This window comes from Melozone crissalis, unplaced genomic scaffold (genome assembly GCF_028551555.1).
Source record: "Melozone crissalis strain CALT ecotype California unplaced genomic scaffold, PUWL_Pcris_2 ptg000132l_1, whole genome shotgun sequence".
Lineage (NCBI taxonomy): Eukaryota > Metazoa > Chordata > Aves > Passeriformes > Passerellidae > Melozone > Melozone crissalis.
The window spans coordinates 4,810,577-4,922,691 of NW_026535905.1; the positions used below are offsets into that span (position 1 = coordinate 4,810,577).

At 46.8% G+C, this 112,115-nt stretch overlaps 1 protein-coding gene across 1 annotated transcript; it reads right to left on the minus strand.

Moving 5' to 3' along the window:
- Positions 1-2,557: 2,557 nt before the first annotated feature.
- Positions 2,558-55,533, minus strand: SMOX (spermine oxidase). The gene is made up of 7 exons (XM_054293197.1): positions 55,428-55,533; positions 29,015-29,249; positions 24,357-24,583; positions 15,418-15,595; positions 11,903-12,598; positions 4,323-4,483; positions 2,558-3,049 (listed from the first exon to the last, which is right to left on the minus strand). The coding sequence occupies exons 2-7, from the start codon at positions 29,220-29,222 to the stop codon at positions 2,912-2,914; spliced, it is 1,608 nt and encodes a 535-aa protein (XP_054149172.1). The 5' UTR covers positions 29,223-29,249; positions 55,428-55,533; the 3' UTR covers positions 2,558-2,911.
- Between the last annotated feature and the right edge of the window lie 56,582 nt (positions 55,534-112,115).

Genomic DNA, 112,115 nt, shown 5'->3' on the forward strand with positions numbered 1-112,115 from the left:
CACTTCATGTGAATAATTCATTGTTTTGCAGTCTTTTAGAAAGGAAGAGAAATTTGATAGACTGTTGGTTTGTCCAGTGTCATTGGAGAGGTGGCACTGTCACCCTCCAATCCACTGTCACTTTTGGAAATCTATAAATGTTGGAGTCAGAAATTAAAAATTCTCTTTGTGCCTTGGAAGAGCTGCATGTCCACATTGTGTTTTTTCATGTCCTATAATGACATAGAATTCAAGGAGCAGAACCACAGAATTGTTTAGTTTGGGAAATTCTGAGACCATTGAGTTCAACCATTCCCCCAGCACTGCCGACACCATCACTGACCACATCCCCAAGTGCCACATCCACACGTCTTTTAAATCCTCCAGGGACAGGGACACCGCTCTGGGCAGCTATGCCAGGGCTGGAGAACCCTTTCCATTATGAAATTTTCCTTAATAATTTTCTAAATAAAATGTTGTGGATGATTTTTCCTGCATCACCCAGGAAAGGGACAGCCAGCGACAGCCATGCCCATTTCTCCCTGTCACCATCACCCAGGTGGGTTTGGAGCCCCACCTCTGCCAGCACCCTGCTGCCCTCCCCACACAGCCAGCCAGAGGAGCAATCCCTAATTAATTCTGAGTAATTAGGTGCCTCTTACCTTCCCAGCACCCACCAGCCTTCCTCACTGAGCTCTTGGAATGAAGATGTCACAGGTCTTGAAGGGAGGGTCACAGAGCCCCGTGGTGACAGCACCTCTCCTTGTCACATGCTCAGGGTGGCCTCTGGTGCTAATTTTAAATCCCTCTGAGTAAACAGCTGCTAAATTTAGTGTCTGTGGAACATGAGCATCATTTTAAAGGCTGGATTGCTGGTGAGTGATGGCAGCAGAGAGAGGGGGATTGGCCTGACCCAGATCCCTGCTCAGCACAGCCAGACACCATCATCCTTCTGTCTGCACAGAGCAGATAAAGGAGCTCTCAAACCCTGGCCATCAACACAGCAGCTTTCCTTGGATGTCCTGTGATAAAGAAACCACAAAATCACAGAATCATATAGGTCAGAAAAGACATCCCAGGTCATCAAGTCCAGCTTTGATTGATCCCCACCTGGTCACCCAGCCCAGGGCACTGAGTGCTCCTTGGGGACTCCACCACCTCCCTGGGCAGCCCCTTCCATGTCTGACCACCCTTTCACTGATAATTTCTTCCTAAATTTCTTCACTGAAGAGAAAAAGCAACCCCTTGTTTCTTCCTGTGTTATAGCCTCACATGCCTAAAGGATTTGGTTTTCTCCTCAGATTCCACTTTGCAGCAGATCTGGCTGCTGGGAAATCAGCTCTGGTTCCTTGAGCCTGAGCTCTGAGGGATTGAAGCTGGACAGAGTTTTTATCTCTCTTCAGTCAAGTGTGCTGCACTCTCTTTCCTCAGCCCAACTCCTTCTCAACTCAGAAACTGCATGAAAAGAGATAAAAATGGGAGAAAAACAGCAATAAATTCAACATACCACCATCCTTCCCAGCTCTCCAGCAGCCAGGAAGGCATCCCACCTCCACACTGCAGCAGGGAATCAGCAGAGCTCGGCTGAACTGGGAGAGAAGCAGACAGAGCTGGTGCCTCCTCTGCAGACATTTATCTTGGGATGCACTGACTCACCCTCTGGAGGGGGATTTTTCCCTCTCTCTGTCCCTTTTCCTCCCCTCCGTAACTCATTTATCAGCACAGCTCCCACCCCACACACACACAGAGGGAGGGGAGGCTTCACATGGGGCAGCAGATGCTGAGGCAGACACATCCCTCACTCCTCACATGCAGCTCTGGCCAGCAGCCAGCCAGATGGAGAAATGGAATGCAGGGAGATAAGGCAGTGGCTGAATGCCCATGGTCTTCACCCTGAAAACTTTTATTTTTGGAAACTGTTTAGATATCTTTAAACTGTGCTGATGGCTACATTGTATTGGCTTTAAAGAAGAACATGATTTATCTCACTGAGGAAGTTAAAAAAAGTTTTTTTCTTATTCCTGATGGCAATTTCCACATGGAGCAGACAAAACCTTGGGAGTCACAAACATCTGGACTTAGTGACTAAGTGACATCTAACATCTGGACTTAGTGACACACATCTGCACAGTCCAGGAGCTGCTTGGATGGGGTCAGTGCTCCTGTTACACAAGCATAAGGCAACAAAAGAATACCCTGAGTTGGGAGGGACCCACAAGAATCATCAAATCCCACTCCTGGCCCTGCATAGGGCATCCCAAGGATCCCATCCTGTGCTGAGAGCATTGTCCAAACACTCCAAGAGCTCTGGCAGCCTTGGGGCAGTGACCACAGTGTTGCCAGCTCTGCCCTAACCAGACCCTTTTTGGTCAGGATTGCAATGCTGGCAGAGGAAATCTCCAGTTTGGACACATTATTATACAAACACCATTTGTGTAATGTGTTTCTGACCTATTTTCAACCCGTTTTCCTCCTACTCCAAATTTTATAGGAAGAGAAAAAAAAAAACCCATTTTTGTAATGTTGAATAAAAGAGTTGGAAGTTACCAAGTGGAGTGTCCAGGAAGTACCACAGCACTCAGTCTTTTTATTACAACATTTATTTTAGTATAGAAGGCACTTACAATACAGAAAGAAAAAAGAAACAAAAGGAACATGATAGGCACCAAAAGTGAAATTAGAATTAAAATGACAGAGAAACAGTTCACCAGACCAAAAGGAGCACCCTTCCCTGTTAACAATACAGCACATGGAAATGAAGCTATTGATGACTAACATTTTTTTTAACAATTAGAGCTTTTTATTTTTTAATTTTATTTTTTAATAGAAAAGATAAAAGGTTGTTCTACTGCGAACTGAAATAAAAGAGAACCTCCTCCAGAGAGCTGCAGGAGGATGTGGGAGGTGGTGGTGGTGGTCAGGCAGGGCTCCCTCAGGGTGGGCACTGCAGCAGGTCCTGGTACATCTCGATGAGCCGAGCAGCCTCCCTCTGCCCCGAGAGCACAGCACCGTGCGTGGTGGAGTAATACTTCCTGTGGGTGGCCTCCCCTGAGAACATCACCTGCATGGGCTGCAGGGCACAGCACAGGGGCACACATCAGCACAGATTCATGGGGGGCAGCTGGGAGCATCACAGGAGACAAACCTTCTGCGCCCTCCCACACTGGATGGTTCGGGTTGGAAGGGACCTCAAAGATCACCCAGTGCCACCCTCCTTTCTCTATCCCAGATTGCTCCACCTTTCTCTATCCCAGATTGCTCCAAGCCTCTCCAACCTGGCCTGGGGCACTTTCAGGGATCTAGGAGCTTTCATCTATTCTGGAGGGCTGGTTCTCAAAACCCCCACAAGATGCCAGCTCCAAAAACCTTAACAAACCTGCAGGAGGCACAGAGCACCTGCTCGGTACCATCTCCACCCTTTGCTCCCCTAAATTACACTTCAGCCTTTGAGGCATTAAGGGAATTTTTCTTCTGGACAGCAGCTTCAGAAGAATAACAGCCATGTCTCAAAACCCACAGCGTTGTATCTCTTATACCAATAGTGAGGTGCTTGCTACAACTGCAACTCAGATTTGAGGCAGGAATTTCTGGGAGGTTTTCCCTGGGAACTACACAGAAAGATTCCTCCTAAAGCTCCTGCTGGGTTTTCTTAAGTAGATTTCTGCACTGAATAAAATTATTTCTGCTGAGGCCAAGCTCTGGTGGAGGAAATGGAGTGGGCAGCTCCTTGAATTTTGCATTCTCATCAGCCTTTGGATTTGGACACATAACCCTGAGTGATGGGGTGAGTTTGGCTCAATGAGATCCTGAGCTGTGTAACCACCTCCATGTGTGCTCCAGCTCTCCTTGCTAAATTCAGAAAGCCAAAGCAGCGCCTGGGGAGAAAACTCATCATGCCCTGCCAAGGACTGGGCCTCCCTCAGCCTGCACTGCCAGCACAGAAAGATTTCCTAATATGCACCCCTGACACATTCAGACCTAGACATTAGCAGGGTCATAAAAATAATAATCTTTAAAACAAATTTGCAAGTGCTTTCCTGAGGAATTCTGAACTGGGAATAGAACTGATAAGTCATTAAATGACAATATCATGATTCCAAAAGTCACACGCATGAGCTGCTCTTGATAAATTCAGGGAGAGATGAGGGAATCCCTGAGACACCGGTATTCCAGACATTAAAGAGGCGAAATCCTACACACACTATTTGTACAAAATACAAAGGGAGAAACACACTCCTGCAGGCCAAAGCAGGGATTTTCTCTTCCAACCTCTCTCCCCAAAAAGCTGCTGCCCAGCGTCCCATCAGTTTTATTGCCCCAGCCCCCACCTGGGCCATACTCACAGGAGATTTGGAGCTCTCAGCATAAGGCAGTGGTTTTGCCAGCTTCTCCACGTCGGCCCCACTGGACCCAACCTGGGTGTAGGAGTAGGATCCACGGAAGTGGGGATTGCTGCCCCAGGAGGACCGCAGGATCCGGCGAGGTTTCGGAATGTTTGGATTCCCTGCGTGGAAAGGGGAAGGCAGAAAGTCAGACTGTGTCCAAGATGGAAGAGGGCAGTGCCTGAGCAAGGTGTGGGTGCCAGGGATTCCATCTTATTTATTCAACATCCAGCCTAGCACAGGCCCCAAACCACATCTCTCTTCCATCACTCAGTTTTAACTATTTAAATAAGAGAAATTGCCTCCCTTTTCATCTCAGCTCTTCCATTTTCCAAAGTGTTGGGGGAGTCCTCACCCCTGGAGGTGTCCAAGGAACAACTGGATGAGGCACTAAGTGGCCTGGCCTGCGTGATAAGGTGAGGAATTGGTCACAGGTTGGACTCCACGACCCTGGAGGTCTTTTCCTACTTAAATGATTCTGTGATTTGTTTTGGAGAGGAGCATTAAAATGTTTAGGTTCCTAAAACACTGGGGAGCTTCAGGGAACCTTGGACACAGCCTGGTTTGGAAATACAAAGCATCTTCTGGTCACATTTGCAGTGAATAGCCTGGTAGTAATCAAGCATATGATTGATCTCATCAAAATTTAGGTATTGAGTGCCCTGTCTGAAATTGGATGTTTAGGTAGCCTTGTGAGAGAGATGTGCCTCCAAAGAGGAAAGAAGGCAAATCTTTGTTGTGTGGGGGCATTGAAAAACCTGTCAGGAAGTTCTCAAGACCTGAATTTTTTTAACTCATTCCAACAGCTTCCCATACAGCTGGCCCCCAAATGAAGCTAAAATCCAGGAGACTCTATTTATGTAATGCACAAGGCATGGAAAGAAGGCCTTTGAGGCTGGAAGCAGGATTTCTAGATTGCTGCAGTTTTTCCACTGCTAAGAGGATGTAGGACCTAGAGGTGAAGAATGCACCAACAAGAGGGTCATCATCAGCCACTGTCCCCATCCCAAAGACTTTGGAGAACGTGAGGTCCAGGATTACAGCCACCAGCTGGTGGCACAAGAGCCTCAGGTACAAGCAGGGAGAGTCACACTTGGAGATCCTCCTGCTGGGCTGGTTTTGGACCATCTCAGTGCCACTGCTTTTGTCGGAGTCCCATGATCATATCTGGCATGGCAGGAGAGGAACAGGGGGACATGGAGAATTCCAGTGAAGAGAAATTCCCTCTGCAGGAGCCAAGATCCACCCTTGAGGCAACATCACCTATCCAGGCAAGGTTCAGCTACTTGGGTTGAGTCTAAACCTTCCACAGCAAGGGGACTGGAACTGGATCATCATAAAGGTCCCTTCCTACCCAAACCATTCTATGATTCTTCATGGAAAGGGCTCTCCAGCCCTGCCAGAGCTGCCCAGGACAGTGATAGAGTCACCACCCCTGGAGAGATTTAAAAGCCATGTGGCTGTGGCACTGTTATGGTTTAAGGCCTGGCAAAGCCAAGGCCCCCATAAATATACCTTTTACCTGATATCTGCTGTGAGATGTGGCCAGGAAATAAGCAAAGCAGGCTCCAACTTAAACATAAAGAGAAGTTTATTAACTAAACTACACACACAATTACTAAACTACACACACAATTACTAACCTACACACACACAGGGAAAAAAAACAAGGAGAATGAGAACTACACAGAAACACTTCCTTATCCTCCTCCCACCAAATTCCCAAACACATTTACATTTCCCAAAAAATTATCCACACTCGGTCTGGCACCACCCTTTGAAAAAAAAAATCAAATCTTCAGCTCATAAGGGATAGACGGAGTCCTTCCTTGTGCCACGGACTTCTTGTCACAATCAGCAATCCGCCCGGTATCTTGCTACCTCGTGACATCTCCTTTCCATGCCGAGGTGCTCTCACCACCTGGCATGGGATGGGGCAGGGGCCTGCCTTCAGGGCCTTTTAAGAATGCCTCGTCTCGTTCCAAGCAGAGTACAGTCACAATCCTGGGACCTCTGTCCCCCCCATGTCTTCTATACCCCCTGGGGCCGAGGGGTCTCAAAACCAAACTCTCTTGACGCCGAGCCTCCGCTTCCCCCTGCAATACAGCCTCTGCCTCACCAGGAAACAGTCCATGGAAATACAACAAAAAAGAGTCCAGCAAAAACTGCCACTCCATCTTCCTCCATTCCTTCAACATCTCTCTTCTCCCTTTGCCAGACCCTCCTTACTGGCCTAATTTTCTTCCTTCATCTTCCACTCCTGTCCCTTTCCCAGGAAAGGCAATGTTCTGCGAAGCCTTCATTCCCCAAAGGGTTAAAAGGTCTCCCAGGCGGCCGGACTGCCCGCTGCCCCCCCCCTTTCTCCTCCCAGCCGTGCTGCCTGCCGGCACATGATATCAAGTTTCAAGATATACAGTTCGAGCACGGGCTGCATTCTCTGGGGGGGGGGGAATAAACTGGTCGCTCAAGGGTCTGCCACCCTTCCTCCGAACCCGGGCCTACCGTAGATGGCCCACGTGGCTCTCCCCTCCCCCAGCCCAGCCAGAAACTGGGCCGGGGGAGAGACTTCTTCACGCCGGAAATCCCAAGAGGGCTCCGAAGGCCAAGAGCCCTGCTTTTAACCCCTTGGGTTCGTAGTCTCAAGAGGCGGATCCAAATGTCCCACTGGTCAAACTAAGTGCCCATCTTAAATTCCAATTACCCATTGGTAATCACAGCAAAACAAAATATCCCAGATGTCCCATTTCCGGTCAAACCACGACAGGCACCTGGGGACATGTGGTGACCTTGGCAGTGCTGGGGGAATGGTTGGGATCAATGATCTTAAAGAGCTTTTCCAACTCAAGTAATTCTGTGATTCCAAAAGACAGTCAGCACAAAAAGCTGGAGTTTTGAGATGTTCACATCCTTTGCCTGCTTCAGACCCTGACTCTGTGACAACTCAAGATGTTCACCCTGCCATGAGACAACCCAAATTCTGCCACTTTCTTCATCCCAGTTTAGAGGGAGACACACAAATGTAAACCCTGGTTGGGCACTGCATTATTTAGCTCTCATAAACTATTATTTAGCTGTACCTTCAATTCCTTAAAATCAAGAGCAGGTCCTGGTTCAGCTTCTGCTTTCAGGAGTATCCTGTCAGCCAGAGCTATGGAATAAGGGGCTGGAACAAAGCAGAGGATGGCCTGCCCAGAATACTCTGTGAGCACTTTAAAACCAGGCCCCAGATCAAAATATGGCACAGACTAGCAAACAAATATATCCCACAAACAAAACACATCCTACAAAGCAATGTTGTTTCAGGAATAAGAGCTTTGCATAACAAAGGCCTCTAAAATATGTTCCTGCAAGACTCTTCAAAGCAGAAATGCCTGGAAGTGGAAAGCCCAAGGGAGTCTGAGATCTGGGAGCTCTCAGATGTGTCAAGGAAATAAGTGATCATGTTTTATTTTTGAGTGCTGTGGAAAGCCCAGGAGAACACACCATGGAAGCTGCCAGAGAACACTCCCCAAGCAGGGCCAAGGCAGGCACCCATCCCACTGCACTGCACAAAAACAGCACACAAGTTGTTTTCAAATAAAAGGAATTTCTGCAGTGGCCTGGTGGTGCCTCTTCCAAAGCTGGTACACGTTTCCATATCCACATCCATCCACATGAGCTCCTTCCAAGGTCTCCAGAACATCAGGCCACGTTAGCAGGACCCAAGTGTCCACTGTGCAGCAACTGTGCCCCTGCAATGCTGCAATTCTGCACCTTTTAATGCAAGCAGCTGTTTCTAGGAGGAAAATCAGGAGAGCCAGAGGGAGGGTTTGGTTGAAGGTCAGACAGGAGCACGCAGCACAAGCTCTGATTATGAGCTGTTGTTTGAAGACAGAAACTACAAAGACTGAGAGCCACAGTCCTTCAAGCAACATCCTTCACTGGACTTTCTCATTCTGCTTTTGAACAGGGTAAACAGCCTTTGTCTGCAGATAAAAGTAACACAGATGTGGAAACTTCTCAGTTTCCACCATCCAAAGAGATTAAATGGCTAAAGAAAAGATGCTGGCCTTCACTAAAAAAGGAAGGCACATATCTTCATGCCACAGATTTCCACTTGTGAAGCTATGCAAGACAACTCCCTGTGCCTCACACAATCCCATTTTTCTTCAGCTCCCGGGAGCTGTGGATACAGAGGTTTGCTGGTTATGGGGCTGACTGAATTACCATAAAATCAACTCACCAATCTAAATTAAGGCACCCAAATTCATTTGCCTACCTGAGAGCAGGGTGTAAGACTCCACCAAGGGAGATCTGTGGTGCTGCCCCTATACCAGTGACTACAACCACCAGAGTGGCTACCCCAGACACCCACGTGGCACTGGGAGATGTGATGCAGAACCTGAAACAGATCTGTTCCCCTCCTGGAGGTCAGCGAGGAAAACTCAGGGCATCTCCAGCTGCAGCCTGCCAGGTTCCAGTGATCCCTTCAGCAGGGAGCCTCTGGCCTCCTACTCTGGGAGCTTATCCAACAAAGAAGGCAGAGCAAGGCTCCTAATTGCTCAGAGGTATTCCATTTAAGCAGATTTGGAGGACACTGCTTTTCACCATCCAGTTGTGAAAAGCAGTAATTGCTGGTGGTTCTTAGGTTAGAACAATCCTCAGAGATTTTCACAGCAAAGCCAGATAATCCCCAACGCCGACCCGAGAGGAAAATTCAAGGTCAGTTCACAGACAGATTCTCAGTGTGAGCCTAAAAGAATGGATTTCACTTAAAAGATGGATTTCACTGGTATAACATACTCTGAAGCCAAAGAAAAGGCCACCACGAGCAACAGACTGGGAAAACACAGTGAAAGATGGGAACCTAGCTGGTAATGCATGAATTCTTTCTCAGAAGAGCATGGGGCATTTCATACCCAGCACATGAAAGGCCAAGGGAACATTAAAAGGCTGACAGTATCTGCTTCATTATTGAATATAAGGCTCCCTCTCTACTCAGCAGAGAAAAGCTGCTTCACAAGATGTCACAGAGCACCAGGTGAGGAAGATCTGAGCTGCTTCATGGAAGATCCAAGCTTCATGGAAGATCCTCCCACAGAGGTGAGGATCCTGGCAGGAGCAGTTTCCTACCTTGGTTAGCTGACCTGTGTGAGCTTGAGTGGTGGGAAAGGCTTTCAGAGCTGGGTTTGGTGGTGCTAACTGCACCAGAGGAGTGCAGCCGTGCTCACAAGTGGCTGTAGGTGTGTCATGGGCTGCTGGTCTAACCCCTCTCACACTCCCCCTGGAACAGATCAGCAGGGAAGAAGGGAGCTGCACAGAGAGCTGAGCACACTTCTGTTATTTCAGCCAGCCTGGCTCCTGGCCCAGATCTGCCCTGAGGTATTGCTCCTTCTGGGAACCTCTGGGGAAAACAGGAGCAAGGGAAGCAGGATATACCCAGCTCCCTTAGCCAGGGAATCCTGCAAGAGAATGAAAAATGAAAAGGTTTTCTACCAACAAGGGCATTGGGGGCAGAAAGTGGAACAGGTCATGTTGGGCAATGGTTGCTCCAAGAACAGGTTTTGTTTTCCTCTCACAGTTTTAATCAGCTGCAAGGCCACTTCTCAGCTGATGCACAAAATGCTCAGTGCAGGGCAAGGCCCTGGTAAATGCAGTCTGGAATTCTCCAAGGAGAGACAACCTGGGATTAGCTGTGTGGAAGAGCCTGATGGACAGTGACCAGGTGCAGCATCAGCTGGAACAGCAACTGCAGCACAGACCCAGGGCCCAGAGACACATATTTCCATGCTGGGAGGAGAGGAACATCCAACACACGTAAACAGTCACTGGGAAAAAGCTCAAGAAGGAAGAGGGAGAGCAAACTCCCACGTGCCAAACTACAACAGACCCAAACAGCCAAATTCCCACTGATGAATTGAAGTGGATTTTGGAATTTTATTTTATTTTTTAAATAGGCCTTAAGCAAGAAAAGCTGCAACAAACAACGTTGTTTGTGGATTCAGGACTGCAACAATTTGGCTTGTGAGAGAAGAGTCTCCTGCTAAAATTGTGTAGAGCAGCAGTTCCCTGCTGGGGTCAGGGGAAAGATGGCACATGGGGACTGATGTGACACGAGACATGGGGACACTCAACACCCCTGAACACCACCAGCTCAGGAGGCACAGCTGAAACAAGGATGAAAGCTTAGGCACTCAATCAGAGCTTTTCAACCCAGAGACTCTACCTACAGCTCCTGCAGAGAGTGGTAAAACCTCTTTTGGCTGTAGTCAGTTATGCAGGAAGTCCTCAGATTCCAGGGTCCTTTCAGGAAAAGGGTTCTTCACCCAGAGGTGCTGGAACAGGCTCCCCAAGGAACGGTCACAGCACCAAGCTCAAGAAGCACTTGGACAATGCTCTGAGGCACAAAGAGATTGTTGGAGTGTCCTGTGCAGGGCCAGCAGCTGGGCAGGATGATCCTGATGGGCCCCTTCCAACTCAGGATATTCTGTGATTCTGGGACTCTCTGGATATCCATGTTGCTGGTAGCAAATGGTCAGAAAGGACTGGGGAGAGCTGCACTTGGGAAGGCAAATGTCTCCAGTTAGCTGGAGCTCCATGGACAAGAGGTAAGGTTGGAAACCCCCTGAGTGCTGAGACTGGGCTAACACCAGCTAGCAGGAAGATGTAAATCATTTAATCACAGGAGCCATCTCTAAAATAGCATAAACTACATCTAATCTTGGAGCATGCTCCTCTTATAACTGCTTGCAATTCTGTATCAATTCAAAACCCTTATTTCAAAACTGCTATCAAGTCCACCACTATTTCTTTCAGTGTTACTGCCTTACACCTGCACTTGCACAGTGTCTCTCATCAGAGGATGTCAAAGACTCTCAGATACAAAAATCCCTTTTCTTGGGAAGGTGCGTGACCTCTAGAGAAGTGACTGTGAACAAGCTAAAGCCCAGCATCCAAGTGTTATTACTTTAAGTGATTTTATTTGGATTTTCTCAGTGTAATACACCTAAGATTTGTCTCAGTCCAACTGCTGTCCTTAAAGTGATGTGTGATCACAGAACATGAAATCTGTGAAGTCCAGAAAGGTTTCAGTGATGCATCCAGAAAATGGGAACTCCCAAGATCAATGAACTTTTTGAAATTTATGTCTTGGAGATTATTTCCATCAATCTAATACTGAATGCAAGTCAGGGGTGTGATTCAACCACACCTCAGCTGATCTAAGCAGATTCAGTTTCTGAAGGGGCCCTGCTGCTCTCCACAGCTGAGATCAGCCCTCAGAGCCCGACAGCTTCAGCTGCTGAAGAGTTATTTGTGATTCAACAAAGCAGAGGATGTGGAATCCTCCAGCACTTCTGCCCATCGCTTCCTGAGCCGGTTTATCAGCCCCTCTGTATAAATAGCTCTCAGGCACACCCAAGCAGGAGCTATGCTGGAAGCACACGCACATTCAAAGGGACACAAAATGCCAAAGAACTAAAAATGACTTTAAAGCATTTCCTTCCTTGTGGTTATTTGATTCCCCAGCCCCACGCTCCCTCTCCCACCAGAGCATGGCTGACCTGTAAATTTACGTAGCATTTCGGTGCAGGTTTCTGCCACAGTTTCATCATCACACTTCTCCATAATCAAAGCCTCTTCTCCACAGATCCAGCCACTGAGGACATGGCCGTACCTCTCGGGTGGGTACAGCACATCAAAGCTGCAGATCTTCTTGTACCACAGCTCCTCAGGGTAAGTCAAGCTCTCGCTCTCCGCCTCGTCTTCCCAGACAAACTGGATGCTGTTGCACTCAGAGCTCCAGAAAGGCTCTTCAAACTCCAGGAAGATCTTGTCAGTGGTATTGATCCCCAGTTTCTCAATGGCCATCACCTTCTCCTCAGGCAGGCGGGGATGGAACAGGCTCTCATGGCGCTTCTTCAAGACTCCCAGGGACACAGTCACAATGACGTGGTCAGCTGGGATGAACTCACAGTCCTCGCACTCTACGAAGACATTGGAGCCCTTGTTCTCCTCGGGGAGGTCACTGTTGTGGTCAGCCACCCTCTCAATCTCCTGGCTGACCGACTGGTTCCAGTGGATGCACTTGACCGGCTTGCGGAGCTGAATGACAGACTTGGGAATGGAGCGGGCCAGGATCTCCACGATTTTAATGAAACCACAAGGAATGACGTGATGAGCCCCGGGGATTTCGGTCCATTCCCCAAATTCACTCAGCGACACTTCATCCATGCTGTGGGAGCTGCTCTCACAACTCTCTACCTAAGGAAAAGCAACACAAAAGCAACATTGCCACAGAGCAACTCCTTCAGCCACAGCACAGCTCTGCAAGGGCACAGAGGAGCTGCATGAGATGACTGAATTCCACTCATGAAAGCACTGAATTCCACTCTGAAACCAGGTTAGTTTTGCTAGTAAAGAAGTGCTTGGCCATAGGATCTGACAAAAATCATTCCTCAGCCTTTCTTGCAACCAGAGAAACCATTTTGTCATGGTAAAGAGTTGGAGTTGCATCATCCAGAGTTCAGAGACCAGAGGGCTGGAGCCCCTCTGATCTGAAGAAAAATTGAGAGCAGAGGCTGCTCATGCTAGAGCAGAGAAAGCTCTGGCAAGACCTCCTGACACCTTTCAATACCTAAAGGTGCTACAAAAGAGCTGGAGAGGGACTTTGGACAAGGCCACGGAGTGACAGGAGAAAGAGTAATGGCTTTAAACTGATGGGCAACTTAAATTAGATATGAGGAATAAATTCTTCCTTGTGAGGGTGGTAAGGCCCTGGCACAGGGTGCCCAGAGAAGCTGTGGCTGCCACAGCCCTGGAAGTGTTTTCAAAACAGGTTGGACGGGACTTGGAACAACCTGGGATAGTGGTTGGAACCCAGGGATGGAACAGGATGGTCCCTTCCAACCTAAACCATTCTGTGAATCTGTAATTCCATTATGTCTTTGCTTCTGCACAATTCTGGGTTAAAGTTCTGGTTTCTATCCTTTAAAACCCTCTGCAGTGGCCAGGACCTGCTGCCTGGTGCTCCTACAGCAGAACCTGGAGTTGTGTTAATCAGATGCTCATTCCAAGGCTAATAAATGTTCCCATGAGGGGCCACAAAAAACTTCTGGCAGCTCTTTGTGCTGTCTGCAGCTTTCAGCATGCTGTCAAACAGTCAGCAATCAGCCAGCTAACAATCTGCCAGAGGTGAGAGGACCCAGCACAGGAGGAATCGGAGGAGACGGAAAAGGGAAATGCCAAGATGTGAGCCACGTGTGTTTGATGTGATTACCAAAGCTTTAGATCCATTAACCTGTTGGTTAATGTTTGTAGGAGTATTAAGCATAGCTGTAGCTCCCAACAATCCCTGGAACAAAGGCAGGATGTTTGGCCTGCCTTGTGATAAGCTTCTAATGATAATCCTGATGCACGGGACACAGTGATCTTAAAATCTTCACATCACTGGAGTCACAATCGCTCGCACACTGTAATTCTCTAAGCATTTTAAGGAACATTACAATTCCTTGCCTCCACCTTTGACCTATTTTCCAGACCTCTCCACACTTTAATGACTGTGCTTGGAAGCCTGACAAGCCTAGACCATCTCCCTGTGGAGCACCCTGGTGCAGGGCAGGAATCTGTGCTGGGACAAAGCCAAGAAGTCAGGGTTGTACCAGCAGCTCCCAGGCTGCTCCTGTGCCTGCAGGGACCAACAGGTGCCTTCCCTGTCCTGGTCACTGCCTGATGACTCCAGTGGGGACTGAGTGAAGACCCAGCTTTGGACTGTGCTGTAGTTCTACCCCACCCAAGCACTTCCCAGGCCTCCCCTAGGGTGACAACACAAACCCCGTGGCACACAGCAGGATCCTCACCCTGCCTGGATGCTCCAACAGCACACTCCTCATTATGAAGTTAAACACTGGTGGCTGTTTGTTTGATTCTTTCAGCCATGAAGGCAAAATGCCAGGGGGGAAAAACAAGCAACTACCAAGACTCTAACCCAAGACAGGTTAATCCCCACTCTGTCATCTGATAGTCTAAAGTATGAGAAGCTTTGTTGTTCTCAGTTATTTGCATGAGAAGGGATTTGCAAGACTTGCAGAAACAGCTCTGACTGTGGCAGCCTGGAGCAAGCACAGGAAAAACCACCAGGAAACCCAGAGCTGTATCCAATGACTTAACCCTGTCTGCATGGGTGCTGCTATTTGGGTAACACAATAAATAACTGAGCTTTACAGCTGTGGAGACACCCTGTGAGAAAAGGTTTTGGGTGAGAATGCTGAGGTATCAGGCTCAGGACACCAGGGTTCAAACCTCAGCTTTATGTCAAATCTCCTGTGAGACTCTTTAGGTCTTTATTCCTCTTTGGTTTAGCTTCCCACCTGAAAACAGTGAACTCATTACAAAGTGCTGCTTGCCTCCCCTGCCTCATTTCAGAAGCTTTTAAGTCATCCTAATTGAAATAAAAATGACTGATACACTTTACTCATGGAGTGCTTGATGCAGCATTAAGTCCTCATCCCACAGAGAACTCATTTCGCCAAGGCACGAAGGAGATAAAAAGAACTATGGAAGCCACGTGGAAAGCTGGTTTTATAAAGTCTATCTTAGATTTTATTGCTTTACCTTCAAAATGCTTTCTGGGGATTTCTTCAGCAAATTACTAGCATCATCAAAGTTACATTTCCTCTGGTCTCTGAGAGGTAAAAAAACACTCAGGCAGGATCAGAGGGTGCAGGTGGAAGTCACAAGATAAAACATTACTAAAAGAACCTGACAATAGAGTAGCTTCAGGTGGCAAAAAAAACCTAAATCTCACCAGAAAATTTAACAAGGCCTAGGAAAGCCTCTTCTATTAAAATAAATGGGGTTTTAAGGTAAGAAAAAAAAAAAAAAGAGTAAAGGCATTATTCCTTGCAGCCCACTGTCTTTGGAAGTGCATCAGGAGGGAAAGTTGTCAATAGAAACACAAACTGCAAGAGAGCACAGAAAGCAATTTCCAGGGTTGGGCAGGGCTCAGCCAGGTGCCTGAGGTTGAGGATTTGTTTGCTCCTAGTTTACAGCAAAACAAAACACCCAGTGATGTGCACACCTACCTTCAGGTACTGCTGGATCATGGCCAGTTTCAGCCTCTTGACGGCCTCCGTGTCATCCGGGTCGGCCTTGACGCGTTTGCGCACGACGTCCCGCGTGAAAACGCCCACGCTGTTCTGGCTCTCAGCATTGACTGGTTTACCTCGTTGGAAGAACTCCTGAGTCAGGTTATAGACCTGCCAGAGACAGGACACAAGGATGGGGTCATCCAGCAGGATGCTCCTTCAGCTGTCCCATTCCAGCACATTCACCTTCTCCCGGCAGAAGCCACCTCTCATAAAAAGCACCGGCTCTTCTCCCACCTCTGTGTCCCAGCTTGATACCAGTCCTTCCACCCTCTCCATTATTTAGAAGAAATCCACCAGAGTGGGTGAATTCAGTTTCACAGCTATTTTTCTGTTGTTCCATTTATGGGGATTTTTGAAGGAATTTTGAATGAGTTAGAGATGGGATTTTTGAGTTTTTTAGATGATGCGATTTATTTTTCTTATATTCTACACAGACAGGAAAGGTGAGCTTGGCTCACATCTTTTCTGCATGGTCTAGTTATAAGTCCTTTTAAGGATTTATTGATTAATAAAACACTGTTAATAGGATATTTATGTTTTTGACTTAACCCTTAAATATTTAGTTTTATGGACTTATGCTACAGTGTAAGCTTTCTTAGTTAATTATGTTATGATACATAAACCTCCAGTACTGTATTCTAAACTTGTTTACCTTTGTAACTACTTTTATTTTTTTCTACATCTTAAATTCTAAAACTCTAAACTTTCCTCTTTTTAACTTACCATGTTTCTGCTTTGAACTATAAATCCATATTGTCACTTCCAGTACTTAAGTTTGGAAGCCTTTTCCAAGGTCTCAGATCAAATCCTTTGTTTAATTCTAAGCTGTGGCTTACAGGCCCAAAGTTCTGAGAATTCCCTCCATTTTGGATTCTAACATCCCATGAAATTAGGGAGAAACAAAAAGCAGAGGAATTCTGTATGCACACATTTTACTTGAGCACACGACAGGCAGAAATCCATGGAAAACAGTGACATGACTAGTTCCCCTCACCAGGAGCCACAGTAAAAATCCCTTGTAACAAATTGCTCTTCTTTTTAACCCCATTTTTCCATACAAGCTACATAAAGGCAAGGAAATAACATCCACCTCACCCTCTGCTTGTGGCTGTCTGGAAAAACTTGTATTTCTATCTACAATATTGCCAGAAGAGCCTGCAATTGCATCATGGCTCTTCCTTTCTACAGAAAAAAAAACCCAAAAACTCAAGAGGAATCTTTTAACACACGAAAGCTTTCAAAAGATGCCTCTCAGAAATGCAGAACATCCTATTAATTAATGATTTGTTTGTCCAGAATGTGCCCCCTTCTCATTCATATCATGCCACAGGGTGAACAATACTCTTAAATCTCTGTTTGGGAAGTTTTTCCTGTCAAAGATGGTTTGATTACACCTTATGATCATTTTTTGGAGACAGACGATTTAGATATGTCAAGAAGTTGAAAGCTACAGTAAATATCTGGTACAAAGCCGGTAAAAAACTGGCAGCCTTGCCTTCCAAAAGCTCCTGGACCTTCCCATTCCCTGCTGATAGGGCTAATCCACTTTGGTTTATTTTCTTCTCACTCCCATTTTCCCCAAGAGCTTGATTTTATCTTGGGTTTTAGGAATAAAGTGAAATTGAGGAGGCAAAATAGAGGGAAGAGGAGGAAAAGGAGGAGGATAAACACATTGCAGTGGTAGGAGTGTGACAGAGGAGGTCTGTGAGCAAATGGAGGAAGGTGAGTTGACTGGGATGAGGAGGAAACTGAGGAAAATATGTGAAAAAATGACAAAAAAAGGGGGGGTGAAATAAATTATAAAAATAGAGAAGAAACAATCACAAGGCAAATGAGTGGGACTGGTAAAGACAGAAGAGAATTGCAGACACTGCCTGGGACAGGACCATTCCAAGGAGACTCCCAGACAAGAAAGGTGGGGCCCAACGTCCTGTATGGAACAAAGGCTTCCAGCAAAGGAAACTTTGGCAGCTCCAGCATTCCCTGGTTCTCAGGTCCCTGGATTTCTGAGGCCACAAGCACTTGCAGCAGGTCCGGGCTGCACAGACCTTGCGTCAGCACAATCAGCTCGGCTTTCATAAGCTGATTGAGCTCAGTAAGCAGATCACAAACTCACAGGACAAGCAAAGCCCTGCTAAAACCCAGCCACCACTTGGCCCACAGGAGAAGTGAACCTGACTCTGCTTTTGTTAACCATTCTATTATTCTTCACTGCCCCACAGGGAGCAGAGCAGGAAGGCACAAGTTCTCGTGCTGTAACCATCAAGGAAAGTCTTTCCTGGAGGTGCCATCCCATTGATCAGACAGCAGGTAAATTTAATCCCACCAGGATTTCTTATTTCTCCTGTTATTTCCTTGCTTTTCAAGTTCAAGAAGCATTTGGACAACATCCCCAGACCCAAGGTGTGATTTTGGGGGTTCTCCTGTGCAGGTCCAGGAGCTGATCTTGATGATCCTCCTAAATCACTTCCAACTCAGGATATTCTGATTCTTGGGGGGATGCTGAAACATCTGAGGAAGAACAGGAGGCAATGCTGTTGGAGGCAAGAAGCAAAAGGAGAAACAGCAGCAGGTCCTACAGAGAGATATATGGTCAGAATAAATCAATTAAAAAGATGCTTGAAATGTGTGTTTTAATGAACATGAGCATCAAACACATCCTGTGTAAGAAGCTATGGAAAAGCTACACTAGGACACCTCATTTAAGGTAGATTTCCAACCAAGCAGGAGTAAAATTGTGCTGTCTGGAGTCGGAATTATCCAGGCTTTCCCTCCCCAGATGAGGAAAGCATTTTCATTCCTATGGGAGCACCCCTGGGGTCACTGGGAACAGGCACTTGTCATATCTGAAAACCAATACTACTCCAAACATTTCAGCAATTCAGCAGCAGGGCTCCCTGAGACAGTAGAAATGGGCTTTCCCTCAAAAATCCTGGGAAAAGATAACAACAAGGATGACCTGAAAGATTTTGATATTCTAGTTAACCCTATAAAATCTCCCTGCATCCAAACCAGAGCTCCATGTCCAGCAAGGAGCTACACCACAGACAGTCCAGCCAACCTTTGCTTTTCTGTTATCATAAATCTGATACAATCAGGGAGCAAAACCAAAGGACAAAGTGCATCAACTCCCATCTCTTACCACTGGCCATCTCACATCCCAGCAAGACAACCTAAACATTTCCCACTCTAAAGCTCCTCTGAGCTGGGATGGAACAAGTGGCACTGGAAGCCTGACTGAAAAAACAGAAGTAAAAAACAGAGATCTCAAGTAACCATTCATTCTAAGCATTCTTCCTTCCCTCATTCTGAAAGCTTATACACAATCCTCCAGGGAATTCACAGAATCATGGAATGGTTTGGGTTGGAAGGGACCTTAAAGCCCATCAAGTCCAACCCCCTGCCATGGGCAGGGACACTTTCCACTAGCCCACGTGGCTCCAAGCCCTGTCCAACCTGGCCTTGGACACTTCCAGGGATCCAGGGGCAGCCACAGCTGCTCTGGGAAATCCATTCCAGGGCCTCACCACCCTCACATGGAACAATTTCTTCCCAATATCCCATCTAACCCTGCCCTCTGGCAGTGGGAAGCCATTCCCCTTGTCCTGTCACTCCAACCTTTGCCCAAAGTCCCTCTCCAGCTCTCCTGGAGCCCCTTCAGGCACTAGAAGATGCTGGAAGGTCTCCCTGGTTGTCATGCTGAGCAACCCCAGCTCCCTGGGTCTGCGAGACAGAAGGGGTTGAAGGTAAGAAATTAAAACAAGTTAATTGAATGTCCACAGTCCTAAAACAGTTTCACTTCAGCTTCCATCTTCTGTCTTCTTTCTGACCAGCTTTGGGACATCCCACAAGCAGGGTCTGTGCAGGGAACGTGGTTTCCAGCAGGGATGTCCCCTCTGTCACCTCCAGGCTTCCTCCTCCACGTGTTTATTTACTACCTACGTGCTCCTACACCACAGGAAAAGCAGTTTCTTAGGAAGAACAAAGCTAAATAAAGAAGTTTCTCCTCACTGAAGGAGGTCAGGAAAGCACATCCCCATCCACACTCCTTCCTGTCAGCGCCGCTGACGATGCCCAGCATTGTCTTTTGCTCACTTGGCTTAAAAACTGCTGTGACTTAATCCCTGTCCAGTGAAAAGCCCTGATGGAGATAGGGCTGTGCTGTTCCCAGGCCAGACATCTGTCAGTGCAATAGAGGCAGGGAGGGAACGGTGACTCTCGGTGGCCCTTTGGTCCTGCTGTCCATGATAACTGCGAGGCAAGGCACTGGAGCTTAATTGGGGATGGCAGGAAGCCCAGCACGGGGTGGGGGTGTGGAGGATGAAAAACGCTGTCATTCTTTGGCTGCATCCCTCCCCCAGAAGCTGTTGCAGCACACAGGAGAAAGCTGACAGATAACAAGGCCATTAATTAGCTGATTGTTAAAGGGAGGGCTCCAGGGAAGCAGCTCTTTAGGGACCACATCCTTGCTGAAAAGCTGTAAATGGAAAAGCTGAAAAGAAGTAAAAGCAGGCACTTCTCCTAAATCAGACAATGATGAACTGTGATCTTTCAGCTGCATTTAACCTGTCCAGCTCACCACTTGCCACTTCTCACTAATACCTGGGAATCAGCTTTAAACACCTCTCTGGAAAGGGAAATGAGGACTTAGCAGGGGACAGAGGAACAACTCTGAGATAAATTGTCCCTGTTCACATTTTCTGAGGAGCTAATCACACACACAGACCCCAAATGTGCAGACATTACCCTCAGAGATCCCACTGTGGTCATTTTCCTGCGAGTCATACAGATGTGGTATAAGCAAGAAGAGCCAAAATCCTCTCCCAGCCCCAGGATTCCCCCAGTTATCCTAGAAGGAATGGAGGGGAAGGTGGGAAGATGACAAATACATGGTGTGGGCATCACAACCTGGGGAAACTCTTTCCTTTTGGAGACTGACCAAATGGAGTGACAATGACGCTGAGCAGCGCCAGCCCCACACAGCACACCATCTCAGGAGGACAATCCTAAAAGTCCTGCCCTGTCTCAGGGTGGTTCCCTTGGCAATGTGTGGTTGGGAATCCAGGTGGATGCTCTGCAGGACTGGAGACTTTCCTTGAAGGCATTGCCCTCTTTCCACGAGAGGAATTCAGGTCACCTTGGTCACAAGTTCATGACAGATCCTGACTCACCCCAGTGAAGGGCAACAGCCTCTCCCAAGGAACTTTCTGCTGGAGAAATGAAGAGCTGAGCAGCCCTCAAGCACTCTGACTGCTCCACTTCCTCGTAACCAAATAAAGGCTCCTGTGAGACATCCCGACAGCTATTAAAAATTCAGGCTACTGCAAACAAAAATGCAGCAAAACTTGTATTTGAGGTAGAAGAAGGCAGCCAAAAAAGGTTGGATAAGTGCCTGGAAAAAGCCTAAGGACTTTCCAGATGAATTAGTGAGGCAAAGCTCTGGAGGTACAGGGGTGCTTTATCTTTCACTCCAGGAAAATTCAGCACAGAGAGACCTTGCCTTGCTAAAATGCAGTTTCAGAGACTCCACATGGCCCAGTGAAACTCAAGGGAGACCCCCTGCACTTTGAATTCCCTAGAATTTGGTGTCCAAATGCCAAGATAAATGGGGTTAGAGAGACCCAGCTGGAGGAGAAGAGCTGAAGGCACAGGCTGGAGCCCCAGGAGCAGCTGCAGGCAAAGCCAGGCAGGGTGTGAGTGAGGGGGAGGGTGACAAATTTAGCCCTGCTCATTCAGGGATACTTTTTCCACTGTTCATGCCAGTCCTGCATCCCTGATTAGGCTTTGCATCCATCATGGGCTGCTGGCTGTTTTGTGGGGGGTTCTTTCTTTTCAGCTCAGGACAGGGTGTGTCACAGCCTTTGCTATCTCAGTCTCTGAAGGGATGAGAAGACATGATGGAGGGATTGTAATAAAAACCTGAGGAAAGCCTGGGAGCTCCTGTGAGACAAAGGAAGATCCTGACCCCAGGATTTAGTTATCTGAAAGATGAATTTTTATCCTGGACAACTTCAAAATCAATCAACATTAAGAAAATCAATCAACTTTAACAAAACCAATCATAAAACCTGCCTCCCAAAAAAAAAAACCTAAAACCTAGAAATGCAGAACTGAAAATTCTTGCTGTTCCTCCCCAGCATTCATTTCACCACTAGTTAAAGCAACAGAACTTTGACCAAAAAAAAAAAAAAAAATTAAATAATCTCTAATGAACATACAAAAAACCCCTCATAAAATCACAGAATGGTTGGGTTGGAAGGGACATGGAGGATTGTATTGTTCCAAGTGCCCTGCCATGGGCAGGGACATCTTCCACTAGACCGAACTGATCCAAGCCACATCCAACCTGGCCTTGGACACTTGCAGAGATCTGGGGGTCTCACAGCTTTCTCTGGGGAGCCTGTGCCAGGTTCTCACCCCTCTCACAGTAATGCTGGGGAAGTGGGGGACACCCCAAAACACAAACCAGAAATGCCCTGCCACACTCAGCATGTGTGGAACACCCTCTGCACTTTATGCCAGAGGAAAATGTCCCCAAAGCCACAGGCCTGCTCCTGGCTGCCCTCCCTCCAGGGCACTTGTATTGCTTACAGCCATTTTCACTGGGTATTTTTATGAGCTTGCCTGGATTCCCACTTTTCCTAGGCAGAGCAGGGAATAAACCACAGCCAAATGCCTCAAATCAGCACAGATCCTCCAGCCTGGCACCCCGAAGAGGCTGAAACAAGCAGCTCAACAAAACCATGAGCTGCCCCTGCAAGAAATTCCAGCAGGCTTTGGAGGAAGGCAGGGAAAGCCCCTCCCAGCGAGAGCAATTAAGGGGCTGGCTGATGTCCCCTGCTTGGCTCCAGCTGTCCCTTAAGTATTTTTTATCACCACGAGTGGCTGCAGACATTTTTACAAGCCATAAATGCGAAAGCCTTTTCTGTCTCCTAGTGATAAAGATATCCTGTGGCAATGATAAGCTAATTAGGTGTTGTGTAAAGAAGATTAACTTTTAATGTGCTGTTCTCTCATGTCACTGGCTGCCCCTTTCTCTCCCCTTTAAAAGAAAGGGTAGATTTACCAAATTAATCATTTCTAAAGCACTGGTACCTTGTTAAGGCATTTATCTTACTGGGTTTATCTCAAAGCTAAGTGGCTCTCATCTCTGTATTCCCTTCTCATTCTGGAGTCTGCCCTCCCTTTGCTGGAGATTTTCCTATCATCTTCCAGACAGGATGATCACCAAGCCCTGCATGCAGTTTGGCAGAGTTCCATTTACATAAATAATGCTGCTCACTGCAGTATTTTCATTTACTCTTTCTAGCCCCAGTTGCCGTTAATCTTCCTCCACACACATCTCACCTGTCTTTTTTTTTTTCCTGCCTGGGAAAAAAGTCTCACTTGTTTTTTTTAACCCAGTAAAATGAAAAATTGTTCAGACGAATTATATCCACCTGCGTCTGTCCAAGATGTTGTCCACAGGTTGACAAATCCTTCCCAAAATTAGATTTCTTTGAAATTCCTACTACTCCTCTGAAACTGAAATGATTTTGTGCCATCCCAGCACTGATTCCAGTTCAGAAACACAGGACAGTGCCAAAAATATTTTCAAATGAAAAAAATATCCTTTTTCTGCTCCCCACCCAATTCTTGATAATTCTTTACAGGCTACAGTGACTTTTCTAATGCTCCCAGACATATTTTTAAACAAAGTATGCAAGAGTAACCTGAATCCTGTGAGTGTTCAGCCAAGAGTCAAATACTGAAGTTTGCTGTCAGATGAAAATCTGAAGGTTTTAGGCATGGTTACAGCCTGATGAAAACATTCATGTTTTGTTCCATTTTCTACAACCCACTGAGAGATCACATTACCTGGAGGGCCAGACAGTCTGCACTGACCCCTCTAAATGTACTTCACAAGCAGCATTAAAAAAATGTGGGGAATAATTATAATTAACTTTGGCAAGCAAAAGAGTTTAAATAACCTTCAACTGAAGTCCATGCTGGTTTAATCTCCCAGAAAAGATGTTCCTTTCCTTTTGATGCAAAAACCTTTCAATTCCTACAAAACTGCACTCACTTTGGCACACCACACAGCATTTCATTGTATTTATAACCAATAAAATGTCCCAGGGATACAATATTTAGCTGGTTGTTGCTAAGGTTTTGCATTCTACTTTGTTTAGCAATTTGATCCCTCCATGTCACAGACATATTTTATGAAAAATCCTTTAATTAAGATCTTTTCTCCTGAGAAGCTGAGAAGCTTCAGCTTCTCCATGTTTTGATGCTTTAGAATGTGATTTATAGAATTGTTTACCCAGCATGTGAAATTGTTTTTACTTGATGACCAATGACAGCCACCTGTGTCGAGGCTATGAGCAGTCACAAGATTTTATTATCATTCCATTCCTTTCCTTCCTAGCCTTCTGATGAAATCCTTTCTTCTGTTCTTTTAGCATAGTTTTAATGTATCATTTTCTTTTAATATCATATATATCATAAAATAATAAATCAGCCTTCTGAAACAGTGTCAAGATTCTCATCTCTTCCCTTGTCCTGGGACCCCTGCGAACACCACCACAGCTCCACTACTCTTTTAATTAAGTGCTGGATTAATTACTGGATCTCCCCAGAAATAGCTGCTGGTAGTGATTAAATGGATTACAAACATGGAAAGACTGTTATTCCTCACCACAGAGAGTTAATCCCACATCAGGGACAAATGGGGTGCAGTGAAGCAGATGAGAGAAAATTTAGCACTGATTTTTTTTTTTTTTCTGATTTCTACCTTTGTCCTGGAATGTTCTAACCGGGAACTGAGACCAAAGAGTCTCAGTGTTCCAGGCAAATCTAGCACTTGCCAAAGCAGCTGGACACCAACCTCGTTGTATAAATCACTGAATTCTTCAACCACATCTTTCGGGATCCTCTGCCCGCTGTTGGTGAGGTGATAAGCCACCCCATTCTTGGAGTAAAGGCTGATCCGCCCAACGCTCCTCTCGCTGTCTGTGGTCTCTTCCAGCAAACCATTGTCTTCTGCTAGATGATAGACTGGGTTTCCATGTGAACCATGAATCCACGTAGCTCCCAGCTCAAAAGTGGCATGCCCTGCAGGAGAGGAAGCCAAGCAAACTGGTTATGGAAGCCTGTTTTCCTGGAAGCTTCTCATAAAATGTGCAAAAGCAGAATTGCCCAAGGACAGCACATGTTTGAACATCCCTTAAGGGAGTTTTTCTGTGTTAGACACAATGCCAGCATTCTTCAAATTGGTCCTTTGGGATACAGGTTTGGGTATTGCCCAGAGGGATGGGATGTTGCAATAAAGATACCTGACAGTGACACACCTCTGATACTTAAGGAGGAATTCAGCCCTTCTCAGTTCCCAGCTCTCACCATGTAGGAAAATGTGGATTGCAACATTGGCCTGATTACTGAACCTTGTACTGTGACTAAAATGATTGTTATTTACAAATACACCTCAGATTAACTGCAATAAAACATGCATTTCCATTTCCCAAATGAGTAAATAGGCTGTATTTTATTACTTATGCCTTTGGATATTTCTATATCAGCTTCTTTAAAAAGAAGCACTGTCAGGCTAAACACAGAAAGCATTTTGTTTTCATCCCCTGTACTCTCTGCTTGAAAAACACAAAGAATGTGGTCAGCCCCACTCTCCCCATCCCTTACAACCATCAGGATTTGCACCAGGGCTTTGTCCCCCCCAAATCCAGCACTGCCAGACTGGACTGAGAGCACTGGGGGATGCTCAGCAGTTGAAACGAGGTGCTAAAAGTAAGCTTGGGTCATGTATGCCCCCGTATTTTGACAGATTCTCAGAAGGCCAAAGCTAGTTTAAAGTCTGACAGAGCTGGGCATCTCCCAGCACCCCTGCAGCAGTGTGGGAATGCCTGATTAAGCAGGATAATTAATAGGATCCTGCTCGCTGAAGAAAGGATGGTGCAGTTCCCAGCTATCATTTGCTGTTTAACATGTAAATGTATGCTCAGACAGAGAGGCACTGCAGCACTGAGCTGTGCTGCAGTCAGGTTTCAAGGGTGAGAGCTCCAAGGAATGCTGTTCCCTGGCTGAGCCCCTGCCTCTGAGGGAAGCTCCACAGATCTCATTTTCCAAGCAGCCCCTTTGTCAGTGAGAGCCGTGCTGACTGCCCTTCAAAAGCTGCACTACAGCAGGAGGTTTGGTTTTTACACCTGCTCCAGAGAGCAGCACCAACACACAGACCTGAACACTCCAGGTGCCACTGACTCCAACACACCCCAGAGCACCCAGCCAGGTGGAAATGACTGAAGACTGGCAGCCAAAGGTAGAGAGCTCATCAATATTGCAAGTGGCAGCCCCCTGGTTAATGCAATCCTCCTGCAACTCAGGCTGAGCCAAGCAGCAGCAGGAATGCTCCTGCCTCCTGCTCTAGGGCAGGAGTTTCTCTGCTGCACAGCAATCCTGATTTTTCAAAGAAAACAAATTGCCAGCAGGTCCTGCTGCTGCCTTAGTGCTTGGTGACAGTGATGGTGTGCTCCAAGTTCTCCTGTTGAGCTGTGTGGAACATAATCAAATAGCAACAAATTAAAAACTAATTCTTGCCGGTAATATTCATGCTCACTATCATCACTACCAGATAAGCCAGGTATTTACCAGGTGTAAGTTAAATGATTAGTTATTTTAAAGTGTAAAATTAAATAAAATTCTTTTAAACAGAGACAGCCAATTTACTTTCAGAGCCTTAAAGGATTTTAGGTTTAATATTAATCTACTTGAAATGAATCATCCCATACAACAAAAAAAAAAAAAGCCCAGAGAAACACACAGATTGTGCATCAAGCCTCCTGGATAGGGATGGCAACTTTCACATTTCCCTTTGCAGCCCTGGCCATTTCTTGGGTATCTTGTTGTGAGATAGCTGCAGTGGCTACAGATGTAATAGGTCATGTGCAGGAAACACAGCGCACAAACACACAAACCCTCTGCCTCACCTGTGCTAGAATCAAACCTCTGAATATCCAAATTACTCCCCTGGGGGGAAAAGCTGCACAGTCTGTGCACTCGAGGGAAAATACTGTCCCCTACAAGATGTGGCTCAGTGAGGAGAAGGATTCAGATATAACCCTGAGAAGGTGCCACAATGCCACAGAGTGGTTTGGGGTTTTGAAGGGACCATAAAGATCATCCCATTCCCACCCCTGCGATGGGCAAGGACATCTTCCATTAAACTAAACTGATCCAAGCCACATCCAACCTGGCTTTGGGCACTTCCAGGGATCCAGGGGCAGACCCAGCTTCTCTGGGGAGCCTGTGCCAGGGCCTCCCCACCCTCACAACAGGAAAGAATTTCTTCCTAATTAGTATTTCTGCTGAAATTTAAATCAGATCTTTAGTCAAGTGTGCAGACAGGAGAGGCCAGAGCCAGAACACGGATCCACCTTGGCAGAGAACTGCAGCCCACACCCACACAGGGCAACCTTGAAAGCTGGCATATGAGAAGATAAGAGAAAGATAACAAAAGACAGTTTGGAATTTTAAAACATTAACAAAAGACTAAGACTTTGGATGCCAGCCTCTGCTCTGCAACAGTTACATCTACAAACTCGGAGACTGCCTCCAGACTGAAACACCTGCTCTCCTCTCCTCTCCTGTTAATTAAGAGGTGTTAATGAGGAGGAGGTGGATTCCCAGAGAAGATGTGAGTTATTGGTGAAGGTGGGCAAAGATGAGAGATTCAGGCTCAGTACTAAAACGCCAGAACTATTTCACAGGTGCACTGGGAGAATGATCTGTGGCTCCCCAAACATTTCAGCTCTTTCACACTTCCCTCCTCTCACAGGCATCACATCCAGGATATTTTTAATGCAGCGGATTGTGTGTAAAGGACACACTTCCCATCCTAACCTCTATGCCAAGTCTCAGCAGAATGTAAAGTGCCCTACTCAAACCTCTAGAGATTAGATTTTTCCAACTGCCTTTCCATTGGTTTCCCTTCTGCAATTTCACAGAAGGCTGCTGTTTATTTATTGTGGTGAGTTTATCAAGCAAAACACAGTAAGTGATGTAAGCACCTAAGAAATAAAAATAAAGCAGGGTAGCAAGAGGGCAAAGGTAACATCCAGAGTGGGATCAGAAACAGAATGAGTTAATTGAAATCAGGAAAGCAATTCAGGAAGAGCAGAGAACTTTATGCCTCCTGCAAAGAAAAGAGAAGCAATGTCCTTCTGGATACTAGGAACAGCTTCAGTGACTCCTGTGCTACAAAGGACAATGTTTGTTCCAGGAGTTTTGCCTGTAGAGATTTTTAAATTGACCTGGCATTCAAATATTCAGAGTCTGCACCTTTATTACACACTAAGAAAGGAGGCTGCAGAGGTAGGAAAGCTGCAAATCAGGATAAAGGGATACACTGAAGATGTTTTTCCAGCAGCCTGATTCCCAGTGGGTAGCACCCTAGACAGTAAATTAGTTCTAGGGAAATGAATGGGGTTGTTTGTGAAGCAGAACAGCTTGGGGTTTCCCCTTTCCAAGGGCTTTAAGCCCTGAGAAACAACCCTTCAGCAGCCTGGAGATTTACTGGCTGCTCCTGGGAACGAGTCAAGCTGGAAAACCTGGGTGGAAAGAGTCTGCACACAGTTACTCAGTCACAGACCTGTTACACAGAGCTCTTTCTGTGCGAGAGAAAACAATCACCCCAATCATTTATTTCATGGAAACACAGGTTTGGAGCAGCCCTGGGTCTCAACTGAGGCACAAGACAGCACAGAACCATCCACCTGCCCCCAGAGGCACCCAAGGGTTTAAATATTTACTCTCCTGACACCGCCACACCTCAAACCATTTTGCACATACATACAACCCCATTTCCAAAGTTCATCTGACCTCGTGGCCACACAAACCCCACCAGCAGCCCTCTGCAGGTGCTGATGCCATTTCCAGGTGTCTCACTGTCCCTTCGTGGTTGCCTTAAACAGCTGGAACAGAGACTAGACAGAGTTAAGGGGAATAAAAGGATATTTATTGAAGGGCCTTCAAAGGGCAGTGTTATCTTTTTATACTAAAATCCACGTGTACTTTATTTACAATAATTTTCCAATACCTATCCCCTATGTTAGACAGTCTGTCTCTACTCTAAACCAATCCAAAAGTGCCACCATCACAGCAGAAGATGCAGGACAAGAAGAAGAAGAAAGACAGGACACGCCCAGATTTGTCCATCTTGCCTCTTGTGAACCCTCGTTCTAAAAACCCCAAAATTCTACTTTTTTCACCCTGTGATAATGAAAGAATGTATAGATAAGAGAAAGAATGTATAGATAAGAGAAAATAAACAACCTTGAAAAGCAGAACTGATGAATCTAGACTTCATCTTCGAGTGCAGGGCTGGGAAAAAAGACTTTTAATACCTCAGGAGCCATTCCAGCAACAACAAACCCGACAGAGACCCACACACCAAAGCTGCCTGAAATCAAAAAGAAGAACAAAGCCAAAAAAACCCAAAAAACCAGAAATCTGGCGAAATCTGGCGCATCCTCTCACCGAGTCGGACGCTCTGCACGCGGCCCCCGATGCGGTCGGTCGCCTCGAGGACTGTTACATCCGTGAATCCGCCTTCCAGGAGCGCCTTGGCTGCCGACAGGCCCGCGAGCCCAGCACCGATCACGACTATTCGAGGCTGTCGCTTTCTCCGTAGGCCACTACTAAGAGGATCATCCGTGCTGTCTGCAGATATTTCACAACTTTGCATGCCGTCCAAGCTCTCTTTCTAAGGAACCTGTAGGAGGAAGGGAATAGTTGTGTTCAGATCCAGCTTATCCTCTGCAGTTAAAAGATCAAAAATGAAGAAGTCCAGCAGAAAAGACTTGGTGAGTTAGACCCAGCCTTCAACATGAGATGCACAGAAAGGATAACTGAGGTCAAGCTGGGATGCAAAACAACTTTTTAGCCTAGAGCACCAAGAACTTCAGAAATCCCCACCCTTTCGTGCCATGCAGACTGTTTCCAAACAAGTCAAAGGACTTTCAAACGCCCATCTTTTTATATAACCTCCAAAAGTGGTAATTTTGTGGTGAAGGCTTTTAAAAGAAAGAGAACCACGTCCTCAGTGCTGACAAGCTCTACAACCCAGCTATGAAGCTCCACTTTGCCACTGTGGCAACCACAAAGCCTGAATTTCAGATCCCCTAAGTAGGGGAGGAGGTAAGGAGGATTTAGCTCAAAGCAAGGACATTGGATCCCAAGCCAGCCATTACAGAAATGGGACAGGCAAGAAAATGTTTCAAATGATGGAAGTCAACAAGAGCCACTCCAAAATTTCACAAAATGCAGCCAACATTGTCTTGCCAACATTGTCCTGCCACATCAGGCTCGGCCTCAGGCTTAGATGAGAGGTTCAAACCCACACCAGTCCTGACTAGTCCAAATCTACCCAAATCTCCACCTACCAATATATTCAACTGCTCCTACAGTTCTGTTTTTCTTGGCAAACTCATAGAAGACACCTTTTTACTGCTATCTACCTTTATCTCTCAGGTCCCATCACATCATTTCAGTAGGTGGGACCATGGCCTGAGCCCATGGTTATGGTTCAACCCTGAGCAGGGATTTCCAGTGCAGGATGTCTATTCACAAAAGCTAGCATGTATTTACCTGGTTCTGGGTGGTTCACACCTGCCCAGGAGCACAAAGAACAGAGATCCCTACCCCTCCAGACCTGAGCTGACATGAGAGGATAAACACTTGCAGAGGATAAACACACAGCCCAGGATTTATCAGCCCTGGAATCAGCTGATGCCCAGTATTTTGGATAAATCACAAACAGAATCCCTTGCCTCCCCCTCCTCCCTCCTCAAACAGAGATATCCAAGGAGCTCGTAGTGTGCTGCCTCTACCTGTTACCAAGCTGCTGGATATCCATTCTGAGTTCTTCCTCAGTTCTCCCAACACTTGGCCACTGACAAAGATTCCTACCCCTCTCTTCCATCACCAGAAGGGTCGACTTAAAACACTGCTGGCCTACTATAGTACATGATCACAGGGACTAATGAAGCAGTTTCATTTGGAGAGTTCCTTATTCTCCAGGATTTTAGAGAATTTATGTTTGTTGACCAAGCAATATCCACTGTCTGTAAGGGAGCTGACACCAGACTGCAGTCGGCAGGGATTTAGGCAGTGCCATGAAGAGGAGAATGGTCCCACTGGAGCTCTGACAACTCTTTTGAAAATGTCTGGTTTCAACTGAAACACCTTCAGCTCAATCCACCCTTCTGTGGACTCACCTGCAAGAGGGATTTGCACAGTGTGTGCAAACTCTGATTCTGCCACTGCAGCTTGTCCCAGCTGGCCCTGCATCAGCTCCAACTGCCACTGCAGCAGCTTCCAACGGCCACAGCCCAACAGAAGGTAGATCACAGAATTCTCAAGGATGGGACCTTCCAGCTCATCCCATTCCAACCCCTCCCATGGGCAGGGACACCTTCCACTAGTCCAGGGCGCTCCAAGCCCCATCCAAGCTGGCCTTTGGACGCTTGCAGGGATCCAGGGGCAGCCACAGCTTCTCTGGGCTGTGCCAGGGCCTCTCCACGCTCACAGGGAAGACCTTCATCCTAATGTCCAATCTAAAGCTCCCTCTAGTTTTAAACTGTTCCCTCCTTGTCCTGTCACTGTCTGCCTGTGTAAAAAGTCACACTCTGTCTTTTTTGTAAGCCCCCCTTAGGCTCTGGAAAGGGCTCTGAGCTCTCCCTGGAGCCTTGCCTTCTCCAGGTGAACATTCCCAGCTCTCCCAGGCTGGCTCCATCCCTGGAGCATCTCCATGGCCTCCTCCAGACTCTCTCCAGCAGCTCCAGGTCCTTCTGCTGTCAGGGATCCCAGCACTGCAGGTGGGCTCTCACTAGCGCAGAACAGAAGGGGAGAATTCCCTCCCACAGACATTGTACAACCCTCTCCCCTTCTCATTCTCCTGATAACACTTTGGTCCATGTATTTTCATTGCCACTGTAAAGGAACATCTTTTCTGCCATCTATATTCAGTAGATATTGAAGGGGTTTAGCTCAGTTCTTTAAGCATAGCTTTCCTCATCCTGGCATTGGCAAGCTGCTGTGAATTCTTCACATGAAACCTCCAAGAAAATGTTTTCCCTCCTGTTTCAGCATTTAAATACTGGAATAGGTGACCTGTCTAGACAGATGAGAAAATAGCAGGGTATTCTGTGTGTACAGAACCCTGATTTGGAAACCACCCTTAATTAGCCAACAACCTGTACCATATGATCAGCAGGGAAAGGCAATTAAAATTCAGCAAAAGCTTGAGCTTTCCAACCAGGATCCACATTCCACAATGGAATGAACAGGTGGTATAAATATAGAAAGCCCCCACTACACTTTATTTCAGCATCAATTATTCCCTCTGGTAGGCTCATGAGTGAGACAAACACATAAAACAGAATTCACAGAATGACCAGGTTGGAAGAGACCTTCAAGATCATCGAGTCCAACCCAGCCCCAACACCTCAACCAAACCCTGGCACCCAGTGCCACATCCAGGCTTTGTTAAACACACCCAGGGATGGGGACTCCAACACCTCCCTGGGCAGAAAATTCCAGAACTTTATCACTCTTTCCATAAAAAACTTTTTCCTAATATCCAACCTATATTTCCCTTGGTGCAGCTTGAGACTGTATCCTCTTGTTCTGTCACCCTTTGTGTGCAGTGCCCTCCCTTCAGCACTTGCCAAGCCACCAAGCAGGGCTCTCAAGCCAGTGGATATTTCCAAGTCCTCTGACACAAAGACAGTTTGGCTTTTTACTTCTTCTTGATTGCCAAAAAGGCTTGTTTCTCTTTTATTTTTTTTCTTTTCTCTTTTAATCACAGGGGTAAGAAGTGTGTTGGCTGTTGTACCGTGAATCTCTCTCAGACTGTAATTTTACTTGGTGTCCATCTAAGAGCAAGGGTAGCACTAAATCACAGCTTCACTCAAAGTAAAATTCTTTGCTTTGTCTTGCTTACAGAGTTCCTGTGAGACAGCCAAGAGGCACTGGTTACCCACAAGAAGAAAATATCCAAATACACATCTTCGTTTTGTCTAAAACATACAGCTTCAATCATCTTAGCTCTTGTGCTTGTAAATGCCTTACTCAGGATATTTTAATCACTTGTACTTTCAGACTTGCCCCTTTTTCTCAGTCTCTATCACCATTCTATCCCTGACTGCATAGGAGAAATTATCCTCCATTCATCCCCTCTCACTCCTGTCCATTTCCTTCGTTCAAAAAAAAACCCAAATGAAACCTTGAAAAAAATCCCTAAAATCAATCCCTCCCAAAAAAAAAAACAAAAAAAAACAAAAAAAAAAAAACTACCAACAACCAAAAAATCCTGAACATAACTGCTGTTTTCCAGCAAAAAAATCTTTTTGACAAATCTTTGCAAAAAATGTATCTTCTGAGATGGCCATCATTTTACCAAGCCAGAATCATGGGTTTCCACTCCTGGTATTTGTACTCACTACAAGTTCAGTGGGGTGACAACTTCATGATTTTCTTTTTTCCCATTATTTTGCCAGTAAAACCTTGCAGGTCACAAGGAAGAAAAGGAAGAAGCAAAAGAATTAAGGCAGTTCACAACTGCCCTCCTTACTACAACAATACTCTGTGACCAGGCAATTCTTCTAGGACCCCTCAGAAAAAGGTCGCTATGGCTCCAACTATTTAAAAATAGAAAACCAAAATAAACAAAGGCATTTCTCAAGGAAATCTGCTATTCTTAGCTCACCCAACTTCTCCTGTGGCAGTATTGTTGTAGCCCTGCTGACACAAAGACCTGGGCAAGGCAATGCTCTGAAAACAAGGCTTGTGTGCTTGAAGGCTTGGCTGAAGGTTGGTCAGGATTTGGGGGTTTTTGGGGGTTTTCCACCAGGACTGGTTAATCTTTAAAAAGTGACCTTCCTTCAGACTGTGTATCACACAGCAGGTTGTCATTTACCCATGGGCTGGGACTGCTGGCACTCCCAGACCAAATTCATGGTCATCCCAGTGGGACCCATCTCAGCCCTGTCACTGTTTCAGGTGTTCAGCTGGCATTTGCTGCCCACTTCATGTTCAGGGCATGGAGAGGAGGAGAGATCCATCCTGCTGACCCCTGGCATTCCTGCCTCAGGGTGGCTGAGCTGGATCGGAGCTTACAGACAGTTTTGAAAGGTCACCTGACCTTTCCGAGTGCTCTGAAATTGTGTTCAATCAACACAGCCTTCACACTAACAAGTGTAACAGCCAGTCTGGAGGGTGAGAAATGCACCATCAACACAAACAAATTCCCTGCTGACTGCACAGACCAGCAGAAAAAATTACCAGAATCACTTTATTCCCTGTAGGTTTTTATTTGATGAGAATTCAGCATCATCCCTAATCAGACAGCTAAGCAATGATATTGCATGTGTTTGAAAGGAACTCTGATAAAAGCAACAAGAGTCAGCTGAAAACCTAAATGGAAGCACAAGAAATAAACACACTACTATTTCCTCATTATTTTAAGTGCAGCTATTCAAAATACTATCAACACATGAAGGGGCACTGCACACACATGTGTTTATAATACAGGTTTGTCATCACAGCCTGAAAGTGTTTACAGAGAAAATCTGACACCAAATTAATTCAATCTAAGCAGACACAAAGTGAGATTGAGAAACCAAGAGCAGAAGCCAGAAAAAAAATCACAACAAAAATAAAATATCTAATTTTAACAATGACACTAATCAGCTGTTGAAATACTTTCCTCTAAAGACAGAGGGGATACTGGTTGAAGCTTTCAACTCAGGATTCAATCTGTCATAAACATTTACACTCCAGTCCCAGCAGAAGACCCAGGCTGTGGTGCTGGGAATTATCCTGCTAATTCACTGGAGATGGCCAGGTTTGAATTGCAAAACAAAATTTTGTGGTCTTTGCACCTTGGGAATCTACCATGATGAAAACAGTAAAAAAAAATAAATTAAAAAGTAATAATACCAGCAAACTTTTTGATCCAGAGTTTCAAAAGCCTTTTTTCAATAGATGTAATAACCTCTATTATTTCATCAGCTGCATAAGGAGAAGTGTTTATCTGAAAGCACTGTTAGATGAATCTGAAAGCAAAAGCTCCACAAAAGAGCTTTTGAAAGAGAAAGAGAAAGGTGAAAGAGAAAGGTGAAAGAGAAAGGTGAAAGAGAAAGAGAAAGGTGACTTAGCAGATGTAAAGACACTGCAGTTGTTAGGCCATTAACTCATTACACAGCCCAACACTCCTTGTGCTGAGCATGGTTGTAGTGCATAACCCTCACCTAAGTAACTACAATAACAAAATTTCCAGTCATCATCTCTAATGCACCTTTTTCCCTAAGCTGAGGGAGAAGTGCTTGGAAGGATTATTCTGCTTGGAGCAATTTTTTCTCCTTTAACACCTTTGCAGGTTTCAGGCTCAGGCTGTTCCCTGAGCACAGGTCAGGACACGTCACATCTCTGAGCAGATACAGAAGTGGAAGGGATTTCTGGGCTGGCTCCAGCACTGCCTGTCAGTGCCTCCTGATGCTGCGAGCTGTGGTTCTCCACAGCTCCTGGCACAACAAAACAAGCATTTTGTAACTTCTCCCTCCTTCCCCCTTTCATCAGCCTTCTCAAACACAAGCACATTAATCCTTGCTGCCTGTTATTTCAAGATGCTCTTTCCAAGCTCCCCATGCTGCAAACATGTCAAACTGGAAGATGTCTCTTTTTCCCTTCTCCCTCCTTTTAAAGCCAGCAGGCTGCACACCAAACTCATAACTCTTTTCAAAACCACCACTTACACCCTTTCAGGAGTGCTATTAATTGATCCTAAGTCCTCCACATCAGTCAGACATGGGATGACACCAGATGTTCCAAGCTGCCTTTGTACAGGTGTTGTGCAAACACCAGCCTGAGCCAGCTGCGTCTGCAGCTCTACGGGAGCTTTACTGCACTGGAAGCACAGAAATGAACACAGTTCTCCTTGAACACAGTGTTTCTCAATACTTGGAACAAAAGACACATGCAAAACCCCTGTTTGTCCTATCAGTGAGACACCATCCTATCACCTCTTCCTGCCTGAGCAGAGCAAAGAGCCTTGCAGATGCTGCACAGAGACACGGGAGGCTGAGTGAGCAACCCTGCCTGGTCTCAAGGAGGGTTTGAGGGGAACATCTCCATCATCCCTGCAGCACCCTCTCTGCTGCATCCCACACCATTTATCCTCTATGCCTCATCTCTGCCCACCAGCTCTCAGGATGGAAAGATGACCAGGCTCATCCTTGTCACCATGGTGGGACAAGGGACACAGACTCCCAAAAACAAGCCAGCACTCCCTGTGCCAGCAAGCAGCTTGGGTCCTGCCTTGTACTTCCACAGGCAGAATCTGAAATGAAGTGGTCTGATTTCCAGAGAGCTGCTGGAATTTATAGGGAGACAAAAACAAGTTGGAACTGAAGATAAATGCTACCATCCACCACAATTTATCCCTGTAAAAGCCCAAGCCATCAAGCATGGCTCAAGGCACTGAAAATGCTGCTCTTACATCAGCATCACCAGCTCCATTTCCAAATTACTGACCCAGCCCAGTGACTGACACACAGGGAGCTCAGGCTGGACAGACATCAAGGAAGGAAAGGCATTAATGACACACCACGTGTACTCTTGGACAGCAGCGTGCCAAAATGCTTCCCGTTTTTCCCACACACCAAACCTGCAGCTCGCTCCCAAACCTCCTCAGCACTGGTTTTTTGAAGGCAACAGGGACTTTCAGGCAGGCTCTGTGCTCTTCTTCCTCTAGACACACCCCAAAGGAGACAGGGAAACACAGCATTAACCTTTTCCTGTCCAAACTCATGTCTCCTTTACTCTGAGAAGTTGATCTCACCAAACGTAATTTCATTTACCCCCTCACTTGCAAGAATTTCCCCTCCCCTCATCTCAGGAGAGACAGGGAAGAGGCAATACTAAATTGTCTCCTCTTCCCAAGATGGGAAGAAGCTGTGCTTCTTCAGAGCACACAAAACAAATAAACTCTGTAAACTATTCCAAAAGTTATGAAAGAGAAGAAGCCCAAAGCTGGTGGATATTAAAGCTGAGGCCATCACACCTTATGCAGAATGCAGGCTGCCACCACAGCACCACTCTGTGCACTACTGGCCCAGAAAGTGAAGCAGAAATGTTTGAGTTCTTCAACAACAACAAAAACAAATTGTTCTGAGAAATGGTATTTTTTTGCAAGTATGATTCAGGACAGCCATCCCCTTTGCCTCCTTCCACAACACCATCATCCAGGAAAAACGCAGAAGGGAGGAAGAAAATAAACCACAGCACTCAGAGAACCACTCAGGCTGAAAAAGACCCTTAACCATGACATTTGACATTTTATAATTAACTCTCAATCAACAAAGATAGTGGAACAAGTTCCAGAATAAGATTTCCTGCTGCTTTGGAGGCACCGGGCACCTCTTTTGCCACTTGATTTTTCAGCAACACAGCGGTCCCAGAAACACTCACCCCAATAACTTCCAAAATCACCAACTGGGAAAATCTCTGCACTTTTGAAGGTCTGAAAGAGATTAATACAAAACAAAACAAAACCAAAAAAAAGGACACTGGATGGTGCTTTTAATCAGGAAACCACTGCACATTTTTACCACTGTGATCCAACTTGTTTTAATGCCTGCAAATATCCCTTGAGTCAAATGAACTTGTTCAAAGCTGATTCACACCAAGGCTACTTTTTAAATTGGGTAGTTGTTGACAAGTAGAATATATTTAACAAGCCCCAAGCGTCTTGGCATGCAGTATAAAGACTTCCTATTATGAGCTGGTTTTTTTTTTTCTTTTTTTAAAGGGAACATATGGGCAGAGCAGGTTGTCTGCCACGGGGCACTTCCTTACAGTGCTTGGCACTGCCAGAACTGCACGGATATCCAAAAAAATAAACCAAGGAACGTCACACCAAGAGCACAGGGAATGAATCACACCATTTAAAACTCGCTGATAAAATGCACCATTATGTGTTTTTCAAATCCTCCTCATCTGAGGAAAAAGAAATGAAAATAATTGTGTTCCTCTGGCTGAAGGGTACTGTGAGAACGTGGCAGGCTCTGCCAGCTCCCAGGGGCTGGGATGGGAGCTGCTCCCAGGAACACACCTTGGTGAGGGGGGCAGCATCTTGATTACAGTGTGGGGTTAAAATGGAGGACTAGAGGATTCTCTCCAGCATGACAAACTCCCTTTGGAGGCAGCCTTCATCCCCAGATGATTCCCAGAGAAACGGGCTGACAATGTAGTCTGGGCTACAGAGCTCCTCCTGTCCCTGCATCCAGCATGAGAAAAACTGCAACGCTGTGGTTCATGTGCCTGAGGCTACAGTATTACACAGCTGAAAGGAGTTCCACTGCAGGGACAAAAAGAACAGCTCTGGCTTGTTCCTTGGGCAACACAGGAGCAAATCCAGTACAGGCACTGCTCTGCAAAGCCCCTGCAGACTGAACAAGCACGTGCTGCAGCTGGCACATCAGCATCCCCTTGTTTGGAAGGCTGCAGATAGGGAGAAGATGCATTCCACCTACACAGAATGCATCCCACAATATCCACCCATCACAGAGACAGCTGTTCCTGCCACAACACTCCCCTGCTGTCAGGAGAAGCTGAAGAACAGGGGACACCAGTTGTACTCAACCTGTCACAGTGAACAGGATATTCCCACCTCAACCCTGGTGACAGAAATTGTGATCTAGCCAAGAATTCCAAATTGCCTTTGGTCTCCAAATCCTACTGAGCACCAGGGATCTAGCAACAGCTGGCCAGAACCTAAACCAGAGCATCAAGGTGCAGTTTGGCTCTGTCAGCCTGACAGGACCAAGGGCTGATAGCTCAGGAACAACTCAGAGTTGTTGAACGAAACAGGACAAGCAACAGCCAGCCCCAAAGTGTCCTGTCTTCTCCTGTGTCACTGCAAGCTTGCCAGGCTCTGCTGGACCCTTAGTGGGAATTGTTCCCTATTTCCAGCTCCTCAATCACACTGAGCATTGGGAGGTATTGCCACTCCTACACTCCTGGCAGAAGTGTAGGAGTTTGGTGTTTCAGGACTGTAAAAGGAAGGAAAGACAGACAGTAAACTACAGGGGGAAAAAAAAGGTTATAAGCTAAAAACACTGGCATAATTAATAGAACAATGCTGCAAACAAGTTCCCTGCAAAAGTCACATTCCAGCTGCCAAAACAAGCTGTACCCTATCCCGTCTGCACAACCTTGAGATCTTATCTCTTCCACCCTCCTTCTTTCTCCAATTGTTTGGAAATCTTAATTCATAAAACGAGCCTTAATTAAATGGGAAATATGCCTGTGTTTGCACAACTCAGAACACAATCATGTCTCAGTCAAATAAACACTGGTGTCCATATTACACTTGGGAATTTGCTGTGGTTTGGGGTTTTAAATTCGTTGCAGCAAGCTTGGGAGCAAAATCTCAACAGGAATCTTTTCTTCTCCTCCCATCCTCTGTACCAGGAGGGTGAGACAGGGAACAAATCCCCATGCAGAGAGGCTCAGTACAGGTTCCAGCTCCATGTGTACAGGAGGATCATTTCAGGACATACCATATGAGACACGATAGCCAAAAGCAATTATTTTTCCTCACCACTTCTCAGAACCCAGACTCACCAAACTGCCCTGAAATAGCAGCACAGCTCTCGAAATAGCATTATTTCTTCTCTTTTTGAAAGCAACACCCACACTGAATCTTTGATTTTAAGCCATCCCCAAGCAGTTACCACATCTTTACCATTCAAGCCACAGGGAAAATCATTAAATCCAACAGCAACACTATGTGAAGAGAAACCAGAATTAAAAAAAGCCAACCACCACGTGGATTTACTCCCACATTAACTGGATCAACTTCAGCCTTGGAACAGAGTAGACGTGACTCCAGGAAAAATATGTCTCTCCAGGTGCAGCTGTATCAAAGAGACTTTCCCTGGGCTCGTGCTTTGCTGGAGCATTAAACAAACCACATGTTCCAGCTCTGAGGCAGCAGACACGTACCCAGGGCTGGCCTCGGCACGCTGCGATTCACGCAGCCTTCTCCATCCTGCTGTCTGCACAAACACACCCCAGAGCAGCACAGAGCCCAGGGCAGGGGAATTCAGGTTGGGAAGCAAGTCCTTAGATCCTGAAGGCTGGGTTATGGCTGGCAGAGTGGCTGGCTGGTCCCAAAAAGCTTCCCTTGAAGAAGATGGGAAATTTTCCCCATGGGTTTGAGTACGACGATAAGAAATATTTCAGTACAAAAGCAAAGAGAGTCCCCTCACTACAGACTGTGTGCACTCACCCCAGAGCAGCACAGAGCCCAAGGCAGGGGAATTCAAGTTGGGAATTAACTTCTTATATCCTAAGGCTTGGTTATGGCTGGCAGAGTGACTGTCTGGTCCCAAAAAGCTTCCTTTGAGGCAGACGGGAAATTTTCCCCATGGGTTTGAGTATGACGATAAGAAATATTTCAGTACTACAGACTGTCTGCACTCATCCCTGAGCAGCACAGAGCCCAGGGCAGGGGGATTCAGGTTGGGAAGCAAGTCTTTAGATCCTAAAGGCTGGGTTATGGCTGGCAGAGTGACTGTCTGGTCCCAAAAAGCTTCCCTTGAGGAATATGGGATTGTTCCCCATGAGTTTGAGTACGACAATAAGAAATACTTGAGTAGAAAAGGAAAGAGAGTCTCCTCACTACAAACTGTGTGCACTCACCCCAGAGCAGCACAGAGCCCAAGGCAGGGGAATTCAGGTTGGGAATTAACTTCTTATATCCTAAGGCTGGGTTATGGCTGGCAGAGTGGCTGTCTGGTCCCACAAAAAGCTTCCCGTGAAGAGGATGGGAATTTTCCCCATGGGTTTGAGTACGACGATAAGAAATATTTCAGTACAAAAGCAAAAGGCAAAAAGAGTCTCCTCACTACATCCTCACTACAGACTGTGTGCACTCAGGTCACCCAGAGATATCCAAAGGAAATCAGTATTGCCATGGAAAATCTTTTATACAGAACCACATCCCTGCTGTAAAGTGACAGGAACAATTCTCCCTGCTGAGTGATTTTCCTCCTGAGTGCAGAATGGAGCAGAGAGCAGAAACAGCTCATGAATCATGGAATCACAGAATAATTGGGGCTGCAAGGGATCTTTAAAGGTCAAACAACACCAAAGACAAGAAACAGAAGGGTGGGTGAGGAAAGAGATGAAAACACAACAATGACACCTTCACCTTTGTTCCCATCTTGTTGCAAACTTCAAAACAAAGCCCGAGGATGAAATTTTGTCTGGAGATTCCAACAGAAAACCTCCTCCAGTTGACTTCTTGTGCTTTGAGGTTTTAAGTGCCTTGCAGGTAAAGTGGAGCCTGGAGTGCTGTGGGATGCACTCCAGTGATGGATTACCACTGCTGCAAGGTGCCTTTCATTTCTCCCAACACACCTGAACTCAAAATGTTTCTTTTCTGTGACAATCAAGACATTTTACCAAAACAAAGGGAAGTTTACTTTAGTATTGATCCTCTGCATAAATTGTGCCTCAAACAGCTTCACAGAACTGAGATGAAATGTTGCTCAGAAAGAGAGTAATTAAATACCACAGGCTGAGGAAAGAAAAAAAAGATGTGTTTTAGATCTAAGACATTTTTCACAGAGCAGGAAGATTTGTCATATGGTAAACAGTAGAAATTGTGAATTGGGACACTTGTGATTTATTTCTGCTTCCACAGCCTTCCCATGTGACAGCAGTAAAAGAGTGACAATCCTTCCCATAACTTGCTCAAAATAAAGCACAATTCCAACGTGTTTAGGTGGGAGCTCGTTTTATTCAGCACACCACGCTGGATCCTTTCAGTACCTCAGCTCCACCGAATGTAAAACAGCACAAGCACCTGGCTGTGCCAGAAAAGCACTTCCACTAATGCCCTCTGAATGAAAAGGCATCAGTGTAAGGTATTAAATCCCCACCAGGACAGAGCTATGTGCAAGTCAGATGAGATAACAAGCCAGTAAATTTCAAATCACCACTTGCATCCATCCCATAACTGCATGCTGAAATCCCTCCAGCTAGGCTGGCGTGTTGGCAGGAAAAAAAACTGTCATTTCTAAATTTAGCAGACACCTCAATCATTGTGCGATGCTTCAAAAGCAATGGAGATGTAAAGTGGAATTTGTAGGGCACCATTTAAACTGAAATGAGAGCTCCACTCACTGAGCAAAGGCTTTTCTTAATACCCTTCCTGTTTGGACAATTTGATCCACTCCTTTTTTTTCCTCTACAACCACAAAGGTTTGTCCTGCAGTGAATGGATAGGCTTTTTTTCTGGGATAACTTCCAGGTTAAAGAGAAAGGATTTACACTTGAATGAAACATAGGCACTGTATTTGGAAAATCTGTTTTGAAAACTTGGGAAGGAAGCAAAGCCTCCTTCATTTAAAAAGGGACTCAATTAACATTCTCCAACAAGTCTTCCTATCGAAAGGACAGTATTTGCTGGGGAACATGTGATCTGAAACTCGTTCTCCCTGCTCACAATGTTCCTTTCTGAAATACAGGGCACTGCTTTGGAGAGACACGAGGATCTTTGCAGAGCTTTCCAAAGGAACTGCCTGTCACAGGCCAGGCCTTGACTCCAGACATCAGATCTTCTGTGACTTAAGCTCAGGAAACTTAAAATAGTGCTTAACAACCCTAATGAAGACCTAGAGTGACACAATCCTCCTGTGGCTCCCTCTACAAGGACAGCTCATCCATGCTCAGACACAAGGGTGAGATGAATCCACGGTGTCACAAATCTCACCTCCTCACTGTCCTGATAAAACACATTTTTAAAACTTTCTGCAAAGAGCACACTAGAGACCAACCAAGCAGGTGTTCTCCTTTTGATTCCTGCATGTCTGGGTGTGGGTTTGATCTTTAGCAGGCAGGGGCCAGACAGGACCACCCTAAGGGTTATCTTGGGTTTGAAAAACAATCCTGCGAGTGCTGGGCATGTCTAGAAATTGCCCATGCAGGAGTAAGAAAACAACCCATGCCATTATTTTTTTTCCAGATAAAGAGGGGGAAAATGCTACTGACAGTTTAATATGCACTTTTATTTCTAAATTCCCTTATCAACTGCGTATGACAGAGCCTTCTTCACTCTTTAATAAGTTCAGGTTGAAGTCAAGCCCAACTTGAAGTTGATGACGGATTGAGTCCACATCAATACCCAGCAGATTTGGGTGGGAGATAAAGGCAATATTGGTGTGTATAGATACAGAAAACATGCTATCAACATATCCAACACTTTGGGGAGACCATCTGTAGCAGCCCACTCTCCTTCATTTCTCCTGGATGCCTCCAATTGCAGCAGAAGGGAAGAGTTACCTGCAGCTACCCCCCAGCAGTGCCTCAGAGGGGCTGTGTAAGCAGAACAAGGACACGGGCTCTCTCCAGAGCCTCTTCCAGGAATCTGGCTGCTGAGATGTGAGCTACCCTTTGGGAAAAAATACTGGTTTTCCCTGCTGATCACACTTTTAGTGCAGGCACTAGATCAGGTGTGGACAACCATAGAAAATCTTCTGTATTCAATGACTATTCTTTAGTTCCTCCATCTGGGAGTTTGTCTACACCAACACAGACCAAACACCCCACGGTGCCTTCGCTTCATCCAAAATAAAAGAAATTTAGGGTTCTGTTTTTAAATAACATCTTCCATGGGAAAATCAGCAGGCTTTAAATTCACAGTGCAGTGGAACAGTGTCCTCACGCTTAACTAAAGTGCCAAGCACCCCACAAGTGCCTCACTCTTTACCCTTGCTGGTCACAAACACAGATGTCAGGACAGAGCAGCAGAGAATCCTCTGTGTACATCCCATTCAAACCAACCACGAGGTGCTCTGCACAGCTGGGGATGAGCTGCTCAGTGATAAACACACTTAATGGAGTTTACATTTGCTTAAGACACTTACAGCTTAAGAGGTTGGCTCGTGTCTGTCCTGCCTGGCTACAGGCAGATGCTGGACAGCACAAGGTGAAGATACTTCTCCTATGAGGTTAAGCAAGAAATGAATGAAAAGCTGTAGGCATTTCACATAGGATATAGGGCCAAAATTTGGGTTCAGTTTGGGGTTTCTGTGAAAACACTCTACCAGTCCTAAGGGAATCCAGAAAAAAAATGGAGAGGACACAGTTCACACAGTCACTCTCCCCTTGTCTAAAGAGCTACCATCTCTCCTTGGCAGATGCATATTTTGCACCCAGAAATGTCCCTTGCAGATCCCTTCTCCTGAGAATAGAACAGGTGGTGACAACTCATGAAATGTGCTCATACCCACATCTACAAGAATCTACATAGGTTTCATTGCACCTTTGGAAAGAGGCAACCCACTCCAAGAATTTAAAACTGGGTAACTGCAGTGACTGTATTTTTTCAGGAAAGAAAGGGAAGAGGATTTAATATTCAAACAGCTTCTCCTCTCCATGTACAGAACTGTGGAAGCTTTCTGATCCTGTCCACTGCATCTGCATGGGCTGGAAACAAGCTGTAGGACCAGCAATGTGCTGCAAAGTCCAGTATCACACAAACACACAGGATCCTTCTCTCTGTTCTGTCATGTTGGATTTAAAAATAGGTATTAAGTTATATCACACTTTTTTAATAAAAGGAAGTTAGAAAGGGATTTAACTACTAGCAAAACTGTGCTTTTGGAGGTGAAGTTGCCTGGCCAATATGGGTAGAGTATGAAAATCTCTGTGCTGGGACTCCAGCACTGATGTCAGTGCTGCAAACACACACAGCCTCTGCCTCAGAAAGTTACTGGGACTGAAGTGATGGGGACACAGCCCCATATTTACACCCCTGCCCCTCTGTGCACCTTCTTGTGTCCATTTCTCACCGAGCCCATCTTCCCCTCCCTGCTCCAGAGCAGATTAAGCTTAATATACTTATGCAGTTGTGAAGTGTCCTGCCTATTATCCAATTAGGCAGCTAACGAGATCTGAGTAACAGCACGTAGGCACTGATAGCTGCTGCCTGATAGCAGTACAGATTAGACACGTTCTTTATGCTCCCAGCCCTTGCAGAAAAAGGCTTGGGATTCGTTCAAAGGCTGCTCCGAAGGCTGGGTTCAGGTAATTGTTTAATTTTGTTTGGGATCCATAAACACATCACGTTTGTTTCCTCTTGATCTCCTGGAGCTGTCATGGCACAACTGTCCCGTTACAGAACTCCTGATCAATCTGGTGTGACTTGTTCAGTTGAATTGTCAGCGTGGACAGGGGCAGGTCTCATCACCTCTGTGGTTCCTTCTAGCATCAGAAATCTATGGAGCAATAAAGGATCTGAGCATCACCAGGAAAAAATGTACAGGACTGATAAGGAGATACAGAAATGAAAATGCTGTATTAGCTCTGATGCTGTTCCACATGACATTCCCATAAGATGCACCTAAGAAAACATTAATTAGATGTAATCAGCAGAAAATGGCTGCATGACAACAGCACAGTTATCAAGGGTTTGTTATCTAATTGGGAGGGCACTGGAGAGCGGGTCCAGCCAGGCATAAGAGCTGTGTAATATTTTCATTACCAGTTGGGATGACAGACTGGAATGTATGGCCATAAACCCAAGAGATGATTCAGCTGGGAGGATTTGCAAGCACCAAGGTGTACAGATTTCAATTTCTAAATTACCTTCATGCACTGATCCAATATCAACATCAGGTCATTAAGAAAGAGAAGCCCCTACAAACACAAAAACAGGGAGCAACTCTATTCAGAAAGATTTCAGAAAAGGCTCTTAGAGGGTCAAAGCAAAATTATGACATTCAACAATAAATGGTGCATGCCACAGGTGCATGAAGGCAAAATCCAAGGGATGAGCCATGGAAAGCACTCAGCTGTGCCTTGCAAAGTCCTGCCCTGGGCTGCTCACTCACTGATGCTTTTGGGAACAGCAGACCCGAGAGAACCTTGAGGAGAACAACAAAATTAAAAAACACCAGGTGTGAGATTTAGCTGCAGCCATTTAACCCAGAAATGTTCCTAAGAACAGACTAGTGCAGGCAAGCAAGCAGGACACAGCCTGAGGGGAGACCTATCCTTCCAAATCCAGCAGGAAAACTCAGAGTTTGGTTCCCTTGACTTGAACCCTGTGGCTTTAATCTCTGTTATAAAACAAGATAACAGCCATCAATGTGGTGGAAAGAACAAGAGTCCAGGGCTTATCAACATAGAAAAACAGGGAGATACCAACTGGATGGGTGAAACACACAGCTTTAACCTGACAGATAGGGATAAATGGGATATGGGGAAGAAATTCTTCCCTGTGAGGGTGGGCAGGCCCTGGCACAGGGTGTCAAGAGAAGCTGTGGCTGCCCCTGGATCCCTGGAAGTGCCCAAGGCCAGGCTGGACAGGGCTTGGAGCAACCTGGGATAGTGGAAGGTGTCCCTGCCATGGCATGGGGTGGGACTGGATGATTTTGATGGTCCCTTTCAACCCAAACCATTCTGTGATTCCATGACTCTGTGGTTCAAATTTTCTTGCATCACTGAGTTGGAAATGCAGCAGCCCACAGACTGAAGCACCTGATGTGAGAAAGGAATGAAGGAATAGGGTTGTTGAACTTGGAGAAGAAATGGTGTTTAGTGGGGGATCCAGTTACTGTCTTTACTTATCTGAGGTTTACTGAGCAGATGGAGCCTGAGTGGATGGCAGAAACCAAAGGACAAGGAGCAATGGGAATTATTGACGGGAAGGGAAATACTGATCAGACAGGAGGAAAAGATTCCTCACCATGAGGGCACAAAACATCAACCTGCCACTCTTGACTAAAAAAAGTCCACAGGAAACCTACCTTTGATCCTGGCCCTGTCTGGAGCAGGAGGTCAGATGAGAGAGCTTCAAATCTCCTGTGCCACTTCACTTACTCTTCAGCTCTAAGAAATCTTTATCAAGGAACACTGGAAAAGGGATTTTGCCCAAGAGTCTACATCACTTTACACCTCTTCAGTGCTAACAAGTACTTCAGACTCTAAAGCTGTCAATAAAATGCTTTCCACATGACTAAAGATCCCAGTGTCTGCAACTGACAGAGAAAAAAAGTAAGGAATGAAACACCAGAGCTTTCACTGCAGTTGGAAAGAGAACAAGAGAAACTGGGGACTCACATTACACAAGTTATCATACAAAAACTCTGCAAGAACACTGAGGAATTCAAAGATACATACAGATAGCTAAAAAAAAAAAAAAAAAAAAAAAAAAGCCAGACTGCTCCTCCCTACCTGCTCTTCCCACAGCAATAAATACAAGTCGATGCCAAAAGATGTTTCAGACCTGTCCAGACCAGCCTTCATTTTGGTGAGAGCTTCTTCAGCTGTCTCAGGACAAAGGCCCTCTGTGTGCAGACAAACCTTTCACACACACATCCTACTCTCTCCCACTGAAAGGTATGATAGAGGTGTTAATAGATCCAGAGAAAATGCCTGGAACAATACACGCTGGCAGCTTTTGGGGGTTTTACCCCCAAAAAAAATAAAGTGAAGGAGTTTACCTTAGCAAACAATGCTTCTAGTGCTGGCTGATCTGTTTTCTGTCATGTTTTATATTTGAGTGCTACCTCTCAGAATAATCTTCCCATCCACTTTTTACCAGCTTTAGAAATGCACGAATAGCTGAGTCCTTCAGGGGAACAAAGGGACAGCAGGTACAAAATCAGATGCACAGAGTGTAATCACGGCAGGGAGGGAGAAGGGAAGGTCACTCCTGAGCTGCAGCTGGCAGGTCAGAGCAGGAAAGCACAATGGCTGAGCTGTAATCAAGTTAATCATGGGGAAAGCCTTGGTCAGGGCAGCTGGCAAGGACTTCCTTCACCTTAGAACAGCCAGGAATTATTCTGGAACAGAGATCCAGAACACATCCCTGTGGAAAAGCAAGAAAAGCAAGTGCTCTGTTCTTATAGTTGGTAAAAAGACAAAGCCATAAAAAACCTTCCATGACAAAACACTTCACCAGTGCTTTGTCCAAAACTAAAATGCATTAATCACACCCCAGAAGTCTATTTGAGAGTCACACAATGGTGTTTGCTGGCTCAGTCCATGCAGGTATCAGACACAGCTCTCCAGGGAAGCTCTGGACGCTGCAGCTCAAGGGAGACGCGGCCCAGAGATTCCCAAAGGCAGCTCCAAGGACTGAACAGCTCACTCTGTACAGTAACAAAAGGGCAAGAGGGCAGCAATTCTCAACTGCTGCACAGAAATCAAAGTCAGAAACCAGCAAAATCTTGGTAATGGCAAGAACAATGACAGGCTTTCTAGGATCACCCAGGGACGATGAGGAAAATCCACCACTGGAGGCTTTTAACAACTGCTTTGGACAAACATCTGCTGGGAAAGTTTGGATAGAGCTGACCCAGCCTTGGGGCAGGAGGTCAGATTAGACAACTTAAGGTCCCTTCCTGCCCTGCAGCTCTTTGCTTGTAACAGAAACGTGACAACAGAACACGTCAGCAGCAGCCCCAAATCACGCAACTCCTCCTAATATTTCCATCATACATTGGAGACACACTGTAAGATCCCATGTGCAGATGCTGCCTGTTCCCACATGGTACCTTCTCCCTCCATTCCTGGAGGAGCCATACAGGGAGAACATCAAGAGCTGGACTGACAGAGCAGGCATGGGAAGAGGGGCTCCCCAGCACAGCCCTCCCAACAACACAGTCCCTCTCACATCCCACAGCATGGGGACAGTTATCAACAGGAGCCCATCCCCATTGTCCCTCCCATTTGTCCCTTCCCATCTCACCCTGCAGTCTGAGCAGTTCTCTCTTTCTTCTCTTTAGACTCTTCTTCTGTTCCCCCCTGGAACATTTTCATGTGTAAGATCTTCAGGACTGGATCCCTGCCCACCACAGCCCTGGATCCCACCCCAAGAGAATCAGGGAACAAAAAGATTAATGACCTGGTGCTTCACTGCAAAGCCCAGGGTCACACTCAGCCCTTTGTCTCAAAGGCCAAACAGAGACACCAGATGCCACTATGACACTGTGACAATGGTGTGAGCTGCCCACGACTAAAATGGACATTTAATTTAGTCTGCTGGGAGGACTTTATGCTCCTGCAAGCATTAATGAATGGCACGAAGCATCCCACGGGGTCAGAGCATCCAAGCAGCAGAGTAAAAACTCTGAAGTACCAATCTTTATCTCAGAGTTAAAGCTCGACCTATCAAAGCAGTTTTGACAATTTTTGCTTCCTTGTGTGCCCCCCCACACAATCCTCTTGGCTCATTCTTGAAAATCCAAACTTACAAACTTTGTCTATGGAACAACAAGGGAGGAAGGTGACAGAAGTGGTCCCAAAGAAAAATATTCATATATTTGAGAGTTTTTGTGAGCACATCCCAGCTATACCCACACACGTGTGTTTGTCAGTACACCCTGGCACATCTGAGGGCACAGTTATGCAATCCCAGAAAACCTAGATCCCAGTTTGCACTGTCCTTAAAGGACAGCCCTGACTGTACGTGTAGTGCTGACAGCGTCAGTCACGGGACGGGTCAGGGATTGGATCCAAATAAAAAATAACCCCATAAAAACAACAATCTTCTGCCAGGGTGTGTGGGCTCCCTGACCAAGATCTCACACCCACAGTCAAACAGAACATGCACAGGAATAGGATGACTCCTTTTCCTAGAAGTAGAATCTTAGATCTGTGTAAGTGACCCGTCAGCCTGTGCTCTGACGGCTGGAAAAGAGTTATGCAAGAGAGGAAACAAGCAGTGGGAGACAGGACAGCTCAGAGAAAACATCTCAGGGCAGCTCCACTCCTAAAGCCAGGCTCTTGCAAAACAACCCTGGTGCCAGCTTGCCAGGCTTTCCCAAAGGCTCTGGGAGCTTCAGGAGTTCAACCAAAGGGTTACCAGGCACATCTTCCTGGCAGAGTCCGCTGGGATCACAACGGTGACTGATTTCAAAAGAGAAAATCCTGTTAGAAGAAGACTGGAGATCAAAGCAGGAGGTTACATCTATATCCTGGAACATGCATCCCCTGGGACAGGAGAATTTTTAATTCAGTTTCAGACTAAGTACTCATTCAATAGAAACAGGTGAGCATGCTTGAATATTGCACCCGTACAACTTCTCTGGGAGAAAATCCATTCCCCACCTGCCCTGAAAAATTAATTTAACTGAACCAACTCTTATAAAGGAAAAGAAACTCCTCCTTTTCTATGCAATCCCCAGTTTAGGGATAGGCTAGGACTATCTGCCTCACCTAACACAAAGCATTTTCTGCCTACATCAGCTACAAGGGAGCTTCAGTAACTACTTCACAACACAAATGAACTTAAACCAACATGCTTTTTCTTCCTCCTTCTCAAAATGTGCCAACATCACCAAATCCTGTCCAATGTTTCAGTCATTCCTAGCATGCCAGCAACCTACACTACTCCATGCCACTCAGCTCAATCTACAGAACACACTTGGGAAAATCTGGCATTATCAAGAATAATGAATGGTGAAGAAATGAATAACTAAGTATCCATTCTTCAACAGTTATCTACATCCATTTAGTTTTCTACATCATCAGCCAGGAAAACAAATATTTTCTTTATTTCTTAAAAGGTAGTTCCTGCCTTTGAACTCAGCAAGTACAGACGCACACACTAAAAGTGGTATCAAATGAACTTTTCAAGCCATTATTAAGGCTTTGCAGCCCTTGAAAGACCTATTGGATAAAAGAAATGAAAGTTACCCAACCAAAAATTCCCTACAAGCTGAAATTGCCTGGGTTTATGTCAGTTCAGCTCTTTAGGGCCCTCCACAGCTGAGATTTCCTCACTCCCTTTGTGGCACTGATCTGTTCGGTGGCCCCCAGTGCTTCCTCCATCCCTCTACTCCAGGAAGTGAGGGAAACGTGGTCTCACAGCACGATGTGGAAAACTGCCCCAAAGAGGGAATATCCAACAACAGCCCTGTGTAAATCACTACTCTGGGGCTGCAAAATCTGCCTCCCTCAGACCCAGCAAGCTGCCAGCCACCATCACTTGGAATGAGAGAGCACCAACAATAAGTGCCTTGTTTAACTGAGACTTTAAAGCAGGGCCTGGTAGCAGAGAACTACCCGAGAATAGCTCAGGGATCAAACTCCAGCAGGAAAAGCAGGGGGGGGCTTTTTCACCCCTCTTGCATTACATTCCTGCTGCTGAGCTCATCACCTTCAGAGCAACCCGGGCCTCTCTCAGAGCCAAACCACTCCTGCTGCATCCTTACAACTTCCCTTCCATCCCATCCTTGCAACCTCACAGCCCTGGCCCCAACATGTCACAAAACAAAAACTTCAAGCTGCCATTGAAAATAACACCAAAACTGCACTTAAAACCAAGGGCATGATTAAAAGACACCAAACACCACCACATTCAGTGCGTTTAAAGATTTCCAGAGGAAAAGGTCACCGGAATATAGAGCACATCTCCCAGAGCAAACGTCCTTGTCACGCTGCTGCTGGGTTCAGACAGAAATACATTGTTATAAAAACCCTGTGTGCTGTGTTATCCACAGCTCAGGGCTGCTGAATCAATCACAGAATGGTCTGGGTTGGAAGAGAAATTAAAAATCATCCAGTCCCACTCCCTGCCATGGGCAGGGACACCTTCCACTAGCCCAGGCTGCTTCAAGCCCTGCCCAACCTGGCCTTGGACACTTCCAGGGATGGGGCAACCACAGCTTCTGTGCCAGGGCTTCATCACTGTCTGATTAAGGAATTCCTCCCTAATATCTAATCTAAAAATCCCCTCTGCCAGTGGGAAGCCATTCCCTCTTGTCCTGTCACTCCAGCATCCCTCTCCAGCTCTGTTGGAGCCCCTTTAGGCATTGGAAGGTCATCAAAGGTATCCTAAAGCTTTCTCTTCTCCATGTGGACAGCTCTGCAGCCCTGCACTGTTCCTCCAGCCTGCAACCCTATCCCAGGGCCCCTCAGGGGCACTGCTTCTCATGGAAACACAAAAACAGGACCTCAAACTGAGGTTCCTCCAAAGCCACTCTCCACACACCACCTGCACCACGCCAATGTGCTCCTCAGGCGCCACCCCGCACCATGGAGTCACCACAAAGATTTATTTTCCAAGTGGTTCATATTCCCACCCACAGTATTTCTGGAATCTTTCGTTAACACAAGAAGAAACCACTGAAATTTTAGATTATAAAAAGGAAAAAAAAAATAGGAAAGCTTTTCAACCAATTTCCACAGTGACTTGTATAAACTGAAGATTTATTACAGTGTACACACCCACGTGCCCTCAACACAGAGCAAGGAATGCCCAGACACAGCAAAGGCAATGCAGCAACAGAGCCAATGAAAATGGGATACAAAATCAAGGTAGCTGAAAATGTTCATGTTCCTTCCACAGGAAGACAACAAAGATGACTGTAACACAGTCTGGAAACACAATAAAGGTGGCTTTGAAGTGTCACTTGTAAAACTATTTGTGTCTCAGGATTCCATAATTTGATGAATTGGTTGCTTTGGGGGTTTTTTATGGCTACGCTTTTATTCCCTATTCTCATGTTCTCATGGTGGGTTACCATCTCTCTCTCACTTTACTGCTGTGCTTAGATCAGTTTTTGCATGCAAGCAGAGCAGGACAGATCCCTCAGCCACATCTTAAAGCCAGAGGTTTAGACTCGCCAGAGAATGAAGAGTTCAAATCCATTCTTCATCCACATCAACTCCAAGAGGAGATCTTTACAGCCCTTTTATTTATTATTTACCACTCTAACACAATGTTTTAGCTCACCAACAGAACTAAAAAAAATCAGTTATTTAATTTCCATAGACTTGACTTCATTAACTTCTGGAGAGGACTAATGTTTGTGGCCAGTGGGAAAGGGTATTTCTACATTTTTCCATTTTCTGGTCTGTTAATTACAATTACTGAGAGAAGGAGACAGCAGTGAGATTTGTGAAACACAGCAGGCTGCATTTTTAATAGTTTTGAAAAAAAACAAGAGAAAATAATATCTCTCTCTTTTGTATAACCCAATCATACAAAGTAACTCCACATACTTCAGAAGTCAGCATCACAATTTTCCTTAGACACTCACTTGGGCCAGCAGGAATTTAGCTGGAGAACCTCAGATTTGATTAGAAGGGATTATTCTTCAGTGAGATGAGAGGAACAGAAAACATGAAATGATGGAAGTGGGGTTGAGAGGCAGGCAGGCAGACTCCTGAGGCTGGTAATGAGATGCAGGAATACTCCTCCAAGCTTCTGAGGCAGAGATGGGCAGTGTCCGATGGCTTTTGAGGATGGATGAGTGAGAAAAACCCAAATTACACTACTTGGCTAAGGTGGAGGTCGGTTAAAGCACCATCACACCTCTTGGAAGCTGTAGGGAGCCCAGAAACCATGTCTGCTGTTTGCAAACAATTCGACAGAGTTCTCCAAACTCTACCTCAACCCCTCCAGTGCCACCAAGTCAACTGAGATTCCTCTATCCCACAAAAACACCGACTTTCAGAGACACCACAGCTGACTCGTGACACTTTGGTGGGAGAGACACAGCAAGGAGAAAGCTCAAAGCAGAGAGGGACAACCACGAGTGCCAGCAGCAGGGCTGAGGACACGGGAGCCCAGGACACATGCAGAGTGTTTGTGGCGCTCCAGCCACACGCTCCAGTGTTTCAGGGCAGCCTGGCACAAAGAGCAACAGCTCCAGAGCTGCTGTTCTACAGAGCCAAAGGATGGAGAGGGATAAATGACCACAAAATCCAGCATTTTTAGCATTTAATGACCTCTACATCCCCTTCCACACACAGCTTAGCCAAAATACCAGCTGCATGCTGCTCCAAACCCAAAGGAGTCCAGGTAAATGTTTGATCAGCCACACAGTGATTTGGATCCAGGCACTGAGTCAGACCCAAGCCTGATGGGTTTTTTGCCAGCTCAGTAGTCATCCAAACAGGCTCCCTAGTCTGGCTACCCACTCCACAAAAGTGGCACGAGGGAAAGGCAGTGCTGGTTTTTTTTTAGAGGCAAAGCCAGCTGAAACCACAGAGCTTGCTACTCCCTAAAAAACACAGTACATCTGTTCCACAGCAGAGCCACAAAAGATTAGTAAGTGCTGGCCTAACAATCTGGAAAGGGAAAAGGAGCTAGGAGAGCAAAATGTTATCACTAAGTCAATAAAACAACATCTGTAAAGGACTGAGAACATAACAGCATTCTTGCACAACACACAGAAATGCTCCTGGGCTGATTTCTTGGGCTCCACTAAACCTGTCTGGTAACTCTGGGAACAGAACTGCCTCGTACAGGCTACGGGAAAAGTGGATCAACAGGGTGAGCTAAGGACAGGGCTCGACTTTGTTTGTGCAGGATCACAGAGTGGACGTGTATTAGGCGATATATATGGTTTCACTTTTATGTAAAGCTCGTGTTTACATCTAATGTATCCGGCAATTACAGCTGGTCCCAGAACTAGGTTTGAGACAGCGTGTCTATAATCCACGGAAAGCAATTTGTGGGATGAGCAGAGCAAGGATGCAGCAGAGCAGCTCTGTGTAGGGGTTGAGAATGTAAATAAAAGATTTGTTTTGAGTTTCTGTAACTGACAACTTGCTTTGTGCATTTCACTACCCGGCATTGGGAACCCTCATCTACTACAGCGATCTCAAAGTCGATGGATTCGACTGAAAACGGCGGTGCGAGCCGCCAAGCCCCCGGTATTGTAACAGCTTTGTGTAAACATGAAAACAGCAGAAACACAAACAAGCCGGGAGCGAGCCTTCGCCGCTCGTCACCCGCATCCCCAGCACGGTGACTTCCCCACCGAACCTCTGCTCTCGGTGTCATCGCATCCCCAGCACGGTGACCTCCCCACCGAACCTCTGCTCTCGGTGTCATCGCCGGGAACGCCGAGGCGGGGAACGCGGAGGCACGCGAGGACTCGTGTCACATGCGGGAGATTCACCGACATCAACACACGCCAGGGGGAGAAAATAAACACCCAAACCAGCTCAAAATCCCAACACAACCGTGCGTGTTCTGTCCTTAGCGAGGGAGCGATCCGTTCTCCCACGGTCCCCATAAAAAGCGGCAGGGATGGCACCGGCTCTGCACCTGGGCTGGGGTGTCGAGGGGAGGAATGAGGGTCAGCAAACTCCTGGGGTGGTTTGGGGTGTGTGGGATGGGGCAGAGCGAATGTCCCTTGGAGTAGTTTAGGGAGGTGAAATTGTTGGATGGGGCACAGGGAACGGCCCCTCAAGGCGGTGTGTGGGACGGGGCACAGGCTGGTTCCTCCGGGGTCATGTATGGGACGGGGCACAGGGGTGAACCCTCAGGATGGTGTTTGGGATGGGGCACCGGGCTGAAAACTGAGGGTGGTGTTTGGGATGGGGCACTGGGCTGAACCCTCAGGATGGTGTTTGGGATAGGGCACAGGCTGGTTGCTCCGGGGTCGTGTGCGGGACGGGGCACCGGGTTGAAAACTGAGGGTGGTGTTTGGGATGAGGCACCGGGCTGGCTCCCCCGGGGTCATGTCCATATCTCCCCCATGTGTGGGACGGGGCACCGGGCTGAACTCTCAGCGTGGTGTGTGGGACGGGGCACCGGGCTGAACCCTCAGGGTGCTCTTCGGGACGGGGCACCGGGAATGGCCCCTGGGGCAGGTGTGCGGGACGGGACACCGGGAACGGCCCCTACAGCGGCTCGGCGAGGAGGGCGTGTGGGACGGGTCCCGGCTCTGTGCCCCCAGACAAAGCCCCCCGCCCTCTCCCCGCCGCTGCCCGGGCGCTCCGTGCGGGGACGGAGCCGGGCAGCCCCGCCGAGGCGGCACCGGCCCTCCCGCCGCAGGTGCGGGCTGAGGGGGCCGAGGGGACCCTGCCAGGGGACGCTCCGAGGGGACCGGGGCCGCCGCCCGCCGCGTACCTCTCTGTGCGGTGCCGGAGGGGACTGTCGGGGTCGGGGCGCCCGCCCGGCTCTCGCCTCGCTGCCTCCCGCGGCTGAGCGGCTCCCGGCGCGGCTGAGCGGCGGCTGCGGGCACTGCGGGCCGAGAACCAGCGCCGGCCTGTTTTCCAGCCGCCTCCCCTGCGGCCCGCCCCGGCTCCGCCTCGAGCATCCCCCGCCTCCTCCTCCTCCTCTTTCCCCTTCTCCGCCTCCGCCTCCTGCACCGCCTCCTCCGCCCCGCTCCTGATCTTGGGCGACTTGAACGTGAAACTAAAGATATCAGCGCTTGCTTGGTGAAGCAAGCGTGTTAAAGCTAATTTTCTTCCTAAGCGAGACGGGTCTTTTTCACCTTTTGCGATTGCTGCTGTACTTCAAGGCTGCTTTGATACCCCCGCTCCGGGGCGTTCATCAAACTACAAAGCGGACCCAGTGTGGAAAATAACTTCATTCCTACACCAGTTTTTTCCTATTCCTGTCCAGACAATGAAATTAATCTCATCGGAGTCCACCTCACAATTAAAGCCCAGCCTGTGGTCCAGAAAAACACAGCCCTCCAAAGTCCTATCCGAACACCGTCACAATTTCTTATCTCTCACCATCTGGTTTCTGCCACTCACTGATATCAGTGTTCACGCAGTTGCACGGGGTAGTGTGATATACTGGGAAAAAAATAAAGTTATATAAAATCAAAAATAGGCGTAGCTTTAAACTTTTTCAGCTTGAAGACTCCTAAAAGCTAGCAAAGGACCTTCTCCAATATATTTATATTTATATTTATATTTATATTTATATTTATATTTATATTTATATTTATACTATTATATATAAGGTATATGCAATGTTAACATATTTATACATAATACATATATGTACTATGTATATACTATATATACTATATATAAACTATATATTATAATACTATAATATACTATAAAATAAATATGTAATATATATTTATAAAAAATAAAAATTTTATATATATATATACATACTAAATTTGTATTGAACACCCCATCCCTGGAAATGTTCAAGATCAGTTTGGACAGAGCTCTGAGCAACCTGGTCTAGTGGAAGGTGTCCCTGCCCATGGCAGGGGGTTGGAACAAGATGATCTTTAATGTTCCTTCCAACCCAAACCATTCTGCAATTCTGTAAATAATAAGAATACTCTTAAGTGGCTCTGGGCACAGAGCCTGTGCCATGGAGGCTTCTTCCAAATGGAGGAGAAAGCCAAAAAAATCCAGTTCCAGTGTCACAGTTTGGGAGTTGGCACTCAGAGCCCTAAAGCAAAGGGAAGATGTCCCTGCTCCTTCTGAATTCGATGCCTTTCATGCAGCTGCAGGGTAAAAGTCTCCTCTCCAAGCAGCAGCCCCATAAACACAGGTTTTATTAAATTACAGCTTCTTTCCAAAAAAAGGTTGTGACCAGGATTGAGCAATGTGTAACTCAAGGGATGCGGGTCCACCATGGAGATGGAGCACTCAGACATCCCACAGCCTTCCCATTAAACGCTGGCTGAAATTGCTTTTTGGATGCCTGGAGGGAAAGTCTGGAGGAAAGGCTGTGCCTTGGATGGAAATCAGTCACGTCTGCACGCTGCCTTCAAGCATTTTAAGGTTTTATAAAACACGCTCAGCTGCCTGCCAGAGGTTTGCACCTGCACAGCTGGGCTGAGGCTGCTGAGCCAGCCGAAACATCTGGGAAAAAAAAAGCAGGAATAACGTGGATTTGGGGTTCCCAGCTTCCCTCAGATATCAGAGAACTGTGCAAACTTTTCAATTTCACATCTGCAGTGCTTGCAGGTTGTTTTTCTCCAGACTTTGAGCTTCCCTGACTGCTCTTCAGTGCTGCCATCACCACTGGACTTAAAACCCTTCAAAACCCCTCGAAGCACCCAGATGCTGAAGCCACTGTAATGTTTGACAGTCAGTATAATGCAAGAAGGATAAAAACTTTTAGAGAGCATCCAAAGGAGCAGCATGAAATTGGGGAAGGCTGAGGTCCTTCAGTTTTTTCTGAAGAGGTCTCACCATGGTCTGCAGCTTCCTTAGGAAGGGAAGCAGAGAGGCAACTCTGATCTCTGCTCTCTGGTGACCACTGACAGGACCCAAGGAAATGGCATGAAGCTGTTTCAGGTGGAGTTTTGTTGGATATTAGGAAAAGGTTCTTCCCCCAGAGGGTGGTGGGCACTGCCCAGGCTCCCCAGGGAATGGCTCCCCAGAGCTCCAGGAGAGTTTGGACAACACTCCCAGGGACAGGATGGGATTGTTGGGGTTCTCATGTGCCACAGGGACCAGAAATTGGACTGGTTAGTCCTTGTGGGTCCTTTCCAACTCAGAATATTCTATGATTCTATGGCCGCACGCTGTTTGGGATGTGGTTTGTGAGCCTGCCACCATCAGGGTGGCTGTCCCCATCCAGCACACCCCAGGAGCCAGCCTGTGGTGCGCTCTGCCCTCCCACACCCGCCTCTCTGGGTCTCCAGCAAGCCTACAGATGGAAGGAGAGCTTTGCAAATTAAAGGACTTCAGGTAAATGAGCCATATTCTTGTTCTAACCAGCTCTATCTGGAAAGAGAGGAATTGGCAGCAAGGCTGGGAAGAGCAGCCTTTTCCACCAGACCTGACAAAGTCAGAGGTGATAAGGAAATAGGGACAGTTGGATGGTCCAGCTTGGAGATCCTTATCTGCAGAGGATGGAAAGGGAAGCCAGGAATTCCTGCCTGGTGTCCTCAGCATCTCTCAGAGCAACACCTGCCCCTCAGGGCTGCCTCAAATCCAGGCTGTGTTTCTTCGTAGGCAAAGAGAATCCACGAAGGACAAACTGGTGCCCCCTGTACCCACAGAAAAGCTGAACCACGAGGGATGCTTGTCATGCAGCAGCTGGGAAAGCTGGGGAGCCAATTCCTACTGAATGGCACTTCTATTTCCTCCACAGCAAATAAACAACTGTGCTGCAGGGCTGCACCAGCTCTGCCTGGCTGCAATGCGAAGGATTTGAGCTAAATCTAGAAAGCTCTGGGTATTAGGAGTCCCCTGGGCTCTACCCTCTTTCTCCAGTTTAGATTTGGCAACAGAGCCAGCCCTAGGAATGCTTGTAAGGCATTTTAAGGGTAGACAGAAATGCAATTACCTGTGGGAAAATAAAGCTCAAATACCTTGCAAGCCCATGTTTAATACAGTGTTCGATGGATTAAGGAAGAGTAATTGACAGATAGGACTGGGGCTGGTGCCTTTTGCAGACAGTAGTCCCAAGGAAATTTGATGAAATCCTAAAATCAGCATTTTTTATGCCTTTGACATTTGTTTTCTATAAGCAGACCACACAGTGAATAAAGCATCTTTCCTGGGAAGCACTCTTGAAGGACAGGTTTATGACTGAAATGTAAAGCAAATGGTAAAAGTCTGGAGAGCCTAACCTAAAAAAACCAGGGAGGACAAAGACCTTGTGCAGCACACCTGAAAAGATTGCCCAGAGCTGCAATCCAGAGACATAATCAATGTGAAGAAAGAAAAGTGAAGGATTGCCTGGAAGATCTCCTTTTGGAAGGGTTTTTTGCACCACAGAATGGACAGAAATAGCTCAGGTCTCATGTCCTTCAAAACACACCTTCAGATGGGGAAAGAATTCCAGAAAACAAATCAGGAGAGCTCATGGTGGGCACATGGAGGGTGGGAGGGTACCTGGGCACTCTGTGAAGTTTTATTTCTGGGTTTGGGCAGGCTTGAAGTCTGGCCAAGGAGATCTATTGGATTGACTGATGCCTTTTTTTGTATTTTCTGCCAAGTAAAATAATGACTTAAAGCCATTAAGTGATTGTTCTTAAGATTTCTATTGACCAACATAATGCCTCATTCCTAGAAATGTCAGGTGAGATGAGCAATAAGCCTGGCATGAAGCTTTTTTTAGAAGCTTTTTTTAGAAAAATAAGGATCCAGCTGGCTGGAAGAGAGAGCAGGAGTGGCAAATAAAATCAAGCAGCCCAGAGTACCCCTCTGTGCTCCAAAAACCACATTCCTGATGTTTGGCATGAAAAGGTTTTGCCTCTTACTGTTGTTACACAGCATTTTTCATCCTCAGATTTAAAAATGTTGGGAAAAGTGCCGTTATCTACTTGAAATCAGGAATATCAGTACAAAGACCCCCAATATGAGCCACAGGGTGTGCTGTGCTTCAGAGATTGCCCATTCTTGCCAAGATTTGACTTTGGCATTAGGAATGTGTCTGCAGTGAAAAGGCCTCCTGAGTTTGGGTCAAGATTTTGGGGGATTCACTCACACACTGACATCTGGCAGGACCCTCATGAAGTGAAATTATAACTTGAACAGAAAATCTGTAAGTCAGAAAAGGGGCTTCCAGTTTTCTAACCCAGGAATTATTATCCTAAGGGTACCTGGGTACTGATTTTGGCTCCTGCTCTGGGCAGGGTGACACACAGTGACAAAGCTGCTTGTGTTTCCTCAAGAAGGACACCACGTACAGCCTGGAAAAATTACCTGTGTTGAATAACTACAGCAGCTCCAAACAAGCCCAGCTGGCTTTTCCATCCTCTGCACTGTTTGTTTACTAGAGAAAGACTAATCCCTTTTACCTGCAAAGCAAACTTACCATGAAAGCCCACATAAAATGCTCTATTATCTTTCCATCCGTCCGTAATACGGAATTTCCATGATTCATTCACCCACTTGAGGAACACTTGAGCACTCAAACAAAAACATACATTCCCAGGAGAAAAAAAAAATAAAACCAAACCCACGTCCGGTGCAGGAGACAGAAACATTATAACATAAATACAAAATCCCACCAGAAATTCTGTCTATCTGAAGCAAGGCTCTGGCTCACAAGCACAACAAGGAAGGACAGAGATCAAACAATATTGCCTCTTGTGGGTGTTTTTCCCCTTTTCCTCACAATCCCCTGACAATAAGTCAATTGGATGTTTTACCAAGACTACAAAGGGAACCTGAAAGCCCAGCAGCCTCCCTTTGAAAGTAAATTCAGGCTACAGGCAGTTTCAAAAGTCAGAGAGTCTGCCCTTTGCTTAAAAAGCCTTTGTGACCTTCCAGTCATCCCAGTGTAGCTGCAGCAGTTCATGGGAATGAGTAACAATGACCTTTCCTATTTGACAGGCTGTCCAAGTGACAGGGAGCTCTCTCATGAATATTTCCCCTTGATGATGAACAATCTGGACACAGAACAAACACCCAGCTCACCTTTGTGGTTAGCAATAAAACTAGTCCAGGTGAGAAGGAGAAATTCCCCTCCCATGTTTGTTCATCCTTATTCCCTTCTAGGAAGGCAATTTCTGGAATGAGACTGCTCAAGCAGTAATTTTTTTCTAATATTCTGAGAGCTACAGGCTTTGACACTTTCCTACATGGATTTCTGGAAGGATATAGCTGCTGAGAAAAATATCCAATCTCAACAATGTGAAAAATTCCATGTGTGGAAGATCCTTTGCAATCTTTAATAAATTGGGGTAGCAAGCATGCACCCCAAAAACTTCAAATGTGCTGCTCTTTCTGGTTTATATCTGTCAAGCTTCAATTACTTATTCTTACCACAAATTTCTCTCTGCTAAATTTAAAAATCCCTCATAATTCCATTTCTGTGAGTTCTTGCACCTGAAGTGCCCTTTTGGTTTCATTTGGATGAGGAAAATTGGAAATGCTTTCCCTGGAGCAAAGGCAGGAAGCAGATTAAAAGGTGGCACTATCTTCTGCACACACCTGTGTGCTGGCCACAAGTGGGAAAATGGGACTCACCACTCTCAGCTCCCGGTTATTTTCTGTCAGGGATTTTGTGGGGTAGACATGGTTCCCCTGTTTTTAATAACCTTCTTTGGATATTGTTTTCACAAGCTGGTCTGCTTTCTTCAAGTAAATATGGACAATGAATCAAGGAATAATATCAGTGGCACATCCTTTGGTTCGCATGGACCTGGCTATTTCCATTCATCATGGAATCATAGATTCATGGAGTGGTTTGGATTGGTAGGGACCTGAAAGATCATCCTGTTTCAATCCCCTGCATGGGCAGGGACACCTTTCACTATCTCACGTCACTCCAAGCCCCCTCCAACCTGGCCTTGGATATTTCCAGGGATGAGGCAGCCACAGCTTCTTTGGGCACCCTGTGCTCAGCACCCTCACAGAGAAGAATTCCTTCCCAATATCCCATCCATCCCTGCCCTTTGGCAGTGGGAAGCCATTCCCCTTGTCCTGTCACTCCATGTCCTTGTCCAAAGTCCCTCTCCAGCTCTCCTGGAGCCCCTCAGGCACTGGAAGAGGCTCTAAATTCTCACTGAAAACTTCTCCAAGCTGAACACCCCCAGCTCTCTCAGCCTTTCCTTGTAGGAGAGGTGCTCAGCCCTCAGTGTTCTCATGTCTTATATTGCGTGACACAGTCAACAGCTGGATTCTCAGCAATTTATCACTATTTTGTGCACCTCTAGCACATCCTTCACAAGTTGTCCCCAGGAGATCCAGTCTTATCTCACCCAACATGCCTTCTTGTGAAAGCAGCTATGAACACTTACACCCCTTTCCCACCAATTCAGCACAGTTTGCATGAAACCACAATCACTAAAACTATTCTGAACACAAAAAGAATCCAGGAAATGAAAAATCTGGCAGGTGCAAAGGAACAGGGTTGGATGTGGAAGTCTGGGAGGAGGCTTTGCTGCTGACGGCAGCGCAGCTCTCGCCTTTATCTCACAGCAGGTAGAGGAAAGCACGGTGGGAAAATGCCAACTACTCCCACTTTGGATCTCCAGCACTGGCCAGGTGTTTTAGGTAGTATATCCCTCTTCCAGGCATTATGTTACTGGTTTGGCTATTTCCCTGCAAAACCAGAGAATGATCCTGAGAACCTCCCCTGTTTCCATCCCATCTCTGCAGCCCCTGCATCCCCTCCTCTGCCTTGGCGGTGCCCACAGCAGCCTCAGCCCTTCTCGCTGCCCAGAGCAGCTCCATTTTCCTGCTGTGCCCTGCTCCCTGCCCGTGCCTGGCTCCCAGCTCCTCAGGGTGCCCAGTTCTGCAGCCCTGAGCACAGAGGCTGCCTTTGTGCTCGCTGCCAAGAGCTGGGAGCCATCCTGGCACTGCGCTCCCTAAAAATAGCCTTGCCCCACGGATAACCTGCTGCCTCTCCCAGAGGCAGGTCTTAAAGATAAACCCTCCTATAAACCTGCAAAAAAAATGAGGCGAGAAACACTCCTGGGCTGGAGAGGAAAGCTCTGAAGGAACGGCCTAAGAGGGGTAATAGAGAGCACAAGCTCAAAAGCAGTGCCAGGGAGCCTGGGGAGCAAGTGTTGTGTATAACCTGCACACAGACGTAATCCAACAACTGCTGAGCTGCAGGAGGCTCTTTTACAGTCAGCTCCAAGTTCTGTGTGTGAAGGCACAACACTGCCAGCAAAAGAAATCCAAAAGAACAGCAATCCATCTGAATAAAGCTGAAAAAACACTTCTTCTTTACGTAGGGATGCGTATTTTGGATACAAAATACACCCAGCTTGCATTTTTGCCCTTGCACATCTTGCAATATATCCATTTACTCTTTCACATTTTATTTTAATAACAGGGGAGTCAAGTGAGCTCGATTGACAGGCTGGTTCCCAGGGAAACATGAGCAACTTATTTCTCTTAAATAGCAGGCACAAATGTTTCCTGTGTTAAACTGCACAGCCTGCTGTGACATTCAGATCTCCAGGATATAATCTCAAAAGAACAGAATGTGTTTGCCTGGCTCTGAGGTGGGGAAGGAGAGAGGTAGCAGCACATTACAGCTGGTGATAGGTGCTAGCAGGGATCTGGCACTCAAATAATTTTTGAGGATCTATGTCCCTTGTCCCAGTCCCCAAAGGAACGGCAAAACAAGAGTTTAACCAAAAAAATAAAAAAGGTGAAATAACCCAGTGTTGCTGGGAGAGAAATGGAAAAAGAGAAATCAGTAATAGCAAGCCTTTTAAAATCTCAGTCAAAATGCCAGGCTGGCTGCCCAGTGTTGCTGGGACACATTAGGGAATAAAAGGAGCCACAGTGCTCAGGCTCCATCCAGCTTGGAAGCTGCCTTGGCTGGTGCAGATAAAGGGACTTGGAAAAGAAAATGTAAGACAAGGCTGAACATCCTCATAAGGTGCTCTCTGGTATCCTTTAGGGTACCTCAAACCTGGGATTTCCTACAAAAAGGACACTTTCCTGCCCCTTGTGCCCAGGGATGCTGTTCCCAGCTCTGCTCACATGGTGCAATGTACCATGGCTTTAGTGGCCAAGCATTTTCCTTCCTGCTGCTTCAGGTTGAAGTGATGGGGGAAAAAAATAAAACCAGTGGCCACGAGGAGTTGCTCAAGGTTGGGTGTGTTGGGATTTGAAATGCAAGGAACTCTCAGAACTTTGTTCCCCACAAGGAAATTATCACAGGGTCAAACACACAAAACACATCTCCCCAAAGCTCTCCTTGCCTTGTTTATATTCACCTCAAGGGATGTCCTGAGCCTGATGGGATTTATCTTCTTAGTAAATCCCAGAAGATATCTCTCCATAAATTCCATCACCTCTCAGTAGCCCATTTACCTCCTGAACCTTTTTGTATTCACAATATCCTACAGAAAGACATGTCCAGCTCAGCTACCCATTGCATGAGGACCCACCTTCATGGAGGTATCCCACTAATTCCATTTGCTGGCCACTAGTTCCTGTAGAGGCAAGACACTGCCACACTGCCTGGCTGTTCCCTCACTACCCTGTCCCTTGAACATAAGATTTTTCCAGACCTCCTTCGTGTGCTCCTTCAGTGTTCCTTTTACTTGTCTGAGCCAATATTAAAGTGAGCAGGTGATAATTTGGCCTTGGAACAACTTTTTCCCCCTCCTTGCACAATTTCCTTTTTGGTTGGGGGAAAAAAAAAAAAAAAACCTAAACCTTTTTTTTTTCCTCTGTTTCCTTAGAATTCAGAAGCAAAAAAAAAAAAAAAAAAAAAAAAAAAGATCATGAAATACAGGTTTTGCTTGCCAAAGTTTCCAGGTGCCCAAAGTCTTGTTACTGGGATGCTGAACAAACAGCCTTCAAACACCATCCCTGCCTTTGTTCTGCCAGCTGGAAACACAGGTCACACTGCACCCTGGCACCACCTCAGAGCAGAGATATTCCACTGAGAAAAAAAATCCTCCTTTCATCAGGCAAAGAACACCAGAAAGGAACCTGGATTTTTAAAATTTTTTTACTGAGATCCTGGAGTAGTTTTTTCACCAAGGAATATTTTCTGTGAGGTCTCTGTCCACGCCAGTGACTCAGCTCAGCAAACAGCACTGGTGATTCACTGCTCCAGAGCGTGCCAGCAGTGGCTGCAGACCTGGGTGCTGCTGCTGAGTCTGTTCCTCAGCAGGAAACAGCCCCAATAAATGACATCAGCAGTGTGATTCAGTCTGTAGGACCACGGATTGCAAGGCTCCCACTCAGATTCCCCTTCCCCAGCCAGCTTTTTCTCTCCTGTGCCCCTCAGCTCTTGGTTCCCCATGCAAGGAACTGCTGCACAGCTCTGAGCTGGGCTGTTGTGCAAACCCCAAAGCGGCTGAAAGAAGGAAGATTGAGATGGGATATTGGGAAGGAATTGTTCCCTGTGAGGGTGGTGAGACCCTGGCACAGGGTGCCCAGAGAAGCTGTGGCTGCTCCATCCCTGGAAGTGTCCAAGGCCAGGTTGGACAGGGCTTGGAGCACCCTGGGATAGTGGAAGGTGTCCCTGCCATGGCAGGGGATTGGAACAAGATGATCTTCAAGGTCCTTTCCAACCCAAACCATTCCATGATTCTACAATTCCATGACTGCATGGTGAATTCACTCAAACAACAGAAGTCAAACCATTTCCCTGAGCTTTTCATGAATACACAGTAGAAAAATAAAGCTACCAAAAGGAAATGAAGTGGACCGACCACCAAAGGTAACAGACAATCCTTCATGGAATTACTTGCTCACAGATGCACATCTCCCAGTCCACCTCCAGATGGAAACATCTTGTGAGGTCATTAAAACAAATCAGAATGGGACACGAAGCAAATGACTTTTAGTGCAGAAAAGTCTGATTTTCTCTGAGAAATTGTGAGAGTGCATTAAAAAAGTCATTCCTTTTCACTGCATTCAGGACAAACACCCAAATATCCATGAGCTCTCCATGTCCTGATGTTTCAGGTTTGTCTGAATATTGCAGATATTTTCCACAGAAACAGAAAAATGTTGTTGCAAATACAATAACCACAGCCTAACGCAACTTAACTCTTCAGAACTGAGAATGCCTGATGGATGAAGCAAGCAGCTTATGCTCAGTTTTCTTCCTAAATATGAAGGACATTTCACATCTTTTTGCAATTGCCCCTGTACACCTGCTACCAACACATTGTACAAAGCACAGAGCAGACCCAACATGGCAAAACGCTTAATTCCTATATTATTTTTTCCTTCTCCTGTCCAGATAATAAAATTTATCTCATCAGAGTCCATGTCACAACTTAATCCCAGCCTGGGGACCAGAAGACCAGAGCCCACCACAATCCTATCCAAACACCATCAGCTTTTGTTATCTCCCAGCATTTATCTGCCACTCAGACACATCAGTGTTTATGCATTTCCATGAGGCACTGAGATATACAGAACAAAAAAGCTATAAAAAAGCAGAAACAGGCATAGCTTTACACTTTTTTCACCTCAAAGACCCCTAAAAGCCAGCAGAGAATCAGCTCCCACTTGTGCACAGCTCAACCTACAGCCCATGCTCCTGCTCATCTTTGTTACCTTGCGCTGAATCTTGCTGCTGGTGGAGGTGGCTCACAGCAGGTCCCTTTAAATCCTTTGTTGTGTTTGCACAAGTTGAAAACAGCTCCTATTAAAAAAAAAAAAAATCCCTTACGTGTGCCAAGCCGTGTGTAGAGATTATGAATCACTAAATGGCAGCCACGTGTCAGCAAAAGTAGCAGGAAGTGTCTTGCCTTTGACCTTTATTTATTGTAGCAAGAACACTTGGTAGCATATAGTTATAGAGATCTAATCATCCCTGCTAGCCAAGAAACATCGGATCTGTTGCCTGCATGGTATGTTTTGGCTATTAAAATTAAATTAAAAGAAGAATACTCAGCTTATCTGGCTAATATTTTTCAGTCGGGAGAGACTCGGAGAGAGGCCTTTCAGTTTGTTGTTCTTGTGTGTTTGGGAGGCAGAGAATTCCTCTGGAGATTCCCTGGGCTTGTGAGGGAATGGAGGGGCTTGAAATCAGGGTGAGCCTGGTGGCCTTTGGCCCACCCCTCTCATTCCAACACAGATCCTTGTTCCACAGAACTGGGCTCTGAGGTTGGGAAGCAGGAACGTGCTCACCCCTCTCCTTGTTGCACTCAGGAAATTTGATATATTTTTTACTAATTTTTTAAGTATTTTACTTATTTTTAAGCCCTTGTTTTTTACTAAATCCCATCACACATCAGAGATCATTGCTAAATTCAGGCAAAGCACCTTTAGGCTGCAGTCCAGGAGAGAACCTGGAGATCTCCCTGAATTATGCTGCTTTGGAAAGGCTGTGCCTGGCTCTTCCTCAGGTGCAAAAGAGAATTTTGACCCCTTTCCACATTAAGGGCAACCAGGGTGCTTTTCCCACACGAGAGAGGGGGGTGCAGTGGGGTCCTGGAGCGTAAAGATTCATCCCTTTGGATCCCCAGACCTTTCTCTAGACCTGTCACTGAGGTAACCCATCAAGGAGATCACAGAATTCTTAGAATCACAGAATGGTCGAAGTTGGAAGGAACCTTAAAGGCCACCTAGTTCCAACCCCCTGCCATGGGCAGGGACACATTCCACTATCCTAGATAGCTCCAAGCTCTGACCAGCCTGGTTTTGGACACTTCAGGGATGGGGCAGACACAATAATCCATAAAATGCCATCTATCCATAACCTTGCTATCCATCACCGTGTGCTGACTGTCCTGTGCCCACCACACTCTGCACTTGGAAATTCAAACCTGCCAGGAGAAGAGAGCACCAGTCTCTGCTGCTCCATGGTCTCCTTTCACTGGGATCCTCTCCATGAACCCCAGGAAAGACCAGGGTCCCTCACCTGGATTTTTTTTTTTAAATTAAAGCTCTTCTGATGACATAGAGGTCTTTATTCTGCTTTTGACATAGGTCAGGGGTGCAAGAGCAGGCTGTGACCTTCCTTCCATCTTTGGGGTGTCCTGGCTTGGTCAAATCAAGCAAGAAACTGAGTGTTTGGTGGTCAGTGCCAGCTGGTGCCCACTCGCACAGGTGGCACATAGCAGCAGGACCAGGCCTTTAATCACACTGTTCTCCATGGACTCCCATTGTGCCCCTCAAATTCCTTTTGTGGCTCTTTCCCACACTTCTCCTCCCCCTGCTTTTTCTGGTTCCATATTGATTTGATCCATCCACCCCATCTGAGGGCTTCAGCTGTGACCCCACACCCCACAGCCACATTCTTGGAAAGGGTGCACACACCCTGATGTTGGGGCGGCTGCAGCAACCACCCCTGACATCATCACCTTCCCCACGTCCTCCACTGTCACACAGCAGGTTGTGAAAGCCTCTCTGGCACCACAGCTGCATTTTTGGGTGGCTGGGGAGGAGACTCCTATGTCACCGTGATATTTTCTGAAAAACCCCTTCGCCAGGATTTCTTCTGCTGGGAGGATGAGAAGCCTCAGCTTCTCCTGTGTTTGCTGCTCTGGAATGTGGCCTAGAAATTGTTTATGCAAACATGTGAATTGTTTTTACCTAATGACTGATCACCATCAGCTGTGTGGGACTCTGAGGAGTCAGTCATGGGTTTTTATTCTTCTTTCTTGTTAAGCCTTCTGTCTGCATCCTTATCTTTCTTTAGTATAGCTTTAGTATATTCTTTATATATTTTATATATATTTTTATGTATTATTTAATATAAATTCTTTAATACATATTAAAGAATAGATATAAATATATATTATTCTTTAATAATTATTCTTTATATTTCTTTAATATTATTTGATTTAATAAAACATAAATATTTTTTAATTTAATAAAATATAATATCATAAAATAATAACTCAACCTTCTGAGAACATGGAGTCAAATTCTCATCTCTCACCTCATCCTAGAGACCTCACGAACACCTCACTCCTATTCCAAACCAGGAGTGCAAGGAGATGTTGTGTCTCCAGAAGAGCAGGGTCAGAGGGTGGCCTTCTGGATTTCTCCAAGGATCCCCCTGGCTGGCAGCATGGAGTTTGCTGCTTCTTTACAAAGTCCCTCATTCCTGCAGGATGCAGGTGGGACAAGAGATGATGTTCAGCCCAAACACTCCCAGCAGAGTGGACTCCATCCTCAAATGCCATCCCTGTGGGATTCCTGGAGGTTATTCCAGGCATCCTGTGTGGGTGTGGACAATCATGACTCTTGCTTCTGGTGGTGGCTGTGGCCATTTTACAATCAGGGCAGGGTCTGGATGCCAGAGCTCACAGGTTTTATCAGATGCCAGAAAACATCTCATTTCTGTGTTGATGCATTTTGTCCACCTGAGATGTTTCTAGGACAAGGGACATGGCCAGCTCACACCTTGTCATCAGGAGTGTCCAAATCCTCATCATCCTCCCTAAACCCCACCCTTGTAGTTGCTCAATAAGTGGAGAAACCCAGATTTTATCAAGTCACATACACACCAAAATCCATGGAATTTTCCAGCTTTCAGTTGAAGGCCTAAATTATGACTTCCAAACTCCTGGAGCCTCCCTGCAATCCCTGGAGGAGCACATGAGTTTTACAGCAGGAATGTTTGTTGTTTCCACATTGTAGGCCTCTGGACAGCCGAGTCAAAAGTGCTAAATTGTGCTAAAAGTGAAAAATTAACTTCTTCTTTTACAAAGCAGCTGAATCTCAGAGGCTTTTAGAGACTAATGAAGGATATGGAGAGCAGCTCCATGGACTCTGCTCTTCAGAGCAACATCCAGAGGGAAAAGCAAAGGGAACCAGCCTGACTTTAGGCTGGGGAGAGCTACTACAAACCCCATACGGAAGGCAAAAGGGAGATAACCTTGCAAATTCCTTTATCCAGGCATGTGCATCTTCCTTGGCCCCTTCAATCTCACCCTGCAAGGACAAAAAGAGGAGTGGAGAGAGAACAACAGTTCAACATGAACAATAGTTCAACCTGCAACAAAGACGACAATGTCTAATGATTCCATGTGGATTTGTGCCTTGTGATCCCACTCTGGTGCAAGTCAACCACCAGCTTATATTTGTGGCACTTGCCATGAAATCTGGTGGAAGTTGGTCAAATTCTTCAAGGAAGGTAAAGAGCAAAGATCACAGACGAAGCCAGGCCTCTTCCATAGTTGTGCAAAGTGTGCTTACAAATGTTTCCTTAGGAGACCAAGATAAAGCCATGTTCCTGGCAGAAATCCATGGAAACAAACTCAGCGGGGACAGGGGAGCCAGGGCAGAGAGCCAGAGCCTTTATCCAAGAGTGACAGGTTATTCAGGTCTGGGGTGAGGTTACACCCAAGGGATGGGATGGACAGCACAATGCTGTCACGTTTCCTTACACCACACAGAGCCAGTCAGGATGCTTGGGAATTTTCCAGGCAAACTTTTTTTTTTTCTTCCATCAGAATGTCAGATTTGTGGAATGCTGGACATTTCACAGAAAAGACATTGCGTTTGTTGAACTTCTGGTGCAGCACAGCCAGGGAGATGTTACCCTGGACAGGACAAATTTCCATCAGGAAGCTGACATCATGGGATGGTGTGAGGAGCTCCTCACAAACCAGTTGCTGAACTTCTAATGCAGCACAGCCAGGGACATGTTACCACTGGACAGGACAAATTTCCATTGGGAAGCTGCCTGCCAGTTCATGGGGAGGTGTGAGGAGCTTCTCACAAACCAATTCCTCCATACTCCCAGGGAGCCAGGCTTGTTGATTTGCAGTCAGAATCCCAGGCTGATGACTTGAGGAGCTCATGACTTCTCCAAAAGTTTCTCCTGCAGCTCCTGGTCAAATAATGGAATCATCTTGGCAGTTCAGGGCCCTACAAATTCATCCCAACTCACATTATCCCTAAGCTGTAAGGAGCTTAGGGATATTATTGTGCTGTAAGGAGCTTCACTGCCCCATCAGTCAGGTAACCCAATGACCAAAAGAGACCTAAATCCATTTGCACTGGCTGAAGTCATTGCTCCTTCTTTTACCTTTAAAATCCCTGTCCTGCCCCTATTCCCTCTGCTGCCATCACAAGGCAGCACACAGAAACCCCCAGACCACTCAGGCCAGGCCAGTCCATTGCCCTGGTGCAGCCTCTCTTTGCAAACAAGGTCCTTAGAGCCCCCTGTCCATATGTCCAGTCACATTTCCTGCCTGTAGCTACTTTCTCCAGGGCTTAGACCTTCCCATTTCACCATGTAAAACAAGGCCATGGACTTTTTCCACTACAAAAGGTCAAACAGGTCCTTCACACCTTTTGAACCAGCTACAAATGATCTCATTAAGCAGGACTATGGTCACAGTGCCGTAGTCACTCTCCCCAGGCAGTAGTTCCTGGTTAAATGCTGTGGGCTCTTGTCTATTCGTGCCTGGAACAGATTAACCATGTCCACTCTGAGCTGGGATTGCTGCATGTCTCTTCTGGTTCACCTGCTCTTTTTGGGTACAAAAATGAAATTGCTGTTATTCCTTCAGCTCAAAGACCTTGTGAGGGCTGTCCTCAACCCCCCCAGAGTGGTGCCCAGGGTATGTGCGGAGTACCCTTGGACAAAACCTTGGGCATATGGGCATGGCAGATGGTGCAGGAATGCTGGGGAGAGCCCTGGAGGTTGGCAAGAGCCTTCAACTCAAATAACTTTATCCAAGATGCCCTAACAAGGAGGGGAGGGAATGAAGCCACAAGCTGTGTGCAGTCCCCAGGCACAGGTTCCTCAGCCCCAGCATGAGCCCAGAGCTGACCAACATGTGCCAGGACACGTCCCCATGGTCAGGGATTGTGTCAGTGCCCATTACAAGCTGCAGCTCAGAGCTGTCACCAGGCTCAGTGGGTTGCTGGTCTCAATCCAGGATCAGTTCCCCGCCCCAGGACAGATCCTGTAGCCACATCCACTGCTGCGGGCTCAGCCCCCACCCAGCCTGGCTGTCCCTGAGGCCCTGGCAATGCCCACTGAGGCACAGATATGTTCTGTGGGGCACCTACACTCCTTTCCTTGTGCTGTCACCATGTGGGACATCACCACAGAATCACAGGATCATTTAGGTTGGAAAAACCCTTCAAGATCATTGAGTCCAACTCTTAACCCAGCAGTGCCAGGGCCAGCACTAACCCATGTCCCAGGGGCCTCACCTACATGTTTTTGAACACTCACAGGAACTCCACCACTTTCCTGGGGAGCCTGTTTCAATAACTGACCACTCTTGCAGTGAATAAATTTTCACTGGGATCCAGAGAGATTTACCCTTCTGGAAGCCAAATCTTTCCTTTCCACTGTTGCCTCCCCACCCCAAATCACACATTTACCTTCTCTCCAAGCTGGCAAGCCTGTGTTACTCAATGTCAGGCTGTTTAAACCCCAGCTGCAGCTTTGGTCTTGCTGTTTTGTCGAGGAGACAGTTTCAGCATGTACAGCACTTCCTCTTCTGGGACATTTGAGGACTGAGGCTGTGACCTTTGGCTGCTGTTTGGGTTCAGCAGCAGAGGCAGCAGTCCCAGGGGTGAGTGGGTTGAAAGAGAAAAGTCCTCTTCCTCCCCCTCCATCTCCTTAGGGACAAACTCAGACCAAAGCAAGCAGCCATCCAGAGGTGGGACACACACTTGGGACACTGCTGAGACCTTCCACAGCTGGAGCAGGGAGTTGAATCATCAGCATCTCAAGCACAGGAGTGAATCTCAGCCCATCCTCTCGGCCTGGGCCACATTTGCACTCCATTCCTGACTTTCATATGGCCAGAAGTGTGGCCCCATCCCTGGAAGTGTTCAAAGCCAGGTTGGATGAGGCTTGGAGTAACTTGCTCTAGCAGAAGGTGTCCCTGCCCATGGCAAGGGGTGAAACTGGATTGTCTTTAAGGTCCTTCCAACCCAAACCATTTTAGGACCAAACTAAGGGAAATTAATCCTGATGAATAGTCTTTGCATGTAAATATTAAATAATACTTACCACAAACAACCTTTGTTACTCAAGCTTTTATGTATATTCATCTGTAGCTGAAGCCTTTCTGTTGCCTTATAAAGCAGAAGTTACTCAGTTTACATCACAGTAGGAAAATCCCAAAGGAAAAGGCTGGGGAGGTCAGGAGCCCTATGTTTGGGGTGACTTTGTCTGGTTAAATCAGTAGCTGAGGGGGCTGAATGCTCCCCAGGAAGAACCAGGATGCACAACCTGGCAGACTCATCCCTTTCCTAAGGCAGAACCCAGCATGGACAAGGGAGCAGGCACATAATGTGGGGCTGTCTCCAGGAGGATTTTCCTGGCAGGTATCATAGAAGAAGATTATGTCCCTTTGCCCAGAAACATTTACAAAGCTGCTGATGAAATGGAAGTGACTGCAGAAGGTCAAATGGTACCATCTGCCTTGGCAGGGCCTGGCAGGACTCGGGGTGCTGCAGTCTGGCTTCTGGCTAAGGTGTGAAAACAAATCTTTCTCTGGGGCTTTTGAAAGAAAACAAGAGGAAATCACCATCTTGAGAGGCATGACCATCCTTCAGTTTCACCTCAGTTCAGCCAGATTTGTGAGGAATCAATATTTTTGCAGCCCTGTGCACACACACTGACATCCACATCATCCAAAGGGTCTGGGTCTCACTTAGGCACCAAAGCAGAGCAGATTTTGATCACAGTGTGTAGCAAAGGTCAGAACTACAAACCATGACAGCCTTTGGACCACAATTTCAGAGCAATTCAGAGTCCCTCCTGCCCTACACAAACTCTCTTGTCAATCTGGTGACTTGCTTTGACCCAAAACTAAAGTGTGGCCTCAGAGAGGAAGTGGATTTTTTTCAGGCATTCAGCCTAAGATGTCCTGCCTGGGTATGGACTGGGCAGCAAACCTAAACTGGGGTGGGCTCAAGGGATGGTTTAATTTGCTCTAAGAAACTTCATTAAACCAATCTCAGGTGCTTCCTTAGTCACACTTGGCAGATTATGTTTTACAAATTGAAGAGAAGTCAAGTTCTGATCAGAGTGCATAATCTGGGCTCCTGAGCCCTCAGTTCATGGTGTCCACATCCTGATAAAGCAGAAAAACCTCCAGAGTGTTTTATTCTGCCAGGTGAAATGGGTCTGGAACACAGAAACTCACAGCTTTGCACACTGGGTCACCTCTCCTTCTACAAAGGCTTCTGATATCTCAACTTTAAAAATCTACATAAGGTAATAGATTATAAGTAAATACATAATTTGCCGCAGCATGCAGCTGCTCAAAATTTCCATTTGTTATGAAAATGGCCTATGAACCTCACACCTCTGAATCTCAATAAGGTTCTTTACCTCTGAACAGGCTGATTGCTGGATTTGCAGCTCCCAGACCAGCCCTGCCACCAAGGTTAATGGCTTGGACGCTTGCAGGCATTTCTGATCTAAGCAGCAGAGAAAGTTTTGGGTAGAAATGCTCCCTTTTAGCTCTTGGGGAGGTAAACATGAAGCAAACTGCTGAATCAAAATGATTTTTTGTCACCCTAAGGGACAGAAGGACCAGAAGCTGGGGTGTCCCAGTGGAATAGTTGGGATGTAAGAAATGCCACCTTCAGCTCTGCTCAGTTGTGGCTTCACTGATGATACCCAGAGGCATCAGAGAGATTCAGGCTCTCCATGCAGTGATGAACACCAAGTACTGTAAAAAAACTCTTCCTGCCCTCCAAATTTCAGCCTGTGTTTTGTGCCTTCACCTCCAGCCTTCAGACCCTCCAGCTGCAGATCTGCAAGGCTGTCACAGACATCCTTTATGAAAAATCCTTTCTTTAGGATTTTTCCTCCTGAGAAGCTGAGAAACCTCAGGAACAAAATGCAAACAATAGTTATCTGCTGCTGTGGAATGCAACAGGTGGATCTTTGATTAGTCCATGTTAGATGTTTCTAATTAATGGCCAATCACAGTCAGCTGGCTTGGACAGAGAGTCCAAGCCACAAGCCTTTGTTATAATTCCTTCTTTTTCTATTCTTAGCCAGCCTTCTGATGAAATCCTTTCTTTTATTCTTTTACTATAGTTTTAATATAATATATATCATAAAATAATACATCAAGCCTTCTGAAACATGTAGTCAGATCCTCGTCTCTTCCCTCATCCAAGAACCCCCGTGAACACGGTCACAGTCGCAGGACAACTAAATCTGTGCTCCAACTTGGGGACAAAGTCACTTCCCACATTTGGCTCTGAACAGGGCAGGGAGTTGTCAGCAAGATGCACATTTTGGCCTGCTCCAGGCCTGCTGGAAGTGCCCTCCTTGGCCCTGTGGAGGGAAGCCAGATGGGGAAGCTGATGTGAACTTGCAGCTGCAGCAAGGCTGAGAATTGGAGCTGTCGAAAAAGCGAATGCTGGCATCGTGACTTCCCCCTTGCCTTGTGATCCGTGGGAAATGGGAGCAGCAGGCTCTACGTGGGGAAACACAGCAGCCTGGAGCTTCCCAGGCACAGGACCCTCTTTCTTTGCTCCAAAGGTCACCCCCTTGGAGCGTGCTGTGTCTCTAAATGTCACCGAGTCAAGCTGCGCTAGCAAGGACCACAGACAGCACCCAGCACAGCCCAGCGTGCCTTGGTCACCTCCTGGAACTGGGGTGGTGATTTCCATCCCTGCTGATCCCTCTGTATTCACCCTGAGAGGCCAGCATTGCAAGGAAATTAAAACCTACCTCTAGCCCCTGCTCTTCTTGACCACTACACAGGTCTTGTTTCAAGGCACGTGGAGCCAGAGGTCACAAAACCAGCACCCCTGATGATGGCATTGTGCAAACACCAACGTGCCTGGAATCTGAGGCTTCCCAGCACAGAGTCTTTGCAGAAAAACCTGCCAAAAGTGTTGCTGCTTCCTCTTTCCCCACCCATAAAATCACCGCATGGATGGTGTTGATGTTTAGACGTTTTACTCCCATAATTGCATCTCTGTGTGGTCAATGAACAGAGAGGAGATGGCAGGGATAAAAATGGGGATGGGCATTGGGAAGGGGGAGCATATTTGTGTTTTAATAGTACTGAGGAATGTTATTCAAACCCAAACACAGCACTGCACCAGTTATTAAGGAGGAAATTAACTCTATCCCAGCTGAAAGCAAGGATGAGGCACTCAGGCTAAGCAGACACAAGAGCAGGGAAATGCCTTCAGGTCCCAAAGGTGCTGCATGATCTGATCAATGCTGCTGCTCCACACAAGGCTGGGGAAAAGGCAGCAAAAGCCTCTCTGATGTGCCTTGGCTAGAAAACAACTGTTTGCTCAAAACAGCAAATGGAGAAATATATAGAATTAGCAAAGTTTAGTCTAAGCCTTGCTCGGAGATTACTTGAAATTACTCCTATGAATTAGAATCAGGAAAATGATGAAATATTCCTCAAAGCCCCCCTTGTTGCAGGTGACCAAACTCCAGCAGAGGTGCATTACACTGGGATGGCTCCCATTGAATCCAGGGTCCCACTGTAAAGGATTCACAGCTGATCTGCAGATGCAGCTTAAATAAGAACCTTAATTTGGTATCAGGATGTTTGGGGAGCATGGGGAGCATGGAATGTTAAGGACACAAACAGTTTCCAAGCCGTTTTGTGGTCCCTGTGAACATGACTGAAACCCCTACCTATGAAAAACCTCAATTGTAATTTATATCAGCATTATATCCATGAGAAGACAGGAGAAACCCCACAACAAGCCACCAAAACTCCTGTAGCATCCTCACAAGTCCTGGGACCTAAAAAATAAATAGAGGGCCCTAACCTACCACCAGGTAGGCACAAAAATGTGGGACCTGCAGAACAGCCATCAAGTTCCATTCACCCCAGTGACTTCTTTTTGGACATGTCCAGAAATAGAGAAATCTAGAGAAGAATGTCACAGTAGAGCAAATAACTTGAGATAATTCCCCAAAATTTCCAGTCAGCTTCTAATTGGTAGGTTCATGTCCTATAGAGATCAATTTCATATTTAATTACCCACCATATCTATTTTTTCTGCCATCAATTTATCTCGTTGCTTTGTGAACCCCCATTGATTTTCAACATCCACAACATCCTGTTGCAAGGAGTTGCACAGCTTAATTACACACTGGGGGAAGAGCCACCTCCTCTTGTTTGTTTTGGATTTATGATTTCTGGTTTCATCTGATGCCCTGTAATTCCTGCAGAGATAGAGACAGGGAACATATTCTTCCTGTCCACCCTTCCCACACCACCCAGTGATTTATAGTCCTCTGTCACAACCCTTCTGATCCATCTCCCTCCCAGCCTGATGAGCTCTGAGCATCTTGGTGTCCTGGGTATTTTCCAGGTTCCCTTTGTGTTCTCCTGCCTTTTGAGGCGTGGGAATCTGTGATGGTGTTCACAGGGGTTTTCGGATTGGGGAAGAGACAAGGATCTGACTCCATGTTTCAGAGGGCTTGATTTATTATTTTATGATATATATTACATTAAAACTGTACTAAAAGAATAGAAGAAAAGGTTTCATCAGAAGGCTAGCTAAGAATAGAATAGCAAAGAATGATAGCAAAGGTTTGTGGCTTGGGCTCTCTGTCCAAGCCGGCTGGGTGTGATTGGCCATTAATTACAAACAGCCACATGAGACCAATCACAGATGCACCTGTTGCATTCCACAGCAGCAGATAATCATTGCTTACATTTTGTTCCTGAGGCCTCTCAGCTTCTCAGGAGGAAAAAACCTAAGGAAAGGATTTTTCCTGAAAGATGTCTGCAACAGGAATCATCTTTGAGATGCTCCCTCAAAGCGAGCATGAGAACTTCAAGTCTCTGTCCATGAGGGTCTGCCTATCCTATGCAGGCTCAAAACAAAGGGGTTGCCCAACGTGGGAGCAAGGAATTATAGAGTCATGGAATGCTTTGTGTTGGAAGGGACCTTAAAAAACATCCAGCTCCACCCCCTGAAATGAACAGGGACACCTTCCACTATCCCAGGTTGCTCCAAGCCCTTGGACGCTTGCAGGGATGTGGCAGCCACAGCTTCTCTGGGCAGCCTGTGCAGCCTCACCACCCATACAGGGAACTATTTTTTCTTAATATCTGATCTAAATCAGTTTAAAACCTCTCCCCCTTTCCTAACAGGACGTACTGCATTAAAAGTCCCTGTCTCTCTTTTACATAATCACCCTTCAGGCACTGGAAGGTACTGGAAGGTCTCCCTGGAGCTTTCTCTTCTCCAGGCTGAGCAACCCCAGCTCTCCCAGTGTGGAACATGGAAGCCCACCAGGCCAAAGCAGCTCTACCAGCCCTGGGGACACATTTCTTCCTGCTCCCCTCAGGATTTTGGAGTCAGCACAGTGTCAGCAAATGTTCTTGGAAAGCTGCATTTTCCAAAGTCTCTCCAGCCCCCACTCTGCCAGGGAAGTGACATCTCCATGACACAGAGCAGCACAGGGCGGATCCCACACGTTTCACTGGGCAAACACTCCTGTGTGCCTGATGTTTGCAAAGCCAGTAGGGACAGAACCAGCTCTGGAGGGACAGGAACCAGACTGGAGGGACAGAACCAGCTCTGGAGGGACAGGAGCCAGCCCTGGAGGGACAGGAATGAGCTCTAGAGGAATAGGAACCAGCTCTAGAGGGACAGGAACCAGCTCTAGAGGGATGGGAGCCAGTCTGGAGGAACAGGAACCAGCTCCAAAGGGACAGAACCAGCTCTAGAGGGACAGGAGCCAGCCCTGGAGGGACAGGAACCATCCCTGGAGGGACAGGAACCAGCCCTGGAGGGACAAGCTGGTTTTACAAACTTGGACACACCAGAACCTGTAACAACCAAGGCAGGAGGCACCTTGATCTCAATCCACAGCATGGGAAGTCTAACAGAGCTTGTGGAGTATTTTCTGCCCCAATCACAGAAATCACAAACTTGCAGAGCTGGTGTGAGATCATTTCAGCCCTCTCCCTGCTTCTCTGTTAAAACCAGAGTATCTGGAGAGTGTTTCAGGGCTGTAGGGTATTCAGGGGTAAATAAATACAAACAGCCCCTTGCCTTAAATGCAGAAAAGCCTTTAAGAGGCTCAAACTGAGCTACAAAATCATCAGCAGATCCTGTGTGGGACCAGCTGGTGCTGGCTGGCAGTAACAGCCTGCCTGCCATGGCCACATCCTGCTGTCCCCAGCACCTTTGTGTCCTTCTGGGCAGCATCCCACACCTTTGCCTGGCAGGAGCTGGACTTTGCTGATCCTTGTGGGTCCCTTCCAACATGGAATATTGTATAATTCTCTATGATTTGCCTGTCTGGGGCACCCCAGGAAACAAAACTTATTGCTGTTGATATCACAGCTCCACTAAAAGACATGTCTGGATTAAATTCACTTTGTCATTCCAGGCTCAATCAAATTCCTGTTCATTCAAAACCCCACAAGTCCACAATTCAACTGGTCAGAGACCACCAGCAGACACCAATATGAATAAAATCAATTATAAAGAAGTAAAAGAGATAATGCTGGGTCTTCCCAAACCTTCCATTTTGTTGCCATCTCCCAGTGTTGTAGTGCTTTAAGAAGATACTTAAGGAGAATAAGGATCATTAAAATAAATTCTCCTCACCTGGGCTGCAAGAAGGCTGCAGACCCCATGGGCTGAACAGGAACTGGGATCAGCCATTCCATAGGGAAAGGCAGTGGCCAGCCACAGAGAATCCCTGTAGTGAGGAAGGTTCCAGATGCAGAGGGGTGGGGTGGGCACAGCACAGCAAACGCGATCAGGGTTTGGGGACAGCAGGATTTCAGGGGCTGGGATAAGACCTCTGTAAGCAGGAGGGGACAAATTCACATGTCAGCAGCCCCAGTGGTGTCCTCAGACTTCAAGAAAGCACAGGAGGAACAAATTAACGATGCTGGGCACAACCCAAAATCCGTGAGGTCGTGTCAGACACGAGCCAAGGCTTCAGTGAAGACATGAGCTGGGTCTTGGCATGGTGTGTGCACAGAAGTGGCAACCAGGGAGGAAATCAGAGCTGAGGGAGAGTTGTTTCAGATGGGAAAGATTAAAATGTGCTTGGGCTGTGAGGAGCAGAACCAGAAGCCAGTGGAAGGGTAAGCAAAAAGAGAGCCAAAGTGAGAGGGAGCATCAGGTGACAGAGTGAGGAGGATGATGGGGACAGCTCTGAGGCAGGAAAGGGCTGTTGGAGGGAGAGGAAGAAATGAGTTCGTTTGCCAAAGTCTCCTTGGAACAGAGAGCTCCTGTTGAGAGCCAGAACAGGGGGAGGATGAATGAGGAAATCAGCTCCATCACGAGCTATCCCACAGCAGGAGAGCAGGGGAGGGAAGTGGAGGCTGGAAAGTGGCCAGGGCTGGTGGGATGGCCTGGGGGACCTGCAGAGAGCCAGGCACTGAGGACAGAATTTATTTTGTCCCTTTTCAGCAATGCCTTTGCCTATGGCCACCTCCAGCCAGGGGACAATGTCCTTCAGGTCATGCAATGTGTTCACAGGCAGCAGCACAAGTCCCACCCAGAGACCTGCAATAACTGAGGGGTGGAGGCTCCTTACATTCCCTGACAGCATTGTGGCTGTCAAACAATAACCCAGAAGGCAGAGTTTGCATTGGCCTGGGTGTGAAGTCAGGTTGTAATACAAGCAGATGAAAACTGGAGCTGAGAAAAATGGCATTTCAGCTCTGAGCTGGTGGAAATGTCACCGTGGCGCCCCTGACTTGAGAAGTTCAGGAGACTCATGGCTCTGCCTAGACAATGACCCACCTCCCACACTTTTCCTCTTCTTCCTTCCCAGATATCCTGCCGCCTCCTCTGACACACGATAAGAAAAGCACTTGCCTGTCCATCACCCATCAGGGTGTGCAAAGCCCCTCTCAGATCAGAAATGTGGTACCTGGGCAGGTCTACACCCAAAGCCAGAAGCCAGCTCATCCTGATGGTGTTCCCCTGCATGGAGCTGCCCCAGGAAGCCACTGTCCCCAAGGGCACTGCTGTCTATGGCATGGCCACCCTCTAGTGGCCACCACTCCTTCCCAGAGACATCTCCTACGTGGACATCCATGGCTTATTCCTCCGTGGTAAGGGGTTGACTCAGGAGCACAAAGAAACCTTTGTGGAAAATCTTGCTGCCTCCTGCTTACCCTTTGCAGCAGCTCAGTGCAAGAGTTCACTGACTGTGTGTTCAAAATGCAGGGAAAAAAATACAAAAATTAAAGTTCTCACAGTGATCCCGTGAGTTTGTCCTGATTTGTGGTCCAGCAGAACATTTGGCTTTGTCAGCACATGGCACCAGCATCACAAAGGCAGAGATCAAATGCTTTCAGTAGGGAAAAAAACCCACAGAAAGAAAGTTTGGGTGCACTTTTTTTTCCCTGTTTTTGGGTTGTTTTTTTAAAATTCTGAGCCCCAAACATGTCTATGGGCTCCATCTGTGGATTTGTGAAATCCAGTGACATCTATCTGTTGAGTGCCCCATCCCTGGAAGTGTTAAGATCAGGTTAGACAGGGCTTGGAGCAACCTGTTCTAGGGAAGGTGATGGTCTTTAAAGTCCTTTCCAGCCCAAACTGTTCCATGATTTTGCCTGTTCTCCTGCAGAACTCCATATAGATCAACCCATCTACACCTGTAAAGTCACCTGTCAAATTAGGAGGGCATGAACACCCAGGGGAGACTTTGCTGGGCTGGAAGGCACAGTGCAATTCCTCAGGGATGAGCTCTCATGTCCTGCACTCCCTCAGGATGTTCCATATTCTTTAGTATAGTACAGTATAACATTCTTTAACACAATATAGTATTGTAAAGTAATAAATCAGCTTCTAAGAACAGAGCCAAATTCATCATTCCTACCTCTGTTGAGACACTCCCAACAAATACAACAGTCCAGGAAGGGTCATGGATGGTAACACCAGAACTCAATCCCACAAGGAGGGGATCACTCAGGACTGGCCAGCATGGACTGGTCACCTTGCACTTCCCCATGCTGCTGTGACTGGGACCAGCACAATCACAGCCCTCCTTCTCCCAACAGGGCCACAGGGACAAGTTTGTGTCACCACATTTCTCTTCCCAGAGAAAAGCAAGGAACAATTCTTCCAAAGAATATTTCTGGGTTTCACATTCTCTGAACCTCAGAGAAAGGAAAAACACAATTCTTATCATTTGCTGCGCCTGTGTTTGTGCCAAAATAGGATGCAATATAGAGATTGTTTACTCACAGTGATGGTGCTTTGTTTCCTTGGCCTATCAGGGCCAAGTGTATGTGTGTGAAATTCAGTGTAGTTGTGTGCAGTTGAGTGCCTGGCAGATTCAGGGTAATATAATATAGAATAATATAGTATAGTAAAGTAATTAATTAGCCTTCTGGTAAGATGGGAGTCAGATGCATCACTCTCTCCCCTCATTGGGGCATTCCCTGCAAATACCATAGGCTTTTCCCCAACTGTTTGTGTCTTCCATCCCCCTAACAGGTGTTTTCTGCTTCTCTCCCCTGCTCAGATCCCTTTTCCTCCCCACAGGGCTGAGCTGATAAAGCTGATTTGGAATCACTTATTGCTTAGCAACGTTTATGATCCTTATTATCCCTGACAAGCTTATTCTGGCTGCCAAAGGGAACCAGAAAGAAACAAACCTCACCCAACATTTTAAGTGAATTTTCACTTCTTGCTGCCCTCTGTGCATGCATCACAAGGGCACATGGTGCTGCTCATCTTTTCCCCTCCATCACTATCCAAAGACCTCTGCCAGGACAGGTATTGGCATCTCCTGGGATGACAGAGGTTTCCAGGGGGATGCATTTGTGAAGGAGTTCAAGATCACCTACAAGGGAATGGCAGTAGGGATGTGTCACCTGCACTAAGACAGGTAGGAAAAAGCCTCTTGAGGTGTGTCAGCAGCCCCATGAAATGCTTCCTCTCTTTCAGGGCTTGGAGGGGGCAAAGTCCTTTGGAATCAGCAGGAATTGGGTTCGGTTTACAGGTGAAAACCTCATTCCCTGGAATCTGGAGGCAGGACTCAGCTACCTAAATATCAGCATCCATTTCCATCCATTGAGCTTTGGCCCAAGAGATGCCAAATTCTGGGATCCAGGATGGGATCTGGGATCCAGATTCCCAGATTCTGGGATCCAGGATGGGATCTGGGATCCAGATTCCCAGATTCTGGGATCCAGGATGCCGATTCAGCAGGTTTCTGAAAATGCCAGCTCTCCTCCCAAAACAATGAGTTTCGCCCACGAAGGAGAGGAACCACGATTGCTCTGTTCTCCAGCAGCTGCAGCAAACAAAAGCTGTGCCAGAGCCCCTTCCAGCAAGGAGGCACAGAGGAGAAAACTGCCCAAGAAAATGCAAGGAATTTCCTGGCATCAGCAGCTCTCCTAGCATGATCCTCGCTCACAAGCTGGAAATCCAAACCCCTGTGTTGTTAGATAAAATAATTGGGATTTAAAATCACATGTAAGCAGCACTGGCACCAATGCTGTAGGGTGGTGATGCCTGGCAGAAGAAAGGATCAAAAGAAAATGCATTTACAGGCAGGAGGGGCTTTCTGAGGGAATTTCCTTGGGATGAGCCAGGATAATGGAGAAGTGAAGATACCTGGAGGTTGTTTTGTAATATAAAACAGAGCAAAATCATCAGTGATGGGAGAAATACCACTGTGGATTCCATCTCTACATGTCAACACACCCCTGAGAAGATCACAGGTTTTCAGGAAGGCAAAAGGAGTCTTGTAACCCTGTTTCATAACAAAAGGGAAAGCACAGAGACTCCAGGGACAAGCAAAAGGAGGAGCACAGGATGACAACCTGATACTCTCTCCTTGACCCAGCCATGAGGACAAGCTGTGTCCTCCTTGGGCTAAAAGTCAAAGCATCAGGAAGGGTTTCTGGAGCTGCATCCAGGAGTTCCTGAAGGTGACCACAAAACTGGAGATGGGCCAAAATCATCTCCTTATGAGCAGAACAGAAAACACAGGCAATGCAATGAAATCCCATTTCTTTTTCTGCCATGGCCCCAGATGATCCAGGGGACACTACTCTATAGTTTCATCCCTGGGGGGAACCCAGGCACCTGAAAACCTCACCTGGTTTTGGATCACATCAGCACCAGCACTCAGCATTCGGCTGAGCCTAATTTCAGCATTTCCTCCACCAGATCAGGTCATGAAATGTGCAGCAGCCCAGGGAGGCAGCAGCTGAGGCTGGAAGGAAACTGAGGCACAGCCAAGCTGTGCATCTCAAGGAGAGGATCCCAATGCCATGCCTTCCTTTAAGAAGTAGATGAAGCCAGCACATACAGCAAAGAGCTGGGCTCTGGAGCTGCTCTGGCCAAGCCCCCAGCCCATGTTTGATGGTTCTGGTGAAAGGTTTCAGTGCTGGCCCCACTATCTGGAACAGAACAAGGATGAGCAGCTTGGCCTCACCTGGCACACTGAGCCAAAACCCTGACAGCAATGACAGGAGGAAACCTCCACAACATCCTCCCAACCACTTCTCCCCACTTTCCACAGCAAGAAATGGGATAAGAGTGTTGGGATGTGCCCTGCTTACCCTGCTCTGGGAAATGCTTTGCTGATGTTTACTGCCCACCTACAGGCAGTGGCCTCAGTGTTTGTGCTCTTGGCACAGCCCAGGGAACCCGGGAGCTGAGGGAACATTCAGAGGGCTCGAATGAGTATCAGCTCTGTGCTTGGGCTGAATAGCAAAAGGAGCTTGTGTGGATTCCCTTTTCAAAGCCAGCTGAGAAAATGTTTTGTTGCAAATCCGAGGCCAGAAGCGCTGAAGTGCCTTGAATGCTGGCCTCTGTGCTGGTTTGTGCCTATTTCATTTCACTTCACTGTTTACTCTTTAGCTGCTCAGAGGGCTGAAGCAGCTAGAGCTCTTGCAGAGAGGGTCCTGTTGGTCCTGGCCAGGTCTGTCATCCAGCCTGGAGCCCAAGGAACCCCTCCAGGACCCAAACACCTCCCCATGCAGAACATCATTGCTGTGGGAATGGCCCCATGATGCAGCTGCTGTTCTGGCACTGGTCTTGGCAGGGTGCTGAGAGGGTCCTCTTGCACTCAAAGGTTTTTTCCAGCCCAAACACAGCAAAAGGAAGAGAGGCAGAGCCTGATGGTGGGTGGAGTTGTAGCCACTGGAGATTTTCCCCTTGTCCATGACCTCTGCCCTCAGAGCATGGCGTCATCCCACAGCTTCTGTCTCCTCTATAATTCCCCCAAGCATCTCAGCAGCCATGGAGGGAAAGAAACATTCCCTTCCAGCTAGCCCTGACCTTAATCTGACACCTCATCAACTCATCCTTGGAGCCACTGCCTTTTCCCACAGATCTCAGCTCTCTAGGCCTGATGGCTCTGCCTTGGAAGGAAGACACAACACAAGGCCTGCAAACCCTGCCATGCCAACAAAACTCATCTCCTTGCTGCACCAGCACCAGGGGAAGCCAGGGGTGCAGTGGCCTTGTAGGAATGTTGGGGTAGGACAGTCAGGACAGATGGAGACCAGAGATCTCTGCAGCCAGGTCAGGAACTTGGGGTTTATTGCAAAGGGCCTGGGAGCAGGGCCCTGCTGGGAGCTGCCAAACACAGCTCAGAGCAGGCTGAGAGAAGAGAGACAGTGGGAGAGAGGGTGAGAGAGAGGATAAGAGAGTAAGATAGTGAAGTTCCCCTTACAATACCATGAATCTTCTTCTCTGCTGAATATTCTAATTCTCACTAACCAATCTAGTAAAATATACAAATCCTATAGCATTTACATACAGCCTATAAGAATCTGTTACAGGCATCTTTTATGAAAAATCTTTTCCTTAGGATTTTTCCTCCTGAGAAGCCAAGAGGCCTCAAGAACAAAATGTAAACAATGGTTATCTGCTGCTGTGGAATGCAACAATTAGATCTTTGATTGACCCATGTTAGTTGTTTCTAACTAATGGCCAATCACAGTCAGCTGGCTTGGACTCTCTGTCTGAATCACAAGCCTTTGTTATCATTCATTTTTTTCTATTCTTAGCTAGCCTTCTGATGAAATCCTTTCTTCTATTCTTTTAGTATAGTTTTAGTATAATATATATCATAAAATAATAAATCAAGCCTTCTGAAACATGGAGTCAGATCCTCATCTCTTCCCTCATCCTAAGACCACTGTGAACACGGTTACACTGTGAGTTTGTTAAAAAGAGTTAAAAAGCATTTGGGCAACTCTCTCAGGCACAGGGTGAGATTGCTGGGATTCACCTGTGCAGGGCCAGGAGTTGGACTCAATTATCCTTGTGGGTCCCTTCCAGCTCAGGAAATTCCATGATCTCATGATTCCAGTCATGATCCCCATGGAGAGTGTGTGATTTTCACTGAGCCCCTCTGCTCCCATTCCTGACCATCCTTTCCTCCTTTCAGCCAGAAACCAGCTGGGAGAGCACCTTCATTTCTGCAGTAAAGCTCATCAGGTGCTTAGAAACACAGATAATGATTTATTCCAGCAAAGCTACAAAGAAGAGCACTCCAGGAAGGGTTTTCATGATGCTGATTGATGGTCTCATCTTGATTTACTGAAGCATAAAGGAAGGAAAGGGGTAGAGTGGAAGAAGATAAGGATAAATATTACTTTATGAGTATTAATATTTAGTAGCCATAGCCTCAGTCCTTGAATAGTCTTTGAAATTAGATATGAAGTTCTTGAAAGGGCTTGGAGGGATTTTTGTGCCTCATATTCTCACAGGTGTCAATTAATTAGATGAGCCAGCCTGAGGTGAAGCAGTATAACCAAAACCAGTCTGTACAAAGAAAAATAATTATCCATGAATAATTCAGAAGGAACAGAGAAACCCTAATTAAGGCCAAACCTCACAGAGGGAAATGCAGATCCAAGGTTTGGGGGTGTTTTTTTCCCACTGAATTTGAAGTCTGAGTTCAGCTTTGGGAGTTGTGGCTGCTGGGCATCCTCCCTCAGTGCCATGTGCCTGAGTTGCATGGGCTGTGTTTATGATCCCTCTGGGACTGTCCCTGCACCACAGTGCATCAGATGTCTCCAGGGACATTTTCCTTCCAGGAAACCCAGGCCCCAGCAAGGGAACATCCTGGCCCTCCCTCTGCAGCCACCCCAGCTGACATCAGGATAACCCTGTCCCTTTCCAGGGAGTGCATCCTGCCCTGCACATGAGGGAATGACCCTGCTGTGGTCCTGGCACTGGAATTCTCCCCAGGGAGGGCTCAGTGTCCTGCAGTGCCTGCTGGCCTGAGCTCCCTGCACTGCCTCAATCACACATCCCACTGAGCCATAAACCCCCCAGGAAGGGCATGGAGGGGGATGTTCCTGCCCTGGCAGGGAGAGGGGACCTTTCCTGCCCTCACATCCTTGGCATTTCACCTCCTGCTGAGCCACAGGTGACACCTGCAAGCCCAGGTGTGCCCCCAAGGCATTTCTCTGCAGCACAAGCAGCTCCTTCCCTCGCTGCCTCTTGCAGACCACACTTCCAGCTGGAGGCACTGGAGTATTTCCCACCCACCAGAAAAGCTCTTCCCTCCATCTCCAGCCAGGGTCTGGTGTTATCCTAAAGGATATTTCTGGCTGGGATAAGATCAAGCTCTCCCAGGTCTCTCTGCAGAATCAGACACCATGGATGAACCCCAGACCATCCCTTCCTTGGTGGTGCAGCTTTCCTCTCCTCAGGATTCTGAGCATTCACCTTTTTTCCGTGGAAAAATGGACTTGGCACCACCGTGGAAGGCTCAGCAACCTACTGGATGAAGCCCAGACTGGGGAAGCCTTCACAGTGGCCTGGAGAGGTCCCTTTCCATTCATCCTAAAATGTCAATTTGCAGTGATACCAGAGTCAAACACCAAAAGAGCAATTTTGTCAGTGAGGAGGAGGAGGATGGATGGATGCTCCTGCCTCCCTTTTTCCTCTCCATTTTCCTACTCAGAGCCTTAAGAAAAGGGAAGGGGGGAGGGAAGCAGATCTCCACCCCAGGCTTGTGCATTTTCACCCATCAGAAAGCAATTTTCCATGATTACAGAGTTTGCTATTCTGGGCTGCAGCTGAAGGTTTATTAGTTAAGAGCACGTCAGTAACTCTGAATTGTGCCTGCATTAGGAGCAGCGCTTAAAGCTCATCATGCTCTGAATGAGACACTTCAGGAAACATCCACAGCACTTACAGCCTTTGATGGATCTCTGCCTGTGGCACGACTTAATGAGCTTGGAGCGGGAATAAGGAGAGGAGAGAGGGGGAAGAGGCTGATACAGCTCCCAGCAAATAACACTCATCTTCACCGAGGAGGTTCATGAGATATTGATCTGCTCTCAATATTTAAAGGCCAAAAAGGGAGTCAAGTTTGGCGGGCAAGGCGTTCTCCCCAAAAGTGCAGGAATTGTGAAAGGTGTGCGGGAAATGCAGAGCAGGCAGAGATTTCCATCAGCTTCCACAGCCAGGAAAATTCCACCCTGGGAACAGAACCTCTGCCTAAGTGTAGGGAGATAGGGGACACCACAGGGCAGAGTGTGACACCACATCAGGGGATGTGACCAAGGGGATGCCCTTCACACCTTGCTGCCCTGAGCATCTCCAGCAGACAAATCCTCCCAGGAGCCCACAGGGAGATGGAGCAGTTCTCATTCCATAGCCACAAGGAATCCTGGCAAGCAAAGGTAGGGCAAGGACAGTTTTAAACCCAAGCCATAAAGTATCCAAAATCCCTTGACCAAGTGGTCATTCATCTAAGGACTTTAATGGACTATCGATGGTAACTCCATAACACATCAATCAAAATCATTCCAATTTACAGCAGAAGCAGGGGACTGATTTTTTTTTTTCCTGAATGAACAAACATTTTTCTAAAGTGGGGAGCTAGCCTTCCACTCCATAATTTAAAATAAGTGAGTATTTTAAAAAATAAAAATCCAAAACAGCAATAGAAATAAAATCAAAGCAGGCTTTAGTGACATGAAAATTTATGCCAAAATCTGCTTCCGGAAAGAAGAAAATTTATTTGAAAAGGAGACATCTTTAACTTAAACACTTTTTCAAATGAACTAGAAAAAAGCTGACTGTAGAGGAGTTTAGGCAGCCCTCTCTTGCAGCAGAGACAAAATCCAACTTTCTGGGACTCTCAGCCAGTCTGGATTGATCCCTAACACAGGCAGGGCTGCTCCAAGGCTGCCCTTTGGGAGAACCCACAAGAGATGGGGTTATTTACCCAGTTTGGGCTGTGCTGATGCACTTCTTGTTCTCATGGAGCTCAGCCCAGCATCTACCTCCTTCCACAGCGCCCGCCCCTCCTCCTGGGCTGGTCTGCAAAGACATGTTCTGGTTTGAAAGCAAAACCACTGAGACACTCCAAGTCAGAAATGCAATTTATCAGGAAAAGGAAAAAGAAAACCAAAATACAAAAGAAATACCACTGGCAAGGTCAGAATACAACCTGACACCCTGTTGGTAGCAGTCCAGTTGGAATTGTGGCTGCAGTCTTCCTGGAATGTCAGCTGTGGTTCTGTTGGAGCAGGGATCTTCCTCTGAAGATCCAGTGGAACTGACTGCTCTGTCCCAAATCTCCGATTATAGCCAGGTGGGAATGCTTAGCTCCTCCCCCTCGGTGGAGCGTCTCACAGTGGGCTATTATCATTCTGTGAGTCATGCAGTGGGTCCATTAAACAGAAATGGCTCCTGAGGGAATTCTGTCCCATACCCCAGATTATATCCAGGTGGGGATGCTTAGCTCCTCCCCCTGGGTGGAGCATCTCACAATGGGCTGTTATCATGCTGTGAGTCAGGTGGTGGGTCTATTAAACAGAAATGGCTCCTGCAGGGAGTTATCTCTGAGTCATGCCAACGCATTGATGGGCCCATTAACAGGAGATAAGAAAAAACAATTCCCCTCCTGGTTTCAACAGCCCTTGAGGATGGGAATGGAATTCATCTTTATATTGTAACCTAGGACAGGACAGAAGGTCATATTTGGGGTCACCATGGCAGCAGGATGTGGTGTTTGCATGTGGAAACCCAGGGCACTGGGAATATTTCTCTGTCTGCTCTGGGGTGCCCTGACCCCCAGGGCAGCACTGACTTTGACCCTCATTCATGGGGAAAGTTTCCCAGACATCAAGATAGACCAGAATCCACAAAAGTGTGAAATAGATTATAGAGAGTAGTGTAGGTGCATCACTTGGTGAGAAATTTAGGGTTTGGGATTTTTAGAATGGATAGTTGTGGATGGAAGCAAGATGGAGGGCACAGGGTGTCATCCTGGGTTTCTTCTTCATGCTGCTTCTTCCTCTTTCTCCATGGGTTTGGGTGGCATTTTGTAATTGGGCAGAAAAGTCTGCATTGTGGGCTCTGTGGGATCAGTTTTTGGGTTAAAAGGGGAAATAATCTAGGTGTCAGCACTTAGCTGGATAGTTTAGTCTTAATAGACCTTGTACCAAGAGATTGTTGGTCATTTTGTGGTGCTTTTCCAGTGTGCTGAGACTGGTGTGGACAGCATGCAAAACTTTAGATAAGATAATAATAAACAAGAACATGAAGTCCAAAAAAAATGCAGTGTATCTCTTTCCTTACACAAAACCACTCCAGGAGGGTCTCCCCAGACAGGAGAGCCCCCTGGGAGGGCCCAGCCTGAGGCCCAGAGATTGAGAAATTGCCATTTGCAGGCCAGCCCCTGCCCAGCCCCTGAGGAGCTCTCAGTGAAACAAAAGCACTTTCTGAGCATCAATTTTCCAGCATCCACCGGCCAACCAGCTCCCTCTGCTGCTGCTGCTGCTTCCAGCCTGACCCAAACTGCCTTTTCAGCGAAGGGGAGGCAGTGGGGTGGATTTTGGACAGCACAGGCTCTGGGATGGAGTGAGCAGCTGGCTCCCCAGTGACACACAAAATGCTCAGTGACACCTGAAACATCTGCAGGTGTCCCAGGTCCTGCAGGACACCCACCACAGCTGGAGGCCAGCAGATCCCAGGACACTTCACTACCCATGTGAACAGACTCCAGACCAACTCCAAGTATTTTTGGTTTATTTTCCATCCTTTGGGGGTATTTTGAGGGGGGAAGAAAGGTCAGGCTAACCCAAGACCAAACAAAAGCCTTCACTGCATCACTGAGTGCAGGAGGATCCTCTGGCATCTCCCTCACTGTCTCTGTTCACATCCCTCATTGGGACCATCCCCAGATCAGATGAGCAGAAATCCTGGGCAGGGGGTATCAACAGAGCCTTTTCGTGGTTTATTTTGGAGATGTTGCATTAACCAGTGCACACTCTGCCTTCAGACTCAGCTGGAGTGTAAATCTCCATGGCATCTCCTGATCCAAGGCATTTTATCAACCTGGCATTTGCATTCCTGGCCCTTGGAGACCGGGGGATGCCAGACACCTTCTGAGTTGGCAAACAGAGGGATTGGCAGCAGAAAGGTGAGAAAAACGAGCTGCTGGCTTTTTGTGCATCCCAGGAGGAGCTACCATCATCCTAGTGGTGACAATTCTCCGGCCACTTGTCCCCAAGGAAAGCCAAACCCCACAATGTGCTTGGCAGGATGTGTGACACAGCAGGAGGCTGAGGAGCAGAGGGGTGACAACCTCCAAATCACACACGGGGGAAACTGAGGCACAAGGTGGCTGGAATGGATCAGTGGTAAATTTAAAATGTGTCCCCCAGGCCCTGCCATGAGGATGGAGCTGCACAGAGGCACAGCTGGTTCTAGATGTGTTTAACAGGGGATGCCAGGAGGTTCCAGCTGTGGCAGGGACAGCCCGGAGGGGAGGCAGGGGGACATGCAGGCTGTCACCCTGTCACCCCTTAATTCTTGCTCAGGGACTGGCAGCAATGCCAGCAGCTTCCTGGCAGCCCTGAGGATGGAGTGGAGGTGCAGGGCAGGGGGTCCACCCAGCAGGGACAGGGAGGAACCAACATGGAACAGCTGTCAGATGTGGCCATGCTGGGGTCATCTCCCACCCATGGCCAGGTAACCTCAGGCTGTGTGAAGCAGTGACCCAGGGGTGAATAGCAGGAGGGTTTATCTCAGAAGCTTTGTTTTGACGAGGGTGTCCACCCTAAAAAGAAAATAACTGGCATCCTGTTTTGGCTGGGCTGTGCCACCACAGCTCTGGGTAGGAGCAGGGCAGCAAAGCTCTGGGTTTGTAGAGCAGAGTCGTATCAACACCACCTTGAATCCATCTTCCTAAGGCTCTGCATAGCCCTCAACATCTTTTCCAGCATCTGTTGAATTTGCTGGGACCCCCATGGCAGGAAGGAATTATGCATCTGACTCCATGTTCTCAGAAAGCTCATTTATTATTTTATGATACTATTTATATTAAAGAATACTATACTAAACTATACTAAAGAATACAGAAAGGATACTTACAGAAGGCTAAAAAGATAATAATGAAAACTCATGACTCTTTCCAGAGTCCCAACACAGTTTGGCCCTGATTGGCCAAAGAGTCAAAACAACTCACAGCAGAATCCAATGAAACAATCACCTGTGGGTAAACAATCTCCAAACACATTCCATATGAGCACAACACAGGAGAAGCAAATGAGATAAGAATTGTTTTCATTTTTCTCTGAGGCTTCTCAGCTTCCCAAGAGAAAAATCCTGGGATTTTTCCAGAAAATGTGAATGCCACAAGCATCTTCTCCTGCCTGCAGACTGTGGTCACTAAGGAACAAGGAGGAAGTAGGATTTGCCCTGCAGAAAAGGAGGAATGGTTGATCTGGAAGCACAGGAGCTGCTCAGATCAGAGATGCCATCTCAGGGGAAGAGCTGCAGAGGTGGAAGAGGGATGTGTCCACAGCTGCAGGGTGGAATTGTGCCTACAGGAGAGATTTATGGTCCTGGGCAGAGCAGAAGACCCTGAGAGATTTGGAATGATAAATGAAAATCAAATTCTGCTTTTCACAGCAGCTACAGAGCCCCTTATCCAGAGTGTGAGCAGGAGCCAATTTTAGGATGTTTCACTTTTCTCTCCTAGCCTGAGGGCTGGCAGCTCCTGGAGGCATCTAAAACTGCTGGAACACAAGTTCATCCTCCACCACCAGAGCTTGGACCATGGGTGAGAAAACTCAGCCCCTGCATTTCACACTTTGGCATCCCAGCAAAGCCTGCCTGGAACAGGAGCAGCTCCTCAGGATTGCTTCTGTGCTGGCTCTGCCTGCTCTTAAGTGGGAGCAATTTGATGATGTCAGTCCAATAACCCTGGGGATATCTTAAGAGGAGTCATAAATCACTGACAATAAGTTAATCACTTGGGCTAATAGCTGAGGCAAAGAATACATTGTTCTAAAATGGAGAAAAAAAAAATCCAGATTAAAAAACAAAACAAAATATTCCTCCTCAGTGCTTTCTGCTGTTGCTGTTGACAGGAAAGTGATCCTAAAAGAGATTTCCTATGGAATTGCTCTCTCACTCCCTATGGAGCAGAGGGAAGATGAAAGCAGCTCTTAAAGTAATTCCAAATTTAAGATCTTAAGTCACGAGGTCATTCAGGAGACAGACTAAAAGAAGAAGGTAAAAAGGTAAAAAAGAAGCAGGATAAAAATCCTCCTCTATCTCATCACAGGGCAGCCTCGTGTCAACTTTCACCTGAGGGTGTGAAAATGCTGTAATGCAGCAGGATGCTGCCCTGTGCTCCTGGAGCAGCACAGTCACCCCTTTTCCAAAGGAACACAATAGGATGCTGCTTGTCCAAGTGCAGAGCTGGTCAAAAAAAATGTCATTGCATCAGCTGTGTCTTCCTCCTTCTTTGAAGTCTGACAGGGCTGACAAAGAGGTTGCTGCCTGGAAATGTTTATGAGAGCACTTTTGGGAAATCACCATTTTTCATGATGGAAAAAAGCTGAGCCAGGGGATTCCTGTGCTGTTCCACCAGCACACGGAATCCTCCCCTGCAATGCAAAATGCACAGACACAGTGCTGGTGTAGGAAGAATCCTCCGCAAACTTCAACCAGAAATTCCTTTGAGAAATCACTCCTGGATGAACAACTTCATCCCTCCCACTCCTCTGTGTCACTCTGGATTGATGAACCTTCTGTGTTTCTCCTTTTATTTCCCATCTAGAAGTCCTGGCAGACCTTTTCCATCCTCATGGGTATTTGAGACACTTGACTGAGCACCTACAGAGTGTCCTCCTGGGCCAGCAACCAGGTTTGAAACCAGGTGTCTTGGTTTGAAAAGCCACCTGTCTGCTAAGGAAGGCAGGAGCCTCCCTCAAAATGAAAAATGTAAACTCCCTCCCTCCGAATTATTATAATTTTGAAATTAAGGAGCTCTCAGGCAAAGATATGGGAGCAAGAATAACAGTTCTTTATTATGGAAATTTTTAAAAAATGCAAAGGCAATAGTACAAAAAAAAAAGAAAACAAACCACTGCCAGAGTCAGAGCAATCCCTACCCCCTGTGTGTCAGGGTGGTGTCCCAGCCCCATCCCATGGGGGCTCAGCCCTCCTGCAGTGCCAGCTGTGGCTCTGCTGCAGCAGGGATCCTGCACAAGGGGGGAGTTTTCCTCTGCAGCTCCAGGGCTGCTGCAGATGGGCCTGGGCTCCCTCTGGCACTGCAGGGCAGCAGAAAGCTGCTCCTCTGGCAATGCAGGGGGCAAAGGCTGCTGGGGTGTCCCAAACCTCAGATTGGATCCAGGTAAGAATGCTTGGCTCCTCCCCTGGGCAGAGCATCTCCCCATGGGATGATGGAATTTGATCAGCCCTGCAGGGACACTCACTGGCGATGAACAGAAGATAATTAATGATTAATGGCCCATGAACAGCAGAGATCTCCTGGAGGGAGGATTGGCTGTGGAAGAGATAAAGAAAACTGCCCAAAGAACAGCAGAGAACTGCCCACCTCTGACAGATGGGAATAGAATACACACTCCAGCTACACCCTTCAACCTGAGACACAGGGAACAGCTAGGACATCCCAGGTCACATCAAGCAGCCCTTGGCACTCATCCTTCAGCAGCTGGAATGAGCTGGGGATCATGGATAGAAGCCACAGGGGTGCTGGAGACATTGGTGAGGTACCTGCTGTCCTGCAGACGCTGTGATTTCCCTCCATTGGAGCACAGAGGATTTTTGCCTGATTGATTTGTTTCAAAATCTAAATTCCCGACCATGGTTCCCATCTTCTCCTCCAAATAATGGTTCTTTAAAGGGAAAAAACCCAAACAAATCAAGGACCATCTACCTTGGCATATCAGGACACTTCTACCCCTCTTCAATCTCCAGAGGACACCAGAAGGGTGTCAGGCTGAGGGAACCTGAGTTCCCACCCAACTCCAAATTTTTGGGACCAGGCTCCATAAACCCAAAGAAAGTCCATCAGTGAGGGGGGTGGGAGGATGTTTCTCCTCACCCTGACCTGTCTGTGAGGTTTTCCCATATTTTTTCCACTGGGGAGCCCTAATTAATGACAGATGCACAGACCTCCCAGGCTAAGTCAGCACAGGAGAAGGACCAGCCCTCCCTGTTCCCAGCTCTCTGGGAGAACCACAGTTAAAATTAAAGGTTTCATGGTGTGAATTTTCCCGAGGAAGCAAGCTTTCTCCTGGAAAGAACAGAGTGTGTGTGGCAGGAGCAAACAGCTCCTTGGGAGCTGCCTGAGCAGGAAGGAAGATATTTTGATTTATTCTAGGTGTGAAACTTGGCCAGGGAAGCTTGCCAAGTGTTTGTGTTGGCTGCCCTTGGTCACCAGGCTGTGCTTCCAGCAGGAAGCTTTGCTTTTCAAAGCTAGGCTCTTAATATCCATAATCAGGAGAAGAAGAGGGGACAGTCAGCAACAAGGTCTGGCTTTCACAGGGACAGGGTTGGTGGAAGAGCTCAGGTAAGAATGATAGAATCAGAATGGTTTGGTCTCAGTTTTCTGTGGTTGAGATGACCCCGAGGTGTTAGAAAGTCTTTTTTCCCAGCCCCATGACCAAAGAAGAAGTTGAGATTCGTCAGTTCTGCTGTTCAAGGTTGTTTATTTGCTCTTATCTGTTACATTCTTTCTCTGACCTGCTGAGATCTGTCCAGCAGGTCATGTTGAGGCATAGTCCCTGCCCTTGGGGTGGTGTCAACTTTTTATACTAAAAACTACATGTACTTTATTTATAATAATTTTCCAATACCCATCACCTATGTTAGACAGTCTGTCTCTACTCTAAACCAATCCAAAAGTGCCACCATCACAGCAGAAGATGGAGGACAAGAAGAAAGACAGGACGTGCACAGATTCCTCCATCTTGCCTCTTGAACCCCCATTCTAAAAACCCCAAAATTCTAAATTTTCACCCTGTGATAAATTCACTATCATTCTACTCAAACCCTTGTGGCTTGTAAATCTTCACACAAAGTTGGTAATTTTTTTTCCATGGGCTAAAATCAAAGGCACAGGTGTTTGTGACTCTGTGCGAAGATCTCTAAGCCCCTGCCAGGGTCTCAAATCACCCAGGGCAGCCAGAGGAATGTCCTGGGTCCTGACAATTTGGTTTCGGTTTTGAAAGGACCTTAAAACTCATCCCATTCCCACCCCCTGCCATGCAGGGACACCTTCCATTATCCCAGGTGGCTCCAAGCCTTGTCCAGCCTGGCCTTGGGCACTTCCAGGGATCCAGGGGCAGCCACAGCTTCTCTGGCACCCTGTGCCAGGGCTCAGCACCCTCACAGGGAAGGATTCCTACACAAAAAGTGACTCAGAGGAAACAGGGAATAGAATACACACCTCCCACCCCCCTCACTGATTCTGCTCCAGGCCCCTCACAGCCTTTCCTTTGGGTGAAACTGAGTGCGCTGAGCTTCCACAAAACATCCTGTACTTCCCTGACACCTGCAGCCAGAGGAGTCCTTGAGAGGCCACTTAAGGACAGCGTTCAGCCACAAATATTCTTGGTTTCATTGCTCAAAGTCAGACCTTTATTGTCATGGAGAGGATGTTGTGGTGAGCACTATCACTTCCAGTCACTGTTGAGATGTGGGCCTTGCCTTCAACCAGCCCTCACACTCCCTGGAGCATTAACATTTGCTTTTCAGGACATTTATGAGCATCCCTGCCCCTAGATCACTACCTAATGGAGTAAGAGAGACCTGCTGTAACAGAGACCTGGGCCACCAAACCTTCCTGCACAGATTCTGATGCCTCCTCACAATTACACAAAAATTACTTGAGCAAAACAAACTCTGTGGCCAAGATCCACCTGCAGCTGAGCCAACAGAACTGCAGAGGGAAGAACCTCAGCTGTTCGTCCCTACCTCCTGTTCTTCTAGGGGAAAAAACTAAATTCTAATTTCTGACCCAATCTGTGGACCCTCCTGGATCTGTGGTGGCTTCACCATCATTAAATGAACCTGCATGCTGGGTGAGGGGTGTCCCAGCAGTGCAGGGTGAACCACAGGGGGAGAAAAGAGCTGTGAAGAACCATCCTGAAGGGCTCAGCCTTGGGACAGGCAGCAACAAAGCCCCAGCTCCACAGGAAAGCCCCTGGCAGCCCTTCCCTGGAGAGCAGGAGATCAAACAGCCAGGTGCAAGGGCCCCAGAGCCCATCCTCACAGCAAGGCTTGCTCCCGGGGTGGGATCAGGCTCTGAAAAAAGCCAGGTTTGCATCATCTCTTGTTGTGGTGGGGTTCACAGGGGTCCCAGGATGAGGGAAGAGATGAGAATGTTGACTCCGTGTTTCAGAAGGCTGATTTATTATTTTATGATATATATTATATTAAATCTATACTAAAAGAATAGAAGAAAGGATTTCATCAGAAGGCTAGCAAGCAAGAAGAAGAGTAGAATGATAATAAAATCTTGTGACTAAGTCTGAGCCAGCTGACTGTGATTGGCCATTAATCAGAAACAACCACACAAGACCAATCACAGATCCACTTGTTGCATTCCACAGCAGCAGATAACCATTGCTTACATTTTGTTCCTGAGGCCTCTCAGCTTCTCAGGAGAAAAAATCCTAAGAAAGGGATTTTTCATAAAACATGTCTGTGACATCTTGTGAATCCTCACCACTGACCTGTAGAGAATGGGAGAGAGGCAGGAGGAGCTGGCTTTGAAAAGCCAACATCCCATGTTTAAATGGAGTTTTCAGGCTGGTTGGACTAGGAATGAACGCCCAGTGCAGGACAGATCTCAGATGCCACCTGCAGATCTTATGGATCATGGCAGAGCTGAATATGGAAACCATTTCCATCCATGCTCCCTTTAGATGTTGCTGTGGCACGATGCAGATTTCCTCTGCAAAGAGCAGTTCCCATCCCAAACAAGCCTGGGGAGGCAGATAGGGGCTGTTTGTGCCACAGGGTGGTTTTTGTTTGAACTGGTTTGTGCTACTTGAAACAAACAGCCCAGTTCAGTGCCCTGCTACCACAGGTGCCTGAAAAAACAGCCACATCCCTTGGAAAGGGGAACAAAACATTGAAATAGCAAAAACAGAGGTGGAACATGCACAGATTGAGGCCACTGAGATTTTCTTCCTGGGATCCCTTGCTCAGGACACAAAGGGACAGATCAAGACCCAAAATCTTCTGTGGCCTGTAATCATTTTCTAGTCCCTCTCCATCATGGCTAAGAAGAATCCCACAGGCAGGGAAAAAATCCCCTAAAATTGCCAAATGCCTCAATTTACCTCTAAAAGTAAAGAAATGGTTTAATATTTTAATATTTAATACTTAATAAATATAAATAAATAAATAAATAAAATTTATTATATATATAATTATAAGTTTATATATTTAAAATTCTTATAATTAATTAAATATTTAATAAATATTTAATATTTTATTAAAAACTGGTTTAATATTCCCTGTCTTTCTACCCCCTTCCAGTCCAGAAAAGGTGCCCATCCAGGAGGGCAGCAGTTAAATCCCAATCTGAATCCCAGAGAAAAGTGATTTTCTGCTCAGGGCAGAAGGATTTTATGGAATTAAAGCCCCACATGCAGGTGTGGGCAGTGTTGGGGACAGTTTTGCTCCACAGCCAATACAAAATATGTGTAAAAGTGCTGCCGGCACCACTTATCTAGAGGAAATAATGTGGGGATGAATCAGGCACAGGTGAAAGCAGCAGGATGTGATTGATCAAGTGTGGGATAAGACTCTGCCAGCAGAAAGGGCCCTGTGCCTCCTGCAGCCTGGCAGGGAAATACAGAGTTCAAAGAAAAGGAATCAATAAGGAAAAACAAGGAATCAATAAGGAAAAAGAAAAATCGATAGTATTTTAGGACTCAAATAAAAAACCCAGAAGGCACACTCCAAACCCCAACAGTGTTTCCTGGCCTGCAGGAGCTGTGAGCCCATTTCTCTCCCAAGGCAAGGGAGCAGAAATGCTGTGAGCAATTCAATAGCCCCTGGCTTCCACCTGGTGATGTTTTACAGTGCAGGAAATTTCCAGAGATAAGAAGATCTCTGTGCTTTGTTTGCTAATTATCCTCTGCAAGCCACTTCCCTTCATCTCTGGCTTTGTTTTGACACATTTATTGTGTTCCTTTGATCTCCACCTTCACAGTGACACCACAGATGATCGTTTCCAACAAAGGATTAAATATTTTGATGTCTCCACAAGCAGCATCTGCTGTCACTCCAGCTCTGAGGCAGCTGCAGCATCTCACAGCCCTCATGCTCCAGGGCACAGGAAGATGATCAGCAGCTGAGAACATGGAAATCACATTGAGGGGCTGGAGTGTGTCCAGGGAAGGGAATAGAGCTGGGAAGGGGCTCAGCCTGGAGCAAAGGAGGCTCAGGGGGCCCTTGTGGCTCTGCACAGCTCCTGCCAGGAGGGGACAGCCAGGGGGGGATCGGGCCCTGCTCCAGGGAACAGGGACAGGAGGAGAGGGAACGGCCTCAGGTTGGGCCAGGGTGGATATTAGGGAAAAGTTGGCTCCCAGCAAACCAAGAGGTTCCAAAATGTGGTTTCACACACAGAATCACAAGGTTGGAAGAGATCTTAAGGATCATCCAGTCCAACCTATCACTGGCTGGGGGCTCTGTACAAATCACAAACAGGATGGGACTGCTGGGAACGTGCTTTGAGCTGTTTTATTTTTCAGCATCAGTCTTATTACATGGTTATGACAATGGGAAGATGTTACTAGCTCACATTTCAGGCAGCAGACAAAGAACTTAATGTTACAACTTACTTTATAACTTTTTTGACCAATCACACAAAGCAAAAGCACATTGACAGTAGTTCTATCCAACCACTACAAGCACAGGCACTGTTGTTAAAACAATGCTTGCTTATTTCGAATACAATGCCTACTTGTGAGCCTTAAAGCACAATGCACAGAGATCCATTATTAAGCTTCAAACTCCTTAATATCTTGCTAGATAAACTTTTTTGTAGCTTTGAGAGTTATTCTAGACAAGCGTTAATACACAGACCATTGTTCTCTTTGTCTTTGGTTTTCTACTTTTTAAATAATTTTTCTGCTGACCTATCTCATGGCTGCTGCTTAGCTCTAATCACAGTTCTACTGCCTCTGAGGCCTGCCTTTTGCAGCTTTCCCAAAACCCTCTGATTTTGTGAATTCCCACACAACCCAGCCCCAACACCTCAACCAAACCCTGGCACCCAGTGCCACATCCAGGCTTTGTTAAACACAGCCAGAGATGGGGACTCCACCACCTCCCTAGGCAGAACATTCCAGAACTTTATCACTTTTTCTGTGAAAAGCTTTTTCCTGATATCCAGCCTGTATTTCCCTTGGTGCAGCCCGAGGCTGTGTGCTCTGGTTGTGTCAGTGCTGCTGCAGACAGAGCCCAGCCCCAGCTGAGCACAGGCACCTTTCAGGAGCTGTGCAGAGTGATGAGGGCACCCCTGAGTCTCCTTTTCTCCAGGCCGAGCACCCCCAGCTCCCTCTGTGGTTCCTCACAGGGTTTGTGTTCCCAGCCCTTCCCTGGACAGATCCCTTCCCAGGATCTCAAAGTCCTTCCCAAACTGAGGGGCCAGAACTGGACACAGCACTTGAGGTTCAGCCTCACCAGTGTCAAGTACAGGGGAAAATCCCTTCCCTTCTCCTGCTGGCCAGGGAACAGCCAGATTCTCCAGACCAGTGAGAAGAGGAAGACAGACACATCAGATGTGCCTCCAAATTTGTCCCAGTAGGCAACTGGGAAAAAAACCTTCAGTTTAGAAAATAAAGAAAAGGTTTTACTCACAGCCTTTTGTTAATCTGTGGAACTCACTGCTGAAGGTATTTCTGAATATTTTTGAGGTATTAAATTTCATTATTTATCATTGATTTCCACAATAAATCAAGGCCAGGTTGGACAGGGCTTGGAGTAACCTGGTTTGGTGGAAGGTGACCCTGCCATGGCAAAGGGGGTGGAACAAAATGGTCTTTAAGGTTCCTTCCTACCCAAAACATTCTGGGCTTTTATGAAATACATTCCCTCCTGTAGCTTTGTTCCAGCTTTGTCAAAGTACCCACACAAAGGGAAAAAAATGCACATTGAGGTAAAACAAAGGTGCTGACTTGAAAATTGTGGGAGATGCCTTGATTTGGTGAAATTCCTCCTCCTCACCCTGGGGGCTCAGGCACACAAGGTCACACACTTGTCCCTGCAAGACCTTGCTGGGACCAATCAGCTTCAGGACTAAATCTGAACTGTGTCAAAGGAAATCAGGGTCTGTAGGTTTCCAAGGGGTTTGAAGGACAGTGTCACATGTGAGGGATGGGACATTAAAGATAAGGACAGCTGCTTTCCCTCTTTAGGCCGCTGCATGTGGGATGCAAGTTCTGCAGCCACCTCTCCTACTGTGACACTGTCACCTGAAATGGGAGGGGAGGTGTGTGAAGGACGGCACCCTCAGTGGTGTTAGAAGGGTCAGAGGAGGGGGTCTGGAAAGGCAGGACATGAACATAGAAATATATCAAGTTATCCAGGTATTAGTGTGTCACCCTGATTTTTTAAGATTTTCTAAGCCTCCTGATGTTTACATTCTTGTAACAAACTTTCTCACACACTTTCTGTAAATAACTCATTGTTTTGTATTCTTTTATGGAGGAGGAGAAATTTGATGGACTGTTGGTTGTCCAGTGTCATTGGAGAGGTGGCACTGTCACCCTGCAATCCACTGTCACTTTTGGAAAACTATAAATGTTGGAGTAAGAAAATAAACTTCTCTTTTCTTCTTCACCTTGAGAGCAGCGGTGTGTGCTTGTGTTCTTTCATGTCCTATACTGACATTAGAGAGATCCAAAGGAGAGCCATGGAGGGCCTGGAAGGGCCATGAGAGGAGTGGCTGAGGGCACTTGGCTTATCCAGGCTGGAGAAAAGGAGATTGAGGTGAAATCTGATTGTGGTTTTTCAGCTTCCTCACAAGGAGAAGCAGCAGGGCAGGCACTGATCCCTGCTGTGTGACCAGGGACAGGCACTGATCCCTGCTCTGTATGACCAGGGACAGGCACTGATCCCTGCTCTGTATGACCAGGGACAGGCACTGATCCCTGCTCTGTATGACCAGGGACAGGCACTGATCCCTGCTCTCTGTGACCAGGGACAGGCACTGATCCCTGCTCTGTATGACCAGGGACAGGCACTGATCCCTGCTCTCTGTGACCAGGGACAGGCACTGATCCCTGCTGTGTGACCAGGGACAGGCACTGATCCCTGCTCTGTATGACCAGGGACAGGCACTGATCCCTGCTGTGTGACCAGGGACAGGCACTGATCCCTGCTCTCTGTGACCAGGGACAGACGCTGATCCCTGCTCTCTGTGACCAGGGACAGGCACTGATCCCTGCTGTGTGACCAGGGACAGGCACTGATCCCTGCTCTCTGTGACCAGGGACAGGCACTGATCCCTGCTCTCTGTGACCAGGGACAGGCACTGATCCTTGCTCTCTGTGACCAGGGACAGGAGCTGATCCCTGCTGTGTGACCAGGGACAGGCACTGATCCCTGCTCTCTGTGACCAGGGACAGGCACTGATCCTTGCTCTCTGTGACCAGGGACAGGCACTGATCCCTGCTCTCTGTGACCAGGGACAGGCACTGATCCCTGCTCTCTGTGACCAGGGACAGTCACTGATCCCTGCTCTGTATGACCAGGGACAGGCGCTGATCCCTGCTCTCCGTGACCAGGGACAGGCGCTGATCCCTGCTCTCTGTGACCAGGGACAGACCTGAGGGAACAATGTGAAACTGTGTCAGGGAAATGCAGTTGGACATCAGGAAAAGGTTCTTCACCCAGAGGGTGGCTGGGGCACTGGAAAGGGCTTCACAGGGAAATGGCCACAGCCCCAAGCCTGACAAAGCTCAAGGAGCATTTGGACAAAGCTGTGACCGTGTTCACAGGGGTCTGAGGATGAGGGAAGAGACGAGGATCTGACTCCATGTTTCAGAAGGCTTGATTTATTATTTTATGATATATATTATATTAAAACTGTACTAAAAGAATAGAAGAAAGGATTTCATCAGAAGGCTGGCTAAGAATAGAAAAAGAAAGAATGATAACAAAGGCTTGTGGCTCAGACAGAGAGTCCAAGCCAGCTGACTGTGATTGGCCATTAATTAGAAACAACCACATGAGACCAATCACAGATGCACCTGTTGCATTCCACAGTAGAAGATAACCAATGTTTACATTTTGTTCCTGAGGTCTCTCAGCTTCTCAGGAGAAAAAATCCTAAGGAAAGGATCTTTCAGAAAATATCATGGCTACACAATGCTGTCAGACACCCTAAGAGACAGCAATCCCACTGCCCTCAATGCCAGGGATTTGCTGACTGCCCCACTCAAATTTCTGGCTCCTCCGTGCTCCCACCCAGCTGCTCCAGGCTGTCCCTCTCAGGAACCCCACCCCAGAGCAGGCAAAACTGAGCTCTGCTGGCTCACATTACACACCCTGAACCAAAAGCAGCACCCTGGGAAAGCCCAGGGGCACCTGCCAGCTGTGCCAGGGCCAGCTGGTGACAGGAGCATGGCCCTGCTCCAGCTCTGGGTGGCACTTGGCCAAGGTACAGTGCTTGTGATCTTACAGACAGATTTTTGGCCGGCCTCCCTTGGCTCCTCACTCATTTTGGGACGTGGGCCCACACAGCTGTCACTCACAGAGCAGAGCTGGATGTTACAACATGTGGGATGCTGGAGAAGAAATCACCTTATCAGGTTCTTGGTGCAAGATTTTGGCACAGCCAGGGCAGAGGGGTTGGGAGCCTGAGGCTCAGCCCCAGGAACAGCACAGAACTTGGTGTTTGAGGGTCCCCAGGATGAGCTGAGAGATGAGAATCTTGACTCCATGTTTCAGAAGGCTGATTTATTATTTTATTATATTAAAAGGAAATGCTATACTAAAACTATACTAAAGAAAGAGAAAAGAGACATCAGAAAACTAGAAGGGAATGAATAGTGAAAACCTGTGACTGACCAGAGTCTGACACAGCTGGACTGGGATTGGTCATTAATTAAAAACAATTCCCATGGAACCAATCCAAGATGCACCTGTTGGTAAGCAACCTCCAGACCACATTCCAAGCAATCAGATAATTATTGTTTACATTTATTTTCTGAGGCTTCTCAGCTCCTCAGGAGAAAAATCCTGATGAAAGGATTTTCATAAAATATGCCAGACACAAAACATAGAATGGGTTGGAAGGGACCTTAAAGGTCACCTAGTTCCAAACCATGAAGGGAATGGATCCATCTCCCACTGCATCCTCACCTATCTCAGATTTAACCTGAAGCAGCTCAGGAAGTGCTTCTAGCTGGTGTTTTCCCAGGAGGTTTTCACCTCTAGCAAAGATGGAAGACCCACCAGGACCCAAGTGGTTCCTGCACACAGATGCTTGGAGATGCTGGCATAGAGCTGGTTGTGGCCAGCAAACAAGAACCAGGGGGTTCTGCAGGCTATTGTACTTCAATTAAGGCTGGAAGACATCCAAGAGACTTGAAAACAAAGTCTCAAGACAGAGAAAAAAAAATTAGAAAGAGAAAAATTTAATAAAAACAAACAAAAACACAAACAAACAAACAAATAAAAAAAAGAAAGAAAAAAAAACCCCAGCTAACAAGCAAACCCAAGACCCACACTCTTCACAAGCAGCTCTGACTGCCCCAGGCTGAGTTTAAATAGAACTCCAGGGCCCAGGGGTGGTGTGGAGGCTGCAGGTGAAGTTGGTCCTGGCCATTAAGGCTCATTTATGTCCTCAGACCCCTGACACCGAGGATGTCTCTGCAGGTGGGCAACTTGTGGAGCTCTTTCCTGGTGGATTACAGCTGGGATTACATTCTTCCATCCAGCCACACCACCTCAGCAAAGGTGACTGGGCCATAAATGTGACACAAGCTCCAAAAAAGCCCATCAGAAGCGCTCAGAAATGCTCAAATACCTTGTTTTCGCTTATTACAAACACTGTCCTGCTGATCTCAGATATTTGAGGGCTGGTTCCCTTCAGCATCACCCCTTTCTAACTCTGGGGCTTGCACAGTGCTCAGTGATGGGCTCAGGACCCTCAGCCCAGAGGAGCAGCCCACACAGCTGTGTCATCTCCCTGGAAATCATCTCATCAGTGGGGAATGTGACTGGAAGTTCAGGAACTCAGAAATCCTGGCATTTTACCTTCCAAAGAGCCTGTTTTTACTGCAGGCCAGCAGGGAAATCACGCAGCTCTGACGCCAGCCCATGGCTTCAGGGATATTATCTCCTGTCAACATTAATACCCACGGGCACACAAAGGCATGTGGCTGGAAGGGAAGGAGTCCCACCCAAGGAAGGAAGGCTGCCTTCTTTTAATGCATTTGCACTAAAAAGGGATTCTAAATTCAGCTTCAGGAAAGGTCAGCTCCCATGCAAGCATCCATGTGAAGCTTCCGTGTCCGCAGGAAGGATCAGGGGTTGTGACACTGCTGCCAAGGGGCTGCTCAGCCCTTCAGAGCACCTTGGCTGGTGTGAGAGGGCAATGGAGACTTCACAGTGAGCAAAACCCTCCTGCTGGCTCACAAAGCCAAAGCTGTGACAGTGTGAGCTGTCCCAGGAGTGCTGATGGCATTGAGATGAGCTGTGGCTTCACATTCCAGGGACACCAGCACTGGGAAGGGGCAGAGCCAAGTCCCAGCTCCCAATCTGTCTTAGGCTGGGAGTGTGTGTTCTATTCCCATCTTCCTGAGGTGGGGCAGTTATCTTCTGTTCATTGGGCAGTTTTCTTTATCTCTTCCACAGCCAATTCTCCCTCCAGGAGATCTCTGCTGTTCATGGGCCATTAATTATTAATTATCTTCTGTTCATCGCCAGTGAGCGTCCCTGCAGGGCTGATCCAATTCCATCATCCCATGGGGAGATGCTCCGCCCAGGGGAGGAGCCAAGCATTCCTACCTGGATCCAATCTGAGGTTTGGGACACCCCAGCAGCCTTTGCCCCCTGCATTGCCAGAGGAGCAGCTTTCTGCTGCCCTGCAGTGCCAGAGGGAGCCCAGGCCCATCTGCAGCAGCCCTGGAGCTGCAGAGGAAAACTCCCCCCTTGTGCAGGATCCCTGCTGCAGCAGAGCCACAGCTGGCACTGCAGGAGGGCTGAGCCCCCATGGGATGGGGCTGGGACACCACCCTGACACACAGGGGGCAGGGCATGGTCTGACTCTGGCAGGGGTTTCTTTTTTTTTTTTTTTTATTATTGCCTTTCTACTTTTTAAAAAATTCCCTAAAACAGAGCTGATATTCCTATTCCTATATCTTTGCCTGAGAGCTCCTTAATTTCAAAATTATGATAATTCAGAGGGAGGAGGTTTACATTTTCCATTTCAAGGCAGGCTCCTGCCTTCCTTAGCAGACACCTGTCTTCTCCCCTGCATTCCCAGAGGGAGCCCAGGCCCATCTCCAGCAGCCCTGGAGCTTCAAAGGAAAACTCCCCCCTTCTCCAGGATCACCCCAGCCTGAACCTCCAAATATTTGGCTGCTGCTTCTGCCCTGCAGCTCCAGAGCCCATCTCAAGTGTCTTTTCTGTCTGGGAGCCCATGGATGGCTGATAAAAATCCTGAAGGGGTTTTTTGGGGCCAGTGGCTCCAGCTGGTCTGACAGTGCTGGTAAGGCAGGGAGCAGGAAAACAGCACAGGGAAAAGATGTGGCTGTGGTGCTGTTTTGTAATCCAAGGGCTCTCTGGTTTTATTCTGGCTTGGGAAAACCCTGAGGGATGTCTCTGTGAGGCAAATAAAGAGGGAGAGCACTGAGCTGTCAGGGTCAGGCAGCTCCTCGTGCTTCCAGAGTGGGCAGGGCTGAGCCCTAGGCAGGATCCTGCAGAGCAGCAGCACAACCCACACTGTTTGCTGTGGTGGTGTTCACAGGGGTCCCAGGACGAGGAAAGAGAATCTTGACTCCATGTTTCAGGAGGCTGATTTTTTTTTAATATATTTATATAAATAAAATATTATGTAATATTTATATAATAATAAATATTAAATAATATAATCATTATATTAAATAAATATTTATAAATAAATAAATATTTATATTTATATAAATAAAATATTATATAATATGTTATTATTTATGATATATTATTATTTTAATTATTATTTATTATCATAATTTATGATTTATTATTTTATTATATATATTATATTAAAAGTAAGTAATATATTTAAATTATACTAAAATAATAGAATAAAGGATTTCATCAGAAGGCTTGAAAGGAAAAAGAAGGAATGGAATGATAATAAAATCTTGAGACTGGCCAGACAGTCTGAGACAGCTGGACTGTGATTGGCCATTGATTAAAAAAACAACCACATGAGACCAATCACACATGCATTCCACAGCAGCAGATAATCGTTGTTTACATTTTGTTCCTGAGGCCTCTCAGCTTCTCAGGAGAAAAAAAATCCTAGCAAAGGGATTTTTCAGAAAATATCATGGCTACATTTTCTAAATTTTCCATCCTGCTAGGCTGAACTGAGCCCCTGCAGCCCCTCAGCCCCTGCCCCACAGCAGGAATGAGCCAAACCTTGGCTCCTGGAGTGTCCCAGTGGAGGGCACAGAGCTCCACTCCACAGAACTTCTCATCAGCAATGGGGATGTGTCACCCTGATTTTTTAAGATTTTCTAAGCCTTCTGGTGTTTACATTCTTGTAACTAACTTTCTCATGCACTTTATGTAAATAACTTATTGTTTTGCATTCTTTTATGAAGGAGGAGAAGTTTGATGGGCTGTTGGTTTGTCCAGTGTCATTGGAGAGGAGGCATTGTCACCCTGCAATCCACTGTTACTTTTGGAAATCTATAAATCTTGGAGTCAGAAATTTAAAATCCCTCTTTTACCTTGAAAGAGCAGCGTGTCCATTCCATGTTATTCCATTTGTGTTGTTCCATGTCCTATAATGTCGGGAAGGTGTCACAGCAGGGGCTGGAGCAGGACCCTCAGCACAGGTGGGCTGGGAATTGATTCAATTTACCCTTTGTATCCCCTTGTGATGCTGCTGCTGCCCAGGAAGGAACAAGTTAATCCCAGTGCCACAACATCCCTACCTATAGACATGTGCCTCTGTTGATGGAGTGACAAAATTATCTTTTGTGTCCTTAAAAAGGAAAAAAGCCCAGAAGTTTTTCTTCTCAATTAGGTAAAAAGACATCTCATAGGACCTGGGGGACTTCGCCTCAGACTTAAGGATGGCAAATAGGACAAAACCCAAAAAAAGTCCCACCTGAGCAATTTGCTAGAAAAAGAAGAGAACAAAAGAAAATAATCGCTTTTGTGAGGTGTTTTACCAGGAGCAAGAACCTCTTGCACCTGGCTCGGTTTTTCTCTGTAAAGAGCTTTGTTATTTTGCCTTTTATTAATTTTTTTTTTGTTTCCAACACTACCACAGAAGCCATCCTGCTGATTTTATGCCTTCTGAGGTGGCTGAGCTATCTTGGGTGTGAAATAGATCTCCAAGAGCTTATGAGAGCTGGCTCAAGGAGACCATATGTGACCTACCCAGGCAAGATGCCATCCTGCTTGTCCCAACAGGGTGAGGCCTGGGGCAAGTCTGAGGCCAGTGAATCCTTTGAAACCCAATGTCTGCTGTGAAAAATACATGTATTTTATGATTGGCTTTTCACAAATCTTAAAATGAATATTATATGTGTTGTGTTAGAAAGTTATGCTGTATTAATTGTCTTAAGTAATGTGTTAAATATAGTTTTAGGTTATAACATAATGTTAAAATAGAAACTGTGCTATGTAAGATACTTTTTTTTAAAGAGAGGACTTGCAGTGAGATAGCAGCCACACGACACCTGAATCTTTCAGAGAAAGAGAATTTATTACTCCATTATCAGAAAAAATGAACTTCTTCCTGCCTCGCTCAGCCATGAAGAGCCATCAGGATTGAGAGGAAGAATCTGACACTGACCAGACAGAATCCTGTGTTTGAATGGAATTTATGCATCACTAATGAGGTGTATGAATATGCAACAGGCTGTTGTTTTTAAGGGTTAATCCTCTGTTAATGTGGGTCCTTTCTCAGGCTTATTTTGCCCAGAAAGAGGTACCAGCACTGTCCATAACTCTTTGTTTCCATTGTCTCGTATTGTCCTAAATCCTAACTGTCCAAATTACTCTAATTACATTACTGTTTTTATAACCATTTTATTACTATTAAACTTTTAAAATTTTAAAAACAAGTGATTGGCATTTTTCCCATCTGCACAGAAACTGAGGGACCCCAGAGGCCATCCAAGGTTCCACCACATCCAGGTGAGATCCTGGCTCACATAAACTCCTTCCCCACCATGCCAGGATTGCCATGAACACAAAACCCTGCAGGGTTTAACCCCAACCAGCCTCCACTCAGTCTCATGCCAAGGGCTGGGATGCTTCTTCCTGGCCCAGAGGGAGTTTTGGGGCCACCCAGGAGCTTTAATTCCACTTGGTTTTGTCCCTTTCCTGCCCAAGTGTAGCTACGAGCCAAGGACATCATTTGGAATATACAGACATGTAAGGTCTGTAAACCTTACAGGGCCCTGCCCACTGCCTCCAGGCTTCAGGCTGTCAGGAATATTTGGACAGACTTTGCCCCCAAAATCACACAATTTATAGATATATATCGCAGGAGGGCTCATTGCCTTTCCCAGCTCAGGGAGCTGAACACACCCCATTTTGCATCCTCCTGAAATGCAGTATTTTAGGTGGGAGGAGGTTTTTTAGTTTGATTTTGCTGGTTTATTTCATATTTCAACACTTATTGTTGCATTTGCAGTTGTCACCGCACCAAAAGTTTGGGGTGGTTTGCATCCCATCTGCCTGGGCTCAGCCTTTCCTTTAGGACACACAGACTGGTTTTTTTCCAGATTTTTGCAGGGCCCTTTGCTGCCACCATTCCCATAAAAATCCATGGCAATGGTTTGCCCTGTCCCACAAGCACCCACCTTGTCTGCAGCAGAGGCTGGAGGCAGCTCCTCACACGGCAGAGCTGCTCTCCATGCACAGCCCAAACCCACCCTCTCAGAAATCACCTTCCATTCCAGCTTTTACCCCTTGTGCCAAGCTCCAAGTGTGTTTCCTCCCACCTCTCAGGCTCAAACAGGGACAGGGAAGAAGGCAAAGTGTTCAAGAGGTGAAGCAGGAGACCTCTGGGGTGTCCCACCTGCAGAAGAAAGGAGGGAGCTGAAATCAGACCCTGGATCTTTCCACAGCAAAATGGCCCAGCTCTGCCAGGAGGGTTTTATCCACTGTACAGCTACTATAGGTTTGATGACAGGAAAGCTAATTATATCAACATCCTGTTTACCCAGAAACAAGGAAGAGGAGCCCAGAAATACTTGGGCTGTGAGGGCACACTCTGATCTGGTTTCAGGACAGAAAAATCCCGTCAATACATCTGTGTGACTGTGTTCACAGGGGTCTGAGGATGAGGGAAGAGACGAGGATCTGACTCCATGTTTCAGAATGCTTGATTTATTATTTTATTATATATATTATATTAAAACTGTACTAAAAGAATAGAAGAAAGGATTTCATCAGAAGGCCGGCTAAAAATAGAAAAAGAAGAAATGATAACAGAGGTTTGTGGCTCGGACAGAGAGTCTGAGCCAGGCGACTGTGATTGGCCATTAATTAGAAACAACCACATGAGACCAATCCCAGATCCACCTGTTGCATTCCACAGCAGCAGATAACCATGGTTTACATTTTGTTCCTGAGGTCTCTCAGCTTCTCAGGAGGAAAAATCCTAAGGAAAGGATTTTTCATAAAAGATGTCTGCGACACATCTGGCTCATTTTCTTCTGCTACCTGCTTCCACTGCCCCAAAATCTGTTGGTTTTCCCAGAAAAAAAAGAGCCTGGAAAGCAAATCATGTCATGTCTCCCTGGTGCAGTTCCCCCCTGAGCTGGGAAACTGCTCAGCTCATCCTGGCTGGAGCACCTGGGGTTTCTTGGAATCCCTGCAGGTTCCTGCCAGCCCTGCAGGAGCTTCCCCCAGGAACGCCCTGACCAAGCAGGACTTGCAATACCCAGCAAAAGCCACCCAGCAAGTCAGGGCACCTTGCCTCTGTTTCTTTCTCAGAGTTTTATTTTAAAAATCCAAAACTCCTGGTGCCTTTTTCCCACCCTCTCCCAGCCCCACACTTCACATTCCTGGCTCTGAGGCAGCTGGGTGTGCTGCAGGCTCTGCTCCAGATGTGGTTTCATTTTGGTTTCTGCTTTTTCACCAAATTGCCTCACATCTGCCACGGCCCCTGCGGTCATCTGTGCTGTTCTGCTCCAGGGCTGGACAAGGGAAAGCTCCAGGGAGATCTTCCAGCACCCTCTACTACCTGAAATCCTGCCTCATAGATTCCTCCTGCACCATAGATCCTGCCCTATAGATCCCCTGTGCCCCATGAAGCCCCATAAAGGGGGAGAGTGACTTTTTACATGGACAGGTAAAAATGGGACAAGGGGAAGAGTTTTAAACTAAAAAAAGAGATATTTACATTGGTTATTAGGATGAAGATATTCCCTGTGAAGGTGCTAAGCCCTGGCACAGGGTGCCCAGAGAAGCTGTGGCTGCCCCTGGATCCCTGGAAGTGCCCAAGGCCAGGTTGGACAGGGCTTGGAGCCACCTGGGATGGTGGAAGGTGTCCCTGCCATGGCAGGGGGTTGGAACAAGAGATCTTTGAGGTCTCTTCCAATCCAAACCATTCTGTGATTCTCTGATTTTATGATTTTACTCTTTTCCAAATTTTCCATCATTTCACTTCTCCTCCGGAGCCTGAAGCACCGTGGGACAGCCCAGGGAGAGCAGGGCCGGAGGAAGGAGGATGATTTGTTCCTATTGCCAAAGGAAGGCCCAGTCCCAATTAATATCAGGCCAAATGCCATGGTCAGGGCTTCAGGAACTCACTCTTGATGCCAAATCCTCTTCCTTCCTTCCTTCCTTCCTTCCTTCCTTCCTTCCTTCCTTCCTTCCTTCCTTCCTTCCTTCCTTCCTTCCTTCCTTCCTTCCTTCCGACACTTCCTTCCGACACTTCCTTCCTTCCTTCCTTCCTTCCTTCCTTCCTTCCTTCCTTCCTTCCTTCCGACACTTCCGACACTTCCTTCCTTCCTGTCAGCTGCAAAATTAAATGACCATGGTTTGTCCCAGATTTTATTATACATTAGCAAGGTGCAGCTGTATTTATTATTAAATTTTATATTATAATGTATTAAATAAATTAAAA

Bases quoted from the DNA above. Each gene is read 5' to 3' on its own strand.
- SMOX (XM_054293197.1), bottom strand. From the start codon at position 29,222: ATGCAAAGTTGTGAAATATCTGCAGACAGCACGGATGATCCTCTTAGT. The intron at 15,596-24,356 runs GTTGGTGTCCAG...TGTCTCTGGCAG, and splicing joins TCAGTGATTTATACAACGAG to GTCTATAACCTGACTCAGGA. The intron at 4,484-11,902 runs GTCAGCCATGCT...CTTTCCACGCAG, and splicing joins AATGCTACGTAAATTTACAG to GGAATCCAAACATTCCGAAA.